Consider the following 144,179-nt stretch of genomic DNA (forward strand, 5'->3'; position numbering starts at 1 on the left):
GGAAGAGAAGAAGCAAAATTGTCATTCTATGTAGATGACATGATACTACATATAGAAAACTCTAAAGACTCCACGCAAGAAATACTAGAACCAATAAATGAATTCAGCAAGGTAGCAGGATACAAGATTAACATACAGAAACGTGTTGCATTTCTTACCTTAACAATGAAATATCAGAAAGGGAAAGTGAAAAAACAATCCTTTAAAAAATTGCATCAAAAATGTGATATATGAATATTACTCAGCCATAAAATAGACTGAAGTAATGCCATTTGCAGGAACATGGATGGACCTAGAGATTATCACACTAAGTGAAGTAACTCAGACAAAGACAAATATTATGTAATATCACTTATATGTAGATTCTAAAATATGACAAAAATGAACTTATTTACAAAACAGAAACAGATTCACAGACATAGGAAACAAACTTATGGTTGCCAGAGGGGAAAGGGGTGGGGAGGTGGGATAAATTAGGAGTTTGAGATTAGCAGATACAAATCACTATACACAAAATAGATAAACAACAGGGTCCTACAGTACAGCTATAACTAATATCTTATAATAAATTATAATGAAAAAGAATATGAAAAGAATATGTATATGTGTGTATAACTGAATCACTTTGCTATAAACCAGAAACTAACACAACATTGTAAGTCAATTATACTTCAACACAGAAAGAAAAAAGGAAATCTTCATATGATTGGAAATTAATTAAATACATATCTAAGTGACTCATAGATCAAAGAAGAAATCATGGTTGAATTTCAAAAACAGTTTGAACTGAGAAATAAGTAAAACAGTACCTATCAAAACTTATGAGATTCAGCTACAGCAATATTTAGAAGGAAAAACTATGGTCTAAGATATTTATATCAGAAAAAGGCTAAAAATTGATAAACGAAGAATATAATTCAAGAAAACAGAAAAAGAAAAGCAAAATAAACCCAAAGAATGCAGAAGAAAAGACATGATAGAAATAAGAATAGAAGTCAATAAAACAAACAAAAAAAATAAACACACAATATAAAGGATCAATAAAGCCAAAGATTGCTTTTTCAAAAAACCTAATAAAGTTACAAACATCTGATGAGACCCATAAAAAAATGACAGCACAAATAAGCAATATTAGAAAAAAAGAGGACATTACTATAAAAGCTAGAAATATTGAACACAGAATAAAAAGTCATTATGAACAATTTTATGCCAATGAATTTGAAAATGTTGATTAAATGAATGAATTTTATCAACGTACAATTTACACAAACACAACATACTGTCTCAAGAAGAAACAGAAAAACTGAATGGTTTTAAAACGCAAATGATCTTTCAATGCAGTTGAAGAAACTGAATCAAGGAAAATATGGGGCCTAGATGGCTCCATGCTGAATTCTAACAATGAAGGAACAAATAATTCTGATATTCTGAATATTCCATTCTGATATTATACACAAATTCTTTCAGAGAATAGAAAAAGCACGAACACTACTAATCTCATTTTATGAGGATAGCATAAACTCGGTAACAAGAAAAACTGTAGTCCAATTTCACTCAAGAATATAGATACAAAAGTTGTAGTAAAACATCAGCAAAATGAATCCTGCAGTGTGAACAGAGAATAAAACATCCTGTCTGTGCCAGTCTCCAAGATCCCCTGTGGTCCTCAGCTCCAGGTAATTCCCTCTCAACATTGTAACATGGTTGATGTATGTGACCAATAGGATACAGTAGACGTGATAAAGTGTAACTTCTGAGATCTGATTATTAAAGTTGTGATGGTTTCTGACTACTGATCTCTCTCTCAGGTCATTCACTTTGGGTGAAGCACACAGCCCTGTCATGAGCAGTCCTGGAGAGGGGCCCACATGTTGAAGAGCTAAGCCTACCAACAGCCATGTGAGTGAGCTTGGGAGTGGATCTCCCAGCCCAGTCAAGCCTTCAAGTGACTATAACACCTTAACTGATACCTAATAAGAGACCCTGAGCTAGAATCACCAGCTAAGCCATTCCTGGATTCCTGACCCATAGAAACTGTATAAGATAACAAATATTTCTTATTTAAGATGCTATGTTTTGGGATAACTTGTTATGAAGCAAAAGATAACTGATACATACAATGACTAACAAGGGTTCTGCTTATTCCAGAAATGCAAAACCAGTTTGACATTAGAATAATCAAGTAATGAATTCCACCACACTAAAGGAAAAATTCAAATTCAAAACTCAATAGATATAGAAAAAACAAATCAATTATTTTTTTAAAAATTAATGGCATTTCTATACACTAGCAACAAAGGAAACCTTGGAACAACAACAACAAAAAAATGTACTTATGAATAACTATTAAACACAGATGTGCAAACTAGGAAGAGGGCCCTCACCTGGCCATGCTAGCATCCTGACCTTGGACTTCTAGCCTCCAGAACTGTGAACAGTAAATTTTTGCTGCTCACAAAGCTACCCAGTCTGTGGTAATTGGCTATATAGCAGCCTGAACACACTAAGACACCTTAGATTTGGCAACAGTTTCTTAAATATAACACCAAAAGCACAAGCAAAAAAAAAAAAAAAGTAAATTAGACTTCATCAAAAAATCAAAACCAAAAACCAACCAAAACAGATGTGCAAGAACTTTATGGCCTAAATAAACTTAAGTAAGGAAAAATGTAGTAATATAAATATGTCAATTCTCTCCAAATTAATAAAATGCAATGAATTTATAATAAAAATTCATAACTTTTTGCAGACTTGCTAAGATAAGATGGTTGTAAAATTTATACGAGAGAAGAGAAAAGGGCCCCAAACAGCCAGAAGAAGAGGGGAGCAGAAATCTTGTTCTCCCAGATGTCAAGACTCATTTTAAAACTACAGGACACTGCCAATGTATGACTGCTTATGACAGAAACAGCATTGTAGATCAACGGGTAAAGGACGGACTGTTTAAACAATGGTGATGGAACACTTGGTTTTCAGTTTACACAAATAAAATATTGAATCTTTACCTCCCAGACATACATAAAAGTTATTTCTAGGGGGATTATATTAGTTACAATTCTCCAGAGAAACAGAATCAGTAAAAGATATAGATGGATGGATAGACAGATAGACAGACAGACAGATAAATTAGAGAGATAGAGAGATGGATAGATAGATTAGAAGGCATTGGCTCACACAGTTATGGAGACTGGTTAGCCCAAAATCTTCAGGGTGGGCTGGTGGTGTTGGAGACCCAGGGAAAGCTGATGTCACAGTTCAAAGGCCATAAGGCAGGAAGGGTCAATGTTGCAGATGAAATCTGAAGGCAGTTAGCTGGAGAATGAATTCTTTCTTACTCAGGAGAGGGTCAGCCTTTTTGTTCTATTCAGGCCTTCAACTGATTAGACAAGGCCCACCCACATTAAGGAAGGCAATCTGCTTTACTTATGTCCTCTGATTAAAATATTAATCTCCTCAAAAACACCCTCACAGAAACATTCAAAATAATATTTGACTCACTATCTGGACACCCATGCCTCAGCCAAGTTAACACATAAAATTAACCATCACAGGAGTTGAAGACATAAGGGAGGGCAAGAAAGCTTCAACATAGAGAATGTTTATGACCTTCGGGTAGAGAACGATTTTGAAAATAAGATACAAAAAATACAAAATGTGAAGAAAAAGACTGATACATATAACTACATAAAAGTGTAAAAAATTAAAATTTCCATCTAGCAAATGATTTCATGTTTTTAAAAAGAATGGAAATACAAGTCACAGAAACATTCCAAACTCAGTGTCAGCCTCTGGTTCCAGAAAGCCCAACCTGTGGCAAACTATTTATAGAATTTTAAAGTATGCAAAACAATATTCTGTGTTAGATATAGTAAATGTTTATAGACTATAATTCAGAATAGGGGTGGTATGGGGTGTAGGAAATACACTTCAGAAGATGTAGTCTGGGAACTTCAAATTTATCTGTGGTATTTTATTTTTTAAATCAGTGGTGGGCTATCTGTGTGTATTTTATCATTCTTTGTATCTTTGGTATAACTAAACAACTAGGAGAAATTAAACTGTCAGGTATAGGAAATCAAAGAGAAAGTGCAAGTCTTCATTTTGTATTTTAACAAACAAATATTAGGTTTATAAATAAAACATCAATATCTATAAGTTGAATTTATAACATCGAATAAGCTGAATCAAGTAACTGAATATTTCTCTTTGGCCCGCAGCCTCTTTCAGACATTAAAAACTCACTGAAAAGAATTTTTCCTCTTTACAAACAAAATATGCCTCTATTTTCTCTAAAGCACAGGTCCATTTATTGCAAAGCCATTAAGATTAACTGAATTAAGAATTAGTTTCCAAAAATGAAAGATTTATTATTTCATGGATTAATCAAGCTTTTAAAGTCAGACTTACATATACATTGTATCACTCAACTAATATTAAATACCTCTTCTATGCCAGCCATTATTTTCAGATGACATGGGTACCTATGAACAAAAGACACAAAGTGCTCTTAAATTATTAGCATGATTTGTTTTAAGAGTACTTTGTTACATCACCAAAGTATCTAGTTGCTAATGTCCGACTCAGGCAAAATATTTCTATTTAAATAGTCAAGCTATTAGAGGAAAAATCCCCTCAAAGATTGCACAGAAAATTAAGGAGTTAACTCTGTTTCTGTTCAGTGTGGTAATGGAATTTTTTCTTCCAGACTGTTCACACATGTCTACTTCACTGAAAGCACTGAGGATTATAAATTTAGATTCAAATGGTTCTAACCATAAAAGTTAACTATCCAAATTTTTAAACACATTTAAACCCGCACGAGGTCCAGGCAAGGAAAAATCCCCAAATGGCAATATTTATTGAAGTAGAAACATAAATTATGAGAAACCACCTGAAAATAGGGCACAGTACTCCTAGTTTTCTTAAATTGTTGCTGTTTCTCTGACTATACTTACCGTCAGTAACACTTTCCATTTTAAAATTTTGGTAGTATTTTCTTTATTTTTAAAAAAGGTGTAGCACTCAATCAAAGCTAAAACTGAAAGTCACTCTAATATTTCAAAATCATGAGCCAATAAATTTTTTTTTACTTTGGAGGGTAAAAAGGATGTCATGGCATTTTGAGGTTGACATACATAGTCTGACCATTTAATATTCAGGGACGGCATAAAAAACTAACCATTTTAATAAAACAACTCTTTGAATGATTTAATATTTCCCAATAAACAAATTAATAAAAGCCTAAATTGAGTTTGTTATTTTTTTTCTTAATTGTTAAAAAGAGATTCATGGCAAAATAATAATTTTGTATCTATACATTTCACTCCATGTAAGATAAACTTACCTATATTCATTCTTGGCTATTTTAATGTTATTCACACAACACAGACTTATTGGGTGCCAGTATATGTGAGGTACTCTTCCAGGCCTGGAATGAGCAAAAAGACTTGATTCCTCTCCTCATTTAATCGCTGGTCAGGTAGAGGTGAGAGACATTAATCAAATAATCTCCAAACCAAAAAAGTAGTGTGACTGTGACAAGTGCTCGGAAAGAGAGTTACACTAACATGTCCTTAAGAGGAACATTTGATCTAGTCAGGGAAGGAGATCAGGGCAGGCTTCTTGGAGGAAGTGGTCCTTGAGTTGCGACCTGAAAGGTGCTTAATTAGGTAAAGGGGGGCAGGCACAGGGGCAGAGGATTCTGGACAGAGATGCATGTGCAGGGCTCTGTGGCTGGTGGCCTGCTTGAGGTTCCAAAAGACACAGAATGAACAGTAGCTTGTGCAAGATGAGACCCGGGAAGCAGGTAAGGGCCAGATCCCAAGGACCTTGTAGATCACAGTGCAGGGTTCATCTTTCTCTTCATGTGTGTGCATTTGCAAACACTCCTTCCTTCTGTGATGTGGAGAACAGATGGCAGAGGGACCTGGGTGTGAGAGAGCAGGAGACCCACTCACTGGGAGGCTATGCCGATAGCCTGAGTGAGGGATGAGCATAGGGGTGGTGGGAGTGGTAGAAATAAAGACCCTTTGGAGTTGCAATTGGCAGAACTTTGTGATAGGTTGATACTAAGAATCTCCACTGGATTTGTGGTCAAAAGTGTTAATAATGAAATGTAATTAACTACACAATTAAAGCAAACAGTGAAATCATATTAAGTCTAATTAGTGTGCATGAATCTTAGTAGTAGAAGGCTCAATAACTGCATGAGATTTATTTCAGTAAAAATGACTTTGGTCTCATAGTGTAGTTTGAGTTCGCAGCTCTTTTATTAAAGAAAACTTGCTTTACCACCTTGGCTAGCTACCATTTTGTCCCTTTTCTAATTCTTTTTGTAAAAACTTAAGTGAATATCATTACATTTCTTTTTGTCAGTGAGAGATTCTAAAAACTTCAGGGACCTTAGGATTATACTTTTCCAGTGTAGCTTTGTGTAAATTTTTCCCTTTTAAAATATAAACTCCAGGTTTAAATATAAACTTCTATTATAATCCAAAATCTCACTAATTAAACACAACTCATATCAAATGAACTGGTATTGGCAAAGGTATTCACTTTGACTTAACTTTATACCAGTATATATAAAACTATAGGAGCTTCACAACTGGACTTATCTTCTGAACTCAGAAAATTTCAAAGCACTTGCAATAGCTCCTGTGTCTTTCACAGTATGCCATCCTGTGATCCAGTCTTCCTTTCCTGTCTGGGACTGAGTCAGTTTGAATGACAACAGCATGCATACTAAGGAGAGCAAGCTCATTTAACGTGAGAATCAGCAAAAGTGATGCCAGGGCACCATAGATTCCAGTGTCCATTAATTTTCATTAAGATTGGGAGGAAGGCAGGCTTTACTTTTCCCAGCATCCCACTTTTCACTCCCCACCCTCCATCCTGGGATTTTTTTTTTTTTTTAAGTGGAGCAAAGAAGTGGAGCAAGACAATCCTTGGCATTTATGTTATAAGATGATCAGTATCAGCAAGAGAAGGGAAAAGAGTTGGTCTGGCAGAGGTTTTCTCTTCTTGGAAGGACCTACATACAATCCCCTCCCAAAACTCATGGTGCCTGGTCAGCTTTACTGAGAGGGGAAAAAAAAAACAAACAACAACCAAAAAAACAAAAACCAAAAGCAATCAATTAACTGGGATTGGGGTGGAAAAGAGAGCCCAGGTGAGGGGTAAGAACAAAGACAGAAGGGAGAGATTACCAAACACCTCTCTGATTTGGCCTCCAAGTACTGAGAGGGAATTTGATACCAAAAGCAAGTCTCTGTGTTTGGACTTAATTTGGTCTTTGTATATTTGTGATCTGATTATGTAAAAATAAGATTTTTCTTTCTGATAAGGAATAATACCTTCCAGATGTTACAGGCTTAAGCAAGGATTTACACTTACTATTAATGCTGTAAATTACCTTTATTTTCCCAAAAGCCTAGATTTAGAATCAGACACCCTGTTTTATGGTACTTAGGCTGAGCTTTCTATTTTGATACCCTGTTTTATTACCAACTCTACTACCGGAGTTAACCTAGATTCAGTCCCTTTGGAACACATGGCTCACTCTTTTATCAAATATGATATTTGCTCTATTCCACAGTTAGTAACTCAAAGCCTAGTATCCTGGGTTGTTCCTGCTGTAAAAAATATGAAATAATACCACAGTCATTGGATGAAAGCCAGCTGCAGAAGTGAACTAGACAGATGGTGAAACTCTGGGGAGATGACACACTTACAGGCTCCTCAGGACAAAGCAGCCTCGCTGGTGGTCATGCATAAGTTGTCAAGCTTCGCGTCACCTGATCCTGGTGCCTTGACCACAACTGATTAGACCTTGGAAATGTGCGAAACCCAGGCAATAAAGACCTTTCATACGAAACTGAGACGAATCCGCTCAGTCAGGTCCTCTCTCACTGGGAACTTGTGTTCTAGATGCCAAGAGAGTAGAAGCAGATAGGAAGCAATGGACAGAAGCTGTGTCACAGTGTGGTGCAGCCATCAGAATGGGGGGGCCCTGAAGCCCACCTGGAGCCCAGTCTCTAGAGCTACTGGAAACCAGCAGTTACCACTGGGACAGGGGGGTCCTTCATGTCTCCCCCCAACACCTTTACTGAGCTATAACGTTGTGTAAGTGTAAGGTGTACAACGTGATGAGTTGATATGGGTATATACTGGGGTATACATAGATATAACAAGGTGAGCTAACACATCCCTCACCTCACATAATTACAATTTTTTGTTGTCACGGTGAGAACATTTAAGATCTACTCTCTTAGCAACTTTCAAGAATACAGATGGATCTCTATGTCATTATACTTTCGTCCAAAGTACGTTGAGCTGTGGACTTTGATGATTGTGATGTGTCAATGACGTTCATCCTTAGAAAAAAAAATACCACTTTGGTAAATAAAAATAATGTGTGTGGAGAGGGGGTATATGGGAAATTTCTGTACCTTCCTGTCAATTTTGTTGTAAACCTGAAACTGCTCCTAAAAAAGTCTTAAAAACAAGAAAACTCAGGGTAGACATTTTGGGCCAAGCTTTGGTTTCAGTTATATACATATATATTGTGTGTTTCTTGGATTGTGATGTAAAATGTAGTTTTCAAGTAAAAAAAGTTTGCAAGCCACTGTAGTTAAGCTACACAGGTGAATAAAAGTAAAAATTAACCTAAAAAAAAAATACAGTGTTGTTAACTACGGTCACTGTGCTGTACATTAGATTCCCAGGACTTATTCCTCTTATAACTGGAGTTTTATACCCTGTGACTAACATTGTCTATCTTCCCCCTACTGCCCCTGGCATCTACCATTCTACTCTCTATTTCTTTGGGGTCAACTGTTTTAGATTCCACATGTGAGTGAGATTATACAATGTTTGTCTTTCTCTGTCTAACTTATTTCACTTAGCATAATGCCTTCAAGTTCATCCATGCTTTTGTAAATGGCAAGATTTCCTTCTTTTTTATGGCTGAATAATATTCCAGTGTGTGTGTGTGTGTGTGCACGCGCGCATGCTTTCACATTTTCTTTATTGATTCGTCCGTCAGTGAACACTTAGGCTGTTTCCATGTCTTGGCTACTGTGAATAATGCTTCAATGAACAACGGAGGTACAGATATGTCTATGACATGGTAATGTCATTTCCTTCTGATAAATACCCAGAAGTGGGATTGTTGGATCATTTGGTAGTTTTATTTTTAATTTTCTGAGGCACCTCCATACTGTTTTCATAATGGTTGTACCAATTTACTTTCTCACCAACAGTGCACACGGGTTCCCCTTTCTCCATATTCTTGCCAGCACTTGTTATATTTTGTCTTTTTGATAATCACCATTTTAACAGGTATGAAATGATATCTCATTGTGGGGTTTTTTTGGGGGGGTGGTAATTAGGTTATTTTTGGAGGAGGCACTGGGGATTGAACCCAGGGCCTCATGCATGCTAAGCATGTGCTCTACCACTTGAGCTATCCCCTCCCGCCATCTCATTGTGGTTTTGATTTGCATTTCCCTGATGATTAGTGATGCTGAGCATCTTTTCATGTCCTTGCTGGCCATTTGTATGTCTTCTTTGGGAAAATGTTTATTCAAGTTACCTAGATTACTTGTTTTTTTGCTACTGAGTAATATGGGTACAACTCTCTCTCTCTATATATATCTGTATGTGTATTAATCTCATCAGACATATGGTTTGCAAATATTTTCTCCCATTCTGCAGGTTGCCTTTTCATTTCATTGTTTCTTCTACTGTGCAGACTTTTTAGTTTGATGTAGTGCCACTTGTTGCTGTTTGCATTTGTGCTTATGTTTTTGGTGTCATTGCCAAGACTGATGTTAAAGGGCTTTTTCATTTCTTTTAGTTAGGAGTTTTATGGTTTCAGGTCTAACATTCAAATGCTTAATTTATTTTGAGTTAATTTTTGTGAATAGTGTGAAATACTGTTTGTTTCATTCTTTTGCATGTGGCTGTCCAGTTTTCCCAACACCATTTGTTGAAGAAACTATTTTTCCCCCACTGAGTGTTCTTGACTCCCTTGTCAAATATCAGTTGAGCTTATATTCATGGGCTTATTTGGGGGCTCTCAAGTCTGTCCCATTGGGCTATCTGTTGGCTTTTTTGCAAGTACCATACTGTTTTGACTACTATAGCTTTGTAATACAGTTTGAAATCTTCATGTCCAACTCTCCAGTGAGACTAGACTGTGCTGGCGTGGTTTCTAGGTCTTACTGACTTCCCCTATCATCTGAGATAAACCTTGTTACTCTCTCTTCCTTCCAACCAGAAAGGGCCTTATTAATATAATGAGTGTATGGAAGGGCACAAATACCTGTCCTATAGAGTCAGAGTCATAGAATGATAGGACTAAGAAGAATCTGAGAGGTTAAACCCCTCTTCAAAATAAAGCATCAGATCTAATTATTACGTACTACATCTGAACTAATATGTCAATTTTATATAAAAACAGAAATAAAGTGGAGGTGGGAACCCAACGTATAAACAAAATTAAAGCAGAACTTCTGTGGGTGAAGCAGGAGTGGGCAGACAGGAACCCAGCTGGTCAATATTCCCTTTCTTCTATCCTAAGGGCACTTCTTGGAGATCATCTCAAAAACTACTGTAGTCCAATCCTGGTATTTTATTTTTATTTTTTTTTTAATTGAACTATAGTTGATTTACAATATTATGTTAGTTTCAGGTGTAAAGTCATTCATGAAATATATATTTCTATGTGTATATATTCTTTATCTATATCTATATTCTTTTTAAAATTCTTTCCATTATAGGTTATTACAAGATATTGAATATAGTTCCCTGTATTATACAGTAAATCCTTGTTGTTTATCTATTTTATATATAGTAATGTGTATCTGTTAATCCTATTCTTCTAATTTATCCTTCCTCCCTCCTTTCCCCTTTGGTAACCATAAGTTTGTTTTCTATGTCAGTAAGTCTGTTTCTGTTTTGTAAATAAGTACAAATAATACAAAATAAGTTTGTATTACTTTTAGGTTCCACATATAAGTGATATTATATAATATTTGTCTTTCTCTGACTTACTTCCCTTAGTATGATAATCTTTAGGTCCATCCACGTTACTGTAAATGGAATATTTCATTCTTTTTCATGGTTGAGTAATATTCCATTATATATCTCTTCTTTATCCATTCATCCGTTGATGTATACTTAGATTGCTTCTGTGTCTTGGCTATTGTAAATACTGCTGCTATGAACATTGGGGTGCATGTATCTTTTCAAATTAATTTTTATTTTTTTCTGGATATATGCCCAAGAGTTAGATTGCTGGATCATATAGTAACTGTTTTTAAGTTTTTAAAGAAACCTCCATACTGTTTTCCACAGTGACTTCACCAATTTACAGTCCTACCAACTGTGTAGGAGCAACTCTAGTATTTTATAAATATGATACCCATAAACTTAAATAACTTGTCCAAATCCCTACAACTAGTTAATGTCCAGCAGCAAGGACTGGAACCCACTTACCTAATCCTTCCCCCAGAGTTCTTTCTACTAGATTCCATTCCCTTGAACCCATTATAATGGCTTCACCACCATAGTCCATAGGAGACCTTGGAAGGCATTACCAAGTATTTCTCTTCAGAAACAATACATCACTCTCCCCAGTCATGCTTTGCCCAGACAAGCCTAATATGAAGACTAGCTTCCCTCCTCTCTCAGCACAGTTCAAATGCTTGTTGGAAGAAATTACACAAAAAGAATTGTGTAGTGTAAAAAAATTATTCAAGGATTACAGTTTCATTAAGGTGCTAACCATAAGCAATCAGTTGAGAGAACTTTATTTCCTAAGATTTTTTAAAATTGCATAAATGTATATCAAGCCTATATACTTTCCCTTTAAGTAAACTAAATGGGCAGGTGTAATTTAGTAGTTGAAACACCCTGTCAGCCTTCTTTATTGTTAAGAAACCCTCCATGTGGCTTTTTAAGCAGCACAACTAAGATTCTGATCAGTGGCTCTGATGTGTATGTATGGGAGTGGGGAGAGGGGTTTCCCCGCATATCACCAAACAACTCTCTGACACCAGTTGGGTGTCATACAGTTTGACTCAATTCTGACACTACCTACTCAGAGACAGCACCAGATCACACAGGTGAAGGGCTCAGCTCCACACCTGGGGACTGCCCTCCACATCAGATGCCGATCGCAAGTCCAAGTTGTCACCTGTGCTTCTGACAGAACGGCTGTAAGAGGTTCCCACAACTCCCTTATTAGGTTTGACTAATTTGCTGGAGCAGCTCACAGAACTCAGGAAACCAGCTTACTCACTAGATTACTGCTTTACTACTTAAAGGATTAATAGCCATAGAAAAAGGTACATAAGATGAGGTCCCAAACAAAGGAGCTTCTGTCCCCATGGAGTTTGGGGCCCAGCATGATGGCATGTGGAAATGTTCTAATTCACCAACCTGGAAACTCTCTGAACTCCCTCCTTTTGGGGTTTCATAGAGGCTTCATTACATAGACATGATTGATTAAATCAGTGACCACTGGTAATGGATTCAACCTCCAGCCCGTCTTCCCTCCTGGAAATCAGGAGTTATGACTGAAAGTTTCAACCCTCTTTTCTTGGTTGGTTCCCTGGCAACCAGCTCCCAACATCAGACACTTTCCAACAGTCACCTCATTAACATAAACTCAGGTGTGGTGGAAAGAGGGTTGTGTGAATATTAAGAGAACTTTATTGCTCTTATCACTTCAGAAATTCTAAAGGTTTTAGGAGCTCTGTGCCAGAAATGGGGATGAAGACCAAATATATATTTCTTATTATAAATTACAGCATCACAACAACCTACACAAGATGAACTTCCACTCTAACTATCCTGATGCAGTTATTTTAAAGATCGGGAACAAAGCTGTATTTAAAAGCTAACTTTACAAAATAAGCTTTATGCTTTTAACTTTAAAAATTAAAATTTAGCACTCATTAAGGTTTTTCAAAAATACAGTATTATTTCAAACTAAAGCATAGTGTACATAAAGCAAAGGGAAGCATATAATTCTAAAATATTATAAATCTCATTATGAAAGTGATAAAAATTGTCTAATGTTGTCTAACAAGTTCCTTTACCACCAAAGCATGTGCAATTTATGTGACAACCCCATACAAAGTAGATATCATTACAGTAAGTGACATTAATTAATGGAACTTCCTCCTGTCATGTCCACGAATATTTATTTCATTATCTAGAAATGTTTTCTTTAAATATATTTGACCTTAAAAGCTATTAACGCATGCAAATTGGCCCCAGTTGATTTCAGGGTGATCACAATAACGCATGCAAATTGGCCTCTTTGTGATCATGTCTGATTCTAACCTTGGTACCTAGAGAGTTCTGCCTTTACATCCTGTAACAAGCTACTGTATTGAAACATGGAGACCTGAAGTTATTCTTCTACTTAAGCCCCTGTTGGCCAGAATGTGAATCCTCTGAAGGTAAGAACTCTGCCTCATTCATCTTCAATCCCCAGAATCAAGGTTATCAATATCAATAATCGATGAATGTTGAGAGCTCACAGATGGGAAGCGGCAAGGGCCAAAGTGGACTGTCAGGAATGTTTAGTGGACAATTTTGTGGGCAAATCATAGAGGAAAAAAAAGTTAAGGAATCATGTCTAAAATATAAAAATACAAGTTATTTTAAAACTTAGTGATAGATAACAATTGAAATTAATGAGCCATTTTTGATCCTAGAACAGCATACCTTGTAGGTGGTACTTAGGATTTTTAATGAATAAATGAGAGAATATTAGATATAAAATAATATGAAAGCCCTCTTAGAATTGTGCAAGAAAGTCTGATGGGTGGTCTGGGAGTGATTTCTTCTCCTCCTCTTTTTTTTTTTTTTTTGGTATGAGATGTGGCCTTTTAAAGCACATAATTCAGAAGATATGAATTAAGAAACCAAAGTACTGCAAAGTCAGAAAACAGTCCTGTGAGCATAGTTTTGCCTTCTTAATTAGTACACTGCTGGGTGGGGAAACAGGGCCAGAGTTTGCGATGTGCTCTCACCTGTTAGTGATTCTGATGGATGGAACCCATTGTTGAGACCCCCTAGGCAGCTTCTCTTAACCTGCCTTGGGTTTCCTCCCCATTATGCCCTACAGAACTCTGTCATCAATTCTTTTTTTCCAAGTGAAAATATACTAATTTTTTAAAAAACAAAGTCCTCACTATAAACACGCACACGATCCAGAATAGCATTAGGAAGAAATCACAAACCCCTTGACATCCCATTGTAAGTCACTACTAACCATATTTGTTTATGTACCTCTCTCCCAAGACAGACTGTAGTTGTTTAAAAGCAGTGACTCTTACTTCTTAGTTTTGTATCCATGATACTTTGTAACATAATAGGCTTTTAGTCAGTGTTTAGTGATGGAATAAATGAATGATCAACTTTGTTACACTCTGGATGTGCAGAGCATAATTAGATAGAGTTGCTGTCCTCAGGGAATTTGCAGCCAGAGGTTAAGAAAACAATGAAATAGGCGAAATTCTTGCAATAGGAACACAGTGCTAACTGGTCAGATGAGAGATAGTGATCATTTCTATCTGGTAGAGTGAAAAAGAGACATTGAAGCTGGTCCTCTATGATGACTTGCATTTTGCTAACTTAAAAACAATCCCTGAAGATCTTTCAGAGCGTGGGTATGAAAATAGACCCAGAGCTGTTGTGAGCACAGCATGCTCTCATAATCTGGTGTGGAGAGAATACAGGGCTCTGGAAAATAAGGAAATTAGCATTTGTGAAGTACTTCCTGTGTGTCAAGTACTTGGTACTTAAAAAACCTTCCTGTGAGAATATTGTGAGGCAGAAATGAGACACACGGAAGGCAGTTATCAGGTATAGAGCAGGTGGTGCTGGAGGGGGCGAGCCCATTTTGCAAAGAGCCTTAAGGTCATCCAGTCAGGGTTATGTAAAGATTTCAGGCAGAGGAACGACATCATCAGAGCAGTGTAATTTTTAAAGTTTAAAACCTCCTTAACAAGACACACTTTTTCTATCATCATTAATAGCTGAGTTTACCATTCTCCTCCCATAAATTGAGTCACCAATATCTCACATTGAGAAACGTGGCTTAATGTTATTTCATGTATTATTTTTTACAGATGGAAAATATCCGTGATGATATAATGCCTATTCATCTGTGCTCCAGACCTATTTTTAGGACACCTGATAAATAGTAACATCTAAATTTTGTTTTCTAAGCATCCACTCAGTTTCTTCCCTCTTCTTTTTTTTTTGAACTTCACCCATTTTATCCAGGACCTGTTATTTGAGTCTCAACTGAAAGAGTCCAGAAGCTTTTTCTTTTCAATTATTTTCTTTCATTCTATGATGAATCTTGCTCAAAGCCTTAAATTTTCATATTTATTATTAGAGCACAGCTCTGATTCTATTTTTCTGTTACTCCTTTGTCTCTGCATCCGAACTCCACACTGTGTCATCTATTAGAACTTAAATGGCTTTTCATCACGGGCTTTGCTCATTCTAACTGTGTCTGTGAACTCACATATAGTTATCTTTCATAATAAGTTCCTCTGGTTTACTGTTTTCCTTCCCACCTTCCTTTCTCTCTCTCTCTCCCGCTCTCTTTCTATGTTGTTACTCCAAGTTCAAGAAGATCTGCTTCTCTGTATAAGGCATCTTTCTTCATTGCTCATTTCTTCTGTTTACTTACTGACTTACTATCTAAACGCTAAGGAACAAACTGATTGTGAGGGATTCACATTGCTCCTTGCTTCCTTCCTTGTAGGTGGCCACTAAGAGAATGTACAATCAAATTTTTCATACAATTATCAAATGAATAGACAAAAGGATATAAAACATCTGGACTTTTGCATAAGCATTTGGTAGCATATGCATTAAAGAAATGGAGATGAATTCCTTTAGTTACTGATACCATGAAAGGGATCTTAGATAAGACGGTAAACAATGGATACTTTAAAACGAAGCAGCATGTGAGTGAATGATCTTGGTTTAGATTAGCAGACCTGGTAGGGTTTAAGGTCAAACTCAGCTTTGTTTGACATCTTCGTAAATAATCTAGAAGACTGATTTTAATAGAACCCTTAATTACATGTTTAAGTGACTTCAAGCTGGGAGGTGTTAAACATGATATCAGGAAAAAAGACTAGAAGAGGTGGTTGGAGGGAATGATAAATGTCCCCCCGAACCCCCATTAATCAGGAAAAGTATAAAATGATAGCTTAGTATGAGAATAATTTCAAGTCATTAAAAGAAAAAAAAAAACAAAACCACAAGTAAAGGAAGGACAATGTTGAAAGTGGCCACAGAAAGCAATCTGTAACACAGTACAGAAGTTAAAATGGTCATTATTATGTAGAGTTCTCTTAAAATGACTCTGTTTTCCATCAAGGGTACATAAAATTTGCTGACCTAAATGTTAATATGATATAGAATCATTAAGATTTTTATGCTAGTCATAAATCATATGCCCAAATTCATGCATTTTGAACTTAACTTTTGTTTATTTAAAAAAATTAACATTTAGAAAGATTGATTTTTAGGAGGTGAACAATGGTAAGAAATTTTAAGACAAGCGTAGACTCATGCACCCAGCACCATGCTCGGGTGACAGAAGACTTCCATCCCCATGAACACTTCTGGCGCAGCCCTCCTGCCACCCCAAACCTCTGGCAACCACTTATTTTCTCTGCTACTATAGTTTTGCCTATTGAGGGTGTCATGGAAATAAAATCATTTATTATATACCTTTGAGGGGGGATTCTTTACATTGTGGTCAAAAACACATCACATAATATTTATCATCTTAATCACTTTCAAAGGTACACTACAAGTGTTAACTATGTGCACAAGGATACACAACACTCCTCTAGAACTTTTTCATCTTTCAAAACTGATACTCTGTATCCATTGAACAGTTCTCCTTTCCTCCCTCCCCGAAGGCTCTGGAAACCACCATTCTACTTTCTAAGTACTTGACTACTTTAGATTCCTCACGTAAGTGGGATCACGTAGAATTTGTCCTCTGTGACTGGCTCATTTCACTTAGTGTAATGTCCTCAAAAGTCATCCCTGGTGTAGCATATGACAGGGTTTCCTTTTTTTTTTTAAAGCTGAATAATACTCCATTCTACGTATATTCCACATTTTCTTTATCCATTTACCTCTTGATAGAAATTTAAATTGCTTCCAATTCTTTTTCTAAGTACTGCTTTAGCTGAATCTCATAAGTTTTGACATGTACTATTTTAATTATTTTTGAGTTCAAGCTATTTTTTTAAATTCAACCATGATTTCTTCTTTGATCCATGAGTCACTTAGATATGTATTTAATTAATTTCCGAACATACGAAGGTTTTCTTTTTTTTTGAATTGAAGTTGATTAACAATGTTGTTTTAGTTTCTGGTGTACAGCAAAGTGATTCAGTTTTACATATATAAATTCTTTTTTTATAATGGTTTATTACAAGATATTGAATATGGTCACCGGTGCTGTACTATAGGACCTTGTTGTTTACCTATTTTATATACAGAAGCTCGTATCTGTTAATCCCAAACTCCTAATTTATCATTCTCCCCACCACTTTCCCTTTTGGTAACGATAAGTTTGCTTTCTGTGTCTATGAGTCTGTTTCTGTTTCCTAAGTTCCTTTGTGTCATATTTTAGATTCCACATATAAGTGATATCATATGATATTTGTCTTCCTCTGTCCGATTTACATCACTTAGTATGGTAATCTCTCAGTCCATCCACGTTCCTGCAGATGGCAACTATCAACAAATATTTATTAACTGGCAATTTAGCTGGCAGTTGGTTGGGCATTGGTCCTACACAAGCGCACATACATTCCTGTCTTCAAGGAGTTAGAGAGAGAGACAGACAAGTAACTAGGCCATTAGGAGTCAGTATAACAAGTCCTATGGCAGGGGCAGGTACCAGATGTTACAGTCTGTCAGAGAGCCTCCCCACTTAGGAAGCAGGGAAATCTTCGTAGGAGGGGACCTTCCAAATGGAAGATTCAAAGGAAACAGCCAAAAGGAGGGCTGTTCTAGGAAGAGAAAACCGCCTGTGCAGAGGCCCTGTGGCAGGAGAGACTGGTGCATTCCTGAAGTATCTTCCCTTCACAGTAAACTGAAAGACACCATTTCATGTTCCCCAGTTGTTTGGGTGTGTATTTGCATATTTGGAGCAATGGCACATTAAACACCTGTGCATAGTAGTCTTAAACCTTATACATTTAATTTTTATTTCAACTTTTTTTGCCATATCTGTAAACAATGTAGGACTAAGTTTTTATAAATATCAATCCTAGAGTTTCTGATAGGGAAGTTCAATTCATTAATATTTACTGTAAAAAATTCATTTCATCTTATTTAGTGCTTACTATTTATCAAAGTTTACTTAAATTCTTTTTTTCTCTTTACTTTTTTTGGAATTTATCATACTTTTTTTTTTTTAATCTTCCAGGTAATTCAGAAGATCTATATATTTGTATTTAGTGGGTAGTTATCTTACTACTTTTTTCTTAGAAGCTTACATATAAAGTTTTATCTTACTATTTTTAATAGTTATACTTAAATCATTATTTATCTAAAAATATGACAGAATCAAATACTTACTCTCTAGCCCAACTAGAGGATTTTTTTCTCCATCCCCTTTCTGCACTGAGACAAGATTTTTGAACATTTTTGTTTCGCCAATCTCTATTTCTGGTCTGATCACCTTCAACCAACACTCTCTGCCAAACAAACAAATGAAAACCCTTCTTGGTTTTTCTAAGATAATTCATAATGTGGGTCTCAGGCCTTCACCGAGTTTCCCTTGATTTACCAAAAAAAAAAAAAAAAAAAAAAAGGTTGGTAGGCAACCTCTTCACTTAAACATTCATTCGGCAATATTTATTGGGCACATACTATATGCCAGTCACTGCTTTACATTCTAGAGATACAGCCATGTACAATATAGTGGGCAAGTTAGGTAAAAAACAAGTAAGCAAAATGGGGGAAAAAACAAACTTAAAGGAAGTGTATGTAATAGGAGTGACAGGATTAGTGGATGCGTGTGGAAAGGGCAAGACTGGACTCTGAGACGACCTCATTGTAAAGGTTCATGTTAGGCTGAGATCAGAATGAAAAGAAACCATAGGAGATTAGAAGACTGAGCACTCCAGAGGGAGCCGCACGTACAACAATCAGTGATGTTAGCGGTCAGAGTAAATATTTTGGAAATGATTAGCATGTAGATGGCGCTGAAAGCCATGAGGTTGGAAGATCTTACATAGGGAGTCAGCGTAGCTGGTACCAAGAAAGAAGGCACTTTCCTAGCCCTAGTTCATGCTAACAAAGCAAGCAAAGAAGTCCAAGAAGCAGCCTCCTGGAGGTGGGAAGGAGGGAACCAGAAGAGGGGGGTGTCATGAAATCCAAGAGAGGAAAGTGTTTTAAGAAGGAGGAGCTGTCCATGTCCACAACTATGTCCAACATGACAGAGAGATGGAGTAAGATGGCTAAAGGAAGTAACCACTGGCTTAAACAACAAGGAGCTTATTAGTGATTTTCACAAGAGACACTGAAGCGGAGGGATGAGAGAGTGGGAGGTATAGGAATAGGACTCAGGGAGGTCAAAGAAGAATTTTAGATGCGAGATTCTCCAGCACGTCTTACATGAAGCATCACAGAGGGAGAGCGGGGATCAGGATAGTAACATTTGTGAGATGCACCCTCACTGAATAGTTACTCTGCAGTCCTTAGACACATGACCGCCATCCATTTAGTTTTAACTAAGATATCATGAGATTCAAAGCCCCTCCTATTCCTTGCATTTTTTAACTTCTTCCTCTCTTGAAATATTCTTTGACTTCATTTTTTTTTCTTTGCAGTTCTCACCTGGGTAGATTCCTCAAGAGACCATGGTTGTAAATTTTTCTGAGCTCTTTATATGTGGAAAATGCCTTTTCTTTTGCCATCACTTGGCTGTGTAGTGGATTCTTGGATCTCTCACTTCTTCTAAATGTGATTTTCCTATTTTCTAACTCCCAGTGTTAAAGATGAAAAGACTGATACTTAACGTGATTCTCTCTCCCTTATAAAGATTGCAAGACTTCATCCTTGTGATATAAAAATTTTACCATGAGATGACTAACTTTTCTTCATCCTGCTGGCCTTTAACTTGATGATCTCAAGAGAAAAAGACATGAAAAGTTCAATGAATAGGAGGGGCATTGAATCTTACGATATCTCTAGTTAAATCTAAATGGACGATGATAAAGTGTCTAAGGACTGCAGGGTAACTAGTCAACATTCCTACCTCATTTCTCCCTCTCCTTCTGTAATGCTTCCTGTAAAGCATGCAAAGAATCTAAAACCTTTCAATTAAGCCTCCCCTGTTGGGCGCCAACTGCTCTGATGATTTGGTAGCACACCTCCTTCAAACAACAGTATCCTCTTCAATGGTGAGTGGTTTTTTTGGCTGATTCATATCTTTAGGTGAAGACCTCAGCAGGTGAAGAACTGAGTTTTATCAGCCAACGTTAGGAGTGAGGTGTCTACTCAAGGCAGCTGGTGCCCCTCACCCCAAGCCCAATGGGATCTATTGTCCTTATCCCTGGTCCCCAGAGAAACAGCCTCTTACAGCTTCTGAGCCCTAATGTTGTATACAGTGGTGTTCTGAACCTGTAACTTCTGCCCCAGAACTCAAGCCCTCAGATGTATTTGGATGCTCCTCCAGGCTTCAGCAATAGTGGATGGTTATCTGAGTGGCCCTGGAATCACAAGGGAAGGGAGTCAGGAATCTGAGCTCGAAATCCCCTTTAATTTGTCTTGATTTGATTTTTAAGTCTGTAGCTTTTAGACCATTGCTCTGGAGAGCAATGAGAACAGGAACAAAATGTTGGCACATTAAACATATATGCTATGTCATAATATAAGGTGATGTAACATATAATTGTCGGTATAGCTATTAAGTATACATAATTAATTGAGGTGGATAATTAGTTGGTGTCATAATGACAACAAATTATGTTTTTTCAATAAACTGAATCCTAAATACATTTTTTTCATTTTGAGTAAGAACTTCGCCATGAAATACCCCATATATCTTTATTATCTCATTAGGGATTAAAAAGTGTGATTACAATTCAGGTTAGAGTTTGAAGTTTGAAGTTACCACATAAAAGAACTTGTGTGTTGGTTTCCAAATGATTTTTACTTAAATTTAGCTAACCCCATCAATACACTAACACTGAGGGTGGAAATTTCATAGGTCAGGTGTTTGAACTCCCATAGATGTTTAGACATATCAGAAAACTGCCGAGATGCTGGGGTACTCACTTTAAAACTCTGCTAGTTCAAAAGGCTTTAATCACCCTGGTTCAATGAAGTTCTCTAAATAAAGTCTAAGTTGACAAAATGTTTGTCAGGCCAAACTCTGATCCAGGCCTGCCTTGGTGTGATGCAAACAGTGGCCCCAGGCCAAGGACGCGTCGTGCTCCCTGGCTGAAATACGAGCCGGGCTCCGCGGAGACCAGAGGAGCCTAAACAAACATCTGGGCCCTTCTAGCTGCTTACTATTTTCAGTTTTTAAAACAGTCCTCTCTGGATTTCTATATAAAAACAAGACATCCCGTATACTCTTCCTCAGAAGAGACAAGAAAATCCTCAGTCTGTAGCCATTGGTTTCTGTCAACAATGACACTTGACTTTTTCTAACATCTTTAGCCTCAGCTGTCTCTCCCTCTTCCATGACCTCTCTTCTCTGTTTTGCTTTTTCTTTGTGCATTTTGATTTTTCATCAAACCACTAAGAAGCGTTTAATTAATACCAAGTAATGACAACTCTAGGAATAGGAAAATCCATCTGTCACAAGAGTAGTTGATGTGCTTGGATAACCAACAATTTAAGATAATACACAGATTCACTGTTGAGAACTAGAGCCCGGCCGTCTCACAGCCAGAGTGGACCCGTGGCCTGCAGATGGGCTGGGTTTGGCCAACTCAGTGTTCTTTTACAAAACTGAGTATGAATGACGTAAAGCGGAATGCACTTTTTCCAGTTGATTGCAGGCCAAACGGGCTTAAACTCTCTCACATTTTCCCTACCTGAATGGCCTCTGAGTCAGCTAAGCTTGTACCTGGTTAGAATTTTCATGAAGAAAGACCCCCCTGAAGTGCAGCCCAGGGCTGTGCATATTTAAGGAGCATTTCTGGTGATCTTGGGGCGTGATCTGGGGCCACAATGAAGAAACATCACTTCAGTGATTTTCCAGTCTGTGTATGTGTGCATATATGTGTGTGTGTGACCAGAAAATCAAATTAAATCAAAATAGTTTCTACACTCCAATAGTAGTAGAGAAACCTGACAGAGTGGATAAATAAGAGTTGCATCTCATTAATTCATTGGTTCTTGTTTTGCTAAATACATTGAAGTCTTTGTGAAGGCAAATCAAAAGTGAATATTTTTAAGCGAATTTTGTATAGAAAGCAGCAATTAAAACACCACGTATACATATGTAAGAGTGATAATGTTACCAAATTTGAAAATAATTTTCTTTCCTAGTTCCCTCAAAGGTGACATGATATTTTTTAAATTTCCTAAAAATTCATTTAATGGAAACACATTTTTAATCATAGAGTTTTTTTAAAAAAGCAAAATTCTCGCGGCCGGGGGCAGGGCCGCGGGGCGGGCGGGCTGGCTGGCCGGCCGGCCGGCCGGGAGCGGGTCGGGGCCAGGGGCCAGCTCCGGGCCTCCGCGTCCATCGCTGCCTGCGCGGTTCCTTGCCCTCGCCCGGTCCCCGCCCTCCCGGGCCTGGCGGACCCGGGTGGCGTCCGCAGCCTCGCCCCGAGGGGCACCACGGCTTCAGGAGCTGGGCCACCAGCACAGCGCAATGGCAGGCGCCGCGACAGCGCTGTGAGTCCGAGGCCGCGGCCGCCCGGGGCCACGGCGGCGGATCCGGGCCGGGTCCGCTTATGGTGCCGACAGGACACCATCGCGGGGCAGGAAGGCCAGGTGCGCTGAGTTCTTCACCTCCGTTTAGACTCAGTTCTGCCAAGTTTTCAGGCAGTGCCCTTGAAGATATCAGAAAGGCCTGCAAAACAAGACTGCAAATGGTGTGTGTATTTATCATGAACCGAATGAATTCCCAGAGCAGTGGTTTCACTCAGCGCAGGCGAATGGCTCTTGGGGTGGTTATTCCCCTACTTGTTGATGTGATATGGGTCGCATCCTCAGAACTTACTTCGTATGATTTTACTCAGTACAACAAACCATTCTTCAGCACCTTTGCAAAAACATCTATGTTTGTTCTGTACCTTTGGGGCTTTATTATTTGGAAGCCATGGAGACAATAGTGGACAAGAGGATTTCGAGGAAAGCATGCTGCTTTTTTTGCAGATGTTGAAGGTTACTTTGCTGCTTGCACAACAGATACAACCATGAATAGTTCTTTGAGTGAACCTCTGTATGTTCCTGTGAAAATTCTCTCAATTTTGTAATAAAGGTTGCTAAATTAAGTTGAATTGTTACCTTTAATATAATTATTCTAAATAAAATTCTTGACTTTTTAGGTGATAATTATGTGAGCAAATCTACCATTAAATCCAAATTAGACAATGTCTTTGCCCTATAAAAAACACTATTTACTACCACCAGTAATCTGAAAATTCAGGATGGTTTTCTTTAAAATTGGTGTATATATTATATATATATATTTTTTTTAAGTTGGGAAAGTAGGCAACATTTCTCAGTTTTTTTCCTTCTTTTTCTTTTAAGAAAGTTTTCTCCTCTGATTTTTAAAAGTTACACATAAAGCCATACAATATAGAAAGGCAGAAAAAGCAAATCATTATATATAACTTCACCCAACTAGAGAGATACACTTTTAAAGTCTAACATAATATTAAAGGTAATAAAATCATATATATAACAATACAAAATATTTATAAAATAAAATGAAAAGGCTACTTTATAAAATTAAAGAAATATTTGTGTACCACAAATAGCCACAGTTAAACAAAATGCAAATATCACAGAACTGCATAAAATAAAAAGTACATTTCTCCTTTCCGAGGTCAATCCTGACAGAGGTTCTTTTTCTTTCTTTCTTTCTTTTTAAGTAACAAAAAAGTAACACTATACCTTGAAATAGTATATTTAGTATGTTAATTCTTTTTTTTTTTCCTTTGAATTTAGGTATAACTTGCATTGAGTACTTTGCACACAAATCTTAAGGAGGCTCAAGAAATTGTATGTATATCTGCAACCATGTCACTGCTATTACCTGAATCAAGCTACAGAACATTTCAGCTACTATGAGACTCCCTCTTAACCCTTTCTGGTCAGTACTGCTCCCCCAAGGTAATTACTTTTCTCCTTTATCACATAGAGGAGTTCTGCAAGTGTTTGAATGTTACGTAAATGGAATCATATGGTATACACTCTTTGCAATCAGGTTTCTTTCATTTACCATAATGTATATGAGATTCATCCATAGTTTATTTTTCATTGCTGTATAGTATTCCATTATATGACTATATCACAATTTATTTATCTGCTGTATTGCTGATGGACATTTGTATCCTGCAACCTTGTTAAATTCTTTTATTTATTCTAATAATTCATTTGTAGATTCTTCTGGACCTTCTCTGTACAAGTCCTGCCACCTACAAATGACAGTCTCATATCAACAACTGTGAAGGGGACAGCCACATGTAAAAGAATGAAATTAGAACATTTTCTCACACCATATTAAAAAAATAAACTCAGAATGAATTAAAGACCTAAGCCTGGAAACCATAAAACTCCTATAAGAGAACATAGGCAGTACACTTTGTCGTATGTCTTAGTAATATTTTTCTGGATCTGTCTCCTCAGGCAAAGGAAATAAAAGTAATAAACAAATAGGACCTAATTAAACATAAAGCTTTTGCACAGCAAGGGAAACCATCAACAAAATGAAAAGACAACCTACTGAATGGGAGAAGATAATTGCAAATAATATGACTGACAAAGGGTTAATATCCAAAATACATAAAAGCTCATACAATTTAACATCAAAACAAACAAACAATTCAATTAAAAAATGGGCAGAAGACCTGAACAGACATTTTTCCAAAGATGACATACGGATGGCCAACAGAAAAGATGCTCAACATCACTAGTGGTCAGGGAAATGTAATTCAAAACTACAATAAGATAGCACCTCACACCTGTCAGAATGACTACTGTCAAAAAGACAACAAATGATAAATGTTGGTGAGGATGTGGAGAAAAGAGAACCCTGTTCACTGTTGGTGGGAATGTAAATTGGTGCAGCCACTGTGGAAAACAGTATGGACTTTCCTCAAAAAGTTAAAAAATAGAAATAACATATGATCCAGCAATTCTACTCCTGGGTATATATCCAAAGAAAAGAAAAACACTAATTCAGAAAGATGCATGCACCCCAATTTTACAGCAGCATTATTTATAAGAGACAAGATATGGAAGTAAGCGAAGTGTCCAACAACAGATGAATGGATAAAGAAGATGTGAGAGAAATATATATATATTTAGACATACACGCACAATAGGATATCACTCAGCTGTAAAAAAGAATGAAAATTTAACCATTTACAACATGGATGGACCTGGAGGGTCTTACGCTTAGTGAAGTCAGACAGAGAAAGACAAATACAGTATGTTTTCACCTCTACATGGAATCTAAAAAAATAAAATGAGTGAATATAACAAAGCAGAACAGACAGAAGATGCAGAGAACAAACTAGTTACCAGTGGGGAGGGGGTGGGGGAGATGCGAGATAGGAGCAGAGGAGACACAAACCGTTATGAATAAGAGAAACAAGGTACAAGGATGTAATATACAGCACAGGGAATGTGACCAGTATTTTATAACTTTAAATGGAGTATAATCTATAAAAATATTGAATCACCAGGTTGTACACCTGAAACCAATATAACATTATAAATCAACTTATGCTTCAGTCAAGAGAAAAGAACTCTGAAGGGTCTGTGATTTTTACTCTACTTGCAAGGTGACAAGTTAGCTTACTATGTCTTGCATGTTGACAGAGACACGAGACTCCTGGGTCAGAATGCAAGACTGTTCTGACTCCCAATAAAAGCAGAATCCAGAGTGTCAGCATATTTGTGTTGGTTCCAAGCCCCTGTCTGCACAGGGTGATGCGGAGGGGCCCAGATGAATGCACAGTGGGTTGTGTTACAGGAGAGGAGCACTGAGCTTGGGGAACCTTCTGTTTTATAGCAACCAGTAAGCAAGGCTTCTCCTTATCCTGGGAGCAGACATGATCTCATTCCTCAAGGCTGCTTGCTGCAAAGACAACCCTCAAGAGTGGTCAGGGCCTTGCATTCTGGGCACACTCAGCAAGTGGTGTGGGGACAGGAGAGCCTCATGAAGGAGTGTCTTCCGACACTACCCACCTCTCGGTTTCACAGCATCTTGGCTTCTGGCCTGGCCAGGGCTCCATGGACATGGGCAGTCTGTGTCCCCTGCAGGCTTTACTTTGGGTTTATATGGATTTGTTTTCTAAATGGAGGTACTAGGGACTGAACCCAGGACCTCAAGCGTGCTAAGCATGTGCTCTGCCACTGAGCTCTACCCACTCCCCGGGTTTGTATGTGTGTATCGGCAAAGAGGCAGGCTGTCCCGTCTCAACTCCAGATGCCAAAATGAGGGCTGTTAGTGGGCCATGGGAGGACCTGATTGGACATGTATTTGGGACAAAGCACCTTTGACCTTTTGTCCCTTCTATTATCCCTTGGGAGTTTAAGGATAACCCTTCTCCTAGAGTCATTTCAAACTGCTTTGCCTTTTTTGAGACCGTTCCCATACTAGGAGCACCAGCACGAAAATAACTGGCTTTGTTGTTTGTTTTGGGGTGGGGAGAGGTAATTAGGTTTATTAATTTTTTAAATGGAGGCACTGGGGAATTGTCACTTGAGCTATGTCCTCCCCTCCTGCAAATAACTGTCTTTGGAGGTCCCTGTTCAGCCAAAGCAGGATGCTCCAGAAGGAGAAAGAGCAGGGCAAGGGGCAGGGCTCTCACTGCCAGGCGGTTCCAAACGCAGGTCATCAGTGAATCCCCCGGCGAGCTGCCGGCTCCCTCCCACCCCCTCTACGCGCTGGGGAGTCGTGCGCTGGAGCTGTCTTGGGAAGGGTTGTTCTCTGCTCTTTCCTTTAAGCGTCCGATCCCGCTGCTTCCTCATTCAGGATTGCCCCAAACTTCCTGTTCTAAGGTGACTTCCCTTCTTGTTTTTCTCTGTTATGTTTTCATTTATTTAAAAAAAAAAGAAAAGATTCTTGCCATTTCAGGGGGACCCTGGGAGACAGGAGAAGTCAATGGGAACTTTTGTTTCCCTGTCTTGAAATGGAAGCCTCCACTTTTCCAAGCACTCGGTATCATGACAAGAGGGCCACGAGATCCCTTGTCCCCACCCACCCCGTGCTCCCTTCACTTCCCTCCCTCATCTTTACTTCCAGAGCCAAAATGCAGGTCAACAAAAACTATTCAAATAAAATGGGAAGAGAATAGCAGTTGTTTTCATGATGGTCACTCTCTCTCTCTTTCATAGATTTAAAAAACATTTGCTGAGTGTCTCAGTGTAGGCACCAGTAATACAGGACCTCTAAATTCCTAACTTCCCAGGGGCCTAAGGACCAGGAGGAGAGAAAGAGGCAAACAACAGGCAGTGTGATTAAGGGTAAAATTCGCATCGTGCACTCCTTGCAGGGGAGGCCTGGGGTGGACGAGGACTCTGACCCAGGAGGGTTGGGCAAAGAGGATACGCTGAAGGCTTCTCTGTGGCACTCTGCACCAGCTCAGCCTTGTCCCAGACTAGGGGAAGGACACGTCACACAGCACAACACACACAAAGGCAGAGCCATGGGATGACAGGGCAAGGTGGGGAGGTTCTGTATTTCCAGAGCCCAATTGTGTACGGGGAAGAGTGACAGCAAGAAAGCCTTGAAGGGTCTTATGAATCGCCCCAAAGATTCCCAAAGCACTTCCCAAAGTGTGGTACAAAGATTATTTTAGTTCAGACATGGGCTTTTAGAAAAATAGTTTTGCGTTTATGATGTATGTTAGACAAATGAACTAATACACCAAATCCATGATTTTGCAAATATTAACACTTAGGGCAAGGCGAGTAGGCCAGGCTGTTGGGCTCCAACCTGAGGCAGGGTGAGGAACAAGTGAGCGCTCAGACATGAAAGTTCCAGGCCTTCAGCGACCACTAAGCTTAGAGAAACTGGAACAAAAAGCACCCCAGTACTATGAAGGAGCTTGAAATAAAGGAGAAATACAGGCGGAATGGATAACCTCTCTTTCATCTCCTCAATTCCTCATCCCACTCAGTGTGTACCTGTTAGGGTTTGAGGGATCTGGGGCTGGTGAAAAGGAAGACGGGTGGCTTCAAGAGGTAGGAGCACACAGCAAGATTCACTGGGTGATGCTCAGACAGAGATGCATGCAAGGAAGTCCCTCAAGAAGGAGTCTGTTGAGCGGCTCCAGCACAGAGTCAGGGGAGCACCACCCAGAAGGGAAGGAGGGCAAGGGAAGCCCCAGCACAGAGGGAGGCCAGAGCGTGGCTCCTGCCTCTGGGCAATGTCCCTCAGCAGCCTGGCGGGGGTGTCGGCTCTGATGTCCCACAGCAGCTGGGGGCCTTCTAACCACCAGCTCTGTCTCACCAATGACAGCAGATGTGGGGCGAGGTTTTGCAGGGTATGCAAAGGAGGTGGGCCCTCAATGGCTTGGAATCTGCTGCTTTGGGCTAATTTTAAAATAACTGGATGCGTAAAAATTTGAATTTGGCCCTGAGCTAAGAAGTCTCCGCCTGCAGTGAAGAAATAAACAACGCGGGGGCCGAGGCACAGAGGCTCTGTCTGGCTCACTTCTGTAACAGCGTTTGTTCCACTGAGTTCCTGGATCTCGCAGTTGGATTTACAGTGATGCATGCAAGTAAACGAACTCACATTACAACAAAATGGTTCAGCTCTCCTTTCAAGTTGTATTTCTTTGCATTTAGCATTATTCAAAATAAACCCAAACAATTTCATGTTATTTGGCTTCCAACATTTTGCATTATGTTTAAACTAAGGAGCTGAACTGGCAGTTAAGAGCACAGACTGGAGTCAGAAAGACCCGAATCCAAGTCTAGCTGGACAGCCTAGGTCACGTCTCTCGGCGTCTGTGTCCTTGTATGTAACACCAGGAGAATGACGGCGTCTGCTTCATTACGCCTGTAGGATTAAACAAGGTCACGCAGGTGGAACAGGATGGGAGACTGTATGTCAACTGAGGGACTATGCTGTGGAATCAGAATAGCCACATGAGTGAGAGACAAGGCAGCGTCCAGCCCACCAAGTGCAGAATTCACTGTGGGGACACAGGAGTTATTTATCGATGATTCTTAAACTCCTTCACCCACTCAGAGGACAAGGGCTAGAGTGTGGAAGAGAATTCTATGGGGAGATGGTTGAAGAAATTTCTTTGGAGGGAGTGGCTGCAGAACTTTGAGTTCCCAATCCACTCCTTTGCTTGGAGAGGTCAGGGTGTTACTTTCTAAGGCCGAGTTTAGTGGGGGCTGGTGGGGCAGGTTCAGTGGGATCCCATGGAGAACCCTGAACTGTTTCCTGCAGTTGTGAAACCAAGAGAACTGGACCAGATCTTTGCCTAAAGTGGGCTGAGGTCAGACCCAGCCATGAAGCCTGAAGAGAGGCTGACTGGCCTGTGGCTTTGATGGCCGAGCCAGGAGAGAGAGGGCTGCTGGGTCCGGGTTGGCCTGCACTCCTAGAGGCTGTTGGACCGGGCATGCTGGAGGGTTCTCGGAGGACTGGATGCTGGGTCCTAGGAGATGACAATAGGGCTGCCTGAAAAGTGAGGACGCAGGTGAGGACAGCAGAGGTGCCCCGAGGGATCCACCCAAAGCGCACAGGTGCTTTGTTTGCCCGGCCCAACCCCGAGGCTCAGAGCTCAAGACCATTCAGCCAAGTAAGGACTGTGCTACCCTCTGACTTCCTTCCTTCCCACAATCCCCAACCGCTGGGCTCCAGCAGACAGTGAAGCAGCAGTTATGCCCTGGAGGAGGGAGGGAGGAGTTAAGCGGGTGGGATGGCAAAAAAGCAGTCTCTTTGTTGGCTTGCAAAATGTGCCAAAAATACTCTTTAAATCTGCGCTGCCCAACACAGTAGCCACATTTCTGGCTATTGAGCCCTGGAGATGTGGCTCATTCAGATTGAAATATACTCTGAGTGTAAGCCACATGCTGGACTTCAAAGACTTCACTATGAAAAACAGAACATAAGAAAATGTTTCACTATTAATTATATATTGATTACACACTGAAATGGTAATATATTGGATATACTTTAAAAAAAAATGTAGCTCCTAGAAAACTAAATTACATATGTGGCTCACACTATATTTCTATTGGATTGAACTAGTTAAATCCTCACTGTGTGTTTTCCTCTTAGATGAATAATTACTCTGAGATTTTTTTTCAAACAAGTCTCATCACCAGCTTCATGTCTCCCTCAAAATACGACATTCTCAGCAAGATAAATTTTCTCCACAGTGTGATTAACATGGGCTTATCAGATGAATAACAGAAAAGAAAACGCCACTGCAAACTCCAGTAACACCTGTGTTTTCTCTGAATATCTGCCAACGAATGTTACCAAAGTCCCATGTCATGTAGCTTGCAAGACAAATCACTGCACAGGGCAGGATAAAATAAAATGAAAAGAGCATGTCCTATCCTGTAGATGAGAAATGGAATGAATCTTTGATTAATATACTGTAGCAAGCTTTCAGATACTGGTGCTTGTTCAAATATGTGGTTTTAGAAATTTACAAAAAGCCAATGTGTACTTTATGGCTGGCAGGCAGTGCTATTCATACTATACATGAAGCTTTGAAGTTCATTGCTGACTCGGGCATCCTACAATGGAGGTGAGTCTTTCTCCGTCTTTGTGGTTCTTTCCCACTGCACGTCCATGTCTGTTGGTCACAAGGGTTTGCCCAGGATGCAGGAACTCAGAGTAAAAGATGAAGATCCAATTATGACACAGTTGATGGAAGCCCCACTGAACAAGACGCCACAGGTGATGTCAGGGTAGCCTCACTTCAAGGTGATGTGAATGTCTCAGAAGGTGGTAAGGATTCTGGTCCTGTCCAGGTAATCATGGCCCAACTCAGGACAACTCGGATCGGCAAGTTCCTCCCCAGCGCTTTCCTGCTGTTGGTCCAGGCTTTCTCAGCTGGCATTTGACGTCTCCCTCTGCCCAATTCTTCTTCCCTTCCTTCCCCTCCACAGATGTTAACCCCTAATAAATATCTTGCACCTCGAACCTGGTCTCAGCACCTGCTCCCAGAAACAGGCAACCTCTGACATCCTGCAGCAGCCTGAGCTGGTGGCTTCCCCCTGCCCCACTCCCACAGTCCATCAGCCTCCAGCATAGAAAGGCAACAGCAGACTGGGGACAGGGGCCATGCTGGTGAGAGCCTCAGCTCCCCCCCACCCCTCCAGCCCCTCAGTACACACACCAGGGGTAGGATGTGGTGTCTGTTGAGTTGGTGGCATGTCCTTTTGCTCACAGCACTCCTGGTTTGGGGATAAAACAGGTCATCTGGAATCACTTCCAGGTGCTTCTGGGAGGCTGGCCATGCTACTTTTTCTTGCTCTACACTTGGATTCTCTTTTTTTAAATGGAGGTGCTGGGGATTGAACCCAGGACCTTGTGCATGCTAAGCACATGCTCTACCACTTAAGCTATACCACCCTCCCCCTTCACTTGGGACAAAAGCTTGTTCCAGGTGTCCCAAAATGAAGCTTTCACGATGTCAGCATTTCCTTCATGGCCCCTGGTCCCCTAAAGGACAGTTCCCTGTGTGTCTCTGAGGGAGTAGCCAAGCCCTCAGGTGAAGCCCATAAATGTCATCTCTAACCACCTCCCTTCCCGCCCCACCTTCAACATCCTTGAAGTTGGAGGACCTGCACACCTCCAGTGGCCAGCCTCCCAGGAAGGGGCTCAGACCCCCAGCGGTGTGTGTGCCTCAGGTCTCCTCCTCCCCCTTTCTCCTATCCCCGCACCTGGTGCAGCTTGAACTTGAACATGTTCCCTGAAGCTTCCCCAGGACAGCAATGCTTAGTGAATGCATTTGGGCGAGAGCCAAGGAAATGTTTCAAGTTCTGTCTTATATTAACAGATTTGGGAGTGGCAGTCAGAAGAGGTCCACACCCTGGAAAATAACATTGTCCACTACTCTCCACTCTCAGGGGTCAGATTGGCTGCCATTACCCTCTGGTCCTCTGAGGAATAGTTACCTATTTATTAGCACATTGACAACCATAATATTTATTTTAAAACACAGAACTTGGCCATGAAAGAACTGGGAAAATGGCGCTGTTTCCTGTCCGACCAGATCCTTTGCTCATGTCTATTTCCTTATTGGGAAACTGAAGGGACTCACCTGTCTCACAATAACAAAAAGGGAGATCCACTCAATTAACATCCTCCGGAGGAAGAACGAGGCAGAGGGCAGGAGCCACAGCTGGAGCCTGCTCACTTGAGGTTAGCAAGGTCCAGGGACCCTCCTCACCCCTGAAAGGGGGGCTGGGGACCAGGAGGACAGGCTGATGTTGAAAGCCTGGCTGTGCAGGAAATGCAAACATCTTCGTTGTTTTTCCAAGCTGGCTAATTACGATAAATTCTGTTTGAAGCCACAGCTCCTGGCTCCACTTTAAGAGGCCACTCTTATTTCTTGAATCTGTGCCCACAATGTGTAAGTTTTCTGCATGGGTTGTCTGGCTGGGTGACTCTGGACAATGTTTTCAGGAGCTGTCAGGCATGTGCAGCCTTGAAAGAGGCAACTGTGTACGTGCAGAAATTGCATACAAATGGCAGCATCTCACAGGCTGTAGACAGTACAATTTTTCCAAAGACCCTAAATAGAAGGCTTACACTGGGGAACCTGGGGACATGGTTTAAGTGTCAAATACAAGGAGCTGAGGGTTGATGAGATCATGTCTCAGAACCCCTGTGAGTGTCCTAATTTACACTGATTTTAAGGGTGGGTTTTAGAATTAAATCATTGGAGTTGGTTTGGCCACAGTCCTGCTCAAAGCCAAGCACTGCTCAGGCATCAGGAAGAGGTGCTGTTATAGTAGAAGGGGATGATGGTTATTTGTTATCCCAAAAGTTCTTTCAGACCAAGATGATCTCTCCTGGTAGTTTAGGGTGCAGAATTCAGGGTTTTCATCCAGGTACCAATGAGACTCTGAGCAGAGTCAAAGATGATTCCCAAAATGGTGAGCCACTATGGAAACCAGTATGGACTTTCCTCAAAAAATGAAAAACAGAACTAACACATGACCCAGGAGAGAGTGGATTAAGGTGTGGTGTGTGTACACACACACACACACACACATATATATATATATATAATGGAATATTATTCAGCCACAAGAAAGAAGCGCTCTTGCCATTTGTGAGTACATGGATGGACCTTGAGGGCATTATGCTAAGTGAAATAAGTCAGACAGAGAAAGACAAATAGTGCATGGTATCACTTCTAAGTAAAAATGTTTTAAATTGCTACATTCATAGAAAAGTGGTTGCCAGGTGCTAGGGGGTGGAGGAAGTAGGAAGACATTGATAAAAGGGTACAAACTTTCAGGTATAAGATGAGTAAGTTCTGGGGAGCTACTGTAAAACCTGGTGACTATAGTTGATGACACTGTATTATATAATTGAAAATTAAAAATAAAAAACTAAAAACCAAAAAAAGAGATGTTTCCTAAGCTGAGTGCTGGCAGGACCACCCCAAGGCTCTTCACTCGAAATAGTAATACTCAACCCTGTCATTTACCTAGCCAGTCTCTAAACATGGCCATCCTTCCAAGTAACCACAGGGACTCCCTGTACCCAGGTTCCTCACCTGTAACAGTGATGATGATAATAAAACTGACCTCCACCAGGGAGGGGGTGCTGTAGGAGCAGATGAGAGGACCCATGGAGACCACTTAGAACTGCATCAGGCAACTGGCTGTTTATAGTACTCATCTTCCTTGCTCTGTTATCCAGCATGTGCAAATGACAGTGGCCACAAAGTGTGTGCTCTCTAACTCTGGCCCAAAGCTTCGTCATCAGTATTTGAGAGATATATGGCAACCAGTCGTGCCTTGGTTCTCTAGACCTAACTCTTTATTTAGATAGCCAAACAACCACATACTTGGACAAATTGTTTTGACTGCCTGTATTTAATTGTTTCTACTCCACCTTATTCTACCATGGATTTGAAACCACATATGTATAATGAGAAATAAGTTTTAAAAATTCATATCCAGGGAAAATCCAGATTGAGGGGGGAGATAAATTATATATGCACACAATATGTAATAAAATTTATGTATATCTTATATGTAGTATAAATTACCTAACTTATTGATGTTACAAACAAAAGTGAGTGTGAAAATAAATACTACATAGAAATGATGGATCTACAGATGAGGCTGGGGTGCAAATTTGCTTCTTTAAAATTTTTTTTTTATTTTTAAAATTATTTTTTACTTTTTTTTGTTTTAAATTTGGGGAGGGGGTTAGGGATTTTTGCTTTTCTGAGGGGAGAGAATTAGATTTATTTATTTTAATGGAGTGCTGGGGATCAAACCCAGGACCTCATGCATGCTAGGTATGTACTCTGCCACTGAGCTATACCCTCCACCCCAAATTTGCTTCTAGTTTTCCTGGAAACCAAAGAAAAAAGAGAAATATAATTAGCTACCTATCTACATTGTCCAAAAGAAGAAAGCATAACCAGTTCTTCAGAAAAACAAGAAAACAAGTACATAAAAAGCTTTTCCTGATACTTGGGTATTTTTTTAAAAAATGTTTTGCCTGGTTTTTCATGTGGGAATACTGAGAATTCCAATGGCTGGTGTCCCCCCCACACCCGGTCAATGAATGCGGCAGCTGATTATTATGAGATTATGAGATCACTGTAATGGACTCAGTGTACTCCAGGTGAGTAAGGTCAAGTGTGGTGATGGCAGCTGTGGAAGCTGCAGATGAGGTGTTCCAGTGGGAACCTCTCTTTCTGATCAGGTAGAGGAAAACAAAGTCTATGGAGAGAGATGGAGAGGTCTGTGAGTCCTTCAAACTCTCTTCCATTTTATATAGCTTCTCTCAATTGTTTTGACCAACCCCCCCAACCCCCACAAAGATAGCAGCAGATCACCTGAAATTATATTTTAGGGGAAGGGGCTAGCCTGAATTTGGTATTTTGAATTTTGCCCTGTATTGGGATTTGGTATTCGGTAATTTATGATAAAACTGATGCATCATTTAAAAACTGCTTTAAAAGACTTTCATAATTTTCAATAGCCCTTGATTAGATACACGAGACTTTTTTTTTTTTTTTAACTGTGTGTTAGGAAGAAATTGATAAATTGGTCCGGTTTCAGGTGTTAGATAACCAGAGTTTGGTGCCAGAAACTCAAGAGGTAAATTTTAGATTTAACATCAGTAGCTCTCCTTCACCTAGTTTTTTCTGGAATAACTGTCTTTCCCTTGCTTTACTTCGATCATATCCTGCACCACAGTTTGAATGGTCCTGTACTATCTGTGCCATTTATTACAAGCTACCTCAGGACATTTTTTGAAAGATGACGAGGCATGAGTTTCAAATTAAATGCACAACCACACTTTACGATGCAAAGGGGGAGCGGTTAAAATTTATCCACTAAATATATTCATCAATATTGTTTTTGGCTGGAAGTAATACAGAACCTGACAGAACTATGGCTTAAAGCCTTTATCCCAGACATCAGGAAGTCTAGAGAATGCAGTCCAGGGCTGATAAGGGTACTTTATGATAGAACTAAGGATTCAGGGTCTTTCTATCCTTTGGTCCACCATCTATATGGGTAGCGTTCATCCCCATGGTCAAAGGTAGCTCCTGTACCCCTCACCCTCAACGTATCTTATCTACATCCCTGACAGGAAGACGAGGGAAAGGTCAGAAGGCTACAAGTGAAATGCCAGCTGAGCCTGTTCTTTTAAAAGCTTTCTCAGAAGCCCCACCCCCACCAGCAACCTCTCCTTCCGTGTCACCATCTAGAACTGCATCACATCACCACTCCCAGCTGCAAAGGGCTCCAGGAAGGTGAAAGTTTTAGTTGGAAATATTTCTCCTTAAACAAACTCCCGGTTCTGTTAGTAAAGAAGAAGGGAAGGGTGGATGTGAGGAGGTATTTAAGAGTGTCAGCCACAGTAAGTACTAGGGGTGTAATGCACAGCTTGGCAGATGCAATTCACACTGCTATATGTTACGTAAGAAAGTTGTTAAGAGTAAATCTTGGGTTCTCATAACAAGAAAAAATGTTTAATTTCTTTAATTTTTGTATCTATATGAGATGATGGATGTCCCCTAAACTTACTGTGATAGTCACTTCCGGCTGCATGTAAGTCAGCCTTCTACACCTTAAACTTCTGCAGTGCTGAGTGTCAATTATGTCTCAGTAAACTGAAAGGGAAAAAAAGAAATCACAAAAAACCAGCGTCAACTACAGAAAATGTCTGTAATATAATATCAAGAGAAAAAACAGAGAACAAATTGTCTCTTGTGTATGACCTCGATTGTAAAAACCAACAGAGACAACATGAGAAAAATCACCAAAATTTAAGAGTAATTGTGGGTGGTGAAATTACCAGTGATTTTTTTAATATATACTTTTCTATATTTTCTTTGTTTCATTAAAATAAATGTCTGCTAGCTTATAATAGAAAAATAAACTAGGTCTTACAAAACAAAACGTATTTTCTACTTCTGTCTATCTTATTGTTACACTTCTCCAGTCGGTCATTCACAGGATCATTGTGAACATGATACCATAATATCATGAACCATTTTTTATGGACACCAATAGGTTGCATTTAGTCTTTCTTATCTAGTTTAAACACACACACACACACACACACACACACACACAGTCCCTGTCTTTAAGAGCTTAAATGTGGTGTATTATAGATTACATTACATGACAATCAGGAAAGTGACAAGACAGCAGGGTTCAGTTCAGCTGAAAGAACACTCAACCAGGACGCAGAGATAAAATTACATGGATGCACCTCAGTATCGGTGCTATCTTGGGTAGAAAAACTAACTTCTTTGAGACCCAATGGCCTCATCTATAAAATGAGGGCTTGAACTATGTGATTTCTTTTTTCATTTTTTTTGAAATATGTGATTTCTAAAAGTCTTTTTGACCTCAGCATTTTGCTTATTCTAGCCACATACTGACTTTGGTTATTTATCCTCACACTGAAACCATCATCTCATGAGTGATGTTACCTACCCCATTTCTCCCTCTACTTTTTTTTTCTCTCTCTTCTTTAGTGATTTACTAGCCTCCTTCAGACTAGGAAAAATCAGCCTTGTTCTCATTTGCTCTTCTCTGTGGTCCCCCTGAACAATTCATCTGCTTTGAGAGCCTCTTTCTGGATGAGTCCCAAGTCTATGTCTCTGGCTCTGACACCTCCAAGCTTTAGAGTCACTTCCACCTGCCTAGAGCCCTACCTTGTCTGGATAAATGATACTGCTGAAAGTCAACCTGTTTAAAATTAAACTCATCTGTTTCCCTAGGTCCATGTCTTTTCCCATGCCTTGATTTTCTTGTTATTTCTCTGCTTGGCACCATTCCTTTCTTAGTTTCCTAGGCTTGAAATCTTAAAGGATGTCTTTGACTCCTTTCTCCAGCTAAGCCCTCTTATAAAATCAAGAGGAAATCTTTTTGGTTCTAGTTCAGATGGCAATATAGGAAGATCGTGAACTCATGGACACACCAAGTCTACAGCTACATATGGAACAATTTCCTCAAAAGAAAAAAATCCCCTAAAAACTAGCTGAGCAACTTTTACACATCGGCCAAATGAGAAAAAAAAAAAAACCCCAAAACCCACACTGAAGTGGGTAGGAGAGGTTGAGACACATTCTTGCCATAAACCCTACTCCTGGCACATCCAGGAGGGAACTCAAATCCCAGAGCTTCTCTCTGAGGAGCAGAAGGTTTGAACCCCACATCAGGCACCCCAACTTTTGAGATCTGCACCTGAGAGATGAGTCCCCGAATCACCTATCATAGAAAACCAGCAAGGTTCACATCCAGAAGACCCACGGGCTATAGTGAACAGAAAGGCTGTTAAAGGGCTTCTGCACTCGGACTCAGTGGCTCCAGGGACCAATGCCCAGACTTTGTGAAAGGCTTACTTGCTTGTCTTAAAGCATTGGCCTGAGGGGCAGGCATCTAACTGAAAACACATCCAGGGACCTGCTGGAGAACTCTCTGGGGGCAGAGGTTGGCAGTCACCATCCTTACACTCTCCCTCTGCCTCACTCCAGCTCACTGGTGTCTCCTGAATAGGAGCTTGTACCCTCCTCTGGCACCCTGATTTTTTTTTGCAGCTGCTACCAGGAAACATCTGTTAAATTGCCTGGCTATGGTGGCCAGCAGGCCTTACATCTGTAGTCCCCCAGCACTGCATATATATTTATATATTTTTTAAAGCTGCTGCCTGAGGGTCTGACTTCCAATCAGCCTGAATCTAGGCGCTGACTGAGATCCTGTCCTCTGGGACACTGACAGGTCTTGGCACACCCTGAACTATTGGGAGCCACTAAAAATAAAATAGGCTACTTGGACAGTCACATAGGTTTGAGACACAACCAGGGTTGAATGAAGCCACTCCTCAAAGACTGGACAGGTGGCTGTTTTACCTAATGTATAGAAAGCAATGCAGAGAGTCAAGAAAATGAAGAGCTAGAAGAATAGTTACAAATGAAAGAACCAGGTAAAACCACAGAAAAATATTTTAGCGTAATGGAGATATGTGATTTACCTGGTAAAGAGTTCAAAGTAATGGTCATAAAAATGCTCCCCAAACTTGTAATAAGAATAGATGACCACAGTGAGAACTTAAACAAAGAAATAGAAAAGTATAAGAAAGTACCAACCAGGAGTCACAGAGCCGAAGAGTACAAAACCTGCACTGAAAAATACACTAGAGGGTTCAACAGCATATTAAATGAAGCAGAAGAAAGACAGGGCAGTGGAACTCTACCAATTAGAGCAGCCAAAAGAAAAAAAAAAATGAAAAAGTAAAGATAGGGTAAGGGACTTAAGAGACAACATCAAGCAGACCAACATTTCTACTATAGGGGTCCCAGTAGTAGAAGAGAGAGAGAAAGGAGTAGAAAATTTGTTTGAAGAAATAATGGCGCTCGCTTCGGCAGCACAGATACTAAAACTGGAATGATACAGGGAAGACCAGCATGGCCCCTGTGCAAGCAGGACGTGCACATTCGTGAAGCGTTCCGTATTTTTGAGCGTGGGAGGAAAAGCGCACAGAGTCAAACCCAGTTTGGATTCTGTCTCCACTCTGGGCCACTCTGCCTTTCTGGGAGAGCTTCTACACGTTGCTGAGCCTGGTTCCCAAAAGAAGATCACAAATCCAGCTGGCAGGTACCTGAGCAGGGATTTGAACCCAAGTCTACCAGATTCCAGGGCTGATTTTTCATACTCCACCCTCCTGATTTTTTTAATGTATCCATTTCATTCATTCATCCATCCACTTAGAAAATGTTTCTGGAGAACTGCTATGCACCAGGCACTATTCCAAGCTCCACAGATACAGCAGTGAACAAGGCAGACGAGGCCCTCCCCTTGGGGAAATTATATTCTGGAAGATGGAGACAGACAGTAAACAAATAAACAAATAGGACAGGAAGTACTCTGATGGAACTGTAATAGGGGTGGATGGAGTTGGAGGTGGATGCCTTAGCTTATGTGATCAGGGAAGGAAATGACATTTTTGATGTGACACTGGGCAAAGAGCCTGGAAAATTAATTCAGTTCACTGTGAAATATGGGGCTATCTCAGACAGGGATGGGTGATGCAGCCCAGCCCTTTGGGGTGTCTGCACCCCAGGTGGATCAGGGTCTCCCCCTCCGGCTGCCCTGTCTTCCAGGTGAAGCAGATCATGGAGGAAGCCATCACATACAAGTGTGCCCATGAAGACAGCAGCCACATCATCTTCTGTGCAGCAGTGGAGGCCTGCTTCCTGCATGGACTGCTGAGGCAGGTGGCTGGCTTCCTGCGCAGCAACAAGATCGCAGCTCTCTTCATGAAGGTGGGCGTGAGCTTCCTGCCAGCCGAGGAGCTGAGCTACAAGGCCCAGGACCTGGAGCAGCTGATCGAGAGTGCACGAAACCAGATCCAGGGCCTCCAAGAGAATGTGTGGAAGCTACCAAAACTGCCCAACCTGTCCCCACTCGCCATCAAGCACCTGTGGATCCACACAGCCTTATTCAAGAAAGTCCTGGACAAAATTGTGCATTACCTTGTGGAAAACAGCAGCTGAGAACACTGAAGATCAGAGAGGGTGGTCACCTGCCCAGGGACACACAGCAAGGGAGGGTGCAGTAAGTATTATGAGAAGGAGGCTCTCCTGATGGACCCTGTGGATGGCCCCATCCTTGCGTCTTTGTTGGCGGGGCTCTGCGCCCTGGAGTGCACCAAGATGAAAACTTCAGATCACTTCTGGACGGATCCCTCGGCTGATGAGCTGGTCCAGAGGCACCGCACCCACAGCTCACACCTGTGGCAGGACTCACCCACCAAGCGTCCTGTCCTCTGCATCCAGAAGAGGCATTTGAGTGGCAGCATGGACGACCAGCCGTCTCTCTCCACCTGCGACTATGTGGAGTCCCTGCACCGGAACTCCCGGGCCACCCTGCTCTATGGAAAAACAACATTCTGGTTCAGCCGAGGGATGACATGGAGGCTGTGCCAGGGTACCTGTCCCTGCACCAGGCAGCTGACATCATGACCTTGAAGTGGACGCCTAACCAGCTGATGAACGGGTCTGTGGGGGACCTGGTGTATGAGAAGAGTGTCTTCTGGGACTACGCCATGACCATCCGCCCGGAGATCGTCTACCTGCACTGCCACCAGCAAGTGGGCAGCGGCGGGACGGTGGTGTTGGTCAGCCAGGATGGGATCCAGAGACCGCCTTTCCGCTTCCCCAAGGGAGGGCACCTCCTGAAGTTCCTCTCATGCCTGGAGAACAGGCTGCTCCCTCATGGGCAGCTGGACCCACCGCTCTGGTCTCAGCAGGGGAAGGGCAAAGTATTTCCCAAACTGTGCAAGCAGAGTCCTCAGGGTTCATCTGAGTCCCCGTCCTCTGACAAGGAAGATGACGAGGCCTCGGATTATGTGTTCAGGATCATCTACCCCAGCATGCAGTCTGAATTCGTGGGAGGTGTCCTGTGCATTGTGGGATGTTGAGCAGCATCCCTGGTCTCCATTCACGAGTGGCCAAGTAGCAAATCCACCGCCACCACCACGCTGAGTTGTGACAACCGGAAATGTCTCTAGATATTGCCAAGTGGCCTCTGGGGGCAAAATTGCTCCCGGATGAGAACTGCTGGCTTAAGGAAAGAACACATCACTTCTTTCATGTCTGCCACTGCAATGTGGCCAAGTGACTTGCCCTCTCCAGGGCTGTAGAATGGGGATCACAGCACCTCCCACCCAGGATCATATTCTTAGAGTGGCTTCTGACTCATTGGGCAGCACTTCTCCCATCTCCATGGGCCCTGCCTGGATGGTGGTTCCTGCAGGCCGGTCCATGTTAGTGGTGGCCAGGGACAGTCAGTGAGTTCAGACCAAGTGGGACACCACCCTCCCCACATCCTGCCTGAAGCCTCAATCCCTCATCCCCCATGACCTGATGGATGTCTCTGTGAGCAACCTGCCACCCCTATGGCAACCCAGCCCCCGGAAATCCTCCTGCTCATCCTGCTCACAGAGTGGCTTGGCTGATGGTGGCTCAGCCAATGGCTGCAACCATGAGAGGGCTCCCTTGAAACTTCTGTGTGACAATATGAAGTACCAGATCCTTTCCAGAGCCTTCTATGGATGGCTTGCCTACTGCAGACACTTGTCCACTGTGAGGACCCACCTGTCAGCCCTGGTCAGTCACATGATCGTGTCTCCAAACTTGCCCTGTGATGCTGGACATGGGCTGATGGCCAGGATCTGGGAACAGTACCTTCAGGACAGCACAAGTTACGAGGAGCAGGAGCTGCTGCGTCTCATCTACTACAGGGGCATCCAGCAGGAGATCTGCAAAGCCGTGTGGCCCTTCCTTCTGGGCCACTACCAGTTCAGGATGACAGAAACAAAGAGGAAGGAGGTGGACAAGCAGATTCATGCCTGCTACGCACAGACCATGTCTGAGTGGCTGGGCTGCAAGGCAATAGTGTGGCAGAGGGAGCGGGAGTCCCACATGGCTGCCCTGGCCAAGTGCTCATCAGGGGCCAGTCTGGACAGCCACCTGCACTGGCTGGTGCACCGGGACTCCACCATCAGCAATGAGTCCTCCCAGAGCTGCAGCTCAGGCCGTCAGAACATCTGCCTGCACAGTGACTCCAGCAGCAGCACACAGGTCTGTGGATGAGGTGGAGCAAGTGGACAGAAGGCAGACTGGAGGAGAAACAGCCCAGGATCCCCAGTGGAAACCTGGTAAGTGGGACCTGTTACCCAGACTCTGGCCATCCTTCCTCCCACAACTTCTCCCTGGGCCTCCTGGAGCACTCGGAACCCAGCCTGAGCACAGAAGACAGCCTCATGGATGCCCAGAGGCATGCCCCCCTGGTGCTGTGACCCAGGGACAGCAGCGTGGATGATGGGCAGAGCAGCAAGGCCACACTTCCCGGGACGAGGTCCCCCGTGAGGAGCTGGCCGTGCAGGATAGCCTGAAGAGCGACCTCCTCGCCAACGAGAGCGTGGGCGAATTCATGTCCATCACTGGCAGCATGGACATGGCTCTGCTCGAAAAGGAGGGCACCGGGATGGAGGGCTGGAGGTGCAGCGAGGCGGAGAAGCACAGCCAGGTGGACAGTGAGGACAACCTCTCAGAGGAGCCTGAAATGGAAAGTCTCTTCCCCGCCCCGGCTTCTCTGGCCGTGACCACATCTGCCAACAATGAAGCATCCCCATTGTCTTCTAGTGGTGTCACCTTCTCCCCGGAGCTGCTGGACCTGTACACGGTGAACCTGCACCCATCGAGGAGGACGTGCAGAGGTGTGACCGCAACTACTGGTACTTCATGCCCGCCAACCTGGAGAAGCTACGGAACATCATGTGCAGGCAGATGGGAATTCCAGACAGAGGGAACTGCTGGGACAAAAGCACAGTGGCATGAATGTGTGCTTTACTTGTACAAAGCTACATCTGGCAGCACATTGAGATCAGCTATGTCCAGGGTATGTGTGACCTTCTGGTTCCACTGCTGGTCATTCTGGATGATGAGGCCCTCACCTTCAGCTGCTTCACAGAGCTCATGAAGAGGAAGAACCAGAACTTCCCCCATGGAGGTGCCATGGACACACACTTTGCCAACATGAAGTCACTAATCCAGATCCTGGGCTCAGAGCTCTTTGAACTGATGCATCAGAATGGGGACTACACTCACTTCTACTTCTGCTACTGCTGATTCCTGCTGGATTTCCAGTGAGAGCTCCTCTATGATGATGACTTCTCCGTCCGGGAGGTCATCTGGGCAGCCAGACACGTCTTGCCTGCCCACTACGTGCTGTTCATTGCACTGGCGCTGGTGGAGGTCTACCATGACATCATCTTGGAGAACAACATGGATTTTACAGACATCATCAAATTTTTTAATGAAATGGCCAAGCAACACGACACCAAACAGGTCTTGAAGCTGGCTTGGGACCCCGTGTTCAAGGTGCAGACCCTGATTGAGAACAAGTGAGGGCCGCATCACCCAGGCACCATCAGCCGAGCTGCCGCCCGCCTGTCCCTCCCACTTCTCCTCCTGGCCGCCGGGGAGCAGAGGTCCTGGTGTCTGCCCATGATCATGGACTTCCGTTCAAAGAGAAAGTACCCCAACTTTAGCCACCGGACAGGTGGGGTTAAGGGGTTGCCCCTTCAGTTCAGCCTTACATTTTCCTGTTTGACCAAAGATTGCCCAAGTCTGGGATTTCTCTTTTGTGGGAGTTAGGGAGTTTTGTTGGTGGACCAAGGGAACATCTTCGTTCATGGTCCCCAGAATGGTCTCTCTTCTTCTCTCTCCCATCCCTCCACATTGTCTTGCCGGATAAGACTTAGGGAGGGAATTTTTTTTTGGAAACTGGGGTAGGAGGGGTCTGCAGGGCTAACTCTGTATTCTGAAGGGGGCCTTTGGAGATGTTCCAGAACATGGCTGGAAGGTTGGGTGGGAGCAGAGCACAGTTGACATTTGGGCTGGGTAATTCTTTTTTGGGGGATGCTGCCCTTGGGCACTGTTGGATTTTTAGCAGCATCCCTGGACTCTACCTGCTCGATGCCAGTAGCACACTCCTCCCCAGCCCTTTGTGACAAGCCAGAACACCTCCAGACATTGCCAGCCCCATTTGAGAACAGCTGGCCTAGAGGTTCCCAGTGTATCTCCTTCCCCACTTTCTTTGTACCTGAGCTGCCTGTATCCTGAGATTCCTCCCATTTAGCAAAGGCACATGGAGGTCCCTCACTCATCTCTCCTGGGGTCTGGAATTCCAATTATTGTATCTCTCATTTTCTCTCCTCCACCTGGCCCTGGAAGAGACTTTTCTTCTTTTCAAGAAGGATGCCTGCCTGTGAGAAGTGTCTATAGGCGTGAGATTGGCTTCTATGGGGTCCTGTCCCAACCCCCACAGGGCAGGGCAGAGTCCACACCCCCTTCCTGTCTTCCTAGGGAGGACCTCACCTCTCCTTCCACACATTGGGTCTGGTATTCCAGAAGCTTGGAAGGTGTATGTTGGTCCAAACCACTTGTTCAAGGAGGCTGACTTTCCCCCAAGTGCCCTTGCTCACTCAGGACAAAGGAGGAAAAGGAAGACAGAGGTTGGCCAGGGTGGGTATGTGGGGGTCTTCCTTGGGAAAGAAGCATCAGCTGATGAACTGGCGCCAGAGTCACAGCTAAGCCTGGAAACAGTTTCTACGTCTTGACACAAAGGGTCACCCATCCCCGAACAGACCGTAAGTGAGCTAATCTACCCTGCTGACCTGCCCTCGCAGGAGAGCAGGGCTGCCAGCTCTTCTGTTCTGAGACTGCACTAGAATCAGGAGAAACAGGAGAGTCAGGGACACATGCTCTTCCTAAGGATGCCAGGTAGGATTTTGGAGAGGGGAGGAGACTGGGAAAGTGTACTGAAGCATGTGCAGAAGGGGTGCGTTTGTCCTCCGCCCTGAGTAACCCAGGAAGGGGAGCAATTCCTGCCCATCATGCTTGTGAAGTCTCTTCCCTCTGACCGAGCACCTTCTGCTACATCCAACCCCTCAACTTCCATCCAAGTGGGGTCTCTTGGGCAGAATGTAAGAGACTAGATGTTCCTTGAGAGTTGCATCTCCTCGCCGTGGTCCCCCAGCTTCCCAAGATGGGAGAAAAATGTATGAAAGTCCTGTCCAGATAAAAGTTTATTTTGCCACTCAGTTGTTCACTACAGAGGACGTTATTTTAGCAAGACCCAGGACCTTCCGATTCTTACTTATTTTTTAACAGACCAGTGTGAAAAGTACAGCATAAGATCTCTTCTCTGCCTTTTCTTGTGGTGTTCTGGAGAGCATTGTGGCTGTGATTTGGAATAACTTGTATGTATTCTGCTTGATGTGTTTATTTGGGTCTCTGTGCAGGTGTCCATGCATTGTGTGTGTCCTTGTGTCCCAGCATCAAACATGTGGAAGTCATTCCATCTCTGGAGCACCCTCTTTTTCTCAGTGTTGCCAACATGTCTTGTAACTGTTTACAGAAGAGTCATGTCTATATATAGAGAATATATATATATATATATAAACAGAAAAGAAAAAAAAAGAAATAATGGCTGAAAAGGTCCCTAACGTGGGGAAGGAAATGCAGAGAGTTTCAAATAAGATGAACCCAAAGAGACTCACACCAAGACAGATAATTAAAATGTCAAAAGTTGAAGACCAGGAGAGAATCTTAAAAGCAGCAAAAAGAAAATGACTTCTTACATACAAAGGAACCCCCATAAGATTATCTGCAGATTTCTCAGCAGAAATATTACAAGCCAGAAGGGAGTGGCATGATACATTTAAAATACCAAAAGGAAAAAATCTTCCAACCAAGAATATTCTACCCAGCAAAGTTGTCGTTCAGTGTAGAAAAAGAGGTTTCCAGACAAGCAAAAGCTAATGGAGTTCTTCATAACTAAACCAATCTTTCAAGAAATGATAAAGGGACTTCTTTAAGCTGAAAAGAAATGGTACTAATTAGCAAAAGGAAAACATATGAAAGCATAAACCTCACTGGTAAACCTAAATATATAATAAAATTGAGAAAAATCTAATGTAAAGGTGGTGGATTCATCACTTATAAAGCTGGCATGAAGGTTAAAAAACAAAAGTAGTAAAATATCTATGAAAACAACAATTACACGAGATAAAAAGATGTAAAATGTGTCACCAAAAACATAAAACTTGGTAGGGATCGTAAAAATATAGAGCTTTAAAATGCATTCAAACTTAAGTGGTTAATAATTTAAAACAGACTGTTACAAATATAAGTTGTTATATGCAAGCCTCATGGTAACCAAAGAACAAAAAAACCACAGAGCAAAAAACTCATAGATTTTGCTATATTCAAAAGAGAAGGAGAAAGAAATCTAAGCATACCACTAAAGAAAGTCATCAAACCACAAAAGAAGAAGAAAGGAACAGAGAGGAACTATAAAACAATCAGGAAACAATGAACAAAATGGCAATAAGTACTTATTTATCAATAATTGCTTTAAATGTAAATGAACTAAATTCTCCAATCAAAAGACACAGAGTGGCTGAATAGATTAAAAAAAAAAATTAAAACCCCTCTGCCTATAGAGATGTAAGAACACACACAGACTGAAAGTTAAGTGATGGGGAAAAAATATTCCATGGAAATGAAAACCAAAAGACAGAGTGGCTATACTTATATCAGACAAAATTGACATTTAAATAAAGACTGTAATTAGAAACAAAGAAGGACATTACGTAATGCTAAGGGGTCAACCCAACAAGAAGATACATTTATAAATATTTATGTGCCCAACATAGAATATCTAAATATATAAAGTAAATGTTAACAGACCTAAAGGGAGAAATAGCAATACCATAATAGTAGGGAACTTCAATACCCCGCTTTCATCCATGGATAGATCATTCAGACATAAAAATCAATAAATCAATTAGCCTTAAACAACACATTAGACAAAATGGATTTAACAGATGGATACAGAACTTTCCATCCAAAAGCAGCAGAACACATAATCACAAGTGCACGTGGAACATTCTCCAGGACAGATCATGTTAGGCCATAATACAAGTCTTAATAACTGTAAGAAAACTGAAATCATATCAAACATCTTTTCTGACCACAATGGTATCATACTCGGAATCAATCATAGGAAGAAAACTGGAAATTCATAACAATGGAGCTTAAACAACATGCTACTGTACAACCACAGGTCAAGAAGAAATCAAAAGAAAAATTAAGCAAAACCTTGAGACAAATGAAAATGGAAACACAATATGTCAAAATTTGGGAAATGCGGCAAAAGCAGGTCTGAGAGGGAAGTTCATAGTGACAAATGCTTACATTAAGAAGCAAGACAGAGGCGCGGGAGCACAAGGGCGCCCACCCCAGGGCCGAGGCCGAGCCTGCCGGCCTGCCCCTTCCCAGAGTCATGTCAGCACCCTCATGATGGATTTCTGGGAAGTCACCATGCAGATCGCCAGCCGAGCCTGCCGGCCCACCCCGCCCCAGGGCCATGGCAGCACCCTCATGATGGCTTTCCGAGACGTCACCGTGCAGATCGCCAGCCAAGCCTGCCGGCCCGCCCCGCCCCAAGGCCATGGCAGCACCCTCATGATGGCTTTGCGGGACGTCACCGTGCTGATCGCCAGCCAGAACATGTCTGTCTCCTCCTCCACCGCCCTGTCGGTGACCAACTGCCTGTGCGCGCTGACGGCCCCGGCCCCCGCCGAGTCCGCGGCTGGCACGGCAGAGCAGGGCGAGCCTGGGGGGCAGGAGGCCCCGGAGGCCCCCAGCGCCGGCCAGGGGCACGCGCCCGCCGAGAACGCGAGCACAGAAGCCGGAGTTGGGGGTGATCGGCGCGCCAGCCCGCCCGGGGCTGCGGGGCCAGCGGCGGAGGATGGGGAGGGCGGGAAAGGGGCCGGGGCCGAGGCCGAGGCCGCAGACAACTTGGAGCAGCTGATCAGCAGCAGCATGTCCACCAAATCCGCCAAGTCGGGCCCTGAAGTGTCGGCTTCGGCCTCCAAGGAGGCCCTGCAGGCCACGGTCCTGCGCCTGCCCCGCTACCACTGCGAGAACCCGGCCAGCTGCAGGTCCCCCACGCTCTCCACCGACACCCTGCGCAAGCGGCGGTACCGCATCAGCCTCAACCTCTTCAACATAAACCCGGACAAGGGCATCCAGTTCCTGATCTCGGGAGGCTTCATCCCCCACACCCCCGTTGGAGTGGCCCACTTCCTGCTCCAGCGCAAGGGCCTCAGCCGCCAGGTGATCGGAGAGTTTCTGGGCAACAGCGAGAAAAAGTTCAACCGCGACGTGCTGGACACGTGTCCACCCGTCAAGGACCCATCTCAAAAACTAGTGCCACCAGGACCCCAGGAGTTCCAGCCCAAGCTGAGACCCGTCGCTGACTCCTTTTCCTCATCACCGCCCACATTCCTGCCGTCACCTCCTCCATCAGTTCTTCCTCTCGGATGTATCTCAGGTTGTCTCTTCAGTTGGTCTCCAACTTAGCCTGGGCCCATCCTCTCGAGCTTGGACCTCTACAGGTGCATTCTAACTGGGCCCCCTGCCTCACCCTTGCTCCCTGCCCTTCCTTTTTCATTCATCCTCCCCTACACCCAGAGAAATCTCCTTAAAACAAACTGGATCACATCACTCCTCTGACCATACCCTTCTACTATTTCCCACTGCATTCAGGATAAAGCCCTCACACTCTGCATCCATCGCAGCCTCGTTGGCCCTTTCTGTTCCTTGAAAGTTCTTTCCTACCACAGGGCCTTGGCACATGCTCTTCCCAAACACCCTCCCGCTCCTCCCCTTCCCTTGGTCAGCCCCTACTCATCTTTCAGGCCTCTGCTCAAATGTCACATCCCCAAGAGGCACTTTCTGGACACACCAATATAAAGTATGTCTCCTTCATCCTCTCACAAAACCCTGTCCTTTCCTTACATAGGACTTGTCACAATTATAAGGAAATAATTATTTTTAGCTCTGCATTTAAAAAAAAAAAAAAGAAGCAAGACAAATCTCAAATAAACAACTTAAATTTACACTTCAAACAACTAAAACAAGAAGAACAAACCAAGCCCAAAGTTCACCCCGGGGGAAGGTGAGGAGGCTGGTGGTGACCATGCAACTCTCAAGGTCAAGATCTACACCCTACAGCTGAGTCATGAGGGCACTGCCCACCCAGGTCTAATTTAACCTACCAGAAAAGCGCTCAGGAGGAGCTGACTGCTTGGTCCCCTGGAGCTGTGACAGGTGGGAGAGGAGGAGTGGGCCCGTCTGAGAGGAAGCCCTGTGTTTCCTCTGCTGTGTTTTTTTCAGAGCCTCAAACTTAGAAGGAAAAAATCTGATAAATATATTCTGAATTTCCTGCCTGTCCTTAGCCAGCTCTCAGCAAGGGAAGCCAGGCCCTCCTAACCTCAGTGAGGAAGGCCAATGGGCTGACAGCTGGATTTCAATATTTACATTCTGTTATCACATCTGTTGAGGAACCCCAGGCCTAAGTAGCTAAACTGAGTTATTCTAGTTTTATCTCCCGACTGCTGGGTTGTGAAAAGACACTTCTTCTTTTTGAAAGCACAGGCTTTCTTAAGGTCTCTATATATGTACATATATACGTACATATTCTTTTCTGTAACATCTCATCAAGACCTCTCACCCCAAGAGTTAACCCTTCTATAGCTGAGCTGGCACTCAGAACATCTATAGTGCCAAACGGACTGACATGGCTTGTTCTAAGCCAACATGATAACCGCCTGCCAGCTGGGAGACACATCTCCGATGCTTCGGTGCACAACGAGGAAAACAGACTTTAAGTGACCACTGACACGAGTCAGCTGTGAGCAGCCGCAAAGAGAAAACACGTGAAACATCTGGGAGGCCTTTGGGGGACTTAGATTTTGTGAAAAAGCAACTGCAAGTGAAACTTTAGGAGAGTTGGCTGACCACCCAGTGTAGAGACAATGCCCTAGAGACATTCCACAAACCACGGGGAGGCTGCAGATACACACTCTCACTGGAAAAAAACAAACAAAAACCTCCAAGACAGATACACGTGGCTAGATATCACCCATGGTACCAAACGGCGGACAGCTTACATAGTTTATCTTTCTCCTGAGTCATACTTTTTCTTTTCTCTATTTTCCCTTTCTTCTCCCATTTTAATCTTTATGAGACATGCATAGATGCAGTTTGGAACACTCCAGGTTGATTAAGCATGTCCTCACGGTCTGCACTGTACATGGGTTGGTTTACGTGGGGGCAGTGCTTAGCAGGTGGCACTGCTGAAGGATTTCTTTCTCTTGCAAATAATGTCACATCTACAGGATGTGAGGATGGAAGGAAACACCTTTGGTGCTTTAGTCTGGCTTTTTAGTGAGTTTCTTCTTTGCACTAAGAACTGAGTGGAACTTGCCCAGGGGCTGAGTCGCAGGGTGTGGGGTGGTGTGTGGCCTGACGGGACAGGGTGCGGCTGTCCATGGACCTGGAACTGCAGAGTCTCTCTCTCACACATACAAAAGCTCATGGCATTTGCTGGCATGAAGGCCCACGGCTCCTTGAACACCAGTGCAGAATTCAGACTCATCCTTTCTGTCTGTAGATGGGAAGGGGGGGGAATTTCTTTATCGGCAACCATGGAGTTTGAACACAGTTTGATGGGAAATTTTCTCCTATTTTAAGTTTGGCAGCAGTTAACTGGTTAACTACATTCTGCATCTGAAGCCTGGTGTACGGTGGACATTTTTTTAGGTTATTTTTGTGTTTTGGTTTTGTTTTAAAAGCCCAGCATCCGAATCCTCCTGGGTGAAGAATTCCCTATCTTGTGAGCTTTTGAGGGGAAACATGGCTAAAAAGTCCAGATTCCCAAGTTCTTAGTCTCCTTTGCAGTCGGGGGCAAATCAACAGAGCCACCGTGGATATGAATCAAGTGCCAGGGCAGCCCACTGGCACCGGGCACAGCAGCCTGGGCTGGGCAGTGCTGGGCATGGGGCACTGAAGGCACAGAGAGGGCACTGCAGGGACACCCACTGCCCCGCAGCCTGGCTCCCTGGTAGGAGTCAGAGCAGTTCCTGCATCTTCGTATCTTGCCTGTTTCCACTCATCCCCCAAAGCTAGCGCTCCAGCATCCACAGCAGTCATAAGGGCTTCCCAGTATCATTTCAACACTTTAAAAATCATCCAGAGTCAGTCTCTGTTGTTCATCATGGGTCAGGGAAGTGAAAGAGCAAACCACACTGGTCAGTGGTCCAAATCCGGCATCTTCCTAGGAAGCCTGTCTTGGCACAGACACTAGATGGACCTCAAGGTCTTACCTTAGCCATGTCTCTTTATCACCAGCACTGGGCTCCTGTCTTCAAAGGCAGCTTGATTCCTACCTCAGTTCTTTTTGATGGCAAACCAGATCAGAAACACCACCACTCAAAAGAAACAACACAAAATGAAACACTAGCTCCCATCGTTCATTCTAAGCTCCCCCAAGATGAGAACAGATCTGCCAGAGGGTGTAAGAAAAGACACATTCTTTATTTTATTTATTTTTTATTGGAGTATAATTGATCTGCAATGTTGTGCTAGCTTCAGGTGTACAGCAAAGTGATTCAGTTATCTGTCTATCTATACAGATATATTCTTCTTCCACTATAGGTTATTACAAGACATTGAATACAGTTCCCTGTGCTATACAGTAGGTCCTTGCTGTTTATCTATATATTATCTACATATAGTAGTGTGTATCAGTTAATCTCAAACTCTTAATTTATCCCTCCGCCAACCTTCCCCTTTGGTAACAGTAAGACTGTTTTCATGTCTGTGAGTCTATTTCTGTTTTGTAAATAAGTTCATTTGTATCATTTTTTTTAGATTCCACATATAAGTGATATCATATGATTTTGTCTTTGTCTGACTTGATAATCTGACTGATGATAATCTCTAGGTCCATCCATGTTGTTGCAAATGGCATGATTTCATTCTTTTTCATGGCTGAGTAATATTCCATTGTATATATGTACCACAACTTATTTATCCGTTGATCTGTCAATGGACATTTAGATTGCTTCTATGTCTTGGCTATTGTAACATTGGGGTGTATATATCTTTTCAAATTAGAGTTTCTTTTCTGGATCATATGGTAACTCTATTTTTAGTTTTTCAAGGACTCTCCATACTGTTTTCCACAGTAGCTGCACCAATTTACATTCCCACCAACGGTGTAAAAATATTCCCTTTAAGAGACGCATTCTTGATGCTCAAACTGTACAATTCCATTTCTCCTTAATCCCTCACCAATAAAGCTTTTGTACTAGCTTATAAATAACATATATGTGTACGTTATATAGTCTTCGCTGTGTTCTTTTAGGGAAACTCTGCAAGCTGCCACCTCTTTTCTCAATAGCTGATTTAAATTATCATAAAGATTTTCTGAAGCAGTGCTCCAAGCACTATATATTTATTCTAAAATGTAATTTTCACAACACAAACTGAGAACACGGGGCTAGGTTGCCACAGTGGTCATATACTCAGTAAAGGGAGCTGTAGAGGGTAGAGGAAGATTTAATCATGGCCCTCTACCTGTGCATAGACTTATAACCAGATTCCGCACGCCTACTTTCTAAGTGTGAAGAAGGCTTTTGTAACCAGCTGCCGCAGATGCTATTGGATGGAGGTATGAATTACACCCTTGAGTTGTCAATAGAGGTGAATAAGCAATCTGCTTTGTTTGGTTTTCAAGCTTGAGCTTCTGTAAATATGACCTTTGCTTCCAGCGGTGTTTTACTCTACTTTTCAAAATAATCATTGTTCGGGTGGGAAATGTATAAAGACAACAATACATCCTCCAGCAAATCTTCTGAAGAGACTTCTGGGAGCTCCTAGGGGTGTTTCCTCAGAGTTTACAGCCTCGTCCGGGTGGCTGTCTCGTGAGTTCTGTCATTTCTCCTCTTTTCCCCCTTGTCTCCTTCCCTGGGCAGGGCTGTGTCCGCCTGTCCTGCTGGCAGGAACTACTGCTCCTGGATGGGCCCTGCAACACCGGCTCACCTTTCCTCTCAGTTTTCTAGATTTTTACATGTGTAATATTCCACTGGGAATTTTTTAAATTGAATTACAACTGATTTACCATATTATATTAGTTTCAGGTGTACAACATAGTGATACACTGTTTTTATACATTACAAAATCATCAGAAGTCTAGTTATTATGTGTCATCATACAAAGTTATATTATTGACTGTCTTCCCTGTACTGTTCATTACATTCCTGTGACTCATTTATTTTATAACTGGAAGTCTGTATGTCTTACTCTCCCTCACCTATTTCACTCATCCCTCCCACCAGTTTGTTCTCTGTATCTACGAGTCTGTTTCTTTTTTATGTTTGTTCATTTGTTTTTTTAGATTCTACATATAACTGAAATCATACAGTAATTGTCTTTCTCTGTCTGACTTATTTCACTTAGCATCATACCCTCTAGGTCTATCCGTGTTGTGGAAAATGACAAGACTTCATTCTTTTTTATGGTTGAATAGTATTCCATTTTAAAAGATTCCACATATACGTGGTATCATATCATATTTGTCTTTGTCTGTCTGACTTACTTCACTAGTATAATAATCTCTAGGTTCATTCATGTTGCTACAAATGGCATTATTTCATCATTTTTATGGCTAAGTAGTATTCCATTGTATATATACCACATCTTCTTTATCCATTCATCTGCTAATGGACACTTGGGTTGATACAATGAACCTAAAGGTGCATACATCTTTTTCAATTAGTTGTTTTTGTTTTCTTCAGAAAAATAGCCAGCAGTAAAATTGCTAGATCTTGTGGTAGTTCTATTTTTAATTTTTTGAGGAAGCTCCATAGTTTTTCTCAGTGGCTGCACCAATTTCTATTGGGAATGTTTCAAAAATAACAGTAAGAGCTAGATGAAAATTCAGTTTACATCATCTAGATTAAATTAAAATATGCTATTGTGTTTTTTAACTCATAAGTATTTGGAACTGTTCTGAGTCTCTGAAATAAAGTGTGACCCTTTCTGTCCAGTGAATGAATTCAGTCCAGTTTGAAAAGTTTCTCTTTTCTCTTTGGATGTCACTGGATTTTCAAAAGTCAACATACTTGTTCAGAATCTGTTCTGAAGTTTGTGAACAAATATCAATCAGTTCGCTCACAAAGACCAGCAGAGTAGACACTTTATTATGGACTTTGTTTTCCTATCAGATATAAGGAGTTCTTTATATCCTAGGCTAATCATTCTTTAACATATAATCACAAAATTTTTTTTTCTAATATGTTTGACTTTTAGCATTTTAACTTTTTCCTTTTTTTGTTTTAGCACTTATGCCAGTTTAAGTTAATTATCTATATTAATTATCATTTAATGTTTGCTTGATACAACAACATCTTACTGTCTCCATGTCTACCATCCAGATGTAGCCATGGCCATCTCTCTCCTGCATTACATCAGCGGCACCTCACGGAGCCCCTGCATCCCTTTCCCACCCTTACAGTCCACCCTCTTCACAGCAGATGGAAGGGGCCTGTTAGGATGAATGTGTGGCCATGGCATTTCCTTCCTTAAAAGCCTTATGTAAAGGCTTCTCTTCTATCACCTTCCTCTACCAAGCATATAAGGCCCTACACAATCGATTGATTGATCAGTGGCACCCCTGGCTCCCCCCGACGGCAGCTGCCCTCCCTGACCTTTACCGCTTCCCTGCTCTCTCCCCTCCTCCTGCCACTTCAGCCTCCTTCCTATTCCTCCAGCTCGCCAGACCTGCTCCCACCTAGGACACTTGGCACTTTCAGTCCCCTCTACTGGAAATCTCTTTCCCTTGATATTCCCAAGTCCCAATCCCTTGCTTCCATGTGGGTCTCTGTGATGTTTTGATGTCCCCCCACTTTTTTTTTTTTTTTTTTTAGTGGGGGAGATAATTAAATTTATTTATTTATTTATTTTAATAGAGGTACTGGGGAATTGAACTCGGGACCTCATGCATGCTAAGCATGCGCTCTACCACTGGGCTATACCCTCCCCCGAATGTCCCTCTTCCTGACTTCTCTGTCCATCTTTCCGTTGTTTCCAAGTTCAGGTGTGGGGAGAGGTAAGGCTCTAATTAACTGGCCCCCTTCAGCCCTAAGGGTATATTATAGTTTATGTTGTTATTGTAAATGGAAGCTTTTAAAAAGGCATGTTTCCTAATTGCCTAGGAACCTAACTGGCTTTGGTACTTCGACCTCATCCCCAGGAAAACTGATGAGCACACGGGTTAGTCTTAATAGTGCATCTGTAGAGTCCCTCCAAGTGCCTGTGCTTTCAATCATCGCGTCTGGTGCCAGCTTTGCTTTGCTTTTCAAATCCTTTTCTCTTTTAGCTCTCTCTTTATCTTACTGGGCAGGACCTCTAGAACAATAGTGAATAGAAGCACGGATACCTGGCATCCTTGTCTTGTTCATAACTTTAAAGGGCAAGCTTCCAAATTTTTATCATTAAATGTGATGTTTGTTGCAGGTTTTTTTTTTTTTTTTTGCTAGGTACCCTTTATCTGAATAAGGAAGTTCCCCTTTATTGTATTTTTCTGAGAGATTTTTTTTTCCTAAATCATAAATGCACATTGAGGAATAATGAAGACGGTCTTGTCCCACCGGATGTTGATACATCACAACGTTACAACAAAGGCTGTGGCACTGGCACCGGGACAGACAGAATGAGGGCAGGTGAACAGACAGTCTAAAATGGGTACAAATGGAAATAAGAACTTACATGATTTATTCTGGTTCCCTTTGTCTCATTTCATTATATTTTTCTTTTATTCTGTTAAAATTTCATCTCAACTATCTTTATGGCTTCTCTTTCCAGTTCACTGGCCATGTCTTCTTACAGCCCATCGAAGATGTTTTCTGGAAATTTCTTTTGAATTCTGCAACTGGTTATTTTCAGAGACTTCTCTGACTCTTCCAAATGATGTGCATTTTTCTTTTATTTCTTATTCTGGAAGGAATGTTTTCAAAGCTTCGTCCTGCTGCTTAGTAGCTAATGATATGGGGTGTGTTACTTGTTTTTTCTAAGCTTCAGTTTCCTCATCTATAAAAAGGAAAATAAGAAATCCTAGATCAAGGGAGGGTATAGCTCAAGTGGTAGAGTGCATGCCCAGCATGCATGAGGTCCTGGGTTCAATTCCCCATACCTCCTCTAAGAAAAAAGAAATAAACCTAATTACCTCCCCCCTGCCCCACCCCCCCAAAAAAGAGAAATCCTAGATCACTGGGTTCTTGGAAGGAATGAATGGGCTACTGTGTTCAACCTGCCTGGCACAGAGCCTCGCACTGGGCAGCCCTCCATGCAGTTTGGCTTTAAGAAATGTATCCAGGTTTGTTTCTCTTTACGCCTCCTCAATCAAGTCCTAGTTAAGCTTGGGGAAGGTGTGTGCATTGTCCTTTATCCTTGTGGTTAAGTTCTCCTTCTAGGTCTGCAGTGAAGGGGAAGCACAGAATCCTGGCTTTCACACAGTGCACCTCTGCTATGTTGAACTGATACCAACCCACCATGTTGCGTGCTTCCCTTGTCCTCTGAACCAAAGCTGAACATAAGAAATTAAAACTCATTCACCGTCACAAGGTTATTCCATCCCATCCTACAGCACTTTATGCACAGAGAACGTATTCCTAAAATGCAGTATCCACAAAAGTGTAGGCTTGTACCTGAAGAATATCAGCTCATGAAGATGATGCTAACACTGATGGACAAAGGTGATAGCAATGTTTATCAAGCATTGCACATGCAGTAAAGTCCCTACCTAACTCATACACATTTGAATCAGCGATTCCTCAAGCAAAAAGTCACGGTCCCACACTGGACAGTTCCCACTGGGGACATCCATCCCTTGCATGGGCTCTTTCAGTCTTAACTGAGCCACCTGGGGGGCTCAAAGTCTAGAGCATCAGTCTGTCTACTGAGCTTGAATGTACAACACACATGACTGAAGGGACGCATTTGTCAACAACAACAACAACAACAAAAGGAATGAAAACCCATCAGGAAGAGATTTCAACAACAGCCATGGAAAACCGAAGACACTTGAAATGTAGAAAATAGAAGGCCTTTTTTTTAAGCTACTAAGATTACACCTAAAATAAAGAGTACTATATATCCTTACTAAAGAAAAGTTAAAATAAGTGAAAGTTTTGAAAGTGAGGCAGACTCCTGCTAAGTATTCAACCAGCCTATAGAAAAATACCTCATTTTCTTTCCACACATTTTTTAAAGAAGGAGGCTCAGGGTCAGGGGTTCATTCAGCTCAAGAGTCTTGGGTAAACAGAAGCTAGTCTGCAGTGGAGAGATGGTCTATAGAAAACTAAGCGAAGTGTAGGACTGATCCCCAAAGGGCAGAGTCCGGTGTGTGCAGTAACTCGAGGATTCACCCGGGCTTGCGTTGGTATCAGAGTTGGCCAAACTCAGTGGTCAGAGAATGGCAGTGGTACCATGGTAGGGTCAGGATTGCTAGTGGAATATCTACTTAAGAACAAAACCTCAGCCAGTTCCTGGGGAACATACTCTCTGGGAACAGTGATGGTAAATGCTAGGCAGAGTGCCGATACCTTGATCAACTGAGCTGAGGTTCAGGAAAGCCTCAGGTCCTTGTGCAAATAAGAAAACCAAGAAGGGAGCCCAATGAACATAGCAAGAATAGGCTTGTGTGTATCCAGAGCACCCATAATAGGCTATCTTGTAGATGGTTAATTCTATATCTTAGCAGCAGATGGGTAAATCCAGTCAATATGGCTGTCTTACTGGATTAACTGGGATTAACTAGAGAATTCAGTAAGAAGTTTCTTAGCCTCATTGCCTACAGTCCAGTGGGACCAAGTCATTCAGGCTGTAATGAGGCTTTACCTTCTCAGGCTTGAAAAAGTGTTGGGGCAGGACAGGAATCCAACTGTAATGAGGGACGAACATGCAGATGAGGTACCACAGACCATCCAAAGGAAAAACACAGTGACATTGCTGCAGCCACAGCATGATGTGTTCAGGGCACTAGACTTGACTAGAGGACCACACAGCCTGTATCAGGATCATCCTATTTCATATGCTCATCAATGACCTAGTCAAGGACACGCTGGCCTCCTTGCTCATGGTCTGAGACCTGGGCCATTCTTTTAACTTCTTGGGGTCATCTTCCCATAAAACAGAGATTTTATTTGCCTCCTGTTAACTACATCATAGTGTTATGAATATAAAGAAGACTGTTATAAAAATGTGTTGCACATAAGTATTTATAAAGATAAAGTAGACAGGCAATGGAAGAAAGTGAAAGATTTCTTAAGGTCTATTCACTGGAATTTCACAACACAGCTAGAGATAATCTCTCCAGCCATGCCATTTCCTCAGCATCAGAATCACATCTCTCCTGGGGTGACTTCCAATGGAGCCAAACAAAAACTCATGAGATTTCCCTGTAAACACTCTGCCTTTCCTGATCTTAAATCACCCGATCCTCCTCTACACTCAGACTTGACCATCCCTCCCGCTCTTTGTCAACCTGCATTAATGATCACTGCATTTAAAAATCTCAGTCAAAACTCAGCTTCTTCGTTAAGCTACGTGGTCCTATGTATGCTCTCCCATATATACTATCATTCTTCAACATGTATTTTTAGTCCACTTAAATACAAAATGGGAGTATAGGGAAGGGAGGAATGGCTTCTTAGAGAAGACAGAATTTGAATAGACATAGAATGAGCAAAAAATTTAATAAGTAGACGTGGAGAAGGGCATTCCATTCCTCACCACCACCACCAATTACCACCATTGTCATCATTATCATCAGAGCTAACACTTATTGCATGCTTACTAAGAGCCAAGCACTGTTCTAAGCAGTTGATATGCAACATTTCACTTAATTCTCATGGCAACACTAAGAGTTAAATATTATTATTAGCTCCATTTTATTGATGCATATACTGAGGCGCTGATAGATGAAGGAACTTGCCCAAGATTGCTCAACCACTGAGGAACAGAACAAAGTTTGAAACACAGAGGCTGTGCTTGTAACCACTATGCTATCCTGCATCACAAAATGATTGTGAACACCAGCAGACACAGGGAAGTGCGCAGGGTCTGAAGAAAAGCCACAGAGAAATACGGCTAGACACCAACGAGAGCGTTTAGTCTGGAGAGTTAGAATCAGGCCAAGTTACAAAAGGTCTTGAATTCCTTCACCATATTTGCTTTCATAGGAGTTATTCTGTGGATAGTAGGCAGCTATCAGTGGTTTTTAAGCAGATGAATGGGATGAGATCTGGCTTTAGTTAGGTAAGTTTGGAGATAGTAGAATCCACAGATAACTGAAATTCAGCAGAAATCACCAAGTCTCATCTTTCCTTTGTAATGTATTTACCTGGTGAAGAACTTTGCATTCAGTCTAATTTGAATTCAATGCAGACTCTGAAGCACTGTAACCTATGACACCTCTAACAAACAAGAAGAAATGACTCAATTCGTCATGGGCCAGTAGGTATATAATAATAGTGACTCTTGCTAACTGTATGAAATTATTGTTATCCAAATTTCCTTCTTCCATGGAGTACATACCCAGTTTCCTCTAATTACTGGATGTGTTTATCAGCTACATCTTTATGAAATAAAGAAAAAAATATGAAATATGTTTACCCTGCATAAATCTTTTCCCTCCACTCTAAGCAAGCTGCAATTAGCAGCCAAAGCAGTATTGAAAGGGGCTTAGAAAGAACAATCAAAGATGTGTGAATTATGTGTACAACTGAGTTTAATTAAATCCCTTTACTGAAAGAAATGGAAGCGTTAAGAGTTACTCACACTTTTCAGCTGCTCACATTAAGCTCCTGGTGGAACCCTTGCAAGGAAACTGCAAAAGGGGGAAATTCTGCTCTGGGCAACCCAGCTAAAGTTCATCTCTGAAGCAGTTCAGACCACTTCCTGTGCCTAGTTTCCAACCTTTGTTTGGGATCTAGCTATGTCACTGAAACTTGATTGTTTGTGGTTAATTAGCCTAACCCATTAAATTACTCAGTTGCTTAATAAGACACAATTTGGTTACTCTTTTGGCAGCAAATCAAAAAGTAGACCCTGTATCTCTCTTTTTGACGTCTATAGATCTATTATCTTGATTTCTCATCTTTCGCTTTAAAATAAAATGTATTTTTCCACAAAACCTCCAACTATCCCCAAAATGAATTTTACTTCAGAACGCTAAATTCCCTGTTTGCTTGATTCAGGAAGTCAGTGTGTTTGTTACCCAGGGGTTGGGGGTGGGGTACATTTTTCAGCTAATGCAGCTCAGTGTTCATACCAAGAGCTTACCCTGCTAAGAATCTGGAATTTCCCTGAGGATGACTGACCTTTTGTCACAACTCTCAAAGCAGACAATGCACGGTTTTCGAGGCCAAGAGCACTTGACTCCTGCACTGTGCCGTAGAAGTGTGGCGTCTCAAACAAGCACTTGCCAGTGTTTCTTGAGGACAATTTTGGCTTTGCTCACAGGTAACCCTGTCTACCAGCTGGAGCCAAGTTCGGCAGCCCTCCAGCTGGCTGACCAGCTGCTTAAACCTCTCAACTTCTGTAACAGAAATGCAGGCGTGACATCCACACGTGTGAGGACTGTGAACATGTCACAAATCAGCAGCCACTGCTTTAAAGCTCCTGCCAAAGAGTAGAGCCTTGAATCCTCTCCCTAGATAACGCTTCTGTGAATGTTTCTTCCCTCCTCTTCATGTTTCTTTCCTTGGGGAGGAATCCTAACAACAAATGTCTTGGTTTCTCTCTGTCCTAGTGAGCTAAGCTGCCTGGGGAGTCTGGAAGTAGAAAGTGGGTATGCTCCATTTTCATTTGGGAAGAGACCAAATGTTCCACTCTGCTTCTCCTAAGCCCTTGGCGAGGGCCTCCCCCAGTCTGGTGCTGCCCCACACTGGGTTGGTTCATCAGTCTGTTTTAGGGGTTCAGTGGTGGGGAGCTCACTTGCCTACATTTGGAAACAACATTTTCCAAAACCAGGGTTATGAGTAATGAAGGTGAGGGAAATACTCAGCTCCAGTCAACTCTAGCCTTCCTCTCTCCCCTAAACAAAATAAAACAAAACAAAACAAAACAAAACTGAGAAGCACGTGCAAAGATCATAGCCCAGGGTCACAGGCTCACTAAAAGACTGACACCTACAAAGCATATAATGTCAACATTCCTTTCAATATGTTTTCATACTGGAAAAGGAAAGGAATGCCTCCCTATTCTTTTGCAATTTTTTTGTAATTTTTTTTGTAATTTTTTCATGATAGTTTTCAGTCATTTTCTTCTTTCATACAAACTTGAAACTAAATTTACTAGATACAAAAGCAAATCATATATAACTTGATGTATGACTGGAATCTTACTATATTCATAATTAATTTAGGAAAAAGTGACATTTCTATGACTTTAAACTATCTCTAGAATATAACTGTCTTTACATTAACTCAGATCTTATTTTATTATGATATTTCATAAAATTTTATATCTTTCAATTAAAAAGTCCGATTTTCTTCACACAGGTCTGGTTATTTTTTGTTGTATTTAATCCTAAGTATGTTTGTGTTTCTAATTTTATCTTAATTAGATATTGTTAATTATTAAAACTTTAATAATTTTCAATCATCATGTTAATTTTTCACATTTAGGGATTATAACATATAACAATTTTCAAATAAAGATAATATTTCTTCTCAAAAAATTAAAAAATAATGGATATATAAAGTGTGGTACATCTATACAGTGGAATATTATTAAGCATTAATAATAAATGAGCTATCAAACCATGAAAAGACATGGGGGAAACTTGAATGCATTTTGCAAGGTGAAAGATGCCAATCTGAAAAGACTACATGCTGTATAATGACAACTATATGACATTCTGGAAGAGGTAAAACTATGGAGACAGTAAAAAGTTCAATGGTTAATAGACACAGCACAGGAAATTTGGGGTCAGTGAAACTGTTCCTTATGATACCTTAATGGTGGATCCATGTCATTAGACATTTGTTAAAACTCACAGAATATAAGACAAAGAGTGAACCCTAACACAAGCTATGGACTCCAGTTAACCATAACATATCAATACTAGCTCATTAATTTTAGCAACTACACCACACTAATGTAAGATGCTAATAATGGGGGAAACTGGGAAGAATGACATGAGAACAATCTGTATTATCTAGTTGATTTTTCTGTAAACCTAAAACCAGTGGGGAAAAGGGCGGGAATCTATTAATTAGAAAAATGAAAGCAAGGGAAATGAGTTTTAAAATCTTACAACATTAAAAAAACCAGGACATCATAACTGAAAACAAGCAGAAATTTTGTCAGTAAAATTTTAAATACCTAATGCACTCAGAATTCAGCTACTGAAATTTTCAGAAATAGAATATTAATCATAGAGAGTTTAGAGAAATAAAACAGAAACTTAACCAATAAAAGCAGGGGTTTGATATGGTGATTTATAACAAAAAAAAAAAAATTTGGTCTTCAACCCCATTTCTGGCACAGAGCTCCTAAAACCTGTAGAATTTCCTAAGTGATAAGAGCAAGAAAGCTTCTTTGCTGCTTACAACAAGCCCCTTTCAAACACACATGTGTTTATGCCAATGAGGGGACTTCTGGAAAGCCCCTAAGGATGGGAGCTGATTGCCAGGGGGACCAGCCAGGTGATTAGAGGGTTGGAATTTTCAGCCCCACCCTCAGACTCTGGGGAGAAGAGAAAGGATAAGGATGGAGTTCACTCCTCAATGACCAATGATTTAATCAGTTGTGCCCCTGTAATGAAGCCTCCATAAAAAACACAAAACTGGATTCAGAGAGCTTTCAGGTTGGTGAATCAGAATGCTTCCATATGCTGGAAGGGTGGTGCAACCCAAACTCCACGGGGACAGAAGCTCCTATGTTCAGGACCCTTTCAGACCATATTTTATGTATCACTTCATCTGACTGTTCATTTGCTTCTAATATCCATTGTAAATAACCACCAATCTAGTAAGTAAACTAGTTTCCTGAGTTCCATGAGCTGCTCTAGCAAATTAATCAAACCCACAGAGGAGATCATAAGAACTTCTGCTTTACAGCCGGTTGGCTAGAAGCACAGGTGGCAACCTGGATTCATGATTAGCATCTGAAGTGGGGGCAGTCTTGTGGGACTGAGCCCTTAACCTGCGGGATCTGCTGCTAGGTAGATGGTATCAGAATTGAATTAAATCTGTAGGATACCCAGTTAGTGTCTACCGAGAACTGGAGAACTGCTTGGGGAAGAAGGCTATAAAGTCTGACCAAGAAGATTTGCAAAAAACCATATAACTTTTAGAAATTAAAAATACAGTCATTTAAATTTACAACTCAAAGGGTTAAGCCTATACAGCAAAGTAGAAAATCAGTCAATTTGAAATTAAATCAGAAGAAATCAGTTAAAAGGCAATCCATAGAAATAAAGACATGGAAAATATAAAAGAGAGATTAAGTGACATGGAATACAGAGTAAGAAATTCTCAAATACATGGTAAATAGAATAAAAACATCTAATGAGTATTTTGTCAGGGTACCAGAAAGAGGTAATATTAGAAAGAGAGCAGAAGCAACATTGGAAAAGATAATAGCTGACAATTGATCAGAACTGGGAAAAGATACCAATCCTCGCTTCAGAAAGCCTAATGAATCCTTAACAGAACAATAACACAGAAATCCTCCTTTAGACAAGTCATTTGAAACTTCAAAACTCTAAAGGTAAAGAGAGAAAAAAATCTTAAAAGCAGCCAGAGAGGTAAGACTAATCATATTCAAAGGAAAGATAAGTGGATTCACATCTAATTTTCAACAGCAAGAATGGGAAGCCAAATAATGTATCAATGTACTGAGAGGAAAACTGTCAATCTAGAATTCTGTACATAGGGTACAACAAATGGGGTTGGAGCAATTGACTACTTGCAGAAAAATGAAATTGCCTGAATTCAAGAGTTAAAAGCAAGAGAAAAGTAAAATCACAGACAAATTTGGGAAAGACTTGAATACTCTTTATGTGACCTGGGAGGTAGCAGAAAGTAAAAGCCATCCTAAATAAAAGCAAAAGAGGAAACCATTAAGGAAAAAAAATCAAGTTGTGACAGAATTGACCACAAACAAATTCAATGAATGTAGATACACAGAAAACAATGGGGGACTTTTTTCTTTCTGTGTGGGATTCAGGTGATATTTTTCCTCCTTTATATTTTACAGCTTTTCCAGTTTTTTTAATAAAAAGTATTACTTGTATTTTCAGAAAACTGCTATTAAATTTAAAAATTAAAACAGAGTTTAACTAGGAAACTTGCCTGAACGAAAGGTTACCCTACCTCACCGTACAGTTGGCCACGGGTCTACCTGTGGGCAGTCTCTCACAATGTCTTTACATAATTATAATTTATTACTTATGTACATATTTATTTAATATTTATCTCCCCCTCTCCTACCTAAATCCCAGTCTTTCTCAACCTGGGTTCAGAGGGAGAATTAGTTCCAAATACCCTAATGCCTCCGTTTTAAATAATGAAGTCACTTCTCTCCTAAGCATCGAGAATGGAACTCTTGAAACACCAGCCTTGGTAGAGGTGAGAATGTACTATGTAGTTCACAGGAGAAACCATGCTTGAAAAAGGCATGGAGTAGACCCTAAGCTCTGCTTAAGCCTGAGGGCAGGAAATAGATCTCTTTCCTTCTGGGCTTGTGCTTGGTGCCGGGTACCATGTATAAAATAATATATGCGAGTCACTGAGTCAGTTGATAATCTGCTCAGTGCTCTATCGGATCGGTATCTGCTCAAAAAGAGAGTCTTTCCATCTGAAACAAACTGGAACTCACATTGGAACACAGCATGGGAACTCTGTGCATTCTTTTATTTTGGGGACAAAAATATTATTAAGATGTTAGAAAAATACTGGGCATTTGGACCTCACGGGCAGTCAATTCAGCTAACTGGAATCCAAGGAGAAAATATGGATTTGTATCACTGAAGAAAGCAAGCAAGAATATCTATCAATGCTCAAGTTTTGAGAACATTGTATCAACCATAGGTACTAAATATACCATGTGATCACTTCCTAGCCTAGGTAGAGTGAAAAACAACACAGGTAGAATGTATGAAGCATAATTTTTAATAGTTTCTAAGTATTTTCTAAATACTGGAGGTAATTAAATTAATTAGTGCAAACCAACCAAAAAAAAAAAAAATTGGGAATTAGGGAAAGCACCTCAGATAAGTTGTTGACATGCTTAACTTTGGTAATATTATTTCTCTTGTGAAGCTGGAAATATAGTTCAATAAATTATTTACTAAATCTTATTTATTCCTCAGTGGTCACTGTGAAGCACGAGGATTTGAAAACCTAATCCTGATCTGAGTGCTCACATACTTGCCGTTATTAATAGAGACTTTTTCTTCGCTTTGTCATAGTAACAACTTCCTCATTCATCATACATTCTTGAGGTCTACTTACTCACTCTCTTTCCTGTTTAAGTCTGTTGTTAAGGATCCATCATTCTTCAAGTTGCCAGTATCATGTTTTACATTCTTCTCCATTAAATCCAAAAAGGAAATCATTATCTGATGACAAACCCCTGTGATGTACAGCAGGCGTACGTACTTTTTTGTTTGACTGATATTCTGGGTATCCGGGCACACATTGTTCTATGGGGTTTCTTAAAGCCACACTAATTAGTCTCTGTCTTTAACTCTGCATTTCTATATAGTATAGAATTACAGGAGGAAAGTATGCCTGTGTGTGTGTATTCTCATCTGTAGTACAATTTACTAGCAGAATAAAACAACCAAGTATAAATCTACACATATTCTTCTAGAGAAAATCAGACTGCACAATCAGCCATCAACTGAAGACCAAAAGAATGTTCTTTTGACAATATACAAATAAAGCCTTTCTGCTGAAATTACCATTTTTTCAAATTGCCATTTGCAACAAGGTGATTATTTAGGGGGAAAAGAATTCTCTTTCAAGCCAAAGCAATTTACATAGTACTGCCCTTAATTATATGTACTTTAGGTTCAGTTTTTTGAAATCTGGTCAACTGGAATATGCCCAGCCATGGGACAGCTGAGCTATGAACTAACCTACAGAGGGCTGGGTAAAGAAAAACCAACCAACCAATCCAAACAAAGCTCAAGGCTGGAGATGGGCCAGTGCACTCTTAGGTCATTATTTTCTTTTCCAAGACTTAGGTACCAGTGTCTACCTTATTTGATTAAACACCACTTCTCTGCCATCTTGCAAACAAACAATTGGAGGATCACATGAAAAGTTTAGGGCAAGGTATCAGAGTTAGACACACCTAGTTCTGGATCCCAGATGGTCCATTTACTAGTTGGGTGATCTTAAAAAAAAAAAACAAAAACTCAATCTTCCCAAATCTCAGATTTCTCAAGTGTAAAATACTGGATACCTACTTTTCTATGACCTAAGGTGGGAGGAGGCAGGGGAGCGGGTTGACAAAGAGTAGGCATTAGATGTAGGTGATGGTCCTAGATTTTGTCTCAGGTGGTGGGATCATACGTGCTTATGGCCTTATTAAAAATAAATAATTAAATAACATAGTAAACAAACAAGGTCATGAATGAGCCAAGGATTACGTTGAATCCAATTCTGTGTGCTGAGATCCTAATAATAATAATAGCAATAACAATAGTGATATTTATTTTGCAGAGTTGTCGTTGGCTTTAAATAACATATGTGGAATGTTTAGCACATTGGCACATTTTAATTACTCCACAAAGAGAGTCGCAATTCTTATGATGGTGGTGAGTGGCAGTGATGGGTGAGAAGGGAAAACTTTTTAAAAATTATGCTGAAGAAATAATGATGTCCCATAAAGAATGATCATTTTCTACTTACTAGCCTAAAATTCAGGACATTGAAATTGTATCTAAATGACTAGACTCCCTCTCGCAGACCAGATCATTAACACACCATTTTAAAGTCTAATAACCCTTTGGGATATGTAATCTAGAGTTATAATACGATTTAAATAGTTGTTGGTTGATTTGTTTTCTATTAAAGTGTGGTCTGGCCTTCCAGAAACTTACGTTATTCATGGAAGAGGGGGAAACAGTACTACAACACGAAATGATTACAAAACTAAAATGCACCAGAATGTGATACGAATGAAAATCCCTTAAAGCAGTCCAGACAAAACAGAAGGCTTCCTGGAATAAGAAGCCAAGTTTCAAGAAGGGCAGGATTTGAAGACACGGTGAAAATTGGGTGAAGCACAATCTCATTTTTAAAGGAGAGAGTTTTCTTCCTATTCTTTCTAGAACACGGGGGTCATGTCTGCCCCTCTGACAGCCGTTACTGACAAAAGCAATATGCTAAAGAAGAAATTAAGAACAAGGTAGTGGTTTGACCCCAGCTTGTACTAAATAATCTCACTTTCTTGCTTCTTAAATGTGAATCTAATTTTAAAATAGATTCTAAAATATTGCCTAAAGGTAAAGTTGTCAGGGACAAGCACAGAGACAGAAAAGAAGTGCCAGGTATTGGATCTCAGATTGGTTGTATCTGATACTCAAATCACATGGGACTATGAGCAATTCTGGGACACCAGGTAAAGAGAGGTATTGATATAAGGAAGAAAAGGAACATTAAAGATAGTAAGAGGCTAAGTAAAAACAGCAAATAATTTTGTCTTTATACATTATTAAAAGGTGGCATGAAAACACATAATTTTGCTGAGTCATTTCAATTGGCTAAATTTCCACATAGTAAAAATTAATGGCACGTAATTTTATTTATATATATATATATATATATATATATATATATATATTATATTTATATTTATACACAAATAACAAATAATAATGTCCCCTTTTACTCTGAAATTCTAAGATCTCCTTAAATAACTTTATTTGCTTTAATGAATTATCACCCTAGGAAATACATATTATATTAAAGCATAGTTAGTGTACATATTCAGAAAAGAATAGCAATGTTGTTTAAAAAGTATTTACTTGTGGAAAAGAAGTTTTGTAGAAACTATTCTAAAATCTTTAATACCAGTATAGAAAAAAGTTAGTAAGGATTTGATTGAAACATGTAAAACTGTAAAGGATATAGTATAAACTGATCTAGATAACTTTCTACTCCCAACACAACCAAGGGCAAAAAGTTTTGATGAAACTTAAAAGTAGTAACTTCAGCAGAGGAAAAAGTACAGAAAAACTACACAAGACATAAGAATTGCCTCTCAAATCTCCCAGGGTGAAAAACCATATAAACAAATTTATTTAAGTAAAAATAGTGTGCTAATTTGAAGACCAGGTGATATTTAACAAATGTTAACAAATATATATTCATCAAATATTTATTAAGTTCTTGCTGTGAACAAAACAAAGTCTCTGCTTTTTTGAGCTTATATTCTACTGAGAAAGATAGAGAACAAACAAGTAAAGGATCAAAAAAATCATGTACTTTCAGACTGTGATAAGTGCTATGAAGAAAACAAACCAGGAAACAATGCAGAGAGTGATTGGGGATGTGGTGAGATGGGGTGCAATTTTAGACTGTGGTCAGAGAAAAGTTTTCTGAGGTTATATTTCAGCATAGAACTGAGTAATGAGGAGAAACTAGCCATGTAAACATCTAGGGGTGCAATTTTCCAGGCCACTTAATAGGTATAAATGTCCCATAGTAAGATAGATAGAAAGATGGTGGGGGGTGTGGGTGAGTGGCTGGATGCATTGATTGGATGGATGGAGAGAGAGAGAAAGATAGACAGATAGATAGATGGATAACTTAACTATATAGAACACTCCACATATAAAAACATACACAGAATACTCTATCCAAAATCAGCAGAATACACATTTTTCTCCAGTGGACATGAAACACTCCAGGATAGACCATAGGTTAGGTTCTAACAAGTCTCAGTAAATTCAAAAACATTGAAAACATACAAGGTATCTTTTCTGATAATAATGAAATGGAACTAGAAATCAGTAGCAAAAGGAAAATTGGAAAATTTGCAAATATGTGGAAATTAAACAACATAATCTTGAATAACCAATGGGTCAAAGAAGAAATCACAAGGGAAATCAGAAAATACTTTGACCTAAATGAAAATAAAACACCACATACCAAAACCTATGGGATGCAGTGAAAGCAGTGCTAAAAGGGAAATTTATAGCTGTAAAATGCAGGCATTAAAAAAGAAGAAAGATTTCAAATCAGCAACCTAACTTAATACCTTAAGGAACTGGAAAAGAAAGGGCAAGCTAAACCCAAAACTAGCAGATAAAAAGAAATAATAAAGATTAGGGCAGAGATAAATAAAATAGAGCATAGAAAAACAATAGCAAAAATCAATGAAACCAAAAGTTGATTCTTTGAAAAAATCAACAAAGTTGACAAATCTTTAGCTAGACCGACTAAGAAAAAAAGAGAGGAGATCCAAATTGCTAAAACTATAAGTGGAAGGGGGAATATTACTACCAATTATACAGAAATAAAAATAACTATAAGAAAATATTGTGAACAATTGTACACTGACTCATTGGTTAACCTAGAATGAAATGGAAAAATTCCTAGAAACAATCTACCAAAACTGAATCATAAATAAACAGAAGATCTGAATAGAACCTACAACTAATAAGAAGATTGGATCACTAACCAAAAACCTCCTTCCCTCAAAAAAAAGTCTTAGACAGATTGTTTCACTGGTAAATTCTACCAAACATTTAAAGAATAATTAACACATATACTTCTCAAACTCTCCCAAAAAGACTGAAGAGAGAAAACTTTCTAACTCATGCATTAGGCCAGCATTACCCTGATACCAAAACAAGACAAAGACACTACAAGGAAAACTGCACATCAATATCCTGATGAGATACTGCAAAAATCCTCAGCAAATTACTAGCAAATTGAATTCAGTCACATTTTAAAAGGATTAAATAACATGAGCACATGGCATTTATTCCTGGAGTGCAAGGATGGTTGAATGTAATGAAAAATCAACCAATGTAATACGCCACATTAATAGAACGAAGGGAAGAAAAATCACATGATCATCTCAATTGATGCAGAAAAAGCATTTAATAAAACTCAATACTCTATCCTAGAGAATGTTCCATGTCCACTAGAGAAACATGCATATTCTGCTGTGGTCATCTATTCCTAATTTAGTCTCTATTTTTGTAATCATGTTGGATGTTGAAGTTCATTAAATACTTATTTTCTGCAAATATTACAATCACTATATACATTTTCCCCTTTAGGCTATTGATAAGAAATAAATATATTCATTGTTTTCCTAATATTGACTGATCCTTGCAGTCCAGGGAGGGACTCATTGGTAATGGCATATTAAGTATTGCTTAACTACAATTGCCATTGTTTTATTAGGATTTTTACGTAAACATTGATAAGTGAGCTGGCCCTGTCTTATCAGGTTTTGATGTCAGTGTTAGACTTTCTTCAGAAGTAAAAGAAAGATTTCCTTTTTGGCATTTGGCCACAGTAAATTCTATCCAACTTACCCATTTCTTTAAAAAAATTGAAGAATTATGGTTTCATGGCCTGAAGATTTTAAAGAAGAAGTTCTTTGATAACTTTTTCAATTGTTTCTATTGTTACTCATCTGTTTAGATTTTTCTATTTTGGTGGCTATTTGGTATTTTTCACTTAAAATTTCAAATGTATTTTTTCAGGAATTTTAATTTCCTCTGTATCAATACTATTTTTTTTAGAAATGTATTTGTCCTTTTTTGCTTTTTCTTTTATTTTTACTACTCCACTAGCCAGTGGTTTATCTGCTTTTTGCTTGCCATGTTGTTATGCCATCTTCAAAGAATCACCTTTTTTTTTTTTTTCACAATTAAATGTTTGGTTTGATTTTGTGAGTTTTTTTCTTTGATCTATTCTGTGACTTTGTGTAATGGGTGAACTTATTCTCATTTATATGTATTGGAATAGAAGATATATTTAATATTTATTATTTCATTTTCAGTTTTCTATGTGATAACAATTGCTATGTGTATGGTCTTTTCTGTATTTGGTTTTATAGGGGTGTGTGTGTGTTTCTTTGGATAATTTGGAAAGTTTATTACCTGCTTTTGGGGTTTTCTTATTGTTACTATGTTTGTTTTGCAATCACTATAACTTTATTTACTATCATTAACTCTCCATTTATTAATTTACCAACTGCAGACTTCATCTTTTGAGTCCCAATTATGGAAGAATATCAAAGAAATGATCATAAATAAATCTCTTCCCACTTCTGTGACCATATTTTCCATAACTGCTTAGTCTTAATTCTATATTTAAACTGAGTTTTATCTCCAGTCTTTTTATTGTGGCTCCTCTCTTTACTTTTTGATTATTTTGCTTTGATTTTTCTTGTTTTTTCAAAAAGGTCATGTAGGTCTTGGGTTTGCTCATGATTGAGATTGTCTACTTGTCTATTTCTTGCCTTTATATTTGGTTGTCAGCTTGACTGAGAAAAATATTCTTGGATCTCGCCTTCTTTTTCTCAACACTTTTCAGACATTGAATAATTCTCAGAGAAGTCTGAAGCATTCCTTATTTTTCCCCTGGTAAATAATTAGTATTTGCCTGGATATGTAAAGAATTTTATCTTCATCAGTGAAATGCAAAAATCATTAGGCTGTATCTCAGTTTAGCTGCTCCTGTAACATTTTTTTCCCCCAGGAACAAGACTTTCTAGGGTAACTCCCTCCAATCAGGAAAATTCTCTTCTACTGGTTTTTAAGGACAATTTCTGATCCATTTGTATTAGTTTATCCAATTCCAGGACCTTAATTACTTGTATTCTAATTAGTCTTTGTCCTTCAAATACCTTCCTTTCTCTTTAAATTGCTTTAATTTGTCTTTTAAAAAAATATGCAGACTCCATGATTTTCAAGCCCCTGTAACAGTAATTGGTTCTGTATTGTGTCTGTTCTGTTTTCTGCTGTTTCTAATTTTTTTAATGGCTTTGTAGTGGAGTTGTTTCGGCTTCCAATTTGTTCCTAACTCTGTGTCATGGTTTGTATTCCCCAGAAGCAGACCCAAGAATATGAGTGAAAATAATTTATTTGAGAGGTAATTCCAGGAAACACTAATAGAGGGGTGGGGGAGTAAGACATGAAAGGGAAAGAATCCAATTATATTAGCAAGCAAGCAACTGCTGTGGGCAGCTGGAACTAAAACCTACTCGGGGAGCTCTTAGAGACCTTGTAGAATGGGCTCAGAGTTATCCCAACCGACAGGCAAAGAAGCTGGAGTATTTATCCAACAACTTCTTGTCTGTCACTGGTTATAGGCTGTTTCTTGGGAGCATTAATGTTCTGACACTTCCCACTTGCCCTGAATGTGGGCTGGGCATAGTGCTTTGATCAGAAAAATGACCTCTGACAGTGTTACAGGTGGCCACAGGTTTACAGAGAAGAGATGTAGAGAGGGTAAGCCAGCGGGGACATGGGTAGGATACTAACTGTAAACACTTTTTTCATCTTTGTGTTGTGGTTTCACCTCATTTTTTTACCTATTTTTTAAAAACTGCATAGTCTCACTAATTACTTCTGAAGCCCCACTGGCCAATGTAGGTGACCCCACTATCCACAAGTGACCAATGAGAAACTGAAACATGACTAATCTTACCTGAGATGTGTTTTAAGTGTAAAATTCCAGATCTAAAGTTTGAGTAGAAATAAATGTAAAATAGCTCCTTAATAATTTTATATTGATTATATGTTGAAATAATATTTTGGATATATTGGGTTAATGAAAAGATATTAAAACTAATTTCATATGTTTTAATAAACATTTTGAATTTGACTACTAAAATTTTTTTAATACACATATAGAACAGATTTTTTTAATCTCTACCTTGCATGCTAAGTTTCTTTTTACTTTTTACTTGGGAGGGTGGGGGATCTAGAGAGTTTACTCGAACACCATACTATTTTTTGCTTGTTTCTTCACCTTACTTTCCAGAAATTCTATTTCTGTTTCTGTAATGTTGGTACATTCTTGTAACATTCAGTAGGCTTGTTGATTACATGTTGATTTAATATTTTATTTATTTACATTTATGAAAAAGGAAATCTTTACTTCCAGACAAGATGGATTAATAGGAACCAGACTTACCCTCCTTTGGAGGTTCTTTCTAACACAAACTGGGTCCTGCAATTCAATTCAATTCAGAGACTAACTACTTGGAGTTTTCATCAGACTCCACACCTACAGGACTGCACCCACTTCAGATGTCAATCACAAGTACTCCTGACCAAACAACTTTAAACCAGGGGCTTCCATGACCCTCACTGCTGGCTTGATAATTTGCTAGAATGGCTTGCAAAACTGAGGAAAACATTCCACTTACATTTATTGGTTTATTATAAAGGCTACAACTCAAGAACAGCCACAAGGGAGCAAGGCACAGACAAAATGTGTGTGTGTGCATGTGCGTGCACACACATGTGCTTGCACACACAGGGAAACAGAACGTCCATGTCCTCTCCTGGCCCACCACCCTGCCTGCAAGTCAATGTGTTCACCAGCCTGGAAGCTGTCTGAATCTCTTATACAAGAGTTTTAATAGAGGTCAGTTCCCAGCTGTCACTCCCTTCTCTGGAGGTCAGTGGAGGTGGAGCTGAAAGTTTCAACTCTCTACAGTTGACCCTTGAAGAACATGGAAGTTGAGGGTACCAACCCACCAAGCAGTTGAAAATCCAAGTGTAACTTGTGAATTCCCCAAACTTAACTATAAATAGTCTACTACTGACCAGAAGCCTGACTGATAGACATAAAAATATATGTTAATTGTGTTATGTCATATGTATTATATACTGCATCCTTACAATAAAGTAAGCTAGAGAAAAGAAAATGCTAGTTAGAAAAGCATAAGGAAGAAAAAACACATTTGCAGTATTGTATTTACTGACACCATAAGTGCTACATCATCTGTCTACGTGATGAATCACGTGTCAGTACCTACACCAACACTGTCTTATTTGGTACAAGATACTGTAAATGTTACTAACACTGAACATCAAAAGTGAAAAGACAATGTGAAAAAGAAATTCATATTTATTTACAGGTATGACAATTCATGCATTGATAAAGCAGCAGCAATGAGACTGTCTTATGGTTACACAGTATAATCGATCTGATTGCTTCACGGTAGCTTAGCCCATACACTAATTAATGAATTGTTATAAAATTTTATGGCATACAGTATTATAGTCATATTCATAATACAGTATTAGAAACATTGCTACATTCTTTAAAAAAACCTATGATGATAGGCTGATTGGCAGTTGCTCCAATTATGAGAGAGGCGCACTGTATGGTAATGTAATACTTTGAAAGCAAGCCACAAACTTATAAAACAGTAAGAAAACTAACACATTATTAATTTCATATGAAATATCACTCACCTTATCCCTATGTAAAGATAGACAGGTATCTACATACACTTTATGCATTCATGACATACCTAACTTTCTCTTAATTTTTTTGATATGTCTAGGCTAAAATGTTCATCTGTGAGATTTTTCAAATTGTTGCAAATCTCCAAAAATGTTTCTAATATATTTATTGAAAAAAATTTGTGCAGCTCAAACCCATGTTGTTCAGAGGTCACTGTAATTATTTGGTCTTTCTGGTGCTCAGTCCCCTTCTGAGGCTTTATAGGGGCCCCACCCTATGTCACCTCATTAGCACAAACTCAGAGGTGATGAAAGGGGCCCGTTATGAATAACAAAAGACACTCCGATCCCTCAGGAAATGGCAAAGGTTTTAGGCGCTCTGTGCCAAGGACCAGGGGAAAATACCAAATATAGCTCTTACTGTACCACACCTTCTGAATTTAAAAAACAAAACAAAACAAAACCCAGACAAAATACACAAAACAACAGTTTCCAACACATTGGGTGTCAGGCCAAAAAGGAAAAAAAAAAAAAAAAGGATAGTGATTCCTGAGAGACAGGAAATACATGAAGTGAGTCTTATCACTGTTCCATTACGGCCTGTTGAAAATCTCCAAGCCCCAGTGAAGTGAGAGAGAACTCAGATGGAGCTCAGCAATCTCCCTAAGTTGAGGAGACAAAGCTAGGAATTTGGGGAGTCTAAGGCATCTAGATTCTCAGGGCAGATTAACAGAGAGGAGATAGCTTCAGAGAGAAGACTTCAGCTTACATACTGATCAGTGCATGCCTGGAGGAAACTGCTAAAGGCCAGGGGAAGAACCACCCTACAGTATCAGAGGGGAACACTCTCAGAACTCATGCAGGACTAGGAATAGTTCCCAGTCTCACAATTCAGAGAGAGCCAAAACTAGCCCTAAACTAAACACTGCTTTGGTCTTGCCTAGTAAACCTTCAAAGTACAGCCTCAAAGGATCAAACAGTTTCCAAGCAAGTTAACCCTGTCCCAGAAAAAAGATCAAGAATATTTATAGAGATATAAAAATATCCAGCATACAAGAAGATAAAATTCACAATGTTTGGCATCCAACAAAAAATTACTAGGAATGCAAAGAAGCAGGAACATAGGACCCATAATGAAGAGAAAAATCAATCAATTGAAAAAGACCCATATTTAACACAAAGGATTGAATCAGTCAGCAAGAAACAGTTACAGTAACCGCACTCTGTATGTTCAGAAGTTAGAAGATGACTGAATAGGTTAAGTGGAGACATGAAAGATATTTTAAAAGACACTTCTCAGAGATAAACACTGTAACATCTGAGATGAAAATTTCACTGGATGTTATTAATGGCAGATTAGACATTGCAGAAGAACATTAGTGAACTTGAAGTTTTAGCAATTGAAATTATACAAAAACAAAAGGACTAAAAAAAAAAAAAAGAACAGAACATCAGTGAGATATGGTAAAATTTCAGGTGGCCTAATATATGTGTAATTAGAGTCTGCAAGAGTAGGGGAGACAGTTAAGAAAAAAATAGCCCTTGATTTCCAAAATCTGATCAAATAAACTACACAGCAAAGAAACTCAGTGAGCCCCAAACACAAGAAAAACGAGTGTAAACGATTCATTAAAAAACAGAAAATGAAATGTGCCAAAATGTTCACAATTGTTTAATCTAAGTATTACATGTATTTACTGTGCTATTTTATTCACTTATAGTTGACATTTTCAAAATAAATACTGAGAGAAAAAAAGAAAAAGAAAAACAAGGAGAATTACACCAGGGTTTACAATAATCAAATTGCCCAAGACTATTAACAAGGAGCATTTACTAAAAGCAGCCAGAGAAGAAGACATATTATGTCAAGAAGAACAAATAGTAAGGATGACTACAAATTTCTCATAGGAAACAATGCAAGTCAGAAGCAGCTGACCAGTGTGTTTAAAGGCCACCCCTCCAAATTATCTAACTAGGATTTATAGATAGCAAATATATCTCTCAGAAATGATGGCAAAGGAGACTTTTTAAAAATGAAAGAGTTAATGACTAACAGACCTATATGACAGGAAATACTAAAGGAGGTTTTTCAGGCAGAGGATGAATGATATCAAATGGAAAACTACACTAAGGAAGAAATAGAACCAGAAAGGATAACTATGTGGGTAAGCAAAACAGACTCTTTTTCTTATTTAAGTATCGTTGAAAGAAAATAAACTGTCTAAAGCAAAAATAACAATGATGTATTGTGGAGCTGATACAACATGTGCAAAGTAAAATGTACAGAAACAATAGCATAAAGGTCTGGGGGGGAATAGAAACATGATGCTGTAAGGGTCTTTACACTAAACATGAAGTGGTATAATATCACTTAACAGCAGACTTTTATAAGTTAAAGGTGTGCACAATAAATTGGGAAGTAGCATCTGAATTAATACAATACACTATAGCTCACAAGCCACAAAGGAGATAAAACAGAATTTTATCCAAACATTTAAGGAAGAAATAATACCAGTTATATACAAATGCCCAAATAATTTTAAATAAAGTGGATTAAGAGAAAAAGGAGAGCAAAGAACAGGGACAAAAAGAAACCAAACAGCAAGATGGACCAAATCATATCGATAAATGTGATGGTCTAACCACCCAAAGTAAAAGGAAAAGATCATGAGGTGTCATTTAAAAAGCAAAACCCAACATGCAATCCTACAAGAAACCCACTTTAAACACAAAGACACACATAGGTTAAAACTGAAGAGATGGAAAAAGCTATAACATGCTAACACTAATTAAAACTGGCTATATAAAGATCAGACACAGGAAACTTTAAAGCGAAGAATATTGCCAGGGATAAAGAGGGTTATATCATAATAATAAAAGGATCAATTCAATAAGAGGACTAAAACTCCTAAATGTTCATGCACCTAATAGAAAAATACAAAATACATGAAACAAAAACTGATAGAATGGCAAGGAGAAATAGGCAAACCCATAATTAAAATTGGAGCTTTCAATACCCCTTTCTCCATTTTTTTCAAAATAAAACAAGTAAACAGAAAATCAGAAGAGATTTAGAAGACCTGAACAGTCCTACCAACCAAACTGACTTTTATAAAGCACTCCATTCAATCAGGAAAGAAGAGAAATTTTTATTGTGTACATGGAACATTGACCAAGATGGTTCATATTCTGGGTAATAAAGTTAAGTATTGACAAGTTTAAACACCTACAAATCATGCAAAATATGACTTCTGGTCACAATCTAAGTAAATGAAAAAACCCAAAACAGTAGAATCATAAAATACAATAATATGTCAATTAAAAGGAATGAAATACTGATGCATTCTATGCCACAGATGAATTTCAAAAGCATTATGCTACAGGAAAGAAGCCTGTTACAAAAGAGTAGGTATTATATGATTCTGTTTATATGAAATGTCCAAAATAAGGAAATCTATAAAGAAAGAAAGTAGATTAATGGCTGTCTTAGGCTAGGGAGGTGGGAAGCAGGGTGCAGAAGAAAGGGAATAACTGCTAATAGATACAATGTCTCTTTGGCAAGTAATGAAATGTTCTAAAATTAGATTGTAGGGATGGTTACACAACTCGGTGAATATATCAAAGACATTTAATTTTACATTTTAAATGGGTGACATTTATGGTGTTAAAACTATATATCAACAAAGCTGGTAAAAATAACAATACAGAATTACACCTGAAAAACCCACAAATATTTTTAAATAACACACTTATAAGTACTCCATGGATCAAAAAAAATCCAAGTGTAAATTAGAAAGCACTTTGAATTGAATGAAAATGAAATATAACATACAATTAATGTAGTATGGAGAGAGAAGTTTATTGCACTAAAACACCTATACCAGAAAAGAAAAGTCTCATAATGACCTTGCTTCCATCCTAAGAAACTAGAGAAAGAAGAATGAACCCCAAAGCAAGAAGAAAAGAAATAATGACATTCAGAGAAGAGATCAGCAAACCAGAATATAGAGGGGAAAAAACAGAGAAGAATCCACGAAACCAAAGTTCGATCTTTTCTATAGATCTTTGAGAATATCTATAAAACTGATACAATCCTAACCATACTGTTCAGGAGAAAACATAAATTTCTAGTATCAAGGATGAGAGATGACATCATTGCAGATTCTACTGTTAGGAAAAGGATTATTAGGGAATGTTATAAACAACTTCATGTCAGTAAGAATGTAGATGAAATGGACAGATTTCTTGGAAGACACAAATAAACAAGCTCACTAAAAAAAAAGTAGCTAACGTGAACAGCCCTTTATCTATTAAGCAGCCGTCTATCGTTAAAAACCCTTCCCACAGAGAAAATTACACCCCCAGATGGCTTCATTGTTAAATTGTATCAGATATACAAGGACAAAAATACCATTCTAGGAAGGCTCTTCTGAAAAACTGAATTGAAGGGAATATTCCCAACTCATTCCATAAAGCCAGAATTACTGTGTAGCCAAAACCAAAGATATTACAAGAAAATAAAATTATAGACTGATATCGCTCATGAACACAGATGCAAAATTCTCAAAAAAAAAAAAAAAAAGAAAAAGAAAACAGAAAAAAGAAAATCTAGCAATATATAAAAAGGAAAACACCTCATGGCCAAGTGGAGTTTATTCCAGGATAGTGAGGTTGATATAAAATTCAAAAATCAAACAGTATAACTTACCAAATTAATAAAACAACAAAAAACCCCAAACCTATATGATCATCTCAAATGACCTAGAAAAAGCATTCAATAAAATCTAGCATTGCTACTTGATAAAAACTCTCAGAAAACTAGGAATAACAAGACTGGTTTTAGCACAATGAGCTCAGCTGTCACTAGGTACGACCTTTCAGGCTCTACATTCTCTCCTGATGGGAGAGTTTTCAAGTTGAGTATGCTTCAAAGGCTGTGGAATATGCTAGTCCTGCTACTGGAATCAGATGTACAGATGGCGTTGTCTTTGGGGTAGAAAAATTAGTTCTTTCTAAACTTTATGAAGAAGGTTCCAACAAATGACATTTTCATGTTGATCGGCATGTTGGAATGGCAGTAGCAGGTTTGTTGGCAGATGCCCGTTCTTTAGCAGACATTGCAAGAGAAGAGGCTTCCAATGTTAGATCTAACTTTGGATATAACATTCCACTAAAGCATCTTGCAGACAGAGTGGCCACGTGTCTACATGCCTATACACTCTACAGTGCTGTTAGAACTTTTGGCTGCAGTTTAACGTCAGGGTCTCACAGTGTCAATGACGGTACACAACTCTACATGACGGACCCATGGGTGTTTCATATGGTTACTGGGGCTGTGCCATTGGCAAAGCCAGGCAAGCTGCAAAGACAGAAATAGAAAAGCTTCAGATGAAAGAAATGACCTGCTGTGATGTTGTTAAAGAAGTTGCAAAAATAATTTACATAGTACACGATGAAGTTAAGGATAAAGCTTTTGAACCAGAACTCGGCTGGGTTGGTGAAATAACTAAAGGCATGAAACTGTTCCAAAAGATTTAAGGGAAGAGGCAGAGAAATATGCTAAGGAATCTTTGAAGGAAGAAGATGAATCAGATAATGATAACATGTAACAAACAGCAACTATTTTAAATCTAATACAGTCCCGTGTAACTATTTAGCCCTGTGGATTACTACATACCCATAGACCAATTTTCATTGAATTTTTGTCTTGTGAAAAAAACAAAACAAAACAGGAAACTTCTTTAAACTGGTAAAAGGCATTTATGAAAAACCAGAGCTAACATCATATTTAATAAAGGACCAGAAAAAACAAAACAAAACAAAACTAGAGCCAGTGTCATAGTAAAGGACTGAATGTTTCCCTCTTAAGATCAGGAAGAAGACAATGATGCCCATTAACACTGCTTCCATTCAACTTTGTACTGGAGTTCTAAATTCTACCCAGTGCCAAAAGGCCAAAAAAATTAATCATCCAGATAGGAAAATGAATGAATTTTTTTTTTAAGTGAAAGCAAGTTTATTCAGGGAGATACACACTCCATAAAAAGAGTGTGGGCTGTCTCAGAAGGCAACTGAGGCTCCGGGAGATGGAGTTGTCTTGGAAAGTCAGAGCAGCCTGAAATTTTAAAAAGCAGCGTAGCATCAAAAATATGAAAGGTTTAGGGATAAATATGATTAAAAGATGTTACGACCTGCTCACTGAAAACTACAAAACACTGCTGAAATTTTAAAAGACCCAAATACGTGGGGAGTTTTATTTGGGGTCTGCAGAAGTCAGTATGTTAAGCAGTCAATTATTCCCCAATTAATATATTCACATTCAAAATTCCAGAAGGCTTTATTTATTTATTTTTTCTTTTGTAAAAATTGACAAACTGGTTCTTGGAGATGCCAAGGATCTAAAATAGCCAAAGTGCTATTGAAAAAAGTGACAAAGTTGTAGGATTTATACCACTTGGCTTCAAAATGCATCATAAGGCTACAGTTATCAAGACAGTGTTTTACTGGCATCAAGACAGGCAAATATATCGAAAGAGCAGAACAGAGTCACCAAAAACAAACCTACACATATATAGCCAATGATTTCTGACAAATATGCAAAGGCACTGGTTTGGTAAAAAAGGGTAGTCTTTTCAATAAATGATGCTGGAACATTTGACTATCCTTGTGCAAAACAAAAATGAATAAAAAATGTTGATCTGTACCTCACAACTTTACAAAAGTTATCTCAAAATATATCATAGACCTAAACATAAAATATAAAACTAAAAAAAAACTCTAGAAGAAAAATGTTGTGACCTTAGGTTTGGCAGTGATTTCTTAGATATAACACCAAAAGCATAAGTCATAAAAGAAAAAGTTGATAAACTGGGCATCATCAAAATTAAAAACTTTGGCTCTTCAGAACACTCTTAAGACAACCCAAAGAATGGGAGAAAATATTTGCAAGTTGAACAACTTGCATCTAGGATATATAAAAAACTTTTAAAATTCAAAATTCAGTAATAAGAAAACAGATGCCTTAATGAAAAATGGAAACAATCTAAACAGACACTTCACCAAAGAAGATGTGTTGATGACAATAGTCAATAGGGAAATGCAAAATAAAACTCCCAGGAGAGAACACTGTGCACCTCAGAACTGCTAAAATTAAAAAGACTAACCATAACAAGTATTGGCAAGGATATGGAGGAAACAGAACTCACATATACTACTGGTGGGAAAGTGAAATGTCAGAATCACTTTCGGAAACAGTTTGAAAGTTTCTTAAAAAGTTAAACATATGTCTACTATATGATCCCACAATTCTTTTTTTTTTTTTTTTTTGGTATATATTTTTATTGAAGTATAGTCCGTTTACAATGTTATGTATTTTTTCCCCCACAATTCTTCTCCTAGGTATTTACCCAAGATAAGTGAAAAAATATGTTCATAGACTTGCACATGAATGTTCATAGTAGTTTTATCGGTCATAATCCACAACTGGAAACAACCCAAATGCCCATCAACAGATAAATGGGTAAATAAATTATAGTCTATCCATACAACGGAGTACTACCCAGCATACAAAGGAGTACTACCCAGCATACAAAGGAATAAACTGTTAATACGGCCAACAGTATGGATGAATCTTGAAATAATCATGCTGAGTGAAAGAAGCCAAAGAAAAGTACATACTGTTCTATGGCTCTATTTAAATAAAATTCTAGAAAATGCAAAAGTAATCCATGATGACAAAAAGCAGATCAAATTTCCCGGGAATGGAGAGAATAAGTTAGAAAGAGACATGAAGAAACTTCTGGAGTGATTATCTGATTGCAGTATCTAATTGTACACTTTAAATACCTACAGTTTATTGTATGTCATTCATACCTCAATAAAGCTGCTAAAAACTCATTAAAATGAGCTATAAATGCCTTTTTTAGAAATACTGCATGGTTTAAGAAACAGGTGGTTGAAGTAGTGTGTAGCAAAAACAAAAAAATCATTTTGAATTTCAAAGGTTCTGTTTAAGGCATAACATAAACTAGATCTTTTTTTTTTATTATTAATTATTGGTTTGATGAAATGCTACCTCCTGATAAAGTCAAAATTCATTAACCTCAGATGGTCAATTTCCCCCCTCAGGGAAACATACTGCATCAGTGGATTTATAAATATTTAATGCTATCATAGAGGACTTTAAAAGTGCTGTACACTATGACTTGTGGAGAAACAAAGTATATCACTAAGTCTGAAGACTAAGATATAATTTAAAAAATGTGTTTAAAAAGAGCATTTAAGGGTGTCAGTAGAGGAAAGTAAAAAGAAGAAATAGAAAAGTATGGAGGCTATGAGATAAGGTGCTTGTTAAATGCACTTAATACCTGCAGTTTGGCAGAAACATGAGAATCAGATTGAGCCCCATTATTAGAATAATAATTACAAGATAATGATGAGGAGATTGATCCTCTTTGACTACAATTCCCCATAATAGAAATAAGTCCGAGAAGGAAGTGTTCCCAACTAAGGGTTGACGATCTTCCTGATGACTGAGTGGAGTTTGTTTTGTTTTATTTTTAATTGAAATACATTCAACACATAACACTGTGTAAATATAAGGTATACAACATGTTAATTTGACACACTGAGCACTGAATGTATAAATACATTTAGATATTGAATAGTGTTTTTTAATTTTTAATTTTTTAGGGGGGGGATTAGGTTTATTTATTTATTTTTAATGGAGATACTAGGAATTGAATCTAGGACCTTCTGCATGCTAGACACACACTCTACCACTCAGCTATACCCTCCCCACCCTTGAATGGAATTTTAAAATAGAGTGAAGCTGAAGCACTCTGAATCCAATAGCCCATTAGGTGGTAACATGCAAATTGGGCTGGGTTATAGGCTTGAGATGGCTCAGCTTTTCTGCCACATTCATGATTCACTGGTTGGTTTATTAATTACATATTGAGCATCTACTGTGCATTGACACTTGGCCAAGTAGTCTTCAAAATTCTGATCTATATTTTTATCATCTTCTCTTCTCAGTTTCTTGCTATAACCAAATCATAGATGTCCCAGTCACCTCAAGTGAAAGGCCTACCTAAACATCCTCCCTCCTCCCTCCAGCCACTCCCCGCACATTATATCCTCTTCCCTTTGCAAAACTCCTGCTCCTTGGAGAATCAGCCATCTATTTATACCTCCCTCTCCCACTCCCCAAAGCAATCATCTGCTGCCCCTCATTCATAAAAGACTAAGTGCTTGGCTTCAGGCTTCCTCAGCTCCAGTTCCTGCCACCATCCTGAGTCATTTCAACACAAGCCTTGATGACTCACCAGCTAGTCATTCAATTCCTTGAATGCCTCCTCGTTCGTGACTTCCCCTGTTCCACCTCAATAACCTACTGCCAAGTCACACCTAGATCAGTCAGGAACTGCATCATATCAAAACCTAATTCATTTATGCCCCCTTCCAACCACAACTTCCTGTCCTGCTTGTTCAACCACTTGGAGCATAACAGCTTTTGCCTTTGTCCCTTTCTCTCCTTTCTTCCTTCTTTCCTTCCTTCCTCTTCTTTTCTTCTCCTTTTCCTTTTTATCTTTTTAACTAATATTCCTCCACTTTCTAGCCACCCTCTTCTCTCCCATATTCACATCTTCCTCTAGTCATTTTAAAAGTAAATACTACTTACTAAACTGTCACATTATTTCTAATTTTTCTGCAGGTTCTTTAGGGTCTTTATGTACCTCATCTGCAAACAATGACTTTTTTTTTTTTCAGGTTCCTTCCTTTCTAATTCTTGTGCCCTTAATTTATTTTTCTTATCGTATTATTTTATCTGGACACACAGTATGATGATTTTATCTGGAACAAGTATGATGTATTAGTAGAGTTTCTCTGAAAATCTAACCTAAATATTGCCCTTCTCTCAGTACCCAAGGCAAACTCCCCAGTTTAAGCCACCATTATCTTTCACTGGATCATTAATCTAGCCTCCAAAATGGACTCCCCTGTTTTACTCTGTTCCTCTCTATTCCTTCTGCACTTGACAGCCAGAGTAATTATTTTTTGAAAATACAATCTCAGTTATGTCATTGCTTTGCCTTAAACCTTCCACTGGTTTATGATTGCACCTAGAATAAAATCCCAAAGCTTTAACATAGTGTACCTCTTCAAGCCCTTCTTTTTCCTCAAGCCAGGGTTTTGTCTTATTCACTAGATTTTACTCGCAGTACTTTCTTTTATTTCCTGAAGATGAAAAAGCTTTCTGCCTCAAGTCCTCCTCAGTGGCTGTTCCTTCTGCCTGGCATGCTCTTTGCCTCACACTTTGCCTAGAGAACTCCTATTCATCCTTCAGGGCTCAGAACTCCCCCAGAGAAGCCCTCCCACAACTCTAGACATTCAGTCAGCTCTTTCCTTTTTAATATTTCATTTAAACCTTCATTTTTTTCCTTCATTCTTTTCCTTCAAAGTATTGACTACCTTTTGTAATTACATATACTTATTTGTGTGGCTACTTAAAATATGACTCTCCCATTACACTGAAAGCTCTGTGTGTTTACCCCATCATCCCCAGCCTTTGGCATTTTGCCTGGAAAATAGTGTGCTCTGAATAAATATTTATTGAATGAATAAACAGATGAATGAGGATATAAAGATGAATGAGACACAACTCTGGCTCAGAAAATGCACTCACAAATCTTTCCTTGAAGTCTCAATGATCTATTTTCCTTACCAGGATTAGAGATGGCAATAAGGAGCAGCCTGAATCTAGACCTGAAAATGGCAGGAGAAGCAAAATAAATTGGAGCAAGAAACTAAGCACAGGATTTATTCATTTCCTATCCAAATCCAGAAGCTAGGACAGCTAAAATACCCATGATTGGAATTTATTAGTTTGAATTTAGGCCTAAAAAATTCAATACTTATATTCCTTTTTAAACACTTGTTGTTTATCTCTTAATTTCTTAATACAAGTTCTTCTTAAATAGTGTTATATGTGAGTGACTAAGGGAAAGATCCAGGCTTTTGCCCAGAAGTAAAACAAGTGGCAGCAACTTCACTTCCAAAGTCAGAAGCAGCTGAAGTCACTTTTAAAACACTGTCACATGGTAGGTACTCAATAGATGTTTGTTCAATAAATAAATAAATAAATAAATAAATAAATAAATAAATAGTTCACTGTCAGCAAGAAGATTAAAAACTGGCCCCCTGAGTTGGCCAGCTCATTCTTTCACCATCTTTAAATCCAAACCTTAAATGAAGGACTAGTGAGGAAAGCACATACATTAAGGCAATGTTAACACTGAGACAGTCAAGTTACAATTCTGTCTAGAGGGTGGCAAGAGAATTCCCCACTAGCCCTAAGAGCTTCTCATCATTTCGGTATGAGAAACATGAGAACACAAGGACATGGCTGCAGGTCATCCAAAAATACTCTGGCTCATTTAAGCAAAAGTGGAAGGAGACTGTGCCCTTCGTTCCCAGTTAAGCCTGGTCATTGGATCAGTTATGAGTCACTACGTTGCAGGCACCAGAAAAATCCACCTCAGACTGACTTAAACCATAATAATTCACTGGCACACAAGGGATGAGTCTGGAGGTAGACTGATGCCCTTCTAAGTTAAAAACAACTAAAACACAAAATTCTTCCAAGAAAATATATACATGTAAGAAAACAATATTAAGCAGGAGACAAAAGAAAGTATGAACACAAGTTTCAGGACAAGAGTTACGTGAGGTCAGGGAAGGCAGGGGATGAGATGGGGACGAGGCCAGCTGGTTAAGACTCAGGTTATTTGTCAAGGTCCTAACTTTTGTATAGTGAGTTTGAGGGTGTTGGTTACATTATTGAAAATATAATCAATACATAAAGAAGCACACTTAGTTGGAAGCATAACAAAAAGAATTTCTGATTCTAGTTTAGAGTTCTAAGCCACTCCTACAAAAAATAAAAGCTGTTGTCACTGGGGTGCAGACTCTGTAATGGGGAGAAGGTTCAGGGAGACGTAACCTTCTGGAATCAGACAGGCACAGAGTCAGAGCCTTATTTTGCACTAAGAGAGGATTCATGCTGAAGAATTTTAGATAAAATAAATATGCATCTCTCTTTTTTAAAAACAGAGAACAAATTTAAAGAATAGCCATTCCTAAATGCAGTAGATTGATGGAATAAAATCAATAAACCAGGAAGAACTATCAGTGAGTGAGATGCTCCTTTCACTGTTAACTGAGAATTTGCAAATGCTATAAATTATTCACTTTGGCATCAATAGTTAATACAATTTAGTAACAGAAGAGCTATCAGATTAGGAAGCTAAATCTTAGGTCACATTTTGACGAGTAAGACCCATAACAGTTAAGCCTGTCTCTTACTTTACCGAGTTACTCTCAAATGAACAGGATCTTGAAATACTGTATCATGTGATATGTGAGGCTTACAAGCACTAGGAAAAAAAAAAAAGCATTTCAATATTTCCCCCTGACTCTTTACTGATGTTGTTGGAGATTGGGTGGAAGTGGAGGTAAAACCTAAGTATGAGCCTTCATGGTGGAGGATATATATATATAAAAGAACATGCTTAGCCTGTCCAAGGTCCTGGGTTTAATCCCCAATACCACCATTAAAAAGAACTAATTAAATAAATAAACCTAATTAACACTCCTCCCCTCAAAAAAAAAAAAAAAAAAACCCAAGTGTGAGCCTTATAGGAAGTTTTTTTCTCCTTCATACCATGTTTACAATTTTCTCCTAAGGGTTGGTCAGTGTCTGACTAGAGCTGCAATTTCTCAGGCAAAGTAAAGAGAAGCTCAAATGTGATCAATACAGGGAGACGAACTAAATCACAGGAGGAAAAAGAACCCTGGGAAGCAGCTGTTTCACACTATCTGCCTTCCTCCCCTACCCTTTCCCCACCCCACAGGTTTACTCTTGAGGAAATTTTGACTCAGATTTCCATTGAACTCTTTTCCTCTACACATAAGACTTAAAAATAAGCTTGCTGGTAGTGTGTTGAGCTGACACGGTGTGGGACTTAAATATTTATGAGTAAACCATATCATCAAACGTTACAAAAGTCAGAACACGCTTGTTTCTTTTCTGATCACGGTCAGCTTAGCCACAGAGAGACAAAAGCCAGGGTGATGGCTGAGTCTGGCCTGCCTCACCAAGTTGTCCCAAATGATATAGAAATTACTGGAAAATCACCCCGTGGTTGTGTAGACTTAGCCATGCCTCCTAATGTCATAGTGGTTCCCTCCTTGTCAAGGATCCTGAAGTCCATGCTGGGCATTTAAACACAAACCTGTACAGGGGAACATTTTTGAAGAAAGGTAACGTGATTGATGATATGGAGGGCAGTTCATGTGACAGGAGAATGCAATATGGATGGCACGGGGGAGACATAAGTGAGGCAGTTATTCCAACATTCTTTAGAGACAGTAATGGGGTCCTGAGCTTGGTTAAGTCAAGATAAGTAGGTTAGGAGGTAAGGAACAGAAAACAGATGAGTTCAGTATTAAAGATGTTGAGTTTGAACTATTAGCAAGACATCGAATTTTAGCATATATAGTGGAAATGCAGAACTGATACTCTGGAAGGTAACATTGTGACTGAACTAAGGTGATAGGAGCCATCACTGAGGCTGTGAAAGACACCAGGTAGATCTGTAGGGTGAGTACCTGACCTCAGTGGCTTAGCAAATTATTACAGCTGCACAAGTCCAAGCAGAATCCCCTCCATCACTGTGTACTATGCTTAGAGGCTTTATTATCAGGACTCCTTCACAAGCAAAACACACACACACACACACACATACTCCAGGGTTCTCAAGGATTTAGGGAAAGAAAAAGATATGTCTTGGTTATAAAATGTTTGTGTGGGGAATAAAAACTTTTCTCCTACCCTCTTAGGTTCTGTGACTGGGCCTGAGAATTAAAGTGACAAAAGACAGGTTAACAGGAGAAAAGCTTACACATTCTATTTGATGTTACTATTTCTTGGTGTACAGAGAGGGTGTCAAGTAAAAGAAACAAAGACCCAAAGAAATGGGTAGGCCTAAGAGTTCATACGTCATTTTAGCAAAGAGTGAGAAATGATGGAGACTTGATATGACAAAGGAAAAGGGGGTTGGGACTAGGGGTAGCAAACTGTGGGAAAGTGTCTAGGAAATAAATGGGGAAAGGTAATGAAAGGTAAGGGTTATTGTAGTCAGATATTTTCACAGATTCATCTCAACATCCATTTCCTGTCTTGGGTGATTAGAATGTTCTTCTCTTTCTGCTATGGGGAGGGTACCTTTTCCACAGGAAAAGCACGCCTTGCTTTTAGGAAGAAAGGAAGAGGACAGACAGCCCTTCCTGCACCTTCTGTTTCTCAAGTGCCTTCGGTTCAAAATATCCAATACACCAAAGTGGGACGCTGTGGTGTGGCATGTCCTGACCCCCTGTATTTGCCATTCTTGGCTTAGCAAATTTTATACAAAATAAATACACCAAGATGTTAGCACATGTGTATGAAGTACACCGCAATATAAAACAGATAAACACTGAAACTAAAATCATGTCGCTACTGCGTTACAGCATTTATTTCCTAGTTAATTCCTTCAGTGCTCAGCATCCTGCCAATCTAGAACTACAGTAAGCACTTTGGGAGATGAGAAAATGAAGCAGAAACCCAACTCTCCATGATCATTTTTCAAAGTAAGGCAAATTAGATATAGATGTAAGTAATGAATATTAATAAGCGTAAGACAGGGTAGAAAGTCACGCAGTAAGACAGGGATACAAAAAGCTATTGCAGACTGGGGGGAGGGAGGGGTGGTGACAAGGCTCAGGCGCTTAGGACAGCTCCCTGAAGGACAAGACAGCTAAACTTGTCCTTGAAGTATAGTAGGATTTGGAATGTGGAGATAAAGGAGATGGCTGTCACCAGCAAGAGGAGCAATGACACAGAGCTGGGAAAATGTAGCTGGTGGGGAAGGAAAGGCATGTGTTTGGTTTGAGCCAAGGGCAGGACTTACTGAAGGGAGGATTTTAAGATCGGAAATGTTGGTTAGGGTCAGGTCGTGACAGCCTCAAGGGTCATATCCTGAAGCCAGGGGGGATCTTCTGAGGCTTTGGGGGGTTAGGAGGAGACATGGTGTGATCATAGCTGCATTTCAGGAAGACAAAATGGCAACACTGTGTAAGATGGAAAGAGGAGGACCATCTGGAGGTGAGCAGAAATAAGACTCTGTCAAATTAAGATGCAGGGATTATGTGTCATAACAAAGGATCCATCATCTTGTCACTGGGCCCTATTTAAAATGGTGATCTTCTCAAACTAGGATAGAGAGGCAATTTTCTCTGTCTTAATATGAATTTCAGCCTAAGGACATTTTGTAAAAGTTAAATTTCTCACACAAACAAGGCATCTTCTTGGAATAATTCTGCTAAAACTCAGGACGCCATGGAAGAGTCATGCAGGGCAGTGTCAGCTGCTTTCAATGAGTACACATAACAACTTCTGAACCTTCAGACACTCCCCTGATCCACAGGTAAGGTGACATGCAGGTTTATTTTAAGTTTTACCACTCTATTCATCAGAATGGTGGCTGAAGGAGAAAAACAATCAGAACTGACCTTTATTCAATACCATAAGCAACAGTAAATGATGTTAACTGGAAAGGTGTAAGGTTTTATGTAAGTATTTTTTGAGGCCAAAGACTGAGTTAACATTAGGCAACATAGCCTAGGACTTCTAAGTGTATTCCAACATTAGCTGTTGAAACTTTCAAGATGATTAGACCTGATCTGCCCAACTAATCCTTGCTATATTCATGGGGAATGGAGAAAAAATGAGACTTTGGGGGTATCTGGTGTCCTTCACACTAGCAACTTCTCTTTTTTAAAAGAATTATTTTTTAATTGAAGTATAGTCAGTTTACGATGCTGTGTCAGTTTCTAGTGTACAGCATACTGTTTCAGTCATACGTTTACACACATACATTCATTTTCATATTCTTTTTTCATTTAGGCACACTGGCAGTTTCTTCATTCATTAAATCAGTCACCTTTGTTCTTCTGCCCTTTGTGACACTTGTAATCATACACAGAGAGAAACACCAACCACATAGAAACACACAGGTAAATACAGGTTGACAAATGGCAGTAAGTGTTCTCAAAGGGACAAGGCACTGTGAAAATGAGGGGATGGATGGACGCAGGGAATCAGAGAAAGCTTCTTGAAGGAAGAGGTATTTAAACTGAAGTAGAAGTTGGCCAGAAAAAGAAGGGCAGCATTTCACAGGAAGATGGAAGCTCAAGTCTGGTTAACTATAATGACTCACAATGAAATTACATGACCTCAGTATACATTCTATTGGACCTAGAGGTGTAACATAAAAATATTATAGATCATCTAACAATATGTGAAAATGTCACTCATTAATTTTAAATAGCAATTTGCAATACTGTGGTTATAAACTATTTGGCTTGGGGCAATATATTTCCATGTCTTATGAAATTATTAATTCTCATTAAACGCTAATGATCCTTACTGTGGAGATTAGAGCTAATTAAGTACTCCTTTCACCAACAGTAATTTATTAGGTACTCATGATGAATCTAGTAAATTGTTTCTGTGTTAGCTGGCCAAAGTAAGTTCTATGGACCAGATACCAACACCACGAAGCACGCAAAGAAACAAATACTTAGAAAAATAAATACCACCATCGTTACATAGCAAAGTTGGAAAACAGACAGACAACAGGGCTAAATGTTATGATATGCTAAATAGTTATCCAACTAACATTAGTCAGGCAACCAAATGTGTTTCCATAGTTACAGGCGCTGGTGTAACAGGACAGTGTGGTGAGCAGGGTTACCTCATCACCATTTCAGAATCAAAACTGAAAATAACTGCAGTTGTTCTCTAGAGCTGAATTTCTTGACTTAAATAGTAACACTAGGTAAAGGGCTCCTACAGATTCATTTCTTTCAATTTGAAACAAACCAAAGCCATGTGAGAGCACATCATTCAGAGCCACTGACGCAAGAGTTTAGCAACAAGTTTTCATTATAAAACTTTGAATAAGTTCAACTTTGATGGATTTCAAATATGTTGCAGGTTTAAAATTCTGAGGATTACCCGGGATTACACATATCATAAACGCTTTTAGTTAGTACCACTTAAATTTCATGGTATATAAAAATATGACATTTATCCAAGAAATGTACTATACTTTCATTTGCAAACTTTTGTACATTTTAATATATCTTACATGGTAATCATTAAAAATAATAGTTGCTTCTTTTTAGGAGAGCCTATTATAGAACATACTTAATTTTTTAAACAATATGTAGAAAATTAAATAATCACTCTTCATATTATAAAAAGATCACCTTTGGCTTGAAAAAAATTTTTCAAATCATTTAAAAATAAATCTATTCAGAAACATTAAGTGTATATATATTTTTTCTGATATACATGTATATATATCAACTAACTCAATCATATTTCAAGTACACCAATTTTAAAGTTCTAAGTATAATATACATGTATACCATGTGTCAATTTCTAACATGGGGTAGAAGCCTTTTGGAACCTCTCCCCAGTGTGTACTGAATGCCTTCCTCAGTAAGCATGGTCTGATTTCCTGGAGGAAGATTCTATCTAATCTTTCTTCTGGTCCACACGCTGCATTTTTAGAGGGCTCCAAATGCTCTGAACAGTCAATTAAATAAATAAAATTTAATTAAACCTACATGTGAAAAATTGAAAGGAGTATCTGAGAGCAGACCTTGCTCTAGTGCTAGAGGCAGTTCTACAGGGAAGCTCATCAGGACAGTGTTTTGAGGTGCTGGAAATTAATATGACAACCAAACAGCCATGCAACATACATAAGAACTGCACATCACCCTTGGGGGGGAATGGGTTGAGGCGGACTCAAGGGGCAGCAAGATCGTCCCATTAATTGTAGGAGAAGAGTTTGATGAACAAAATGCAGGAATAAGAGAGTTGGTTTATCCTATTCTTTCTATTATGGAAGTCTCAAGGATTCACTAGTTAAAACAAGGAGTGACAGTGTTATTAACACACTTTGCATAACTATCGTAGCAATTATAATTTCCTCCTAGTGAAGACAGAGAGAGAGCTAGGGAAGACTTCCCACTCACTGCACAAGCAATGACTCTCCTCTCTCTATGTATATGTGCTACCACCAATAAATTAGGAAGCACATCTGCTTAAAGGGAAGGTAACTTAGAACTGAACCAAACCCCAACTGTTTAGTTTCTTCATTAGTTGAATAGGGATACTGCTATTTATCTTTCACAATGTTGAGAAGATTCAATGACGCCATGTATGTAAAGTCCTTAGCCCAGCGCCTGGCACACAGCAGGAGCTCAGTAAGTGTGCACAGAGGTCATTATGATGGAGAGCATCACCAAATGGACCACGTCATCTTTGCCATCAAGCTCTTTGTATTCGAGATATTTTATGCACAAAACTGAACAAGGTTAGTATTACAGAAATCTTCCAGAATCCAAACCTAACATTGAACCCCAAACTAAATTGCATTTTAATCTCCCTCTCCTAAGCCAGCTTTAACACAATTTTGAGACAGGAGGGAAGGGGGCAGGGCACAGCCATTCAAGGAATGACAGCAGTTAGCACTAAAAGGGCAGAAGATTCACCTCCCAGGAGGCCTTGAGGATTCAGCTGGCTGGAGATTTGACTTCCAGTAGACCTTGAGCTTCATTATATGCTCATGGTAACATATTAGCGTGAGAAACAACATGCCCACAGGCACCATGACAGTCCCAAGGCTAACACAGAAGGTTAAAAAGTGGGTGGTGGCCAAATTCCTGGGACTCCCAGCCTCTTCACCAGGGCAGCTGGAATAGTCCTCCCACTTGTAGGCGTGAAGCTACGGAGCCCATAAAAACTTGGCAACTCCATGCCTCATGGCTGCCTCTCTCGCTCCCTCATCTTCAGAGATGGCCTGCACTGTCTATGGAGTGTATACCTACTTTTACTTTAACCAAAGCATCCAACCTCCAAACTTCATGGCCTTTGTCTCGCCTTCTGAAACAGCCTATACTCTATGCAGTATGTATCTCTGTAAATAAATCTACCTTCACTCAACTGTGGCTCGCTCTTGAATTCTTTCCTGTGGGAAGCCAAGGACCCACACCTGGCAGGGTACGTCCTGGGGCCTCCACCGAGACCAGGGACACGGCCCTCCTCACGCCCCACATCTGTTTTTCCTGCGTCACTTCCTCCTCCTCCATGCCAGAGTTTCAGAAATTTTTCCAAATAAGTATTAATGATTTTTAAAATTTGTGAAAGTCAACTCCTGCCTCAATTCCTAAATAACCAGGTTCTTCCTATTAATTACCAGATAATTTTAGAGCTGAAAGGGAAATGATCTAGACCAGACACTAACTTAGGTGTCTTAGTTGAAATAACTCCTATAAAAGAGTTAAAAAGTGTTTGTATGTGTAAATGCTACTATGTCACTAAGTATATTTGAAGCACATAAATTATACACTTCGGGTGGGAATATTTACTTTAACCTTCATTTGTTTTACTGAGAATGGTAGGTACTAGGTCAACTCATTGACTCAGATTCCAAAAAGGTAACTGTAGGAAAAATTGTCATCTTTTTTTTTTTTAACCAATGACCTAGTTTATTTTCCAAAAGAATTTAAAATAAATATTATGATGTTTATCCAAGACAATCATTCTAACACTCATCTTCCAGCATCTAAAATACCTGCCCTCCTTTGCTGAAAGTAAATTTACCTTTGGAGAAGGGGTTGTGATAACAGATTTTTTTTTAATCCAGCCTGGAATTTGATAAGCTTATCAATTTAAGATAAAGATTCAGACTCCAATTTCACAAACTAGCTAGAAAAGTCAGTGTCATTCTGGGACTATATGAATGCCAATATTATCAACTGTATTTGTGGCTTCTCCAGTTCTTTGTTTCTTTATATGTCAGTGAAAAGAATTCCTTTGATTTACATCATCTGCCTCAGCAATCAGCTTCCCTTTGTAAAGGAGTTTATCACATACTGTCCTGTTACTTCTTTAAGTAAATTTTGACTTCAAAATTTACCCTGTCCATAGCACATCTGTCAGTGTAGGATCTTGTTCTTGTTTCTTTCTTTGCACTTTTTAAAAAAACTGTTTACCTTGCTTAAATGGAAAACACCAGTGAATCTATCTAAGCTCAGAGGAAAAGAACAGCCAGTTTTATAACCATAAACTACCATAACTATGATTATTCTATGACTTTCTTCAACTTCCAGGTTCAAAATAAAAATAATAAACTTCAGATTTTCTAAATTTCATTCACATGTCATCTAAAGAAAAACAAACACAAAACCTGGAAAGTTACTATTTTGGTTCTTATTATGATGAAGAAAATAGAACTTAGAGTTAAAAACAAACAAAAATCAAAGAAACCAGTAAAATCAAGAAAGAACTGAAGAAAAACAATAAAGTCTAACATTTCCAAAGAAGATTCACATTGAAATGTTTTTCTCAGTTTCATCCTTAGTTATGTCAAAGTTTAGAACAAACATTTTTTTTGAAGCAAAAATTTGATTTCTTGGTTTCATACAAGGATGTGTTTTATGGAAAAGCAGATAATAAAACAAAAAATGATGCTTAATTTTTTTTAATTGCAGTTGTAGTTGAAATTTTATAAATGTGCCTTCTCACTCTGGAATCTCACTCCAGAGAGAAACTACACCCATTTTTCTGGCTTTCTTCTAGTTCATATTACAAGTAACCCCTTTATTCTGCTATTTCTTGATTTTTTTGTTTGCTGTTCTTAATATTGTCTTTTTGAAAAATTAAAGTATAGTTGATTTACAATGTATTAGTTTCTGGTGCATAGTAAAGTGATTCAGATATATGTATATTTTTTTTTTTCATATTCTTTCCATTATAGTTTATTACAAGATATTGAATATAGTTCCCTGTGCTATACAGTAGGACCTTGTTTGTTGTTTATCTATTTTATATATAGTAGCTTGTATTTGCTAATTTCAAACTCCTAATTTATCCCTCTCCCCCTCACCCCTGCCCTTTGGTAACCATAAGTTTGTTATCTATGTCTGGGAGTCTGTTTCTGTTTTGTAAATAAGTTCATTTGTATCAGATTTTAGATTCCACATATAAGTGATATGATAAAAGTCTTTCTCTGACTTATTTCACTTATGTAGTATGATATGATGATAGTCTCTAGGTCCATCCATGTTGCTGTAAATGGCATTATTTCATTCTTTTTTATGGCTGAGCAGTATTCCACTGTATATTTATATAACCTCTTTATCCAATCATCTGTCAATGGACATTTAGGTTGTTTCCATGTCTTGGCTATTATTTTGTAAATAGTGCTGCCATGAACATTGGGTGCTTGTATCTTTTTGAATTAGAGTTTTCTCTGGATATATGTCCAGGAGTGGGATTGTTGAATCATATGATAACTACATTTAGTTTTTCAAGGTATCTCCATAGTGTCTCCATAGTGGCTGCACCAAATTACTTTCCTATCAAAAGTGTAGGAAGGTTCTCTTTTTTCTACACCCTCTCCAGCATTTATCATCTGTTGACTTTTTAATGATGGCCATTCTGACCAGTGTTAGGTGATATCTCATTGTAGTTTTGGTTTGCATTTCTCTAATAATTAGTGATGTTGAGCATTTTTTCATGTGTCTATTGGCCATCTGGATGTCTTCTCTGGAGTATTGTCTATTTATGTCTTCTGCCCATTTTTTGATTGGGTTGTTTGTTTTTTGTTATTGAGTTGTATGAATTGTTTATACATTTTGGAAATTAATCCCTTGTCAGCTGCATCATTTGCAAATATTTTCTCCCAGTCTGTAGGTTGTCTTTTTTTTTTTTATGGTTTCCTTTGTTGTGCAAAAGCTTATAAATTTGATTAGGTCCCATTTGTTGATTTTTGCCTTTATTTCGATTACCTTGCGAGACTGACAAGACATTGCTATGATTTATGTTAGAGAATGTTTTGCTTATGTTCTCTTCTGTCTTTTGATGTCTTCTATGGAAAATGAATTTCTCACCTACTGACCCCCACCAAACAAACTACTTCTTTCCTCCCAATGTAGTTATAACATAATCAATCAACCTTCTATGATTCTTTCTTAGGAATATGCACATCTGCATAGTAAGCCACACAAGGTTCTATGAGATAACTTTTCCTCCAGATATTTCCTTTGCTTGGTTTCCTCTGGCTCTACCCCTGAATCACCCACACACTCTCCCAAACAAATCTTCAGTCTTCACTCTCCCAAACAAATCTTCAGAAGGGTTGGGGAGAGGTGGCTGACCTGCCCTGAGAGGTAAGGGAGGTGACCTGGGAGTCCAAATAAGTCTCTCAAACAATTCTGTGACTGTCAGAGCTCCCCTCGGACCCCTCTCTCAGAGATTCCTGCTTCCTACAAATTCCTGTGGCTTTCAAGGTTCTGCAGAGAGAAGTTGGCTCTCTACCAGCAGTCTTGGGTTTTGGCCTCATTCATACCACCAAATCAGGTATCACTCCTCTGCTTTTCCAAACTTTGTTGACATCTTTTGTCCGTTGTCATTTCCTCCCACTCTCTTTGCTCTTGTCGGTTTGTTCCTTTTTAATCCTTTAATATCCTTTTAGTGTGGCTTACAGAGGGAACACAAATAAATGCATCTGTCCAATCCACCATGATTAACCAGAAGTATTTGTGCTGATTATTTGTAAAAAGGATTTTCTATGTTTTTTTTTTTTAAACATTATCACACCCATTTCTCTTTTGTCCACTCTTAGCTGTCTGCACATATGTCTGATTAACTAATTGGGACGGATTTTTTTTTTTTTAGGTGCGGATAACATTCAGTCCCAAGTAAAATTTTATAGTAAATGAAATTCATGTTCAATGTTTTTGCCATTCTTTTGCCATTTTCCCCACTTGATGGCACCCTTCTCCAAGATCCATTATTTTCTTCATGTTTCCCTCTCTCTCTCTCCCTCTCCAAGAAATTAGATCTTGAGAGCAAGAAAGAAACACATGGCCTTATTCATACTAGGGTGTAAATGACTGACATCATTAAAAAGTGGTCCCTGGGATATTAATACAATGATAAATTCTAAATCAAAATTGAGGTAAACTGGAATTTCCAAAGATGTATTTTGGAAACTCTCTCTGGGAGCAAGAATGAGTTGGGAGAAGAATGGAGTTGAGTAAAAGAAATGAGAGTGAAGCAGAGAGAATGATGGACTAACAAAGAAGACAGATTGGTGATAACATCCAATTTGAAGAGATATTTAATATTTTTCTTCCTAGATATGCAGATCTGGAAGAAGCCAAAGTAAATATATTAAGAAAACAAAATTATCTATACTGGAAGAAACTATAACAAGAGACATGGCATTATGAAGATACAATTGTCATGAAAATTCTTTTATGTCTTGTGAACAAAATTATAAAATAAACGTGTCCCAAATTCCACTTATATCCCTACCTTGTGAATGTTGATAAGTGAACCAATTTTTTTGGTTGATGTCATCAGGAGATAGAACACTTAGGTTTCAGATTAGAGAAATAAATTTTTTGTGGACTACTCTGGTGCAAATATAAAGAAAAAGAAGCCAGTGTTTATCAGAAAGATAGCATTTTTTTTGACATGATAAACAAAAAATTCTAGTGACTACTAGTAATTAATATCAGACTTTTCTAGATCCATTATATCTAAGACAAGGAGCCAGTACAAGCAAAGAAACTGAAGTAGGACCTTCTTGCTTTAAAAAAAAAAGAAACAAACAACAACAAAAACTGCTTTGTGAATCAACCTAACTATGCGTCTTAAAGTATATATGGATTTACTTGTAGAGAAATTTCAATTGGCTCATCTGTAACATGAAGAGATTGTCCTACATCTGTGATTAGCAATGCAAGTGTGTGAAGCAACACCCTTCTGTCATTAAATTTCCATCACGCCGTAGCATGGAGAGAAAAAAGTGAGCTTTTCATGAAGCCAACTTTACCCAGTTTAAATGACTGTCCTTTATTCTGAGATCGTGTCCCATTTTGTATGAAACTGTGAAGAAAATGGGCAGCTGTTTGTCTTTTTCTCCTCCCCTCCCTTCTCCTACTTAATCTTTGGATTGCTCTTTGCAAAATTTAAAAGCTGATGAATTTCTACTAGTCATCAACATTTAGAAAATTAAAAATAGCTATGTTCAATGGTATAATAGCTAAAACCTCTTCCAATACTGGTGCAAATTAATTCAACACAGTCCTCTAGTTTTTCTTGCACCAGTGGATCTCAACGTAGTTCTTTTAAACCTCAGCCTTTTTCTTACATTGTTACACCTCTATATTAGCTTGTGTTTAAAGTATGAAAAACAAGGAAGTCATTGAAAATGCAACAAGTATTCAGTTGGAGGTCAACCATGGTAGTTCTAGGGTCTACCTAGGTGCCTGGTGATGGCAGATTACATCTCAAAGATGAAATGACACAGTAAGTACACTGTCTTTAATTTTATGTTACAGATTAATGACAAGAGCATTAAATAGGTTTCTGAGGTGCTTCTATTCATTCTTTCCATAAAATGTCAATTGTTTGTATCAAAGAATAAGAACAATAATTACCTGAAATCACTTCAATATGTAAGTCTTCAAAATAATGATGCTCACCTTGGTTTTGTTCATATTGTGAAACTGTCTATCTGTCTCTGTCTATCTGTCTGTCTGTCTATCTATCTATCTGTCTCATATGGGTGTTATAGCAAGTTCTCCTGGCTGAACACATCAAGCTAATATCCATGAGGGGCTGGCAAATCCAGTACTAATGTCTAACAAGAACACACATTATCTAATTTTTTGACCATAAAGATCACTTTTGCTCTAAAAGTACTAGATGAGGATTCAGAGACTTAAGTTCTTGTCCTAGTTCTGTGTTTCACTTTGGGACTCAGTGTCCTGGTCTATAAATGGGGAGAATATCTCATCAGAACCTCATGACTCTCTTGTGTGATAGTTTACAGTCAGGAAGATCCTTTGAAAAATACAAAGCACTGGAAAAATATTAAAAGGTATGCTCACAACTGAATTTATTTACAGAATAGAAACCAAACTTATGGTTACCAAAAGGGAAAGGTGGGGGAGTGATGAGTTAGGAGTTTGGCATTAACAGATACACACTGCTAAATATAAAATAAACAGATACACACTATTAAATATAAAATAGATAATAGATTCCTATACAGCACAGGGAACTATATTCAGTATCTTGTAACAAACTATAATGGAAAAGAATCTGAAAAATATATATATATATCTGAATCTCTTTGCTGTACACAAGAAACAAATACAACACTGTAAATCAACTATACTTCAATTGAAAAAAGACTACTAAGAATAGCAAACAAAAATCAAGACATAGCAGAATACAGGGGTTATTTTGAGATAAAGTAACATAAAGTAGAAGTTGTGAAGATACACAGCATCTTTTTGCTGGATTCTATTGGTCAAACCAGGTCACGGGGGCTGGCCAAATTCAAGGACAAAGGAGGTAGCCTCTGCCTCTTGATGCTGAAGTGATGAGGTTATATTGTAAAAGAATATGAGACAAGAGAGATTGTTATGGCAATCTCTGGAAACACAGTATCACATATCCTCAAATAAGATTCTTTGATAATAGAATGTACATGTACAATGTTTTTTAAAAATAATAGCACCCCAACAATAATTTAACAGAGGAATAAAAGAAAATAATTCATAAAATATGTATTCAATACATAAATGTTCAGCTATTAGTATACTAAAGGATCTAGTAAAGTGGCCAGATACTTACACTGTCTGAAATAATAAGTTTTTATTTAAGAGAAGATAAGTCATTCTATAAAAGAGAGACACCATAATGAACAGAGGTACGGGGGACACTGGAGTCAACAAGCAAACAGAAACAGTATTATGATAGGTAATAATGTACCAGATTTATTTGTATATAATAAGGAAAAATAAGACAAATTAGAGAGGAAACAGAATTCTCAAAAATGATCTGGGCCTTCTCTGTAAAGTATAAAATCAAAATAACTCCCTCTGTAACTACAGAAAACAACAATTATTTTAAAATTCTACCACAGGTCAAAGCATATATCAGCCCCCTGTATTTAAAAAGACTTAGAAGACCACATCTTTCAATACTCACAGGGAATATTAGATGGGTTTTTAAAAACTAAATGAAGGAGACGAGAGAGAATCTGTGTGTTAGATGTCAGACAGACATCAGAACAAGACTGAAAAACAACAGGCAATTCTCAAATAAGTTTAATGTGTGATTGTCACATTAATTTCTTATTGCACTATAAAAATTAAACATATAGAATGGCAGTGATATACAATATTTTAAAATAACATTGATTAAAATTTAATGTGACTCCTGCATTCATATCCTCAATAATATTTGATTTCTTAGTCTGGTAAAGGGATTCTCAAATCTCCTTAATCACAAAATGCAGTTGATTTCCTTGCTTTTGCAGTAACTGCACGACTGACTACATTCACACCCTACTCAGCACTGTGCAGCAGAGCTGGGTGGGACTAGGGGGAGGAGAGGGAGCCACTTGCCGCGGGCACAAAACTTAAAGTGTTCCTTAAATTCAAACTCAGTAATCAAGATAAATCACATTTTAATGCAATCATTTAAAACACCAAATTAATGCCAAAAAAAAAAATCTGCAATAAACAAAGTAACAAAATTTTAAATAAAGACAGGACACACAGAGTACATTTTCCAGTAATTCTGACACTATCTTTTTGTCATTTTAGCTTCCCTGTCCATAATGATTTTTTCCTAAATTATGAGCCTTTTTGTGTACCTTCTTATAAAACTTTTCAGTATTACTTTATACTGAAGGGCTACTGATTTTCACTTGTATTAATGTACTACTGACATATTTGTAGTAGGATATGGTCCAGCGCATCATTTAATTTTTTATTTTATTTTTTTCTATTGAAATAGAGTTGACTATTGTGCAACTGAAACTAAGAGTCCTCTGTTAGCTTCAGGTGCACTATATAATGATTTGACATTTGCATACATTATGAAATGATAATCACAATAAGTCTAGGAACCGTCTGCCCCCACACTACGTTATTACAATATTATTAACCATATTCCTTAGGTCAGTACATCTTTGTAAACTCTAGTGGGACTCGGGAAGATTCTTCATTGTGTAGAAATGAATCAAGCTTTGGGGGATGCCAGACACACATGACCCCCTCCTCTAAGGGCCGTTGGTACTCCATATACTAAATTGTTGTGTCAACCCAAAATGCCCCACGTTTTCAAGCTCACTGGCAGTGCAGGAACTGCCCTGAGTGAGAACTACTGGGGACGATAATCAGAGTATGGGTGAATCAAACAAACAGGCTGCATGTAAACACCTTTTGAAAAGTGTCTTGGGTACATACCTAAGGTTGATTTGAACTTTAATTAAGTCACACATAAAGGCTCTCTACGGTTTTCAAAAATTAAAGAGCTTTTACGGTATGAAATTCATGTCCTGCTTTAAAAACTAGACAATGATAAAACTTAAAGCTGAAGTAACCACACGCTAATCACAATATTTAACTTCAACCTCTCGGCTGGAAGAGACAACAACTCTACTGTTAACTCATCTCTGTCTTTTGTCTGGTCACAGTTAAGGTGATCAAAGGCTATTATGTTTTATTTAGCCATGTCTTTAACTATTCTGTTCCAAATTTAGGCGTTTTGACTTTGGTAGTATGCTCTGCGTCTCAATAAATCATTTCCTTTGCATCAATTCACAACAGTATAGGCATACCTTGTTTTACTGCACTTCGCCTTACTGTGTTTCACAGATTTACTGCGTTTCTCACAAAGTGAAGGTTTGTGGCAACCCTGCATCGAGTAAATCTATCGGCACAATTTTTCCAACAGCATTTTCTCGCTTCGTGTCTCTGTGTCACATTTTGGTAATCCTCACAATAGCTCAAGCTTTTCCATTATTACTATATTTGTTATGGTGATCTGTGGTCAGTGATCTTTGGGGTTACTTCTGTGAAAATATTATGACTTGCTGAGGGCTCAGATGATGGTTAGCATTTTTAGCAATAAAGTATTTTTTAATTAAGGTATGTACTTTTTTTAGACATAATGCTGTTGCACACTTAATGGACTATAGTACAGTATAAACATAACTTTTATATGCACTGGGAAACCAAAAAATTTGTGTGACTCACTTTATTGCAATATTTGCTTTATTGCAGTCATCTGGAACCAAACCCTCAGTATCTCTGACATATGCCCATAATCAACTTTTTATTCCCCAAAGTCCATTTGTAGGGGGAGAAAAAGCTAAGATTTATGAGGAAGAATGTCCAAAACTCCTATATACTATTACTACTACTACTAATAAAAAAATCCTAAAGCTTCATGGATTTTGCTGTGGTTACCAACTCTGAAAGCACACATAAATTATAGGGGTTTTGTTCAGTTTAGGCAATGACAAAATCTAATAAGTATTCATTCAAATGAACTGAAAACAAAATTTCAGGTGCACCTCTAAGTTTTTCCCTCTGCCTTAATGGTGGGCTACTCAATGCCACTTAAAGGCTCATGCATTTGACTATGTCACTTCTTAACCCCATATCCCAAACATTTAGTTTAACCATACATTTAATTTAACAGTTATAATTATAGCACTCTGAGCACTCTTTATTGTAAATAGATGTCTTAGATTATTAAAACAAAGAGTCTTTACTAAAAACATCCCTGGATTCTCAGTTATTTGGATAATTAACAATCAGGGCTGGTGTTCCCAGTGGCACCAAGCATAACGCATTGTAGGCTCACAGAGCTCTCTGAAGTTTCTTTCAGATATTATAGGATGTTCTGAGTTTTCCAAAATTTGTTCCAGCCACAAAGAAGACAGTTAATTAACTAACAACTTGAACTGTCCATTTTTTTTTTCTGTTGTCCTACAACTCCTGACATTAGAATTCAAAGACATTAAAAATTAAGGCAGATATTACAAATCACTTGCCTTCTGAAATTCCTAAAACATGCAGTTTTCAGATGGCCTATAAAAATCTGATCCCTTATCTTACAAAATGCTGCAACAGTGGGAGATATATACCAAATAAACTGTCCAATAGTTTTCTTTCTTTCTTTCTTTCTTTTTTTTTTTTTGGTAAATAGAGTAAGTCCCCAGTGAGACTCTTTTAACCTACTTATTGATTTATGATCTCTAGACTATTTCATTAGGAAACTTTCCTTCCAATTTTGGCAATCTATTTTTGGTGCAAGAATCTAGGCCAAATACAAAGTTTCTGGAATAATTTCTGGAATGAAAACTGTTGAAAATTCTCTATAAATATACTCTGAGTTTAGAGCATTAAAATGGTATTAAAAAACTCAGTCTAGAATACAAAGTATGTTATCATACGTTCCAATAAAATATGTCTTTAAGGCAAATGTATAGGTCCGCAGCCTCCATTCTGCAGTTTGGGCAAAATTATGTTCCATCCAAAGCATGAAATTTAGTGAGCCCCAAATTCATTCTGCGGTGTCCTCAATGAATTTACTCCTCTGTTGATCTGCCAGTGCTAACATTTATTAATTACCTACAAAATACAATCCTTTCCCTCAAGATATTTAAGATATGGCAAAAAATGTTATAGAAGATGATATAAAACCATTGCTCTTTGCATACAGTGTGAACACTTGCATAGAAATTCCAAAATGGAAAACTAGTAGAGTCCTTTAAATATTTTCTACATTCAGTAAATGGCTTCCTGCATTCCTAGAGGGGTTAAAGAACAAATTAAAAATAGAGAATAATGAGGCAGCATCCATAAAAGCAGCAAAGACATAGCTGTGAGAAGAGGTCATCCGACTGTGAAACTGAGGCAGCCCTGAGCCTCTCACTTGCATGGGCTCCTTCCAAGATCCAGTACTTAACTTTGTATTTGTATTTTGCATTCTTTTTCATAAAGAAAGCCTTCAAAAACTGTGTAAGCTGCAGACCCTGCAAAATCTGCATCTGCCCCAGCGAGGAAATACACAGTATGTGATTTCCATAAGTGAGTACTATACTTGGCTGAGATATTTCAAAACACTGTAACCAGAGAGATGTGCCAGGATCCTGGATGACAACACGCAATACTATTAAAATGCCAAGTCTTTCAAAATCAAATTGAGTGTTTAATGCAAGTGCAGTAAACAGCCCAATAGTATTTAGAAAGCATAATATGACTTTAGGAAAATCTGGGAAACATCTGGAAAAAAATAAGAATCACCAAGAAATTTTTGACTATGATGACTAATTGAATGTGAGGTGCAGAGCTGAGCAGAAAATGGCTGTTTTTCCAGATATAAAACATGTTATAAACCTTCAACAATTCAAACAATTTGGTACTACTATAAAAATATACACACTGAACAAAATGATGTAAAAAATTAATCAAGATCCAAGAGGTCTACAAATTCAATAGGAGAGGGAAGAAGTGTTAGGAACATGGTAATGGGACAACTGGTCAGGTTTTGGGGAGTGAAAACCCATTTAGATCTTAACCCCATAACATTTTCTCAGGTAATCTAAATAGATGAAGTCATAAAATATTTTTAAAGATCAAGTTATAGAAGAATTGCAAGAAAATAAACATTAATGTTTACCCAGCTCTATGGAGGAATGGTTTCTTAAAGCTTACAAACAATGAAATAAGTTACAAAATAACATATTAACAGAACTTACAATCTACAAATTAAAAATATATGCACAGACACAAAACATTACAAATGAAAGGCAAGCAAGCTATGGGGATAAAACAGTTTCTGCAAGTATGCAAGGTTAACATTGACCTTATATAATAGTTCATACAAATATACAAGCAAAACACCAAAACTCCAAAAGATAAATATGCAAAAATCATGCACAGTCTGGCAGTTCCTCAAAAGTTCAAACACGAAGTGACCATATGACCCAGAAGTTGCATGCCTACATATATACCAGAGAAGTGAGAATATATGTCTACACAAACACCTGTACATTAATGTTCAAAGAAGTATTATTCACAATAATCAAAAAACTGAAATAACTTGAACAACCACTAACGAGTAAATGGATAAATATAATGTGTTAAATCCATATGATGGAATATTACTGGACAATATAATAAATGAAGTACCAACACATGATGCAATATGATTAGAACTTGAAACTTATGCTAAGAGAAAGAAGCCAGTCATGGAAGACCACATATTGTGTGATTATATGAAATATCATATTCCATGAAATACTCATACGATTCCATGAAACATCCAGAATAAGCAGATACAGAGAGAGAGAGACAGAAAGTAGAGATTACTGGTTGCCCAGGTCTGGGGTGGGGTTAAGGGGAAGTGAGAAGTGTCTGCTGATGGGTACCAGGCTCTTTGCTGGGGTGATGAAAATGCTCTAAAATGAACTGTGGTGATGACTGTACAACTCTGGGAATACACTAAAAATCACTGAATGGTACACTGTAAATGGGTGAATTGTATGATGTGTGAATTATATCAATATACAGTACATTTATTCAATATGCAATACATACCACTAGACTATATGTTATAGTAATACACAACATTATAAGTAGCTTTATTGTAACAATGCTTTTATCTTTTTAAAACACGCACAGTCAAATCACAGAAGAGAAAGCAGTTCGTAAACATAAGGAAATTATCAATATCCCTAGTAATCAAAGAAATACAAATCAAAACAATGAGACACAATTTTTACTAATCAAAGTAATAGAGGGAAAGTTTTTAAATAATTCTCACTACTGCTAGAAGGAAGGCAAAACAGATATTCTCATATATTGTCAGTGAGGGTGCAAAGTGGCACAGCCCTTTTTAAAGGCAGCTTAGCCATATACATCAAGAACTCCAAATATAGTAATACTCCACCTCAGTGGTGTTGTTTATGAAAATATTACCTAAGAAATTCACCCCAAATATGAGGGAGGAAATCATTACATATAAAGACCCACAGTTCAGTAGTATGTATAACAGTGAAGAAATGAAACATCTTAAATGTTCAGTGATAGTGGAATAGTTAAGTGTGCTGTGATATACAAAGTTGGTGGAATATTACACAGCAACTAAAAATATATGACATACTTGTACGGAAAAATTATTACATTAGATCAAAAGAAAAGTAACAGCACAAAAAGGTATACACAGTATGATTACAACAAAGCTCAAGTTTTTCTTGTATTTTTAAATTATCTTTAATAAACATTTAAAATTGTTTAAAATATCAAAAGAGGAAAACAGGAACAATAACTACAAGGAAAGGCACCATATGATGCATGCTATAGTGAGCATCAGATATTTAGAGAAGAGATTTAAACTCAGGATTTCAATATTTCATCCACAGGTGACTTTGAGTTTCAAAGGTTTTCTTCCCCCCAAAGAAGTTCCTCAATGAATTCTTATTTATAGACCCCTCAGCCCTGGCATACACAAATAAAAACCAATACATTTGTGATAATGCACACCTCAGTCCATTGCATGAGATATGATGTACTTTCCCTTCAGTCCTAATTCTGCTCTACAACTATATTTACAATAAATGTTTACTCTTCAAACTACTTCCAACCTAGGTTTGTTAAATTTTTTTTTAAAGATATATGTAACCTACTTTAAACTGTCACAAATGGAATCATATATGCAAAGTCTTTAAGGAAAACTATTCACAATCAGAATGGAATACTTTTTATTCTTTAAAAAAAAAAAATCCAGGTGGCAACATGCTATATAAAATAGGTAATATCCTATTATTTAATTTCAGAAACATGGAATATTTCTTTGAAACTGAAAATGTAACATTCACATAATTTTCATCAGTGGTAATTTGGCACACAAAACTCTTCAAAAAAAGGTAGATTAGTGATAATAAAGTGAAGTAGGAAGGAGGATAGGATTTTAATGAAAAGTTGCAATTATAAATTGTAATAATATAATTAAACAGAATACAAGCCTTCAGAAATTCTAATTTGAATTTTAACACACTGAATGTTTATGACAACACACAAATGGCCAAGAGGTACATGAAAAGATGTTCAATATTGCTAACTATCAGAGAAATGCAAATTAAAACTACAATAATGTATGACCTCACACCAGTCAGAATGGCCATCATTAGAAAGTCCACAAATGGACAGTGTGGAGAAAAGGGAACCCTCCTACAATGTTGATGGGAATGCAGTTTGGTGCAGTCACTATGGAAAATACTATGGAGATTCCTTGAAAAACTAAAAGTAGTTACCATAGGATTCAACAATCCCACTCTTGGGCATATACCTGGACAGAACTCTAATTCAAAAAGACACATGCACCCCAATGTTCACAGCAGCACTACTTACAATAGCCAAAACATGGAAACAACCTAAATGTCCATCAACAGTTGACTGGATAAAGAAGTTGTGGTATATTTATACAATGGAATACTACTCAGCCATAAAAAAGGATAAAATAATGCCTTTTAAAACAACATAGATGGATCTGGAGAGCATCATTCTAAGTGAAGTAAGCCAGAAAGAGAAAGAAAAATATCATATGATATCACTTATATGCGGAATCTAAAAAAGAAAAGCACAAGTGAACTTATTTACAAGACAGAAACAGACTCACAGGCATAGAATATAAACTTATGGTTACCAGGAGGGGATGGGGCAGAAAGGGATAAATTGGGAGTTTGAAATTTGCAAATACTAACTACTATATACAAAATAGATATACAACAAGTTTCCTCTATATAGCACAGGGAACTATACCCAAAATCTTGTAGTAACCTACAATGAAGAAGCATACAAAACAAATTTATGTGTCTATATGCATGACTGAAACATGATGCTGCCCACCAGAAATTGATACACTGTAACTGACTATACTTCAATTTAAAAAAGAAAAGAAAGACAAAACAAACAAACAAAAAAACAACCAATCTCTGAACATGCTCCTGGACCCAGGCAAGATCAGAGGGCCTGACCACCAAGTCTCTGAGTGATCATGAGATGAGAACTGCCCATCCAGACCCACAGGGTACAAGGCTGAGCAGGCTCGGCTGCCATCCACTATGAGATGGAACTGACCCATCTGGGACCGGGGTCAAAGGAGATAAACAAATCCCAGGAGCAGCTGGCATAAACCCCCACATCACCCACCAGAGTTGTCCCAGTGGCTCTCCCTCAGTCCACATCTGTGGCCAAACAGGGGTGGTGGGGGTGGGACAAAGCCTCTTACGATCAGGTGACAAAGGAAGAAAAAGGCTGGCTTTTTATAGTAATAATGGGTCAGTTCAGTACGTGGGTGCAAGCCAGAAATGGACAGCAACAGTGACCCACAGTGACCCTGAGAGACAGCGGGGAGGACAAGGCCTTCCAAGGGGCATGCAGTTTCCAGTGGTACCTCTGCACACAGAGCAAAGTAGCCCAGTATGAACATAAGACAGTCTTGAATGGCTTGACTGGTTAGTCTGGGGCTGTGATGGTCAAAGGTCGGAAGACTGGCATGGTAACAAGCCATCAAAGAAGATGCCCAGCAATACTATAGCTCCGTAATGCATCTCTGCCCTCCCCAGCCAGTGTGGCCGGTGAACCTGGGCACAGCCTACAGCTGCTCGGTCCAGCAGGATCCAGAGGAAGTGACATGTGGAGGCATCTGTGCACATCAAGTATTAAGAAAGCCTAGCATCGTCTACTCTCCCCCTCATGGAGCCCTGAAGTGCCATTTAAAGAAATCCAGGCTGCCCTGCTAGAGAAAGAGGCCCCATGAAGAGGCCCTGAAGGATGAGGTGTCATGTGGAGAAAGAGGCCGCGTGGAAGGACCTTGAAGTGCCAGGCACCTGGTCCAAGCCCCATCCAAATGCAACCACGTGAGACCCAGATGATAATGAAGGCATTGCTTAGCTAAGCCCCAGTCAGTCCATGGGGTCAAGAGAGATAAGGAAAGGCCTGTTTTCAGCCACTGATTTTAGTAGCAGTTTATTACACAGCAAGAGGTAACTGAAACAGAACGTGGTACCTGAAATGGCATCTGTCTTGACAAAACTCGACTAAAACACACAGCATTAGCTTTGGGCCCAAGGTGGAGCTCCCTCAAGAGATCAGAGTGAAGGCATGAAAGACAGCAGTGAAATCACTATTGGCGACCAAAGGCAAGGGGACCAGAGTGTTATTATGTTATCACAGTAGGGGATGCAGACACATACATGAAACTGTCACCTGCAGTCAGGAGGGAAATAGAGAAGCTACCTAAGAAACTCCTGGGTCTGGCTAAGGATGCTTGTAGGCAGACTGTTGAAAGCGCCAACTATTTTCATTTTGTTTTGTTTTTGTTTTTAACTGCCTATGAAAAGTACATGGGGAGTAAGATAAGGGTGAAAAAAATGGAAATAGTACAGTCTTCCAGCGAATTTAGAGGCAATATAAAGCAACTGATATTTACTGGGTTTGAAAGCAATCCTGTTTCTCCAGATGACAAAAGCCTCTTAAGGTAAGAAATGGATTTAGAAGAGGAGCAGGGTGGGGGAATCAAATTCAGAACATGGGAAGTGAAATAAGCCTCAGGGTCAAGTTCAGATTAAGGGTGTGACAGTGAGACACTCTGTTGAAACCTCAGGAAGATTTTCAGTGATGCGTCATAAAGCCTTCCAGCCGAACAAAGAGACTTCTAAGAATCCTCAGGGCGTGCCTCCTACAGCCTCTCACCTAGACAACAGGGTTTCTAAGAATCATACGGAAGTTGTCCCAGAGGAACTTCATGGGCTTGTTTCAGAAAGAAGTGCAGCTATGGCTTTTACCCAGTGGAGTTGATTATGACTTGACACAAACAAAAGGCACAATGTCTTAAAGGAACAGAATCCATTTGGGCTGAAAGGGATAGAGTTAGTTCATGATGAAAAGAGGTCTCGGGCCGTCAAATGTCTGCAGGCACGAAGCAGGCTAAGAAAGCTGCTTAGCTTCCAAGAGATGCCGTTTATTATAGAAAAGGAAGGATGACTCAGGGCAGAGCCAAGAGACGTGGGAACTAATCCCACAGAGCAGGACTGGTCCACAGGGAAGGGCTGAGAACATGCGCAGCTGGATTTCAAAAGCGCTACGAATCCTCACTGCCATGTGCCTGCTGTTTCCCCCTCATGACTATCCCAGCTTTCCTGTTCCTGCTCATCCTCACTGGCTGAACGCTGATTGAGTAACCTCTCTCTTTATGATTTAGTTCTGTAGAGCAAGAGAAGCCATACCTAAGGGGCTATACCTAAGAAAACAGCCGAGACAATCCACCCGTGCCTACAGCTGATTTAGAGGATGAGGTCCTGGTTTCAAGTGGATGCCACTAGGGGATGAGACTTGTGTTCTTGGGAAAAGGGATGAGTTGTTTGCAGTAGGAGGGAGGAATGTGAATTGTGGCCAGAGGATGGACTGTGCAGCTTTTCTTCAAGGACAACCCTAAGTAACCCTGCCCCTCCCTGCACGCACCTACTGCTACTCCCATCTGAGACAAAGCTTATGTCCCACTGATCTGTGATGGCTTTGATGAACAGAATGCAAGGAAGTGATGTTGTGAGACTTTGGAGCCCAGGCATTAAGAAAGCTGAGCAGCTTCCATGTCTTCCCTCTTTGACCCACAAAACTGGCGGTCTTGCTGGATGGAGTGGCCACATGGAGGAGCACTGGGGCACCAAGCCCAGCCCCATCTGACTGCTACTGAGAATGATCCCACACAACACCAGTAGAAGAGACCCCTAGCTGAGTCCAGCCAAACCACGAAGTCATGAGCTATAACTAAATCGTAATAACTAAGTTTGGGGGTGGTTTGTTACCCAGTAACAGACGACAAAACAATCAGGGTAAGGAGGTCTGCGGAAGATGGACGTGGTGGACCCGATGATAGTGGGTGTGAAATGTGAAGTTCTTTGTATTGTAATGTTAAGTCCCACAAGAGGGCATCCACCAAGGAAGAAAGATTCACAGAACACCTCAGACAGTTCACATCAGCCAGCATCTGTCATTGACTATCCCAGCGGTGATTCTATGAGTTCATGAATGGAGTAGCCATGGTGCTGAGGAAGAGGGTCTGGATGGGCCCAATAGCACTAGACCAGAAGAGGTGCAAGCTGCGGGTAAGGAAAGAGCCTCAAGACTGCCATCACCAAGGCTGAGCCAGCGGCTGCCATGGCTGAATGTTCATTCTGTCAGTAAGAGAGACAAACAGCCCGACTCCAACATGGCAATCGGTCAAGGACACCAACTGGTCACTTGGTGGCAAAAAGATTACACTGGTCCCCTTCCACCCTGATAGGGGCAGTGACTCCTGATTCTGATATGTGCTCCAGACACAGGCTTCCCTTTGGCACTCACACAACCTGAGATACACCACTATCTGAGGACTGGTGTTTGATCAATGACTCCGAACCCTAGGTAACATTACATTCAGCTACTTTTTTCCAGAGAAGGTGCAACAGTGGACATGTGACAATGCAACCAACCTATCCTCTCACTTACTGCATCACTCAGGAGCTGTTAGCCTGATCGAGCAGTGGGATGGCCACTTACAGACATAACTGAGCCAAAGCCAAAGCCAGCTTGGAGGTGATACCCTAGACAGCTGCTCCTTGAGACACTGTATACACATTATATGGTCCTGTGTCACCAGTATGCAGAATACATGGGCCTGGGAGCCAAGGTTTGGAAGTAGACCATCACTTCCAGTAACCTGCTTAAGAAACCTGTGCTTCCTGTATCCATGATTCTAGACAATGCTTTTACCAAGGGACATAGCAAGACTGTCCTTAAACATAAAGCATGGCTGTCTCCAAGTCACTTCAAGCTCCTTTTGCCAAGAGACCAGCAGGCAAGGAAAGTCATTATAATTGTGTGAAGGGTACTTGATGATGATCAGCAGGAGGAGGCAGGCTTGCTCCTCCCCTGTGAGGACAGCCAGGTGACCCATCGTGGTGTCTCTTGGGATACCGCTCTCCAACTGTGATGGTGTGAGAAATTCGGAATTGACAGCCACCCAAAGAGCGTGATGAGCATGAGTTCAGATCCCTCAAGGCTGGGAGTCAAGGTCATTACATCAGATCAGCTTCCTAGACCAGAAAAGGTGCCAGCGGAGGGTAAGGAAAGACATGTTGAGTATCAGTTGCAGCTTCAAGACCAGCTGTAATGGCCAGCACCATAACCCATCCCACTAACCTTCCTCTTGTGAATCTCCCAGAATCAGAGACCACCTAGAATCATGGAGATGTTCCCAGATGGGACTCCTGTATGAAGCAAGTGAATTTGATCAGGACAATGGGTCAACTACAGTGGACCCCAGGTCCAAGGAACATATTTCTGCTGTTGCTGGCAGTGTGGCTGTGGATAACTTACATCCAAGATGCCACATTACAACATTTACTTGTCTCCTTATGCTTACAGTTTAAAAGTTACAGTTTTAGACACAACATTGTAAAATGACTGTAAATCAATAAAAAATGTTAAAAAATAAAATAAAAATAAGGAAAAATTATATATATGTATATTTCACGAACAGATGATCTCAGAAACAACAATCTAAATGTTTGCTCATAGGGAAATGCTTAAGTAATTGTGTATTTACTCTAAGAGGTATTTTCTAAAATGGTCACTCTCTACAATATTACTCCCTGTTTCCTTGCCTTGCTTTGCTTTGCTTTATACCAACTGACATTTTATTATATATGTATTGCTCACTGTATGGCTCTCTTTCTGGAATTAAGTCTACTGGGTAAGGGTTTTGTCATATTCACTATAGAATCCTCAGCATCTAAAATAGAGCGTGGCAAATTATAAAAATTATGTAAATATCTGTTGGGTATATGGATGAATGAAACATGAAATTTTCTTGGGAAATACTACTTAGTAAAAATACCGAAAATCAAATGTGTTCTCTCATTAAAACAATGAAAACAATGAAAAAAAAGTTACATTTTTATAACTGGGAGGACAAGAGGAGGTCTCTGGGATGTTAATATTGTTTTACATATTGACCAAGGTGTTGGTTGCAAAGGTGTGTGTTTACTTTGTAAAAATTTATTTACAAATCCTTATGACTTGTGCACATTTCTGTATGTATTTAAGCTCAATAAAGAGTTTCTTAAGAATGAGTCTCTACGTTTTGTAATTTAAATACTGAACAGTAAACACTTGAATGCCTTTTCTTAAAAATTTAAGCTATAAAAACAATTTAAAACTGAGATAGGTACTATGATTTCACAGATCTAGTTTATCTGCACATAACTCTTGTAAGTTCAACAGCTGTTTTCAATAGGTAAAGACACAGAATACAAGACACCACCAGAGGGGCTCAGCCTCAAGCACTTTACATGAAATGCTGCAGCTGAGAAAATGAACTTTCCTAATTATTTGAAAGGTTTCACCTTCTTAAACTGTTTTCCAGTTCAATGCACATGGGTTTTTCTACCACCAATTTATCCCTCCTCTGCCTGTTGTACAGATACATTGAACCTTTCAAGCATCATGTCCACCAAAATTCTGAGAAATAAAATTAAAATTCATGTTGCCATTACTGATTAGGATGTATTATGAATGCAGAAACAAGGCAATTGAGTTTCTTTGGCAACTTGAAGTTTTTTCCCCCCAAACCTTGTATATCAGAGGCAGGTGTTAGAAATGAACACGGAGCTACACAAGCCATGTGACTTCCTCCCAACTTCCACCATCTGAAGAAATGCTACACAGTAAAACATATTTTAATTATTTTAAGTTACATGACTGTTACCTTCTCTAATAAGTTTGTATAAACCACAGCACTGGATTCCCCTTTCACTGCATTACTTTAGTGAGTTTCCCTTTGATTTTATATATGAAATTTAAGTATACAACTGCTTATTAGGAATGTATTTACATGCTCAGATGCTCAACAAAGCCTTTTAAATGCTCTTCAGTCTTTAATTTATGCTCTAAATGATCTCAACATATTCTGGGCTTTGTTGGTATTACAGACCCAAGAAACTGAAAACAAAATAATGCTCCCCAGAAACAGCATTTATTGCAATAGCTATACCCAATACACATTAAAACTGTGCAAAGCCAACACATCCACAAATATTTAAGCAATTTTCCTAAAATGTTTCCCACCTATCTTATCTGTATGCCACAGCCCAGTGCAAGGAAACACGCTAAGCACATTAATGAAATCACCTACTTACATGAGAGGGCAGTTTTGCACTCCTCACCCCACCTCCATTCTCATTTAATCCTCCCTCTTTATTTTCTGGCCTTTAAATCCCAGTAATCCCCCAAACAGGGCGAAGGAGAACATACTTAGGAATTTAGGATCAAATTTAAAACTGCCAACTAGGCACCTGTCAAGTGCAAATCCTGGTACTCTCACAGAGGTGTCCCGGAAAAGAGGTCTGCTTAGATACCCCAATTGCTCAACCCCAGCCTGCGGTCCAAGAATCCCTAGACACCAGACAAGCCCCCACTCCTTTGCTTGAATCTGTTCTTTCTCCTCCTCTTCATTATTTTGTCTGGACTGTTCCAACCTGCCTTTATTTCCAGTCTTGCCTTCTTCGCTACATAAATGCTATCAAGTTGTTTTGCTAAAGACACATTTCACATGAAGCTTTCATGTTCCCACATGGTTTTCATTTCAACAAAATGAAGCAGCACAATGAACGCGATGATTTAATGATGTCCTTTAATATCCCATGAATGTTCAGTGGGGTTTTTTTTTTCTCTCTTGCATGAGACTTGGAGCAAAATATTAATGAAACTTCATAAAAACCAATTAAAGTATCACCTTTGGTTTTAAATTAACTAATTAATCAAGTAGCTCTATTTTAGAGGAGAAAACGCCTCCATTAGCAGTACAGCAGTGAAGAGCCTGAGCTCTGAAGCCTGACTACCTGGGTTTAAATACACATGGTGCTAGGGAATAACTGACTTCACGCAAATCACTCAGTTGCACGGGGCAGCCTACCTGGAAGAGTTGTGGTGAGGGAGGATGTCACATTTTCTTGCAGGAAAGCACTCAGAACAGTGCCTGAAAAGTAGTTAAGCACTCGATAAATGTTGGCCTTTATTAATATGTAAACCTGGGGGAAAATATAAAAAAGAGCCTAACTATATATTTGCAGAAAATAGGACATACCAGTTTTCTCCAGAACAGTCTTTCAAATTAATCTATACCCAAGACAATAATTATGATGATGAAACTGTGATTATGTCTCAAAAGCAGCATAAATTTAAAGAACAAAGTACAAGGTAACTACTTTGAGAGAGCTCTGCATTTTTGTGAAATAAATGCTTACAGAATGTCGAAGCAAAATATGTTAGCAGTTTCTCTTTTAATCTTTCTCATAATTCGCTTTTTTTTTTTTTTAAGTGTAACAATCACACAGTTGTAAGAAAGGTTTTCTCCCTTTCTGAATAGATGGGAAGTTTCAAAGGTTTATTCTATTCTCTGAAAATTCTAGCACTTTAGTAGGAAAAGTTAAATATATAAATTTTACATACTCTTACAACAGTGTCCATACACAGGCTTTAGAAGAAGCATTTCTGAGTTTACCAATGCCAGGAATAGTCAATGTTTAAGTTAAATTATGGGAATATTTCTTTATGCTGATAGGGAACAAAATGCTGCACGATTCAACACACTAAAAAACAAACAACCCCCCTCCCCAACGCACACACATCCCAAAACCAAAACCAAAAACCGTGTGGCTTTAAATCAATTTACAGCGTGAGCCTGACACTAAATACATACATTCAGTCGACCTCTGACACGGCAGGGGTCGCGCGGCCCAACGAGGACCAGGCCCCTCGCGCCGCGCCGGGAGCAGGGGCGGCGGGTTCGAGGCCGGGGCGCGGCGGCCTCTGCGCGCTCTCGGTGCCCGCCGCCCGCACGGGGCTCGCGGGAGCCCGGCCGCAGGAGCCTGGAGGCGGCTGGCGGGGGAAGCCGTGAGGGCGGGGCCTCGGGAACAAGGGCGGGGGTCTGGGATCCGAGAGTGTGGAAGTGAGCGGACGCGCGGGCTTTAAGGCGCTGGACTCACACTCCGGGTCCCGGGACGGCAGGAAGCGCCCACCTGGACGCCGGGGGAGGGGCCCCCGCGCGCCCGGAAGCTGAGGAGCCGCCCGCTGTGTGGACCGCGAAGTGAGATCCTCGGCTTTTCCTCTCCAGCCAGCCCCTGGAAGTCCACAGCAGTGTAGCCCGGGGCCTCAACCCCACGATTTATGCAAAACTACCGGGCACAAGCCTGTAAAATGGAAGGAGCGTCCCTGGGTGGGCTCGAACCACCAACCTTTCGGTTAACAGCCGAACGCGCTAACCGATTGCGCCACAGAGACTCCGATGTCAGTTATGTGTCCAGCCACAGCCTTTATGAAGAATAATAAAGGCAGTGCATGAATGTTATTTTCCTTTCTACTTCCTGATTCATATGATTAAAATCAAGATTTTTCCACTTAATATTTCTAACCCTTCAATTCCATTTTCCACCTTTAAAGCACATTAGAAGAATTATAAAATACAGCAAGATTGAGTGGAATTTCAGATTGCAACGTGTGTTAAAATACTGCTGTCCCCCTCTCAACCCCCGCCCCAAACACCCGTTCGGAATGTTTTGTTTCAGGAGATAACTATTTCTGATGTTCGTTTTTATAGTGAAATAACAATTTCGATTTTATGAGTTGAGAAACTTTCCTTTTGTTTCAAACTCTTTGTCCAGGGCTTTACTCGCTAATCTTCATAATTTCCTGTGTAGCATTCCCAAGGTCATCGGAATTGTATTTCCCTTGTTTAATTTATTTTCCAGTGTTATTAAATACGTATATGCAATCCCTATTTACTTGTTGTGTACTAAGCGATAGTGCAATTATCTGTCACTAACATTTTGTTGCTGGAAAAGGACATTTGAAAAAAGCTCCAGTAGCATTCTTTAATCCCTGTACATTGTAGTTCATTGTTAATCCGCTCTTGATTCTCCCTGGAATTAGCCTGTACACCCACATTTGAGCCATGCCACTTAAAACATTTGAGTCATGCCATTTCGCAGTATATTTATAACCCAATTTGAGGAAAGAGAAGTTAAAGAAAAGAGAGTACGGTTTAAGACTAACGACTGAAAATCCCTAGCACAGAAACACCACTGGCAAACATGTTACTCCCTATAATAAATATCCTGTATGAAAATCTTAGCCTTTGTGTGAGTATTTTCTGATGCCTTTTAAAATGTGCTTCAAAACTACACTTTTTTTCCTCCTCCTGCCTCAAAGAATTGCTAATTTGCCCTTGACCACTCTATATTTCAAGTTTTAACAGTCACTAAATTGCTCTGTCCAGAATCCCTTAAGAAAAAATTCGTGATTTATAGAAGTTGAATGCGACATGCCTTAGTCCAATCAACGTTTTTAGTTCCCATCCTTTGATAAGACAACTTAAATTGGCTTTGGAACCAATTAGCGGAGTTTCTTGAAATTGATGGGTTATCAAACAGTTGTGAATTCACACCAAACTGTACCACTCTGCTCTCCAAAATCTTTTAGAAGTACATTTGAAAATTTTGAATTTGAAAGGGGGGAAAAAAAACAGGCCAGGAAGCAGTTATAAAGAACATACAATGAGTCTGATTTCACTATATGATGCTACTACCTTCATATTTTATGTTTTATGTACCTGTTAATGTGAGCTAAAATTATCAGACATCGGTTTTTCTCCTCTGAATACCAAAATGAGTGTCTTTCCCTCTGCTATTGTTTCTGTGACTATTCAGTTAGAACAGACGGCAACTAGTACCTCACCACCCCTTCCTTCAATATTTACTCTGCTGCTTAAAATAATATTACGAACAGTTCTATTCATGTGAATATCTTTAGTTCCAATCTCTTTTCCTCACTTCAGTCATCATACCAACATTTTAACTTCTAAAAAGAGAAACGCTGAGAAACAGTTGATGAGAAAAAAATAATTCAGCAAGAAATAACTAGCTCATTGTATGCTAACTTTTTTTCTGTGTGAGGACCATTGTTTGTTTTAAAACTCAGTCTTCAAGCCTGGTTCTGAAGTTCTTAATGTTTTTAATAAAATAAATTGCTATTTCTACATTTCATTAGCTTTGCCTTTTTTTGTCTCTCCATTTGTACTTCAAAAGAACATATAAATATTAAACAGATTGAATGGAATCTCAGTGTTTCACATCAAGATGTATATCAAACGTAGCTTCTTTATGCAAAATGCCCAGTTACAAAAATAAGAGTGTGTGTTGTCATCTAAATCTTTGTGATTATCTCATCTAAGGCCTTAATATCTGCACCCAGTTTTTAAAGCCAAATTAAGCCCACTGGATTAACTATAGAAACATACATAATTTTTTCCTTAAAATGCAGGATAACCCACCACAGATGACTCTTACAGTTTCATTAGAATGTAGGTCTTTATAATTGTTAAAAGTGAAAAGGGCTGGGCAGTCTGTCCCTTGTTTGTACATCATACACAATGAACTGCAACTTTAATTTCCAAAAATGTGCCCTAGCAAAGAAGCTGACCTCTGCAGATTAATGGGCCTGTATATTTTATTTCCTTCTTACAGAGGAGAAAAAAGGGAGAGAGAGAGAAAAAAGAACATCTTGCAAATAGGATCCACCTGTCTTGACAGACAAGGCAAGATGGACCACACTGATTTATAGACCTTCCTGGCATCATGAATCCAGTGCTCTCAGAAGATGTGCCTCCAGCTTCAACAAACAGAAGAGGCAACTCACAGGATTTCCATTCACACAATTATGCAAGACCTTAATTCTTTTTAAGTCCTGTATTTCAAAAGGACAGTGACTGAGTTGTTAATGATGAAAAATTCAGTTAGTCAGAATTTTAAAAGAAACCCAGTGAGTTAGAGAAATCATCTCAATAAATGGAAAATTGTGGCACCAGGAAATCAGTCAAAAGAGAATGCTGAACCAGGAGTCACAAGCACAAAAGAACTACGAGACCAATTTTCAAAGCCAATTGAAGCCACATTTTAAAACCAATGTTTAGTAAAGAGGAGTCAAATCCTTCCAACCAGGCTCAAGCTTAAGTGATGTTTCCTACTCACTCAAAGTATCTTCTCATTCAAAATTGTTAACTGAAGATCAGTTATCAATTTATCAGGCCAATAGCATGACACAAAACTATTCACAGAGCATACATCTCCCGTAGTTGACCATTAAATTGGATCTACTAATAAAATAAGAAAAGCAAGAAAGGTATATTAAAACCTCATGTCTTTTTTTCATTATTTAAAAAATTGTACCCATTCCTGGGCTTATATCCAGAAGGAACCCTACTTCAAAATGACACCTGCACCTCAATGTTCATAGCAGCATTATTTACAATAGCCAAGACATGGAAACAGCCTAAATGTCCATCAACAGATGACTGGATAAAGAAGATGTGGTATATTTATACAATGGAATACTACTCAGCCATAAAAACTGACAACATAACGCCATTTGCAGCAACATGGATGCTCCTGGAGAATGTCATTCTAAGTGAAGTAGCCAGAAAGAGAAAGAAAAATACCATATGAGATCGCTCATATGTGGAATCTAAAAAAAACAAAACAAAGCAGAAATACAAAACAGAAACAGACTCATAGACATGTGGTTGCCAAGGGGGTGGGGGGTGGGAAGAGATAGACTGGGATTTCAAAATTGTAGAATAGGTAAACAAAATTATACTGTATAGCACAGGGAAATATATACAAGATCTTATGGTAGCTCACAGAGAAAGGAATGTGACAATGAATACATAATTTCATGTATAATTGAAAAATTGTGGTCTACACTGGAATTTGACACAACATTGTAAAATGATTGTAAGTCAATAAAAAATGTTAATAAATAAATAGAGAAAAAAGAAAAGAAAAAAATAAAAATGGTCAAAGGATTTGTAGACATATCTTGAAAGAAGATACACCAATGACCAACAGACACACAAAAAACTGCTCAGTATCAGTAATCATCAAGGAAATGCAAATCAAACCACGGTGAGATGTCACTTCACATCTGCAAGGATAAGAAGAACAGGAAGGATGGACAATAATGAGTGCAAAGTAGGATGTGGAGAGGTTGGAACCCCCATATATTGCTGGTGAGAATGTGGAGTAGCAGTTATTCTAGAAAACAGCTTGATGGTTCCTCGAAATGTTCAACCTAGAGTCATCACATGATCCAGCAATTTCACTCCTAGGCAGTTGAAAACACAGAAGCACACAAAAACAATAATGTTATAGCAGCATTACTTACAATAACCCAAGATGGAAACAACGTAGTCCATCAATTGATCATTCAACAAACAAAATGTGCTGTGTCCAATTAACGGAATATGATTTAACCATGAGAAGGAAATAGGATTGACACATGGTGTAAGAGAAATGAACCTTGAGAACTTTATGCTAAGGTTATGTTTTTTGGTTATTGGGTTTTGTTTTTTGGTTTTTGGGGGTATTTTTAGTGCAAAGGTAAAGAAGCCAGACTCAGAGACCACATATTGTAGGATTCCACTTATGTGAAATGTCCAGAATAAGTAAATCTACAGAGACAGAAAGCAGAAGCCAAGGGTTGGAGAACTGGGTGTTGGAGGATAACTGCTAATGGATGTGGGGTTTCTTTGGGGAATGTTCTGGAATTAGATAGTGGTGATGGTTGCACACTCTGTAAATACACTGAATTGTACACTTTAAAAGGGTGAATTTTACGACATGTGAATTATATCTCAATTAAAATCAACAAACAAAAACAGGAAGCATAATGATGCCTTTGACTTGTTTAGTAGTGTAGAAATGAAGGCACAGAGAATTAACCAAATTGGTCAAAATTAGCAACAGAACCTGCATTCTGACTTGCAAATCTGTGTATTTTAATCTACTTTTCATCCTGACTAGCTGGATCTAAGCCAACTCCCATGTTGATACTGTCACCTGGTTTCCAGTTAATTATTGCAATTTGATGACAAATCTGGTGGGAAACATTTCCTTACTGACTCACTCTGTAAAAGACAGTGGCTGGATATCTAAATCTACCTCTGTCTCATCAGTTTATCTAGGATCAATTTTTAAATTAGAACACACTGACTGAATACCTAGCATGTGTCCTATCCTGTGCACATTTTGGGGAATGTAGAACTCAAGGCAGAAAGTCAGAGAATTAGAGACATAGACTGAGAAATCATGGGTCTTGTGGTGCTGGTTTAAGTCCTAAGATAGGATGAAATTGCTAAGAGGAGAGGAACTGGAATGGAACCCTGGGGAGCAGAAGTTTCAGAACAGTCAGAAATAAGCCTGCGACTGACGGGCACTGATAAGATGTGGAGAGTGAATGGCAGAGGCAGGAGAAAGTTATCCCGCCTGATTTGAAACCTTGTATCTTATCATATGACATTGCTATTAGCCGCTTACATGACCGTCTTCTTTGCAATTCCCTGAGCTCTTCAAGTTTCTGCCTCCCTCTCCTGCTGACAGATATTTAGATAAGTCAGCAAGACCCTCCAAATTGTCAGATTCCACACACTTTCTCCACTCATTACTTTATCACTGTATTGCTTCTGATACTGCAAACAGACCATGACCTTATTTTTTTCTTAAAATGTGGGTATAAAAATGGTGCTCCTCTCCTGGGGGTCCAGAAAGGGCAGCTCCTTAGACATAAGGCTGTAGGATCCTCCCTTCGTGTGCGCTACTCACCTCTCCCTTGTCCCTCACGCCCCAACCTCACAGACTCCACTGCACACTGAAGCCCATGCTTTGTGATGCTGTCTTTATGAAGCACGACCAGGGTCCCACCATAGAAAAAAGCTAGACCCAGATGTCTACAGAACAGAATAGTGAGACCAGAGTCCTGGCTTCATCCAAACACATGGCCTTATCCCAGCTTCGCGACAACTCTCCAGGTCCTGTCTACTTTGCAGGATCCTCTTCCTCCACTGATTCTCTAAACACAGGCGTGTGTCTTCCCTAGTCTACTTGCATGTTGCCAACCCTACTCTCCATATAAATAACTTGTCAATCTACATTTCTTTTCCAGGTCTTCTCCTGGGGTCCAACACCTCACATCCATCTCATCCTTAATAGACATCTCAAATTCAATACGCCAAAAAAAGGAATTCCTTCTCCCAAGACATGTTTTTCCTATATTCCCATTACCATGTTCCCTTTCATCCAACCCAGAAATCTAGGAATCATCCCATCTCTTTCTCGCTCTCAAAACTAATTGATAAGGAACTCCTATCCATTACCTCCATGACATATTTTAGATCCAACAGCATTCTCAGTAAGGTGCCTCATTAGACATCCTAACCACTTCTCTCCTAACTGGCCATCATTAACTCAGGGTCTCCCTACCTCCCAGCATGGCTTTATTCCATCCTAGCCTCCAGTTCATTGAAAGAGGCATCTTTCTAAAATATAAAACTGCATGTTTAATTCATTAAATGAAAAGCTTCAATAACCTATGCGATGGTTCTCAAACTATGCATCAGGTCACCTGTGGGCATCACTGTGAACTCAGATTTGCTGTAGGATATTTAATTTTTTTTTAAGGGAAATGCAGCAACATCCATCCAACACCACACAAGCTATTACTATTATGTCATTTGGAATTAAGTACTTAATGCATGGACCTGTTAGGTAGGGCATAGTGAAAAAATTGCAGAGATGTAAAGTTGCAGTGAACTGAGAAAGTCTGGGAAACTGTGACCTACCAAGTATCTTCAAACCTCTTAGCGTGACATGAACCCACCTCTCGGCGGGGTTGGCTATTCTTTGGAATTCCACAGGTATTTGTCAGGCCAAGGAAAGGGAAGAGACCAGCCCTCTGGTCTTCATCCTGCTCCCCATTTTCTATAGAGGTCTGTATTTTTCTAGGGTGAGAGGCAAAGAGTCAACCAATAAAGCAACAGTAAGACTGTCTTTGTCAATGGCTGGACCACCCCTTCCCTTCCATTCCCCAAGTTCTACAAACGACTGCTCCTTTCTTTGTGCCCCATTTTATCTCCTTCTATCACAGCATCTCTAAAGTGCTTTACGCTTACTTGTTCACCTGTCTTCTCCACTTGGCTGGAAACTTGTGGAGGGCCAAGACTATGCATGATTTGTTTCTGTATTCTCTTCACCTGGCAGCCTGCCTGATACAGAGTAAGAGCTGATGAATGAACACCTTTCAATGAGAGTGTGGTTGAGCCCCCCAAGAAGCTCAAGCAAGTTAGAAAATTAACAGAGTCCATTAGATAAAAAAGTCCAATGGTCACTGACGGAAGTTGTCAAAGATGTTTCAAGAGAGTGACAAGGACAAGCTGGTTTGCAGGTGCTGAGGTGCAAACAAGGTGACATGACACAGTGTCTATTGGCTGAGGAAAAGCCACTCCCCCATTTCCTCCTTGCTAAACAGAACTTCAGTTTTATTCAGGTCTTGAGCAGATTCCTTTTTATGTGAAAAAATGGACCAAGTCCCTAAACTATACCAAAATTCTAGCTGATGAGATATAAAAGGAAATCCTTTGGTGTTTTTTTGTTTTGTTTTGTTTTGTTTTGTTTTTTGAGGAAAATATTTTACCTCCTTGACAAGAACAAGACTGATGAAGAATAAATGTTCTGCCTGCCTTCCCACCTTTGAACCCAGGGTGAAGATGTGCTACTTGAAGTGTGGCAGCCATTCTACAACCATGAGGTGAAGGTCAAACAAATTGCAGAGCTCTGACATCACTGAACCCCTGAGAAAATACCAAACAACTCCTTCCCTACAGACCTCTTGTCACACAAGATTAAATAAATAAATAAAATTCTGTTTTACCTGGGTTTTCTATTACATTCTAAGTTATATAAGAAGAAAGGAAAAAGACACAAGCCAGGATAGACTCCTCCTTTTAATAAGCACATGACATATAATACAGATTGGCAGCCAAAAGACAGAGTTTGTTTTTGCAGTATTTGGAAATGAGGCTAGAGATGCAATGTAATGAGGTTATAGGGGCCTTTAATGCCAGAGAAGAGATTTGGGCTTTGATTTTGTTGAAAGGAAAGAGTCATAGAATGTTTCTGAGTGAAATTTTAGAATTTCCAGAAGATTACTTTGGCAAAATTAGCAGGATCCATACGTGCCCAAAGACTGATGCACCTCTTCGTGTAACTTTCAGGCCTTCACTTGACATGACCATAGTGACCACGCCCACCACTGTCTATGGCAGGAGTTCAAAGTGTAAATGCCCCTCACTCTGTTCACACATGTGTAAGCAAAACAATAACCATGTTGCTTCCTCATGCTTGTTAGCCTAATACAAACATAAGGTCTCAAAGCAAATGATATGTTACATCATTGGAACAGTGGAAGTTACAACTTCCTTGTGGAAGTTACAAGCAAACAAAACTTCTGTTAATGAAAAGTAGCAATGATAGAAATATACATTGTAGGAACTCCTGCCATATAAAATGAGGACAGGAGACCACGTGTATGCTTCCAAAATACCAATTCCTGACATTCAATCTGCACCTGAAAAAATCAGACATAGTAAGTCTTGCATGCATGCTGGGCCTGAAGTGGTTCGATTTTTCAAAAATGTTTCTGTTATGGTATGGAAGGTTTTTCATTTGCTCACTTTTAAAAGTATCTTTAATGCTTTCATCATATAAGAATAGATGTTCTTATGCTTATACATAGTTTCAAACATGCTTCTCTATTCCTACTAAATCTACCCAAAAAACAAATCAGCTTACAACAGCAAGATGCCACTAGGGAAGTCTCTGTTATGTGAACACCATGCAGCATTCAAACACAGTACAGGAAAAACACTGAGGAAGGGTTGACTCTGTCATCGTACATGTGAACACCATCTTATAAAGATTATTATTAACTAAGAAAACTGTATGAGTCATTTGTTTGTTTTTGGACCAGGGATTGATATTAAAGATTTTAAAATAAATTATAACATCTTATAAAGTACAAAGAACAAAAATGCTAACATCTTGTCATAGCTGCCTCTGATCTTTTTATAAGGAATTTACACTCCCTTTGGATTCCTTCCTATTCCCCTCCTTCCTTCTCTCCAAAAGGAAATCATTTTTTTAAGTCAATATGTATCCTTTCTGTTAATAGTACTGTATTTTACTTGAAATGTGTACATCCTCACCATGTCCTTTACTTATGAAATTCTCCATATGTAAATTATTAAATTCTTTATATATGTTATTTATGCATTTTGGGTATTAATCCTTCATCAGGTACATGTCTTGGAAATACCTTCTCCATTTGTCTTTTAACTTTTCATGATGTTTCTTATCATGTATACATGACTTATTTTAATATAGTCCAATTTATCCTTTGTTCTGGGGATTGTGCATCTTAATGTTTTAGGAAATCCTTCCCTGCATCAAGGTCATGAAGCTGTTCTCTTATTGTCCTTCCAATATGTTTAAAGTTGTTTTTCTTGTTTAGGTTTTTAGTCTGTATGAAATTTAATTTGTGTAGGGGATAAGGTAGGGATCTAATTCTATTTTTCTCCATATGAATGCTCATTTTTCAAATGAGACAATAAAGAAGGAATTGATCCCTCCCTATAATCTGTAAACTCAACGTCAGACACCGTGTCTGATTTATACCCTCCTCCCCAATTCACTGCCTAAATGGGCTTTGAACATTACTGGTTCTCTCTTATATATACATATATTTTTTTTAAATAAAGATACTTTTTTGTAGCTCCCCATTGCTTAGAGTATATACAAAGTTGTCCAGCTAGAAGAATCTGACTTGTGCCTTATTTATCCCCTTTGAGTAGGAATTAACATCTTAATAGGATTCACTTGGTAAAAGTACCGAATCATTCCAATTAAACTGAAGGGTATTAATAACTTTCCAACTTTGCCCATTTTTAGAAAGCTTGTCTGAAAAAAAAAAGCTCCCTACCCTTCCAGTGAGATTTGTCTTATTTGTTCATCTACCAGGAGAAAAGCATCACAAAGAAGCAGGAGCCTGTATTAAAAGCCTATTTTAAAAAGATTTATAAAGTCAACTGTTTGAGTCAGAGGAAAACCCATGCCAAATTCAATTTGATAAAAATTGTGAGGGCACCAATGGACAGATTTAGGCTCTTAGTAAGGCCTAGATCATTGGTTTAGTTCTTGCCACAACTTACTTCCTTTCTCCTCTCTTTCATAAAGAAATAGTCTGAAAGTAAGATGCGAATATAACTTTAACTTTAATCAAAGGCAACTAATAAAAAACCAAGGAAGGTTAACTTTTAAAAAGAAATGTTCTAAGATTCCTTCAAATGTCCTGAGACATTTTTTTTAAAAAAGGTCTCCTTATAAAAGTTGATCTGCTTAAAAAATTTCAGAAGCATTAGAATCACATAAAGGATGAAAACTTGTATTTTTTTCCTGTAGGATATGGTTCTGACAGACCACAGTGAGGAGGTAAAACTGGCCAGGAGGTATGAGAATGCACTGGTAAATGTGAATAAGAAGAATGTATTTGCTAATAAATATACTGGGAAGCAAAATCATTTTATTTTCAAATATCATGATTAAAAGAGGGACTTAGGTCAGAAAATGATGTCAGTGCTTTTAGATTTGTATTGACTGAAGCCTTCCACTTGAAATAGCTTCTATCAGCTGGTTCTTTAACAGAAAGAACCAAGGCAAATTCTGCCCAGCCCTCCTTACCCCACCCCATCCCCCCAAAAAGGAAAAACAAAACCGGAGACTCTCTACTACCAAGATTGAGCACAATCAGGAAATACCACCTTCTGCTTTATCTTTAATGTAGGAACATATTTCTCATTGTTTCACTGAACGGCGCTTAGAGACCTTGAACTTTAAAATCATCATAGGTCTAGAGAAACCTTCTGAGAACCACAATTCAGGGGCGTCATGTATTCAAAAGCATCAATCTCTTCTGAAACAGTTCATCTTTTTTTTTTTAAGGATCAAAGTCAACAGTGAGTGTAAACCAAAAAGTAATTTTCAAAAAAGTTTAGCCTTCAAACATAAGCATCTTAGTGCCTGGGGTTTCCTCTGATCAAAAGAAAACAAGAGAAAAATGACTAACATTGCTGTCTTCTCTGCACGCGTCTCTTAAAATGGTCTTTGGAAGTCCCTTGGGAAAATGAGATCCAGCTTCCACACCTATTCAAATTATGCCATGTCCACGAACACTGCAAAAAAGAGATTCTAAGCTTAAGGTTTTTTTTTTTGTTTTGTTTTGTTTTGTTTTTTAAGATATTCACTTCTGCGTAAACCCTGAGCCTCCTCGGGGCGGGGATGCTGGGTTGGTGGGACGGCGCGGGGCGAGTCCGGGCACAGAGCCGTGGGGGACCAGGGCGCTGGGCGAGCGCCCGGCTAATTACAGGAGAAGTTTGGTTCCAAAAAAACCTGTCTCTACCAGACCAACTCGCCACCCAGCCTCACCATCCCTACCACCCTCGCTCCCCGACACGCGGGAAACATCCAGAGAGATGGGCGGCGGAGTGCGAGCCCAGAGAGGGAACTCAGAACATAAGCGCCTGTGACACAAAATGGAGAAGGGGGAACCAAGAGGGGAAAGAAAAGAGGGAAAAGCGGGGGGAAAGAGGTTCTTAATAAGAAAAGCAAAGGGGTGATGAGCTAGAGAGAACGCGGAGGAATGCCAAGGAGGGGGGCGTTGAAGGACTAGAAACAAAAAGTAGACGAAGTACGAGACAGAGGAGGAAAGAAAGACGTTTTAGAGGCCGAGGCTCCATTTTCAGCAGCGCCATTTCGCTTTTCCTTTCGCCGCGTTTTGTTTGGTTTTGTTTGCAGCCGGTGGACGGGCGCCAGCGCGTTTCTGCAGCTTCAGCAGCTTTGGTCCGACAGATGGGGAGGGACAGTGCCCGGGCCGGCCGCGGCCCCCTCCCCGGCCTGGACGTCCCGCGCACCTCCCGCCCACGCTGCTCCCCGCGGCCAGTCGGCCTCCCCCTCCGTCCCCAGCCCGGAGGAGACGCGGTGCCCGAGCCCGTGGCGAGCCCCGGGGTCAGCAGAGGCCTCCGATGCCGCCCGCGGGGCTGGCGGTGGGCGCGTGCGGCAAAGGCATGGAAGACCGAGAAGCGTCGAGGGAAGAAACTGAAAAAGACCAACCGCAGCCGTGGGGAGGAGGGGAGGGCGCACGCTGCGGGGTGGGGGTGGGGGCCGGGAGGGATGCCCGAAGGTAGAACTTCCTGGAGGTGGCTGGGGCCCCCGTCCGCGTTCGGCCCAGGGCGAGCGGTCCGCGGGGCACCTCCACCTGCGCCTGGCGGCGGTGGCGGCGCGGCCTCGTTCGCGCGCTCGCGCCCGGGCCTCGTCCCCTGCCAGCCCGGAGCCCAGCTGCCCGTCGCGGCGCCCGGCTCAGGCTGCCAGGCCTCTCTCCCTGCTGCCGGAAGAAAGGCCAAGCCCCAGGCGGGCCGAGAGGGAAGGACGGGCCAGCACCAGCCTCGGGGCGCCCATCCAGGAGGCGGCACGGGAAACCGATCTGACGCGGGGCGAGTCCCAGGGACTTTCGGTGCGGTCAGCGTCTCGGAGCGTCTTCGGGGTTAAGTTCTGGGGCAACTGGAGGCGGTTCAGGAAACATAAAGTTAGATTTTTCTCATCCCCGACCCCCAAATGCTGGTTTCCGTCGACTTATAGTGGGTCCATGATAAGAATGTCCAACCCGCCCTGGGTACGTTTACTTTGTACCCCTCCCCTTTTCTCCTCACTTGCACTTGTCATTGTCCTTCGCTCAAAGTGACGTCCTCGCCGGCGATAGAGAAGTCTCCGGGTTCCCAACGTCCGCATCCCCACCTCTTGGCCCGCGGGACCCACCGCCCCCGAGCCTCCGGAGGAGAGTCGGGAGAGACCCCCGGCAGGGAGGCCATGCGTCCGGGGCTGCTGCCGGTCTCGGCCCAGCTCCCCGCGTGGACCGGTACAGGGTGGCCGCGGCCAGGGAGGCTCCGAGGCCAGACCCGCCGTCGAGTTCCGCGCCGCGCTGAGCCGCGGGGCCAGGACCGCCGCCTCCGGCATCCCGGGCACTCCGTCCTTCACCCTGCAGGAGTGTGGAGGCTTGAGACTGGAGGCTTCTACAGGCCGGTGTAGACCCGGGATCACCTTGGTGGTTACCAAACCCTACAGTGTCCTGAGGCAGCTCACCTAGCGCTACCCTGGTTTTGAACCTAGGAGTGTCTTCACTCCTGTGCAACCTCCGGCTGTGTGGGTCCTCCGTCCGTGGTCAGCTCTAACAACCTAGCTCTGTGCCGGCCACCAGACTCAGGAGTGCTCAGATAACTTAGACCCCGCAATAAATCAGACGTGCCAGCCAAACTTGGCGCCTTGGAAGCCCCTCTGATGCGGGCGGCAGAGCCCTGGAATCCACTCACTCTGCCAGCTACGCACGCGCAGGCCCACCTGCGGCTCCGCCTTGGCCCTTGTAATCCGGCTATTTTATCATTACTGCTATACTCATCGGTCTTTAAAATTTGAAATAACATTAATTTCTAACAATTGATCCTTTATATAAGTAGTTTTTCAGACTACAGATTTCCACAAAGAAAACATATCTTTCCCAAACAAAAATAAAAAAAAAAAAAACAGAAACAAATAAACAACCGCCCCACACAGATTTCTTGTATTCTTCCATTAGAAAAGTTGTATTAAAATGCAGGTTTCAAGTTACTTTAGGATTCAACTGTTTTCCCTAAGAGAAATCTCGATGGCTAAGCTCAACCTTTAGTCTCGACATCTTTAGTTAAGGTGATCTTCTCCTTGTGTTTTGTTTGTGATTTTGAAAGACAAGATCAGTGCTAAAATCAAGATTTCAATTTCAGTTAGTTACCTACGATGATTTTAGACTATTCCACAAAATTAAGAAGTAAAAAACACTGACAAGCTGTAAGGCCTAGTTCACAAATAACATTGCAGCTCTGGTTTCTGAAAGAGATATGTAAAAAAAAGAAGGCTGTTGAAGATTTTAAAAATTAAAGTATTCACAGTCTGGAGTGATAGATGTCAAATTTATCATTTGACAATATATGACATTTTAAATTGAGCATTGTCCATAAGTCTTACGTTTATATTCTGTTTCTTGGATATACTCAACAGTCTTTTGCGGTTCCTTCTTTTATGGAAAAGCTTGCATATTATTCACCAAGTTACTTTTAATTTAATCATAATTTTTTTTCTTTTTAAGTACAAACTCTCATGGCAGCCAAATACAAAGGCAAATATAGCTTAAAGTAAGTAACTTTCTCATCTCTCAAGGATAATTCCTTCAGAAATAAAAGTTAGAAGTTGTAGTTTGGTAGGTATTTTGCTCTTAAATCTAGCCACAGAATGCAGCTGATTAGGTATTCAGGCCTACTTTTCTTTTTTAAAACATTGCAAAACATTTATTAAACTTGAAAGAAACAGGGGTTTCTTTTCATAAGTCCATGTACTGATTAATTTTCAGTGTAGAACAAAGATAACCACGTGAATGTACCCCGCTTCCAGCATTTCATGTGTTAGTGCTAGGTAATGTGCAATTCAAAAAGGAAAGCATCTCTATTTCATAGATTTACCCTGTAAAAGAAGGCATACAATCACTGTCTTAGAGTTAAAAGAAGAGGCAAATTTTAAGAACTCTTTTGTTTTATTTAAAATCCATTTAGAAAGATAGGTAATATAAATTACCTTCAGAGCAAATTTTTGGCAAGATAGTTCTTAGGAATGCAAAAAACTAAATCAGAAATGTCCAATATATGATAGTCAACTTATACAATTTTGGCAAAGCTACATTATTATTTTTAACATTACCTGCTGATCTCTGTCTTTCCAAATCCTAATATTGGTAATTTATTGAATGATTTTAAGGACACTTCTTTATATTTATAATTACCTGCTTTGTTACCTCATGAGTCATAATTGCTTCAACCCACTAAAATATGTATACCAAGTATATTTTAAATGTTCCTATTTGTTTTATGACTACCTCAAATTTTAGATATCTGCAATTTTTACATTTTGAAATACATTTTTTTAGTGCCAGATATTATTACATGTTAGCCCATGGAATACATTAAAGTATTTCGTTCTAATAGGACCCAAATGTAAATGCCTAAAATAAGGCACTTATGATCACAGGAAGCAGCAAAGAAAATAACTTCATTTTACTATAATTCTATTGGCATTTTAAGAACATTCAGTTAAAAATGTAAAGTAAGTTTCCAATTTGCTAAGCCCTAATTTTTGTATTAACTAGTAGAAAGTAGTTCAGTTTACATTCTTTAGCAATCCCTTCCCAGTCCATTGCTTTATTAACTACTCTTCTGATTGTGGCTACTAGCATGATCAAACACAAATAATGAAATGAGATGAAATTAAAAATTTTCCCTTTTTAATGTTTGATGTTGCTTCTTAATTGTTTTATGAGAAATGGATATAGTTAAAAGATTTGAACAATTTTAAAACCTATAATTAAGATGAACACTTGCATTCATTTATCAAATACATAGAATTTAGTGAAGTCCAAAGTCATCTGAGCAATGGACGTGTTGAAAAGAAATACTGAAATACAAGAAGTTCAAGAGTTAAAATTCCTTATATTGACTGGGAATTTAGGAACAGTGTTCTTTTTATTGTAGTATCTCTTAGCTTTAGGAGGGCTGGATATAATACAAAATATCCTAATCTTAAAGTGTTGTAGTGCTAGTGGTGGTTGGATGGAGTTATTGAAGTAATCTTACTGCTTCTTTTTTTAAATCTGCGTTTGTTTGAAAATATTTTTGTTTGTTTTCAGCTAAATATTTGGCAATATGTTCAATGCCCCAGACAACTTCTTAAATAATTGTAAAGACCTAAAATTAACAGTGAAAGAATGTTAACCAGCTAAAATTTTATAGTTTTCATGTCACAAATAAAAATTGCTTTTAAGCCATTGATCTTAAGTGGTATTAGTGAAAATTCTACAAAGCAATACAGAAAAATTGCATAATTGTATTACTGAATTAAAAATTATTACTACAAAAAATGGTGTTTATAAAAGTCAGAATATTTTCAGTGGTTTTCACACATGTTAATGTATAGTTTTAAATTCTCCCCTTTACTATAGCGTAAGTCTTCTGAATGAATTGTTTTTAAACTTATAGAATATCCAGCTGATTTCATACATTGGTAATAGTAAGAAACTACTAGAATTCTTGGTTACTAACAATGGTCTAAACACAATGATAACAGAATTTCATAAATCAATTATATGCTCCATTTGAAGCTTACAAAGAATAATTAACTTACTTGACACTAACACAAACAATGTTTTGTTTCTTCACAGAACAGGCTATAAGCTGTTTTCAATTATTGCAGTGAAATGCTGTCCTCTAAAATTAACAAATGAATGCACATTTGCATACTGTACATTGTAGTTTAGACAACTTAAAAGTGGGGCTACCAAATTGTTTTTCTAATGATATTTTGCCTACTCACATAATTTATTTTCCACTGAGGAATTAATGATTACCTGATTTTTTTTTAACTAAGTAACTTGGTAAAAAAAACTCCTAATGAATTATCCTTATGAATGCTGTGAAGTAAAATTAATCTTTTGAAATGGCATCTAGAGATTGTGATTTTAATTCTTTATTTAGAATATTTAGCATAAAAGACATGTTATAGCTTTTGCCATGCTCTTCCTTACAAAGACGCAGGAAAAAATAGAAACAAATACATAGATAATTAAAATAAATAGTTTCTGGCTATGTCAAACAAAGGAGGATTTTATGGGAAGAGGTGGTTGGTGCAGAATTCTTGCCTGCCCTCGTCACAGGTGGAGTAGGCAAATTGCTACTTGGTACAATTTCAAGGCTAACTGCAAGGAGCGTATCCTCCCCAAATATTTCCATTACCCATTTATTGATGCCTTCAAATTTTTAGCTTAAATGTTAGAACTATTGAGAAAACTCACATTTTCAGCTGTTATCAATACCTTTGAGTGGGTATTAGAGCTATTGTTGGTGGAAGAGAAAGTTTCAGGACACTGAGTAATTAATATGAATGGAGAGAGAATTAATATGAACTGAGGAAGTGGGAGAGGCAGAGAGAGGGATAAGGATGGGAAACTGCTGAGAAACAAGAGACAAACTTTTTTGTCCACAATTCTGCTTGGTCAAAAGTATCTGACTAGATAAAGCTCCATTTAAAATCAGCAATTAATGATCTATAATCTGCTTCATTTTATACCATTTCTTAAATCTGGGCAATTAAGTTATAGGTGTAAGGCATAATGGGAAAAAAATGAATTAATTAGTAGTTTCAGGTGCAAACTTGACTTGAATGTAAAATGCTCAGATCATTGAAGTCACGTCTATAAAATAGAAAGTGAAATATTGGTTGGGTTATGTATTTGACAACCAGATAATTTATCTGTCCACATAAATCAAATTTACTAGATGATTGCTAGATTTCAGCTTTACTATGAGCTTTATTTATATATATCATGACAAAAGACAATCTCTTAAGTTATTTTTGTAGACTTTAGGGTTTTTGTTTTTTCTATTGGTTATATTAACGACAATTTCCATACTGTGTAGAAATTAGACCATAATGTCAATTTCAAATCAATTGTTAAGAAAGCCAAACAATCATGTAATTGTTCGGTTATTTCAAACATAAACCAGACTCAGACTTTTTTTTTAACAAATTGGTTCCAATCCATTCAAGATTCTATTTTAAAAGCAGCATTTAGCAGTTTTCAGGCAATTTCCAAAGAAATGCAGATTAATGAATCATCAGTGATTAAATTTAGCTTCCTAATTTAAAGTGAAAAATGAATTATTGGTCAAAATGCTAATGACATAAAAGTGAAATTCGTGTATATCCCTTGTTCTTAAATATTGAACAAATATGAACTAAGCACTGAATTAGCCAACACCAAAAAATATTAAAATACAATGCCTAGTTAATTTGTTTGTCATCCCCAAAATTGATTACCCTGCTTTGCAGTTCAATAACTTATCTGTGATCAAAAGTGTGTTTCCATATCTTTAAGTTTAAACAACTGGAAACCATTTCTCGATGGTGCTGTTAATCCAAGAAACATGGAGACATACTGCTGATTTTGGAGGCTGATTTGTGCTGATTTGTGAAGGAATTGTTTAGCTTGTACCCTGGCCTCTGATGAAGGGAGACACACTTTCAGACACTAGTTGCTTATTTGCTTCCTGAGTCCAATTCTAATAGCCTATGACTGTCCCTTCTCCCATCTGACTGGATTTTGGTTTCCTATTTTGTGATTGAAGGCTGATTTTTTTTTACTCCCATATCCCTGATTTGGCTTGATGAGTAAACTGTTGTTTTGTGCCTGCTTTCTTAGTGTTTGTTTTTGAAAAGCCTTTGATCTATTTCTCTGGCCACAGCCCACCCCAGCCCAGTCAAAGCCTAACATGAACACAGTGGCTTAGCGAGTGGTTGGTGCTATTTCTCCTGGTAGCCTGACCACCCCACCACCTGCCCTCCAGTAAGAAGAAGGACCTGCCATCCATGGACTGGGTTTCCCTCTCAGCTGTTCCTGGAACCCAATTGCCCAGAATCCAGCACCTGTGTGCTTCCTTCAGAACAGACCAGGGAAGATCTCAGCTTTGCCACATGTCAGAGGGTTTCCTTCAATTTTTTCTATTAACTAGATTGGTGAATGATATTTTTTGTTGGTTGGTTGCCAAAGATGACCTTTCACCAGGTTTATCTGAAAACCTGGCCAATTTGTCCATCTTCAGTTAAAAAGAGTAGAGGAAGTATCCCCAGTGCTCGCCTTGTCTCAGGGCTGGGCAAGCCTTGTGTCCCTTGCCTTGTCTTGGCCTTCGTGCCAAAAAACTGTGGAGGACACAATGGCTCTGTTTTTACTGGTATTGGGTTGCCTCATCCTGGGTTGCTGCCTTTGTTTGGCTCTGTGACAACTTTTACTAAAACCCAGCACATCTGTGAAGCTTCTACATCAGCAAAATAACCAAAGCCAGATTGTGTTCTTATAGAAAGTGAAATCAGTGTTGCTGGTTTAATTTGTCATAATGTTTTCCACAACACAGTTCTTTCAGTTTTTCCCAAACCTGAACTACCTCTCTCTAGGATTCTGACATAAACAGATGGTAAAGCTCTAACTCTACCGCCGAGTCTTTTACTTCCTTGAAGATTTGGTTTGGTTATCTTACTCCCAGATACACTCAGTTATAATTAACTCAAGTACAGGAATGGTGAACTTACCTGTAGTTGTTTTTTTTTTTTAATCTACTTTTTTAACATGTAATGTTATTTAATTATTCCTCCATAGTAAATTTATGAGGATATTATTAAACGTACTTTACAGAGATGCAAGCATTTGTTCTTAGCTAATATAACAACTCACATTTGACCAGACATTGTACAAGTGTATGAAGCACACGCAGAAGGGCTCTGTGAAGTGGGTACAATTATTATGACATTTTACTGAGGAAAGAAGGCTTGGGATAGTTAATAAAGTGACTGACTGAGATGCTTACCAATGTTACTAATGGCCTTCCATGTTGTCAAATACAGTGCATCCTTTTCTGACATCTTTTTCAACCTAACAGTGCCAGGCAACCCTCTTAGTTTGATGGCTGACTCCTTTCCCTTCCTTACTGGTCTCCTTTGCTGCCTCTTCCTTCTTTACCTTAACTCTCAGTGATGATCTTCCTTAAGACAGGGTCCTGTCCCTTGTCTTTACTCTCTCTACTGTCTTCCCTGGATGGCCCCACATAGTCTTATACTCTGTTGTATTCTGCATGTCTACAGTGACAACATTTACACCTCTATGGAAGACCTCTTCTCTGAGCACCAATTTATCTATCCAACAACCTACCTGATATCACCATTTGGATGCCTCATGGGTGTCTAAAATCACATAATAGATCCAAAGCTAAATCTTTGACCTTCTGCCTACAAATCGGCTCCTCCCCATTCTCAGTGAATGGTATTACCCCTTACCTAGTTGCTCAAGTCAGAAACCTGGATGGCATTCTTAAAATTCCTACATCCAATTCATCATCAGCTTCTATCAGTTTCGCTCCACAATGTCTCCTGTCTTTGTAATTCTTCTCTATCTTGATGGCCACCACATTATCTCAAGCCACCACATACTTTCCTCTGTACTACTGGAATAACTTCCTAAGGGGCCTCCCCTCTGCTTTGCCCCTGAAATTTGTTCTCCATCCAGACATTGTACTCTTTACATACACATTTTTGGGGTAAAATTTTTACAGAAAAGTGCACAAATCATAAATGTTTAGCTGAATGAATTTTCACATCCTGAACAGACCTGTGTCACCAATGTTCAGGTCAAGAAATAGAATGCTATCATTACCCCCAGAAACTCCCCTCTTAATCTCTCCCGGTCATTACCCACCAAAGGTACCCACTATCCTGACTTCTGTGCCACAGATTAGTTTTGTTCATTTCTGAGAATTATGTAACTAGTATGAACAGGTTTGAAACATAAAAAATATTATGATACTACAGCCTAAACTCCTCAAAGGCTTCCTTTATACTTGGACAAAAACATAAAACTTTTACCATAGCCTACAAGTCCCAACACATTCTGTCCTCTTCATATTTCCCCAATATCAACTCCATTAATTTCCAATTTACTCAACACACTCCAGCTCACTCAGCCTTGTTTTAATTCCTTAAATATGTCAAGCCCCTGCCTTGACTCAGGGCCTTTGCATATGCTGCTTCCTCTGCTAGTTTGCTAGTTTCAGCATGGCTGGTTTCTTCTCACTCCTAAGTTCTCATGTAAGCATCACCTCCCCAGAGAAACTTCCCAGGGCTGGTGTAGGATGAGGCTCCAGAAGGCTGGGGTGGGTCAGGAATGGTTCAGGCTCTCTTGCTTGGCAAACAAGAGAAACATAAGAAAATCTTGTCTCTGCTTGTTTTAGCAGCTGTGCATGCATACCATTTATGAGGGTATTTGAATTGGTTAAATTTGGTTTAAAGGAAGCTGGAGGAATCAGAAAAACAGTGTCAAACAGAGATGGCCGAATCTGAAAGGCCAGCTCATTTGTCTTCTGGGAAGCAAGATAAAGCAGCTCTTTTATGGCCTGTTTTAGATTAATTGTTAGGGAGAGGAAGGACTCCAGCCTTTTCTTTTAAAATGCAAACATGAAGTCCATTGGTCTGTGACTAACTGGGTACCTGGCGAGCAGAGAAGTGTGTGGGAGAGAAGCAAGGACTCCTTCTGCACATTTGGCCATTTTCCCCAAGACCCAGGTGGCAGATTCCTGGTGGAAACAGTGTCCTACAGAAGTTGAATCACTCATCATTCTATATTAAGTATGTGTATCTCAATTTGTGTGACTTGAACTTGGATTTCTTGCAATTCCGCTTTACCTAGCCCCTCAAATTTCCTCCCAGTGTCATTAAATAATTTCACACTATGGATGTTGCCTTTGGGCTTTGAAAACAGACATTTGGGAGGAAGGGAAGAGGAGAGAAGAAAGAGGATGAAGAGTGGATCCCAGAACACTGTCCAGTAAAGTTTCCTTGCGGAAACAAAGTCATCATCCACGGGAGGCACACCTACACTGTCCCCAGGGCTGTTCAGCAGGTCCCTGTCTGCTCCCTCTCATCACACAGGACACCTTGCCCTGGCCTGTGGAGTAAGGCTGCACAAATACTTTCCCTGGAAATCGTTCCTCTGTTTCACAGGATGCTCCAGCTTGAATAGGATTTTTGAATGAAATGCCTCCTGGAGGGTTTGGGTTCACTTTGGAGAAAGTCTTGTCGAGGGTTATTCATGGAAAAGCATTCTGTGCTCCCTGAATGCTTGCTGTCAGGAAACACAGGCATGGAGAACACAAAGGTACAATTATTTGTTTACAACAATAACTATATTAGTATAATTAATCATTATTATTTACAGTATAAAAGATACTCACTCCTGTTACTGTTCTGGGTTTTAGTTGGGCTGTTTCAAAAGAAAGACAGAGTCTGTCCTCAACTCCAGTCTGAATTTAAGAGATCTGAAAAAAGAACAAAGCATACATAATGGAGTTAACTCTTAGAGGACATCAAAATCTGGAATGGAATTTTCAAGCCATTTCTTATACAACCTAGCTGTTCCAATTAGCGTGCAATCATTTCAGGCTTTCTAAATAAAGGTTTTTTTTTTTTTTTAAACCTTCAAACTAACAAAAGACAGAGTCTGAGTCAGTTTACCTCAATGGATGGAAGTACAAGTCCTGTGGGACGGAGGCTCCGCAAAGAGCAGCCCTGCTTTGGGGTGACCGAGCGGGCTTTGCTCACTTCCTGGGTGTCTCCAGTGTTGGCTGTAGGGGCTTGTCTTGCCAGTGCTGCAACCCGTGTCCTCAGGTTGTTTCCAAATTGGGGGCAGGGGAAGGAGGCAGGCTGGGGGATGTTCCACCACCAGGGACCATGGCCTGGCTTCTTATCTCAAACCAGCAACTTGACTCTTTAACGTCTCTCCTGGAACCTCCTGGCTGCTCCCAGCGCATCATTCTACCTCTTAACTTTTAAAAGTTTCACCTTCCGAGGCAGATTGCTTCATTCGCTTTAAGTTTTTCATTTCAAATTCCTGACACAGAGAGAGAGAAACAGGGAGAGAATCTAAATGGTCCGTTCACTCGTTCAAGCCTAGTCCTGCCATGGTCACGCCTATGAATTTACTGTCCTTTCAGCTGGGGCCGGGATGTGAGTTGAAGGAGGCCATGCGATACGTGTGCCTAAAGTCTGTCCTTTTAGAAGGGGTGGGGAGTGATCCATCTTCCTTAGAAGCAACTGTGGTTGCAGCCGGTGATGTATTTGGCATTCCTAAGATATTCTCATCAACAAAAGAAAAGCCTTAGCACTGCAAGTAATAGGCATAAAACATACAAAGTCATCTTTCTTCTTTTTTACCTGATGTTAAAATCTATGTGTATAATGATGGTAGATATGTTTAAAGAATACATTCTTTAAAAAAAAAAAAAAAGCTCTGGTTTGGAATGTTTATTTGACACAGCTGTGGAGCATTTTCCTACTGATTCAAGAAATTAATATATTCTTTAGAAGTATTAGTATTATGATGGTCTATTCCTTCAAACAATAAAAACCAGAACATAATGGTTGATGTCAGGCTTTAGTTTTGTGTACCTGGACCTCGATGGAAAAGAAAGCTTTGATGATGAGAAGAGTTTGGAGAGAATGTGTCTGTTTCAGCTACAGTATTCATAATAGATGTGAGGTATTTCCAACCCTTTTCTGCATTATTTAACATGAATTTAACCCAATTTTCCCTAAGGCTCAATGGAAAACAGGTGTCAAGGGAGCAACACAAAGATGTTTTTATCTTCCTTAGCTATTTCTGCAGTGGTGGGAGAAAGTTTTCCCATGTTCTGAATGAAAACAAGATTTTACATTTCCATCTGTCACATCGAGACAAAAACCTAGAAATCATTTTTGATTTCTTCCATCCCTTACCCTGTTTCCAGCCAACTCATCATCAAATCTGGGTGGTTCTACTTCCAAAATGCATCCTGAGTCTGATCATTTCTCTCCACCTACACAGTTACCACTCCTGACTACTGTAATAGGTTCTCTACTAAAAATGCATTCAGCAGCAAACAACAGAAAACTCAACTACAGTAGCTTTGACAAAGAGAGGTTTATTTGTCTCTCATAAATGTTTTCCAAGGGTAGGAAGTCCAGGTCTAAAACAACAGCTCAACAATGCCTTCGAGGACCCTGGCTCTGTCTTTCTTTTCTATCATTTCTTTTTTTTTTTTTTTTTAATTTTTTCGGTGGGGAGAGGTAATCAGACTTATTTATTTACTTATTCTAAAAGGAGGTACTGTGGATTGAACCCAGGACCTCATGCATGCTAAGCTTGTGCTCTACCACTTGAGATATACCCCCTCCCACCTTTTCTATCATTTTTAATGTCTTGACTTTCATTCTCATGCTTGTTACCTCATGGTATCCACATGACTGCTACATTGCTAGCCATTGCATCTGTGTTCCAGACAGAAAGAAGGGTATGAGTGGAGAATGATTTCCTTCAGAACTGTTATCTTTTTATTCAGGAAGGGAAGCCCTTGGCAGAAGACTATTCCTCATATTTCATCAGCCAGAATAGAATCCCTTCCTGTTCTTAGACCCATAAATACCCAAGGGATTCAAATTGCTGAGGTATTGTGGACCTATTTACACAGTAACCTCTAACCTCCTTCTACTGTGCCTTCCTGTACAGCTGAGAGAAAGCCAAAAACTACATTTCGCAGACTCCCTTGCAGCTAGGGAGTAGAGTCGAGTGAGGAGAGGCCGACCACTTGGCCCACTAGCAGAGGTAGGGTGGATCTGGAGTGATTAAATGGGCACTTCCTTGATTGGTCCTTCTTTATAAAATGACAAATCATTATTAACTCCACTTGGTTGGGCCTGTTCTTTTTGGGTTTTGTCTCCAGCTATTCCAATGCAAAATATTACCAAGTTAGGTAGCCCACAATAAAGCACTTTATAGCCTCTTTGGTTTCCTTGCAGTGGATGAGCTATACTTAGAGCATGATATATTTCTTTGGTCTAAGAACCACAAATTGCTGGGCTTCCCCAAAGGCAGTGGCTGCTGCTGCTGCTGGTGGTGATTTTAATGGTGATGTGATTTTTCTAAATTATCTGGATCCTGGGAATTGTGACCAGTGGTGTTGACTTTTCCCTCTTAACCATTAAAAAGATTTAAGGCAAGTGGGTGTCCTTGTCCCTCAAACTACAGTCTTCATTGTGTGTATTTTGTGTGCTCACCTCATTTCTGATCCTATTTTTTCTACTCCCCCCATCCTTTTCTGATTCCCTTACTTATTTTTGTTATTTCATTCTGTTGCTTCTTTTTTCCTCACAGCAGGAATTCTTTTTGAAAATTGATAGGGTTACAAGAGTGTGTCTGCTAAAGAAAAACTATTCAGATATTTAATTTCCCAAATTAAAAAAAAAAAACTATCAACATACTAGATATCAAAAGTAAAAATTGGGGTTGAACATTTCATAGCTATAAGTTGATTTTAGTAGAATATTTTAAGTTGGTCCCAAACATGAGTCTCTGCTTTGCTCCTTGGAAAAAATACTGACTTTCCTCTATATGCTGATCATAAACTTGTGAATAGGATGAAGATAAAAGACACATGCTCAGTTTTGGCCTTAAGTCATCTTATTATAGCAATAAGGACTGCATACATCATAGAACCAAACTGGAAGTGTTTGCCACCAACACTTTAGAGAAGATAATGGCATATAACTAAGTTTTAAACACTGATAGGCAATAAAACAAGGTGAGAAACCCATACCCAAATGCTGTTGGTGTTTTCTGAGATGATTGAAAAATGGGACCACAGCCCAGATGGTTTCATGAAGTGTGGACTAACTGTAGAGCCCTGACCCAGACCGGAAGCTCCACAGGGCACCATTTTTGAAGAGGGAGGGAGATAACATTCCTTGAACCATCAGTGTGATTCAGCTGCTGCCAAGTCAGGTAAAAATATGAATGACCGAAAAAAAAAAAAAAAAAGAATGGCTGACCAATGAACACATTCTAAAGTGTGTAAATGTGTGTTTCATTAAATGCAATAAGAAGCAAAGATTCAGCCTCATGGCTTTATAATCAGAGCAAATTTCTGACCCCCAATAATTTTCACCCACTTCATCACCAACTTAGTTTACAGAACACAATTTCTCTAACTGGTTTGTTTCCCATCCCCCCACCCCACATCCTACCCCCAAGTCTAGTCCACCCTCAAAAGCATTCTCAGCATTGAGTGTATTCAAAAGAGTGAGCTGAAAGCAATTTAAACGAAGCTCTGTAAAGTTTTGAGTAAAGGAGCATTGTGGAATCAGTGTGTAACCCGTGGGAACACTTCCTCCTTAAAACCACTCCTTGGCTCACCAAGGCATTCACAATAGTCTCAAGTCCTTGGAATGGCACACAAGGCTCTTCAGATGGGAGCCCCGCTTCCCTCTCCAGCTTCACCTCTGGTCATGGCCCATTTCGTGGCCTGATGAGATCCGACAATACCGAAGATGCATTTCCTCCTAAATAAGCCATGTGCTCTTCTTCCTCCAGGCCCCTACACAGCCTGGACCCCTAACCTGCCCTCCCTGTCCGTTCTTCCTGCCTAATTACTCTGGCTAACCTTTCAAGACCTGTCTCAATCTTCGCCTGAACCAGGGAGCCTTTTTCCAAACCCATTTTTCACGGCCCCCAGTGCTTCCCCCTTTCTACCCCTTAAACTGACATGAAATTGCCTGAAACTCTTTTGTCTCCACCTGCAAATTCCTTGAAGGCATGGACAGTGTTTTGTTTCTCACTGTATCACTAGCACCTGGAATAGGGCCTGGGCCATAGGAGGTGCTAAATAAATGCTTCTCAAATGAATGCAAGTGATTATTCTGAAGGAAACAATTCACTTGAGTGGATAATTTTGCTGTGTTTGAAAAAATTCACTCACTCTCTTATGGACATAATTCATGTTGTAGCGACATTAATGTTTCCTAGTAAGTACTCAAAGGAAGTATTGTCATCAATATGATAATTCTACTACTTGCATTTTTATTCCCCATTTAAACTTATGAAAACTTCATCACATGGGAACATTAGCTATCTTGATTGTGGTGGTGGCTTCATTGGTGTATACAGCTATCAAAATTAATCAAATTGTACATCTGAACTATGTGTAGTTTACTGTACAAGAATCATACCACAATAAACATGTTTAAAAAAAAAACTTCATGACAGCTTAAAGAAATTTATAAATCAAAATATTTTAAGGATTTAAAAAAGGGATATTTTAATTAATATCATTTAAAGGAAGGAAATATTCTCTAAGTAGAGCTGGCAATTAAATTATAACATGAAACACTGGAAACAACCTAAATGTCCATCAAGAGATGACTGGATAAAGGAGTTGTTGAATATTTACACAATGGAATACTACTCAGCCATAAAAAAGAATAAAATAATGCCGTCTGCAGAAATATGGATGGATCTGGAGATATCATTCTAAGTGAAGTAAGCCAGAAAGAGAAAGAAAAATACCATATGGTATCACTTACATGTTGAATCTAAAAAAAGATACAAATGAACTTATTTACAAAACAGAAACATACTCACAGACATAGAAAATAAATTTATGGTTAACAGGTAGGAAAGAGGGTGGGAAGGGGTAAGTTGGGACTTTGAGATTTGCAGATACTACTATATATAAAATAGATAAACAGTAAGTTCATACTGTATAGCACAGGGAACTATATTCAGTATCTTGTAGTAACCTATTATGA

The 144,179-nt window shown here is 39.4% G+C and overlaps 1 long non-coding RNA gene, 2 other non-coding genes and 2 pseudogenes across 3 annotated transcripts; 3 read left to right on the forward strand and 2 right to left on the reverse strand.

Moving 5' to 3' along the window:
• Positions 1 to 39,313: 39,313 nt before the first annotated feature.
• Positions 39,314 to 39,420, forward strand: LOC116150596 (U6 spliceosomal RNA). The gene has a single exon (XR_004134329.1). It is a non-coding gene; the product is annotated as a U6 spliceosomal RNA (small nuclear RNA).
• Positions 39,421 to 39,870: 450 nt separating this feature from the next.
• Positions 39,871 to 43,874, forward strand: LOC105084914 (small G protein signaling modulator 1-like; annotated as a pseudogene).
• A 7,995-nt stretch (positions 43,875 to 51,869) lies between these two features.
• On the reverse strand, positions 51,870 to 116,742 carry LOC116150531 (uncharacterized). Its single transcript, XR_004134247.2, has 3 exons — positions 116,657 to 116,742; positions 115,871 to 115,985; positions 51,870 to 56,474 (listed from the first exon to the last, which is right to left on the reverse strand). It is a non-coding gene; the product is annotated as an uncharacterized LOC116150531 (long non-coding RNA).
• Positions 79,701 to 80,621, forward strand: LOC105084913 (proteasome subunit alpha type-3-like; annotated as a pseudogene).
• A 421-nt stretch (positions 116,743 to 117,163) lies between the features above and the next one.
• On the reverse strand, positions 117,164 to 117,237 carry TRNAN-GUU (transfer RNA asparagine (anticodon GUU)). The gene has a single exon. It is a non-coding gene; the product is annotated as a tRNA-Asn (tRNA).
• Between the last annotated feature and the right edge of the window lie 26,942 nt (positions 117,238 to 144,179).

Source organism: Camelus dromedarius, chromosome 26 (assembly GCF_036321535.1).
Source record: "Camelus dromedarius isolate mCamDro1 chromosome 26, mCamDro1.pat, whole genome shotgun sequence".
Taxonomy (NCBI): domain Eukaryota; kingdom Metazoa; phylum Chordata; class Mammalia; order Artiodactyla; family Camelidae; genus Camelus; species Camelus dromedarius.